This window comes from Coenobita brevimanus, chromosome 30 (genome assembly GCF_032717465.1).
Source record: "Coenobita brevimanus isolate Jiangsu-jjx chromosome 30, ASM3271746v2, whole genome shotgun sequence".
NCBI classification, from domain to species: Eukaryota; Metazoa; Arthropoda; class Malacostraca; order Decapoda; family Coenobitidae; genus Coenobita; species Coenobita brevimanus.
The window spans coordinates 43,615,410-43,759,588 of record NC_136983.1 but is presented as its reverse complement, the minus strand read 5'-3'; the positions used below and the strand labels follow the sequence as shown (position 1 = coordinate 43,759,588).

The 144,179-nt window shown below is 41.2% G+C and overlaps 1 protein-coding gene and 1 pseudogene across 1 annotated transcript; both read right to left on the bottom strand.

Annotated features, from left to right (window-relative positions):
* Positions 1-56,607: 56,607 nt before the first annotated feature.
* Positions 56,608-123,129, bottom strand: LOC145395180 (WD and tetratricopeptide repeats protein 1-like). The gene is made up of 15 exons (XM_080268870.1): positions 122,841-123,129; positions 115,270-115,427; positions 108,571-108,701; positions 99,455-99,566; positions 97,013-97,200; positions 92,195-92,396; positions 86,580-86,691; positions 85,271-85,471; positions 82,927-83,209; positions 81,193-81,273; positions 76,285-76,439; positions 75,373-75,523; positions 70,620-70,812; positions 62,853-62,951; positions 56,608-57,497 (listed from the first exon to the last, which is right to left on the bottom strand). The coding sequence occupies exons 1-15, from the start codon at positions 122,854-122,856 to the stop codon at positions 57,441-57,443; spliced, it is 2,139 nt and encodes a 712-aa protein (XP_080124996.1). The 5' UTR covers positions 122,857-123,129; the 3' UTR covers positions 56,608-57,440.
* On the bottom strand, positions 101,642-101,758 carry LOC145395379 (5S ribosomal RNA; annotated as a pseudogene).
* Positions 123,130-144,179: the final 21,050 nt, after the last annotated feature.

Sequence of the window (144,179 nt, the reverse complement as noted above, 5' to 3'; positions counted from 1 at the left end):
TTCCATCCTTACTCATCACTCTACTTAAATACTTGGATATACTCTCATTTTCCATTTCCTCACCATCTAGTCTCATTGTGTATCCTTTGACTTCATTTCCTTGAGAGACCACAACTTTACTCATATCTCCATTCACCTTTTGTATCCATTTCCTACATACACCCCCATACTCATTCATCAAGCCTTGCAGTATACATTCATTCTCACTTAACAATACAGTATCATCAGCAAGCAACGGTTCAGGAAGTTTCCACACCTTACCCCCTCTCATTACACACTCCATTATATTCACTTCCCTGCTTATTATCTTTTAGACAAATTGAACAACCACAGAGACATGACACAAAAACATGACACAAGGAGACATGATGTACAGAGACATGACACAAAAACAAGACACAGAGGCATTACACACATTTTTGTCCATATGCAGATTCATTTTCCATACCTCATTGGCAGAATAAGATGGCACTGTGGCCCAACATCCTTTCCATAGCATTTCTTCATGACTAGCACAATATTACAGTATTAGTTCAACTAGCATTTACAAAGGGAAGATGGTAATTTAATCCCCAGTTGAATAGCTATTTCTGAAAATCATTAAAATATCTGCATCCCCCATACCAGCAGACTGGCCGACAGCACAAAATATATATGGGCAGCCCTGTATTATGGTTCAGTAAACTGTGGGCTGCTGTTGCTGTGGTCCTGTATTCCTGTGTAGCAGTGCTGTAACCAAACCACTTCTCTGAACCGATATAGTGTCAATTTCATCGTTTTTACCAATATAAAATTTTCTCCCTGACTAAGTAAAACAGTGCCAGTTGTTTGTGTAGCTTATCTGTGTGTGCTGATCATCTAGCTTCTTGAATGAAATGTTGCCAAATGAGGTGAGAAATTTTGCTAAGGATATATGCATGTTATTTTCCAAAGTAGACTGCTGAAAGATGCACACACATGTCTGAAAAAGATTATTAAAGGATGATCTGTGTTGTAAGAATAATTTTGGAGCTTATCCAAAAGCTCATACTGCCTTTTTTCTTTCATTAATTTCAGTACTTAGTTTCTCTATCACTGACTGTGATTCTTGGATGTAGTTAAAATGAGCCAGGGACCACCACAGCAACAGCATGTAGTGTCAGCCCAAAAGATCATAAATAAATGTGGCAAATAAAAGGACTTCTGTTAAGCCTTAATACTTTTTTACCAAACCATAAATAGGTGTTTTGCCTATGTTATCCTACCTGAAGTATTAATATGGGTTATGTTATATTTTTAAGCCTATTATCTTTTATTGATATATGTTATTTTTGCATTTTTATTATTGCCATGTCTTAGTGATGTACTGCACAGTCTACCACAGGAAAAACTATGCTGAAAAAAAAAAAAAATTACCTCTAGTCCTTGTTTGGTTGATTTTAAGTGGCAGCAGGTCAGCTATGAAATTGTCTTCCTCAATCTTTATATCCCTCTGCATGACCAGTCTTTTAAACGCAGTGTGTGCAAGAATCTAAATATTAACAAATCATGATTTATGAGTGCGTTGTCCCAGATGATTGGCTGAAGAGTGTAATTGTAAATGTGTATAAAGGGAAGGGTGATGCCCTGGAAAGAGGGAATTATAGAGGTATAAAGCTTTTAGATCAGATAATGAAGGTAATGGAGAGAGTTTTAGAAGGTATGATTAGAGAAAGAGTGAATATTGATGAGATGCAGTTTGGGTTTATGCCAGGTAGGGGGACCACTGATGCCATATTCATTGTTCGACAGCTTCAGGAAAAATATATTGGTAGGAGAAGGGATCTTTATTTTGTTTTTGTTGATTTGGAAAAGGCCTTTGACAGAGTCCCTAGAGAGGTGGTGAAGTGGGCAATGAGAAAGCTTGGCTTGGAGGAGTGGCTGGTTAGGGTGGTTATGGCCATGTATGTGGGTGCTCACACCCAGGTGAGAGTGAATGGAGATTTGAGTGATGAGTTTTCCGTGAATGTTGGTGTGCATCAGGGGTCAGTCTTGAGTCCCATGTTGTTTATCATGGTACTTGAAGCCCTTTCACGTGACTTTAGAAACGGACTCCCATGGGAGTTGTTGTATGCTGATGATTTGGTGTTGATTGCAGAGAATGAAAGGGAGGCGGAGGAAAGGTTTAGGAAGTGGAGAGATGGTATGGGGCAAAAGGGTTTAAGGGTAAATGCAGATAAAACAAAAGTGATGATATCTAGGGTTGGTGGCGGTACTGTCAAAGACGAGGGAGAGTGGCCATGTGCAGTTTGCCACAAGGGCGTGGGAAGTAATTCCATCTTGTGCGGTGTGTGTGATAAATGGGTGCATAAGAGATGTAGTGGTATCAGAGGTAGACTGCGAGATAATGCTGATTTTATGTGTACGGCATGCCGGGGTGAGCAGGTGGAGATCGTCAGACGTGAAAGAATTGAACTTGCTGGTGAATCTCTTGAGTGTGTGGAAGAGTTTTGTTATTTAGGAGACATGTTGTGTGCTGGAGGTGGGGCTGGAGCTAGCTCTGTGGCTAGGGTGAGAAGTGGTTGGAAGAAGTTCAGGGAGCTCTTGTCTCTCCTGACATCGAGGGGGCTCTCCCTACGTGCTAAGGGGTCTTTGTATGCAGCGTGTGTTAGGAGTGTAATGCTGTATGGCAGTGAGACCTGGGCAGTGAAGGAGGAAGACATTCGCCGGCTCAGACGTACAGAAATGACAATGATTAGGTGGATGTGCAGTGCGTCCCTGCGTCCAAGGCCTGGAGGGGCTGGGTTTACAATGGAAGAGTTGAGAGGTAGGATGGGACTGGACTGTATTGGTGTTGTGATGAGGAGAGGTAGATTGAGGTGGTTTGGACATATGGAGAGGATGGGGGATGATAGTTGGGTGAGGAAGGTGAGAAGTGTTAATATTGGGGGTGGGGTTGTGAGGGGTAGACCGAGAAAGACATGGGACGAGGTCATTAAGTGTGACCTTAGGGTTAAGGGACTGAACAGGGAGGCTGCAATGGATCGTGCAGCATGGAGAGCCGCCATTAGGTGACCAAGGCCGACACATGCAAGCATGTTGGAGCCTTTAAAAACGAAACGAAACATGAAAATGGCTCTCTTTTGGTTATTTTTCCTTCCAGCCTTCAGTTGCTCCTTCTCTGCATTGAAAAAAAAAAAAGAATTACTGCCCCGAATAGCACCGAGAAATTAAAATGTTCAAGCATCCTTATTCAGGGTTCATTTATGTCAAAGATTAATTAGCATCTTGAGTTGTGTCCCTTCATTTATATCCAAGAATATCAATCATTCTGCGTTGATTCCCCTTATTAAATATCCGCAGTTGATTCCTTTCATTTATGTCAGAGATTATTGAGGTTCATTTTTCCTTCATAGATTTGAACATTTGTTGTTAATACGGTTTATGTTTTTTGTTCTTTTATTTTTCTCCTGTGGCTGACTGTATGTTTATTTATATAGTGATGTGGGTATGTTTTTTGGTGCCTTTTTGTTCCTGTAGTCAGTTTGCTTTCACCTGACAATAATTTATAACCTCCATAGCATGGATTACGGCCAAGTGCACTCAGACTTGAGAGTTAATTTGACTAGTAACCTAGGAGGCTCAGCTCAACCTTTAGTATTGAAGTTATAAAAGTGGCCTGGTTCTGTCAGTTGAAAACAAACTGACTAGTTGTGTTTTTACATGTTTTATTTCATGTGACGTGACTGTATGTCCATTATTTGTACATGTTTATTCTTATATATAATTGTGGGGGAAATGTACTTTGGTCTTATCATCTTCAGCTGTGTTAAATTGTGAATTGATCTTGTGCCTCCCCACTGGCCTGACATATACTGACACTGTGTGAGATTCAAGTCACATATGTAGTAGAAATTCCTTTTTCATGTTTAATATTTGCCATATATATTTTTAAGCTTCTAGTAGAAATTCCTTTTTCAGGTTTAATATTTGCCATATATATTTTTAAGCTTCTACTAGAAATTCCTTTTTAATGTTTAATATTTGCTATACATATTTTTAAGCTCGTGGAAGAACCAATTTGCCTGTCATGTCCCCTGCTAAGGTCTGTTGATTCAAGATAGCTCAGAAATCTGCATTAATGTTAAGCAGAGTGTTTTATGTAGTAAGCAGTATTGGGCAGAACATATTTTACACAGAACATACTTTGTAAAGCAAAGGTTTGTAATAGCACAGGCGGTTGTGTATATATTTTAAGAGTGATTATGATGCTTAAGAGGAAGACTAGGATTCCCATGGCTGTTCACTGCAGATGCTGGTGATGATTCTCCTACTCGTTGCTTTTTCTTGGTTTGTGGAATTTTTTGGTGTTTGTGATGGTGTTGGTGTCTGTCAAGGGAGGTTGTGGTAGTTTGTGATTCTGGAGAGAGAGAGAGAGAGAGAGAGAGAGAGAGAGATAAATTGAGAGAGAGAGGGAGACTGGTGCCATAGTGCCAAAAATCATTACAGTCCTTTGACCCTCCCATCACCTGTACTGACAGTCTCTCCCCGACCTTCCCTTAATGCACAAAAATCAATTCTTATATTTCATTCCTTTGTGAGCAGATGATAAGCCTATTAGATCAGAATTATGCAACTTTGAAGAATATTTGCTACACAGTAATAAATTGTGGCTTTGTATGTGGGTCCCCGTTGATATCAAGAGTGTGTTTGGCACCATCAGCATCCTCCTCTCCCACACCCTGCATAGAATAGATGGAAATTGGTTGATGGTGGTGGTTGCAACTCAGCCCCAAAGGTATATGTTGAAGGATTGTCTGGTGTGGTATTGTGGTGAGTGTGGTGTGTGTGTGGGAGGAGCCATTACACTGTGGTACATGTGGTGAGTGTATTGTGGTAGTGTGGTACGATAGTGTGATATGTGTGATGGGATTACACTGTGGTACATGTGGTGAGTGTATTGTGGTAATGTGGTACGATAGTGTGATATGTGTGGTGAGTGTGTTGTGGTAGTGTGGTGTGAGTGTGATACATGTAGTGAGTGTGGTGTGGTGTTGGAAGAGGCATTACACTGTGGTACATGTGGTGAGTGTGAGGAGGCATTACAGTGTGGGCATAGTGTATTGTCTGTAAGTTGTATTAGATGTTGGTACTGAAGCAGAGAAAGGTGATGGCTGTGTTGGACTCTGGTTATACTCATTTGACTCTAACTTGACACAAATTTTCATGTTTTTGCAGCCTTTTTTAACATTTCTCACTGGCAGAGACTAAGTATTACAGACTTACATTCTTTCTATAGCTTTTCTTCATGACAAACATCATATTTAGTGTTTATGTACTGTATTCTTATAACTCAGCATTCATGAGATAGCATATGTCATTTTTAGACGAAGTTAGAGAGACAGAGAGGGAGTATAAGTGTAATTGTGTTTTTCTGGGTAGAGTTGTTTCTGAAGGGTGGGTGTCTGGCGATGGTTTTTGAAGGCTCTGTTGGGATAGAGATTTTTGGATGGTTGTAGTGGTCATGTATATCTAGGTAGTGGTTGTGTACAGTCTGAAATAATAGAAACAAAGTTTAATAAAAAAAAAAAAGTGGGTAACAACCACAGCCATTGGTGGAATGCACATACCGGTTGTGCAGCTGGTCGGAGCCAATGACCTGTACTGTGAAATTCCAAATGCCTTTCACGGCACAGTTCCTTGGGAATGGGGGTCGTTTTGGGGGGGAGGAAGAGGAAGGGGGAGACTGAGGATGAGATGGAGGGATGGGGTGGAGAGGTATATGAGAGAGCGGGGTGTGAGTTGGGAGCAGGGCAGTGAAATGGCGGGGGACAGGGCAACTTGGAGGCGATTTGTTTGTGGCCACCCCAAACGGGATTGAGGCGTCTGGCAATAGATAGACAGAAATATAGTGCTGGATGTAGGATGAGAATAGATGTTTTTTAAATACTAGTGTAGGTTTTGAATGGGTGTAGTTGCAAGGTAGTTACTGTACATAATAGCTTAAACAAGTATCTTTTCAGGAGGGTTCCAAAATTCTAAATGTAATGAGTGATATCTGAGGAGGGTTGATATGCATTATCTCACCTACCTCTGTTTAGTATTGCCATATAAGAACAATGTCATATTTGATTACTGTCTCTCAGTATAGGGAGACAGTTGTTACACAACTAATGTTTGGATTATATAGTCGATCTATAGCCAGATGGCATAATCCCATAAGGGGTGGTTGTTTGTTTTTGAGCTGGTTATTATACAGAGAGGGGCACTAATCCTCCGCCAAACCACTTGTTGGCACATAGGGTTGGTTATGTGGCCACCACCCAGCATTATGAATGGTTTCCTGGCTTATGAGAAACCAGTAGGCTTGTCACTCAATGAAAAGCCACCTGAAAAGGAAAGAAGAGTAATAAAAAATGGCAGAATGGAAAAGCATAGCCCTGAATTTAGTGCATACAAATTGCATTGAGACTGACTGACACATAATAATTGAATCAAAGGACCAAGTTTGTTATTCGGAAACCTGATTCACAAAACATCCCACAGCAGATCATGAGCTCTGCCATGGCTCGCTTGTGGCAGTATCACATTTGACAGTATTTACACTTATTTAGGATGACATATCAGATGCTTATCAGTACAAGAAGAAATTGCACACACATTCACATGCACACACAACTATACTGTTAAGAGAGAGTAGTTACTATTTATTGGAAGATATAAACCACTACTGAAATGGAACATCGGGCTTTCACAAGTTTGTCATCTTAAAATATATTATTGTGAATAATATCACAAAGCTGTTTACAATATTACAAACCTGATGCCCCAGAAATTACCACCTTAAATCTCCAGTCTTAAATGCAGTGTGTCCAGGCATCTCTAACTGAATGGATCTTGAATTTGGCTCACTGTTTTGTTTTTATTTTTTTCTTGGAGGGAACAATCATGCTGGCTTCTGACCTTGAGTTCCGTCCTCCTTGCAAAAATAAATAAATAAATAAATCATTTTCATGTAGTATGCACAGATACTTGTTTTAGCTACTCTGCAGTATGATGTTTTTTTTTTTCATTCATTGCCAGACGCCATGTATCCCAAACGGGGTGGCCAAGGGCTTAGAGTTAATTGTTTTACAGGGAGGGGCACTAATCCTCCACCAGCCCCACGTAAAAAAAAGTTTATAAATAAAGGTAAAAAAAAAATAGATGACAGCCACAGTCACTGGCGGATGGTTGGGGCCGGTGACCTGTGCTGTGAAATAATATGCTTTTCACAACACAGTACCTTTAGGATGGAGGTCATTTAGGTGGGGGAAAAAATTGTGTGAGGTGTTGTGTTAGGTAAAGGAAGAAGAGGGAAGTGTAGTGTTGGGTAGGGGAGGATGAGGGAAGTGTGTTGGGAAGAGGGAAGTGTAGTGTAGGGTAGAGAAGAGGGAAGTGTAGTGTAGGGTAGAGGAGGAAGAGGGAAGTGTAGTGTACGGTAGAGGAGGAAGAGGGATGTTGTTGAAACACTTCATGTAGTGTTGTAGGTTTTGAGTGGCTGTTGTGGCTAGGTAATGAGTATGTGCAAGATTAAATACTTGTAGAAAAAATAATAATTAAACAAACAGGGCAAAATGAAACACTAATGCTGTTCCATTCACATTTCATTTCGATGGAAGTTGCTTTTTAATTAATTTGGGGCAATGGTTAGGTGACAGGCCTAGTATAACTTCCTTGGTGATTTCAATGGCCATAGTGCATTTATTTGCTTTTGACAAAATAAAGTCAGACTGGAGGATCAGTTTCACTAGTAACCAACAAGACTCCAGTCTCGTAACTAAGGTTCAGTAAGTTTCGTGGGATTGTTCCAGTTCTGTCAGATAAAAATGAACTTAGTGGGAAGAGATGCATAGTGAGGCTGTGGGGAGGAGGCAGCCTCGCAAGTCTGTGTGAAGGTCTTGGAGTGTAGTGGTTGTTTACGATGTTTATGTGTTCATGTTTTTCTTGATTGAAGGTCCTTTGGCTGTCCTGTGTGTCTGTGTGTTTCGCCATGAGGGATCTATTGCATTGTGAACAGCAGCTGTTATTGCACTGGTGATGGTGTGGAATGGGGAAAGTCATGGAGTAGATTATTGTGAAGTGTGTATTTAGAGAAAAATATGTGAGGTAGACTCAGGAATCCAGGGACTTAAATGGTCATTAAATGATTATCTGACCTTTTTCATTAGACTTGGCTTGGTTATATTAATGCCACCACATGAAGGTGTCTCCCAGCACCACATTCTTATAACAGTTTGGTGCAGAAGGTGAGAAGTGTGATTACTGGGAGTGGCATTGCGAGAGGCAGACCAAGAAAGACTGGGATGAGGTTATAGAGTGTAACTCCAGGGATAATGAATTGAATAGGGAGGCTGCCAGAGAACAAACAGTGTAGAAAGTAGGCCATTAGGTGACCAAGGCCTATCACCAACTCTCTTCCTTTTATTCGTCAATGATCTTCTAAGCTGTATATCTAACCCTATCCACTCATACGCTGATGACTCCACCCTTCACCTTTCCATTCGGTTCCCGCAACGCCCATCTCAACAGTTACTGCAAGAAACAAGGGATGAGGCTATGGCACACCTAATGTCTGACTTGGCTCGTATCTCTAACTGGGGTAAAAATGATATGGTTGTCTTTAATGCATCTAAGACTCAGTTCTTACACCTATCAACCCAACAAAATCTTCCACAGGTATACCCATTAATGTTTAATAATATTCAGCTTAATCCTGCATCATCCTTGAACATGCTTGGGATTTCATTTACTCGGGACTTATCTTGGAAAGATCATATTACATCTCTTGTAAAATCTGCTTCCAAGAGATTGGGTGTGCTAAGCCGACTCCGCTCTTTCTTTACCCCTGCACAATTATTGACTCTATACAGGGGTTTTATCCACCCCTGTGTGGAGTACAACTCTCATGTGTGGGGAGGCTCCCCACATACAGCTCTTCTCAATAGGGTGGAGTCAAAGGCTTTTCGTCTCATTAACTCTCCTCCTCTTACTGACTCCCTTCAACCTCTGTCTCTTCGCCGCACTGTTGCATCTTTATCTCTTTTCCATCGCTATTTCAATGGTCACTGCTCCTCTGAACTGTCTGCTTGCATTCCTCCACCTCTACGACGGGCGCGTAGCATCCGTCTGGCAGCAAACTCTCATCCCTTTTCTGTCCAACTCTCTAATGCAAGAGTTAACCGTTACTCCCAGTCTTTCATTTATGCAACAGGTCAGCTCTGAAACTGTCTCCCTCTATCTGTATTTCCTGCTGCCTATGATCTCCAGTCTTTCAAACGCAGTGTGTCCAGGCATCTCAAAATGATCAGATCTTGAATTTGGCTCTCTATTGTATTTTGTTTTTCTCTTGGAGGGAACTGTTACTGTGGGCTCATGGCCTTTGGTTCCTTCTTCCTCGCATTTAAAAAAAAAAAAAAAAAAAAAAAAAAAAAAAAAAAAAAAGGCTGACACATGCATCTTGGAGCCTTCATAAATGATACAAACAGTATGAAAATTCCAAACTGCATCTACAGGCCCATCATGCATGCTGAATATCAAGATTATTGCAGCACGTCCACATATATATGCATAGGATTGAAATATATTTAAACATTTATCTGAGGTATAAAGGCACATTTTCCTCATAATTACAAACTGAATGTATATAAACTGTGAGTTTCGTTTGTGTATATAATGCCAGCAAAAAGTATTTCCTCAATTAATAATTGATATATATTCCCATAAATTGCTGATAGCTAAACATTGCTTGAAGTAAGGGTTAGCTCCCAGCAAAAGGGACTTTTTCTCAAGCATTTAAGGATCATAATGCAAGACAGGAACAAAGTATTAGGATATGTATGAAAAGTATATTATGTGAAAAGTTTATTTTGACTGACAGATTAATAGAAAAACTGTGCTTAGTGAAAGTATCTTAAATGGGGAATTACTGATAGGGGTGTCATATAGAGTTTTTATTATTATTATTATTATTGTTGCTGTTATTATACTCTAACAAGCAATTTCTGAAGCTTAAACTGATGATACCTCTCGTTGGCATTATACTACAAAGGAAAACATGTGTGTTGTTTTCTGTGTGTTTTAACATTTCATATTTTGATAGCTATTTATTGTATTAGGCTTCCTTCCTCCATCCACTTGAACCTCTTCATCTTCTTGTTCTTCTCTTTGTTCCCCATCCGTTTTATCTCTTCTTCCTTCCCCCTCACCTTACCACCCCTACCACCACCACCACCACCACTGCTCTGCAATGAGCCCTACCATCACCACCCTGCTCTGTAATCTTTCCCGTCCTTCCCTTTTCCCTTCCCAGTCTTATGCCCTCCCCTGCTCTACACTGCCTTGTTCCATTCCCTCAACTTTGCCCTGCCCTGCCTTGCCTTGCCATCCTTTCACCTCAGCATGGCTGCCTTACCATCATTGTCATGTCCTCCCCTGCACCCTTGCAACATAGCCATAGCCTCCCTTGCACCCTTGCAATACATTTATGCCCTGTTATCCCTGTCCTGTCCTGCCAACTGTCCTTCACCCCTCTCCTGTCATGCCATCTCATGTCTTGCCTGTCCTGCCATCTCATGTCTTGCCTGACCTGCCATCTCATGTCTTGCCTGACCTGCCATCTCATGTCTTGCCTGACCTGCCATCCCTGTTTTGCATCCTTGCTATACTCAGTCATACCCTCCCATGCACCCTTACTCTGCCCTGCCATCCCTGTCCTATTCTTGCCTTGCTCTGTCCTGCCCTGTCATCTGTGCTATGTCCTGCTGTTCTTGCCTTGTTGTGTCCTGCCCTGCCATCTCTACTATGTTCTGCTATTCTTGCATTGCTCTGTCCTGCCATTCTTGCCTTGCTCTGTCATCGCTGCTATGTTTTGCTGTTCATACTTTGCTTTGTCATGTGTTCTATGTTCTAAGGTATTTTCTCAGTGCAAATTTTATGAAAGTTCAAAAATTTTTCTGTCATTCAACCATCGGCTTTTGTATATTTTTTGTACATATATTTAAATGTGGACTTTGAAAATATCAGAAAAAGAAGGCCACCAATAGACATATGAATAGTATCTCCTTAGTACTATTCATATATCTATTGGTATTTCTCTTTTTCTGATATTTTGTAAGTCCACATTTAAATATATGTAAAAAAAAATATTTATGTACCAAAAATATATATGTACAAGAAAGGTATATAGTAAAGACACTGTAACAAAACATTGGTTTTATTTCCACAGTATATGTACACAAGAGTGGTGAGTTGAAAAAATACTCTCAATAAATGGGCCAAAGAAATACGGACTGGTAACCCAAGGTGTGAAAGTTGCCAGTCCGTATTTCCATGGCCCATTAATCGAGATAGGTTCTGCGCCCTTCCCCAAGATGCTTCCAAAACCGTGCCCTGCTCATCACTTTGTATATGCCATGACTTTTATCGCTCTGCCCAGCAGAGCTATACAAGTAAACATGGCAATCAACAAAGGATGAGAAGGGCTTTGTTAACATGCATTGCTAAACACACTGTGCAACCATGCAGTGTGTGTTTGCATTAATGCATGTTAAACATCAACACAAAATATTTTCGTACACAAAAATCAGACCTTACTTCATCTGACATATGCCACAGTTTCAGCATCAATTATTAGCATCACTTAAAAAATGGGCAGTGCAAGAATACTGGTCAATATGGCATATATCAAAAGAATGTGTAGAACAAATTAACCCTTTCAGTACAAGGATGTTTTGTTCCTCCTGACTCCACATGATTTTATGCAGCTTAAGGGGGTGGCATAGCTGGGTCTAAGCAAAGGGGGGGGGAGGGTTACTTTTAATACTGGAAGGGTAAGGCAGGAGATGGCTGAGTATAGCAAAGGGTGCAGGGTAGGCCAGAGCCAGGAGAGAAGGACAGGGATGGTGCGAGAAATCCTTCCTAAGCTGAATAAAATACTCTGGCAGCAGCAAGAATAAACCTTCAAATCATCTGGGACAGTACTGAAGGGGTTAAATAATACAAACATGCACTTGTTATGATGCATGTTAAATATCCCATCATTAAATTCACATACCAATAAACAATTTTATACTCCTCACTTAGCCCAATTTTTCACTCTTCCAGCTGTCTTTCACTGTGACTAGAATCATGTTTTAAGAATCTACTGTTACATCTCGTGATTCAGGCTGGAAAGATTTAAATTTTGGCCCAAGTTAAAGTTCAGAGTATAATCATAGCAAACAAATAAACCTCCCTAAATATATAACTCATGGCCATATTACTGCAACAGAATGTGAAGGTGTGGACTATCTATGGCCAGACACTTTAATCCTGTAAGGGATGGCCACAAACAACCTCCATTCTGCCCTATCCCCTACCTTTTCACTGCCCTTCCCCCTAGCTTACAGCCCCCTCTCTCATACATCTCTATTCCATCCCTTGGATTCTCCCTCCACCACATTCTCATACACTCTCCAACCCCTGCTCTCTCCCAGCACCTCATTCTCATACGCTCTCCACCTCTAGTCTCTCCCTTCACCTCATACACTATCCATCCCTTGGTCTCTCCTGCCACCTCATTCTCATACACTCTCCATCCCTCTCTCTCTCCCTCCACCTCATTCTCCTTACACTCTTCATCCCCCCAACTTAAACCCCCTCCCTCATAGACTTATCAACTCCATTTCCTCCTCAGTCTCCACCTCACTCACATACATTCCAAGTTAATCTCTCGCATCCCCACCCCCTCCCAAACACCACCCTCTCACGTACCTCTTCACTCCATCCCTCCAATCTCATCCTCTGTCTCCCAGTTCTAATTTTTGAAGCAAAAGACAACAGAATGACCTATTTCTGACTAGGCTCAACAGAATGACCTATTTCTGACTAGGCTAAGATGTGGGATGCCAGCATAACACATCTAACAATAACATCTTCCTTAAAAAAGGACACCTTCACTCCAGTGATTATAAATATGGCCACAAGTTATGAAGTAACATTTCACACCTTTAAGACTTTGTTCCCTTAAAAAAACTTGGAAAAAACAAAAAAATTGACTATGCTCTTACGAACAGCCTCGTACAGCTGACGACCCTTACTAATTTCTTGATCATTTAATAATAAACCAAGACATGCATCTTCAGACAGGCTGAAATTTAAAGTCATCACCCATGGTCTGGTGCAAGTAGGCAACTAATTATAAAGTATATATATATATATATATATATATATATATATATATATATATATATATCAGTACGTTATTCCTGGCCTACCCAGCCATTTCATATCCAGGCAGCTGGTCTAAGTCCAACATGATAGATGAACACTATACCAGCTAATTTGGGGCCAACATTTGTACCCAAGAATACTTATTATAAAATGTACATTTTTTAATGCAAGGAAGATGGAACCAAAGACTAGAAAGCCTGAAAGATTGTTCCCTCCAACAAAAACTAAAACCGTAACCCAAATTGAAGATTCATTAATTTCAAGATGTCTGGACATAGCATTTAAAAGACTGGAGGGTAATAGGCAGGTGGAAATAAGAATGGCAGTTCCAGAGATCACCTGTTACATACATAAGAGACTGGGAGTAACAGTTAACTCTCGCAGTAAAGAGTTGCACAGAAAAGGGATGAGCGTTTGCTGCTAGACAGGTGCTATGCGCCCACCAGAGTGGTGAAGGGATGCAAGCACAGTTCAGAGGACCAGTGACCATTGACATAGCAACAGAAATGGGATAAATAGGCAACAGTTGAGGAAATAAAAACTGGCAAGCTGCATCACTACGTGCCACTAAACAAAATGAAGAGTTTCTAATTATTTTGTCTGCACCAGGAGCAAGATTTTCTCTTTTCTTCACTGGGAGCTTGATAATTTACCGGGTATTTATTTATTTATTTTTTGAAGCGCTTGGGTCACTTGTGTATTTTGATTAAGAGATGCAAAAATACTTCATTCATCAGCAAAACAACTGAGGTAAGATTTTAAAAAGCAAGATTCATTTTACTAACTCCAACAGATTGGAAATTCTACAACTGCCTTGTCAAAGTAAAGTTCTTTTTCATATCACAAAAGTCTTAAAGGTGAAAAATGGTACACTCCACTTGATAAAATATTAAAACATTTATAATAAAACAATCATTTATTGGAAGAAAGAAAATGTTCTATGGTCAGCACAGATAAATAAGTAATGGATGTGGGATCATGGCCATACCATAACATACTAAATCTACATGACTGAAGAAATGCTGAAAAAATCAGAGTGTGACTTACTGAATGGCCAAGAGATGCTCCCACATCCACAAATACATACAGTGCATATACAGATGTCCTCATATAAAGTCACAGGTATGGCCTAAATATATACATTATTTATCCCATTCAACTGGTAATGAAAATTTTGTACCCTGCTTAATAATCTTTACAGTTACAGTCTATTCATCTGACAGAACTGGGCAAAAAAATAAAGTGATTGCATAAGGATCTATCAGGTTTGAAAACACGCTACAAGAATGTCAATCTGTACGCATTGGAGAGGGTTGCCTTCAAGAAGTGGCACCGAGTCTTCTTGGTTACTAGTCATATCAACGTGCTATTGCAATGAACCTTTAGTCACAGGCGAGGGTTGCCTTCATGGGGTGGCACTGACAACTGGGTGGCTCCACATTCCTATTAAACAAAACGTCCCTCAATTCTTGCATTATCCTCCCAAAAGACAATGGTGGACTACAGGTGAAAGACAACTTCAGCCGACAAACCATGTTTATGCTCAGGAGTCTGGGATTGCAAACTAATTTTTCGGTAAAATGTAGTAAAGTTAAATAAGGACTTTCTATATATACAACTGTGGTTCTTTTACCTTAACTTGGCCAATACAGTATTTATCCTTTCGCAGCTTACTTCACTCAGCTTAGTATCAAAAGACAACTACAGCTCTACATCCTTTCCACTGCACTTCTTTGTGACCAGCATCACTATTTTTAATTTACTGTCCCTCATGGCCATCAAAGATCAAAAGATGGTAATTTTTGGCCAAGTTAAAGCAAAAAGAAATGCAGTGTTAACATTACCAATCTTCTTGGAATTTAAGGCATTTTCCATCACACAGCTGGGTTGATACTGCTGTCTTCAACTGATCTTCAACCATCTTGTTAGAAGTCAACTCACCACCTGCAAACTGAGAAAGAGAGAGAAAAAAAGAGGAAAAAAACCTAAGTGGGTTGTTTTCATTCAATGGAACTGGACCACTCCCAAAACAAACAATAAGCTGTAGTTGTTGGGGCACCAGGCACACAAACCCACCAGACTGTCAGGCACCAAAACCCACTAGGCCACCAGGAACCTCAACCCACTGGACCACCAGACACCCAAACCCACTGGATCACCAGACACCCAAACCCACTGGATCACCAGACACCCAAACCCACTAGATTACCAGAAACATAAAAGCTGTACCTGGAAAAAACTAGTATTCCAAAGCACATCTACCTGGTGCACCTTAACCCACTAGACCACCAGGAACCTATGACACTAGCTAAAACACACCTAAGGCATTCAAACATCAGCCAACTGGAGCATCTTAACTCACTGGACAACCAGGCATCTCAGTATATTGCTAAAACACCTAACGTATTAAAAAAAAAAAAAAAATGGAGAACCTTAACTCACTAGTCCACCAGGAATCTACATATACTGCAGCTAAAACAGACCTAACATTCCATAGATCAGTCAGCTGAAACACCTAACCCCACTAGGCCACTCAGTATCTACACAATACAGTAGCTAAAATAAAAAATATATTAGAGAAAAGCCACACCATGTCCAGTTAGAGCACCCTGACCCACTAAACCACCTGGTATCTAAATCATACACAAGGTGTAGCTCTAACATTTCAAATCACATTCAGTTGCAGCACATTAACCCACTGACCACCAGGCATCTGAAGTTAATAATACGCAGTAGCTGACAAAGACATACACTTACCAAACACCAGCCAACTGCAGCAACTTAACCCACTAGACCACCAGGAGAGTAAACAAGAGTACTTGAAAAAGACCCAACATTCCAAACCACATCTAGCTGAAGGACCTTGAGCTACTACACCACCAGGCACCTACACAAGGCACAGCTACAACAAACTGAGCTTACTTAATACCACATCCATATAGAGCTTTTCCAATCAACAGCCAAACACCATACTCCTAGATATGATGTTCATACACTGCCTTCACATCACATGTAGTGAAAATACTGAAGAAAAAAAGAGAAAATTGTGGGAGAAACAGTAGAAAGGAACAGATGTGTGGTAGTATTTGGAAACAGGGAAGAGGAAGAAAAGGTTAGGTTCGTAAGACTCGAGAGAGACACGAACCTGGTGAGAGGAATATTAGGCAAGATTGACCCTGAAGGAGACAAGTGGGTAAAAGAAACTGAGGAAGTAAGGAGGATAGGGCCTTACAAGAAAGGGGAAAAAAGACCAATGAGAGTCAAGTTTACATCAGAAAGTGTAATAAATGAGATACTTAAAGTGACCTGGAAATTAAGCAAAGAGGAGGGGATGGAAAATATTATAATAAGAAAAGATCTGAATGAAGAAGAAAGAGAAGTTTTAAAATCATTAAAGGAAGAAGTAAAGGAAAAAATGATAAGAGGACAGAGGAAGAATGTAATACTTTTTTTTGGAGAGTATTGGATATGAAAGTAAGGAAATGGTATTTAAGGAAATAGAAGTGAAGGAAACTAAGGGGGATGGCTGTGAAAGATCAGAAGTTGAGGAAGTGGTACGGACAAAGAGTAGGAGAGAAGAGGGTATTAATAATGTCAAAAATAATTTGAAGGTGATATATACTAATGTTGATGGTTTCATATTGACAAGGATCGAAATTAATGATTTCTCGAGAGATCATGAACCTGATGTCATGTGCTTTGTAGAGACCAAATTAAGAGAAGATATTGATGTTCATTTGGGTGATGGTAAATACAAACTGTGGAGAAAAGACAGAAAAGAAAAAAAGGGAGGAGGAGTGATGATAGCAGAGAAGAACAACATAAATGTAGATACTGTGGAAATGGGAGAAGGCAGGGCTGAAGTGATATATATGAAATTAGAAACTGGAGAGAATGTTAAGAGAGATATGGCGGTAGTGTATGTTCCCCCAAAGACAAGAGCATGGAAGAATGACGAATACCATGAGATGTTGTCAGATATGGCTAGCTACTTGCAAAAAATAATTGAGAAAAGCAATAATATAATTTTGGTGGGTGACTTTAATTGTAAAGAGGTGAACTGGGAAGAATGGTACTCGGGAGACGGCGAGGATTCGTGGGGCACTATGTTATTAAATATAATGATGAATAATGTGATGACGCAATGGGTCAAAGAAGAGACACGGTTTCGAAGGTGAGGACACACCAGCAAGGTTAGATTTACTGTTCACCAAAGAACCCGATGTAATAGGATCATTGGAATATCTCTGTCCTTTGGGAAAAAGTGATCACGTGGTCAATGAGTTCCAGATGTTAATAGGAAACGTCGAGCCAAGAGACGAGCTTCATAGACAGAGAAGATACAACTTTGGGAAAGCAAATTTTACAGGATTGAGAAACTTTTTTGAAAATGCGGATTGGAGAAAATTCAGAGAAACGAGAGATACAGAGGAAATGGGATATCTTTCTAGACCTTTATAATTTGGGAGTGGAAAAATTTGTACCAAGAGTAAGAGGAAAAGAGAACAGGAAAAAGGAGTGGTTTAATAGAAGGTGTATGATAGCAAAAAAAAAGAGAGAAATAAGGCGTGGAACAATTGGAGAAAGAGAGGTAATGACAGAACAAAGGAAGAATATAAAAGAACAAGAAATGAATACACAAGAATACGTAGAGAAGAAGAAAGGAATTTTGAAAAAGGTATAATTGACAAATGCAAGGATGAACCCAAACTGTTTTATAGATTTGTTAATGGCAAACTGAAACAAAAGGAAGGAATCACCAAACTGAAAGTAGAAGGAGAGGTCTTTAAGGATGCGGCAATGCAAGCAGAAATAATGAACAAACGTTTCCAGTCAGTTTTCACTAACGAAAAGGAGCTTGTGGAAGGGGAGGGAGTGATTAGAAATGTTCCGGTGATGAAAGATATAAAAGTGGAGGTACAGGAAGTGTATAAATTACTGGAAACTCAAGATGTAAGGAAAGCCCCAGGACCTGATGGAATTTCTAATTGGGTACTGAAGGAATGCAGAGAACAACTGGCGGATAAAATTCACAGCTTAATTGTACGCTCACTGGAAGAGGGGAAAGTGCCAAAAGAATGGAAGAGGGCAAATGTGGTACCATTTTACAAGGGAGGAAACAGGGAAGAACCCCTGAATTATAGACCAGTGTCTCTAACCAGCATGGTTGCAAAATTGTGTGAGAGAATCCTGAAAGACAGATGGATAGAATATCTGGAAGAGATGAATATTTTGGCTGAATGTCAGTTTGGATTCAGAAGTGGAAGGTCATGTGTTTCTAACTTGTTGAGCTTTTACTCAAGAGCGATTGATGTGGTACAGGAGAGAGATGGTTGGGTGGATTGTGTGTACTTAGACTTAGAGAAGGCCTTTGACAAGGTACCTCATAAGAGACTAATGTGGAAACTAGAATATATAGGACGACTAAAGGGGAAACTTCTGGAATGGATGAGAGACTTTTTGAGAGACAGACAAATGAGGACAGTAATAAAGGAAAAGATGTCTGGATGGAGGGAAGTAACAAGTGGAGTCCCTCAAGGCTCAGTGTTGGCGCCAGTAATGTTCCTGATTTACGTAAATGATATGGTAGATGGAGTGAACAGTTATGCAAGTCTGTTAGCTGATGATGTAAAGATCTTGAGGAAGATAGAGGTTGAGGAGGATTGTAAAATACTGCAGGAGGATTTGGATAGGATACACAATTGGAGCTGGACGTGGGAAATGAAATTTAATGTAAAGAAATGTAAAATATTGGAAATGGGTAAAAGTACCAGGAGACCATCACTGAATTATTTTTTGGGTAATGAATTAATCACAAAAAGGAAAGAAGAGAAAGATTTGGGAGTGATGGTCCAAGATAGTTTGTCACCAGAAAAAGCACATTAACAAGATAGTTGGAGAGACTTATAAACTCTTGACTAACATAAGAGTAGCATTTCATTATATGGATGAGGAAATGATGAAAAAATTGATAGTGGCCATGATCCGCCCCAGGTTAGAATATGCAGCGGTAGTGTGGTCCCCACACAAAAAGAAAGATATAAACAAGATTGAGAGAATACAAAGAACAGCAACCAAAATGGTCCCCAGTCTGACAGACCTGTCATACAGAGAGAGGATGGAAAAACTGGATTTGCCTTCGTTAGAGGAAAGGAGAAAGAGGGGAGACATGATTGCGGTGTTCAGGACCATGGTGGGAGTAGATAAAATTGACAAAGAAGATCTGTTCGTATGGGATAAGAGAGCAACAAGAGGACACGGAATGAAATTGAAAAAGTCAAGCTGCTTGAAGGATATCAAGAAATATAGCTTTCCTTACAGAAGTATAGACTTATGGAATAGCCTGGACAAAGAGATCGTCCAGTTTAAACACTTAAACGAGTTTAAAGCTAAATTCGACTTATTGAGAAACAGCGACGGAAACCCAAGAGCATAGTACATTCCGTGTATATCACAATTAGGTATATTAGGTAAATACTTAAATATTTGGAACGACTTAGACAAAGAGGTGGTGCATGAGAAAAACATTCATGTGTGTAAAGGTAGACTTGATAAATGTGGATATGGAGACAGGACAACACGAGCATTGCTCAATTCCTGTATACTACAAATAGGTAAATACATCCCCTGCCATCAGGCTGCCCAATCTCCTGCACCATCCTCTCTCAAATACCTCTCCACCCCATCGCTCCACCTCTACGCTCCTAGTCAATCTCGTTTTCCATTCTACCCACATGACCATGCTAGCAAGCAACTTTCTATCAGAACTACATTTCCACAAATGTTTAATTCATTGAACTGTCATCCTCCTATCTTAAGGTGGGATGGGAGGTCTGAATAATGATGTACAAGGATTAGGTCTGTCAAGACAGCTATGAAGTATTTTTTTGTAACAGGGCAAAATGGATAAACATCGCTAATACACCTAATGATAATGCAATGTGCCTATAGGCTACAATGTTAAAATCAAGAGATGTAATCCTAGACTATTTTAGAAACCATTTACTATACTGAGTGGTAACCATATAACCAAATTATTGCACCTGGTGGTTTAGTGGGTAATTTCGGTGCTCCAATCAGATCGAGCCGGTGAAGAGGTGGTTGAGGTTTATTGCTCATATAATGCCACTCAGGGATGAGTGAGGCTGGTCACTCATCCTAAATGTCAGGACCAACTTGTTTTGCCCCGGGCTCCTACGCTCCTCAAGGGGCAACGTAGGATTGGATGATGAATGGGTGGATGGAGTACATAAAAGATGGCAAGCAGCAAAAAACATATAATTCCATATGAAATGTGAATCGTCAAGATCCACTCAGTGAAAGATGCCTGGACACTGCATTTCAATGGCTGACATAGGCAAAAGAAACTTACAGAAGCTAGTAGAAGGAAAGTTATTCAGACAATTGTAAGAGGAAACTTTAGTCAAACAGAAAGAAAGTAACTGGGAAATGATACGTCGCTGGAAAAAGGTACGTCACTGGCTTTAGGTAAGTCACTGGTATTCAGTCGCTGGCATTAAGTTAGTCACTTTCATGAGATAAGTCACTGGCATTAAGTCACTGGCATTTAGTCACTAGTGTGAGGAAGCCACTGACATTAAGTAAGTCACTGGCATGAGGGAGTCACTAGTATTAAGTCGCTCGCATGAGGTTAAGTGGCTGGCAAATGTAAACAGGCTGTCACGGGCAGAAGGAAACTGACTGAGGATAGTTTCAAGTTCTTTATTTTATGAACCTACTTAAAAAGGAGCTACAGAAACTCCATGTGGTGGTCCTGTATAACAGGGCTACTCAACTGTGTGTTTATAGAAACATTCCTCAACTAATTTCCCTATCCACTGAGGGGAGGATGGTGGACTGCAGGAGAAGGGTAACAAGCCTGTAATCCACCTGGTTTAAATTCCAGATGGGACTTGGGATAACTTCAAAATGAGATACTTGCAACACCTAATATCTGATATTTGGTTTTATTCTTTCTACCACCAGACATTTTATAACTTAGGGAGGACCCACAGTTGTGACAGGGTTAATGAAGGCTGTATCTTACTGTATAAGATGAATATAATCTGCATACAGCAAGATTAAAATCAAAGGAACCGACGGAACAGATAAGAACCAACTGATGTACAAGACAAGGCTTTACTATCAACACTGCTGTCCCTTTTCAAAACATGGGTCTCATGCAGATTCTGGATTAACCTCCTAGAATCTTGTCACTTGTTTTAATCTATTCCTGCCAACCCACCATGATTTAATCTATCTTGGGGATATTTTTGCTGTGAAGGGCCAGTAATGGCTATATCTAACTTTGTGCCATGTCTCCAAAGCTTATTAAAATTCTATGGAGAAGTTAAGAATGAAACATACATAATGTGGAAGGTATGAAAAGGACCATTTCCAGGAATATATGGTTGTCAGCCTTGCCAGTTTAACTGCTACACACCTACTGAAGATAATTACTTTCAGGAAAAGTGAGTTTACAAAATTCAGCAAGACTCTTTGAACTTTAGCATCTTATGCTATTTAAGTACAGGTTTTAGTGCATGCTGAATTTCCAATAACTTTTGTGGCTGATGGACAACTACAAAAAGCAAATACCATGACATGATTCAAAGAACAGCATAAGTTTATGTATTCTACAATCCACTGGGCCACCACTGTTAATGAAATATTGGCATCAAAATGATAAAGTATAATACATAGTGTCCAAAATACTAAGTGATTATCAAGGTTTTTATTTACATTCTAAATTTGTCTTTTATGTATCCCAGTGATGTAAATACTTAGGCTACCCCTCAAGAAAAGGCACAGTGTGTATCTTGGTTTACTGAAACAATCGAATATGCAGACTCGGCAAAATTTCAGGACTACATATGGAAAACATCCACCATCAAGTCCATCTATTCACAAGTGACAAGATATTTAAGGAAACATGAACAGTGTTGGACAGAAAGAGGACTGGTCAACCACGAACATCTGATGAAAACATCGATCGTGTGAATGAAGCATTTGTTTGTAGTCCAACAAAGTCCACCTGTACTGCTGCCAGGCAGTTGCAACTACCACATTCAATAGTGTACAAAGTCCTACACAAGAATTTGCAGCTAAATGCATACAAAGTGCAACTCTTGCAGGCACTTGATCCAAATGATAAACCAAGATTAAATGAGCTGGCATGTAACATGATGACCAGCTCTCTGAAGATGCAGACTTCCTCACACTATGACGTGGCAAGCTTTTATGTCTCAGGGAAGCAGAACAAACACAATGTGAGGATTTGGGGATCAAAAACACCCCAAGAGACTAGGGCGCTTCAACAGGATAGTCCAAAGATGAATGTGTGATGTGGTATCATGCATAATCAAATCACTGGACCATTTTTCTTCTTAGAGAAAACAATAACTGCATGTGTTTACCTAGATCTTTCAACCGAGTATGTGGTACCAAAGGCACAAGACCTTCAGCCAACTATCCTCTTCCAGCAGGATGATTCACCACCTCATTGGGGACTATGTTCGAGAGTTACTAAACCAAATATTTCCACACTGGTGGATTGGAAGGCACAGCCCAATTCCCCAGCCACCTCATTCCCCAAATATCACTCCCTTGGATTTCTTCCTATAGGGATATGTTAAAGATATCATGTATTGAATAAAGGTACGAGACATCAACGACGTGACGAAAAGAATCACTGGTGCTATTGCCATGTTACAGTGAACATGGCTGGAAATTGAATACTGTCTTGATATCCTGTGCAACGAATGGTGCCCATGCAGAAGTTTACTAAATAAATTAGCAAATTTTCATTTTTACTCATCATGTAATAAATGTCACAGGTTCATCTATTCATTAGTATTTTTTATATTTAAAATTGTATACAGATTTTGTGGATACCCTTTATTTTTAAAAGCACTCACCATTCTAGTATCCAGCTGAGCTTGCTCCCCAACAAAGGTGGTGATGGTATTTGTGATATTTGTGGAAGTCTATCACCAGATGCCCTGATCAGAGGAAGGGTGGCTGCCTCTGCCAAGCTGCCTCTCCCCTCTAATTGCCCTGAAGTACATACCAGGTACATGCTGTAGATCTCATTAACCCTTTAACCACGATGACAGTGCTACCTCAAGACTACTGAAGGCTATATCTAATCCATTCAGCTCAAGAAGTCCGTAAAAATTGTAGCAGTATATACTGTTATGTACCAATCCCCCCAAAAGGAGGATGGAGGACTGCAGAAAGAAAACTTCAGCCTACAGCCCACCTTGTTTGTGTTCACATGAGCACGAGGCCACAAATCAATTAACCCGCCCCATCCCGACATTTTCTGGGCAGTGGTACGCCCCAGTCCCGACATTTTTGGACTTTTTTTTTTGGCTCAAACATCCGCTTTTGGTGAGAAACATCAAAAATTCATAGAGAAATCGCTCACCTGAGGTTTAAAATACTAGATTTAGGTACGAATACTTCCCTACCTGACTGGGTTTTCTAACAGGCTGGCACCAAAGAAAACGAGTTCTATGGGAGGGTAACTATTTTATCCATTCATAAACAGTATTTATTTACTTGGTACGAATTTATATGTAGTACAAGACTATATTGGTTTTCAAACAGTAATATAGGCATTATAAGCATTGTTTCACTCACTAACTCATCACCATTCATGACCTTTTTTTCCCACATTACCTGATCATCATTTCTGACTGTTTCTTCCTCTAATGCTATGTAAACTTTGTCCTCCACATTGTCATTGATTGGGGAATCACTCTGGCCCTGAATGTCTTTATTGGCCAGGTCACTGGTAACAGGTGAATTGCCGAGACAATGGCGTGCAGGGGGGGGAGGGGAGAGGTTATGTGGTGTAAGGCATTGTCCCTGCTTGGCATCTTATAGAGGAATAGAGGAAGGTGTCCCGTGTATACGTGCCAAAAATCACTCGCGAAAATTGAAAATTGTGCAAATTAGGGACCTTGCAATGTTGCCGCGTTAATTCACGTCGCCGGGACATGAATGCACATCATGTGCGGACGTTAATTCATGTCGCCAGAACGGCACGGGTTAAGGGTCCATGCATGTAACTAAGTTTTTCTCAATATTTGTATGGTAATCAATGCATCTATTTTTGTACTGTATAATGCGACGTCCTTAATCATGTTAAGCTAATGTAAACAATAAGAACTGTGCATATCTATTGCCAGGTGCCTGAATCCCATAGGGGTGGCCACAAACAAATCATCTCCATGTTGCCCGTCCCTTCCCATTTCACTGCCCTGCTCCTAGCTCACCCCCCCCCCCTCATATACCTCTCCACTCCATCCCTCCATCTCATCCTTGGCATCCCCCTCTAGTAACAAAATCTATTAATTTTCCATCATCCCAGTCTCTACACTGAGGAGACAGTGATTATAAAAGAGAAAACACAACAGAGGGAATACTTATATCTAAATCATCTCGACCTCTTTACCCACACAAGAATGGGATGAGGCGGGGTTCACAAAAAAAGGGAGAACTAGTCATTTCCTTCATTCACTTATAAAGCTCCAGCATTTGCATTCAGCAGCCTTGTTCACCTACTGGTTCTTCTCCATGCTGCTTCATCTCTAGCAGCCTATCAAATTAGTCCCTTATCCTTGAGGCCACACACTATAACCATCCCGGGTCTTTCATTCTGACGCTCTCATCACCACCCTCAAAGTTCACACCTCTCTCTCTCTGCACCCAGCTGTTACCCTCTTTCCAGTGAAATGGGCCACATTAAATTTCTATTACTGCACCTACATATACTTATTTTTCCCCTGTTCATGTCCACACTTGAAACTTAGGTCTCAAAATTTCAAATACAACCTTTCTCAAACATTACTTGGAACAGCAGACTAAGCTTTTTATTACCCTGCTGTGACATCAGCAACTAACTGAAGTCTGAGAATAACACTTCTGCTGCTTAAAAAAGTGCTATGGCAAAGATATAAAGGCAAGGTTTTGTCCTTTTGCCACTAAGCTATGTTCAGGTTAAGGTACTGTCATTCTGCCATTAAGCTGTGTTAAATAAACTACAAGAAAAAGCTATGAACTAAAGTGAAAAACAACCTCCTCCTCATTTCAATTTCTCAACCTTGAGAAAAACTCTACAGGAAAATTCTTATTGTTTAGCTATACTGTAGTTTATTTGTCTGATAGAACTGGTCCAGTCCCACAATTTTACACAACTACTTTATTAGATTTATAGCCCAGGCAAGAATGAGCCTTCTAGTTACAACAGATAGCTTCTTTTCACTGGACAGAACTAACACCAATAAACTGTGGTTGCACAAACAAGAGACTGACTAGAAGAGTATGCAGAGGAGGGGGAGACCATGGATGTGATGGAGGGATGGAGTGGAGAGATCTAAGAGTAGGAATTAGTTGGAGGGAGGGCAGCCAAACAGCAAACAGGGTGACATGGATGCAATTTGTTTGTGTCCACCTCTAATGGGATTACAGCATCTGGCAATGGATGAAATTCAATTAGCCTTAGCTATGTGGGAATGAGTGTCCTTGGTCAATTCAACTTAAAATTACATAACTACACTTTACATATTACTACAGTACGAGTAACATAGCTTAAAATGCTTAGGAATCTTATTAGGTTAGAACAAATACACTGTAGTACTGTCTTATCTGAACAGACTTTCACCACTCTCTTCCATGCAGCTGAGGTTCCTCCACTACTTAACCTCTCCACGCCCTTTATTCCTCTTGAACCAGACCATCACGGTGTCTTTTCTTTGGAACCATCTTGATACTTTGTTCACATCCACACGAGCCCAGGGCCACCACAGAAACACCACTGCAATGATTGTAGGAATACTGTATAGTATGAATTACGGTATTTATATTTACAGCAGACATATAATGTATTTAGTAGAAATATACAGTAGATAAGACTAGTTTTCTCATACCTCAACTTGCCCTAGATTTTGTCTTATGCACCCCATTTCACACTTCAGTGGCAGAACAAGATAATACAACTGCCCTTTACACAGCACATACTCACACCTGACCTCATATTCTAGTGTTTATCTATTGTTACAAGTCAGCGTTTAAAATCCAGAGATGGCAAATTCAGGCCAAGACAGATTAAAGACCATAACATCATATTCTTGCCCTAAGTTTTTGTTACAGCTCAATATTCATGAAAGGAAGTTGTCATTTTTAGACAAAATAAGAGTGAAAGGTATTTAAAATTATATTCTAGTGTTAATTTATTGAAAACTGAATACCTGTACTGTGTTTAAGATAGAGGGCATTTTGGCCAAGTTCAAGGAAAGAGTATGGATGCTTGGTTTGAAAAGTAAGCATTTCTAAACAAGTCCCTCTTCCTTAACATAGCCTAAATTTGTCTCCATTCACAATTATTTCATGTAGCTCAATGGCAGAAATACAATACTACAACTCTCTACCCTTTCCACAACACCATGACTAGCATCATTCAAAATCCCTTCCAAACCACTTCATGACTAGCATCATATTGGTGTTTTTCTCACGTTACAGCTCAGCAAACAGCAATTTTAGGCCAGGTTGGAGTAGAGATTGTAATTACATTTAGACCATGCACATCATGGTCACGTCAAATATTTTATCCCCTTGATACCACGATTCTGGGGATCTGGATGGTGAATGAATGGGAGCTTGGCTTTTGGCATACTTTGGTTAATATCTCATTCAATCACTTTTCTGCCTCGCTGGGCCATAACTCATCCTTCCTTTGGGTGCGAAAAGTCTGGATGATGATTATGATTCCAAAATTTCCAGTAACACAAACTATATATTCTTGTTCCTAAAGCCAGTTTTTCTCACAACTGGTCATTCTGAAAACAAATACAAAGTTGTTGTTGTATGGAATTTGAAGAGCCATAGCTAGGAGCCAGCAATGATTCCTTGGAAACTATATTGCTTTTCTCTTTCTATAAAATGGACAGCTATCCATCTTAAATACTAAGCTGTAAAACTAGATTAATACCAGATATGAGGTTAGTTATGAAGTGCTATGGGAAGAATGTAGAGCCATACCACCGTCTCTTTCTCCCAGTGAGCTATGTGAAATAAGTTATAAAACAAAAACCTGGGTTCAATTACTGTGAAAGGCCTTTAGGTGTATTTTTTTGTCCAAGCTACAGTTTGCGATTCAAAGCATGTCTAAGGATGCTTAGTTTCTATCTGCAAACACAGTCTGGTTATGAATAACAAACATTACAGCCGCCAATCAAATTCTAAGCACAGGGTTTGTTGCAAAAGATCCTTAGTTGTGCTGAACTAGCAACATATCTTTAATATTAGCCTCCTGCACACTAATTTTTTGTGTACAGTGCAAGTCTCAGTATTTTATCACTCTTCCCTGCTGCCCAATTTCAATCTCTTCAAACAAGAATCAGCTGCACAAAGACTGCTTCCAACCTCTCATCGGAGATACGAAGACCATCTTTGTTTCAATTTAAAAATCTTTGGCTGGATTTGCATCACTGTGACCAATAAAAACTGTGTTGCTTGGTTTCTCTGAAGACTACTTCAAATCCAATCCATTAGCTTGGACGACAAAAATGCTCCTTCGGATGAAAATTAACCAGATTATGTTCACCAGAAGCCAGAACTGAATTCAAGTATTCTTAAGTGTTTTCTGTTTGTATCATTTGCTAACACTTCTATGACACTTCCACTGCAAATACCAATCTGACAGTCATTAACTGAAAGCAGCTGGGGGTCTTTGTCAGATGAGAAATTAGCTATGCCAAACATGTTTTGTATTTTATTTGTGAAAGTTAAGGACAAACTACAGAAGAACTCCCATAATGAAAACTTTGTATGATTATCTTTCATAACTGTACAATTCATTTAACATTCAATTCTGCAAAAATAGGATTTATGTTGTTATAAAGCACCAAGGATTGTAGTAGTAGTAGTAGTAGTAATTCCTTGGGCAGTCTGGCTGAACAGACCCGAGTCCCTAAGGAAGGCCACGGCCGTGACTGGGCTTTCCCACAGAGCTCTCAAGGAGTATATGCTGTGTTGTTGGAGCAGGCAACTGTGTAATGCAGTCTTCCATAATGTGCTTAATAATATGGGGTGCTGTGTTGCGTCCTGGACACGCATCATGGACGGAGTCATCCAGCCTCTTCTGATAACTCAAGAGGGCTGGATGATGCCCACATCTCAGCCTGGCCAGGTGGACCCTCTCCTCATGAGGAACATAGGCTTTAGAAGGGTGGATATCAGGAGGCCATGCAGGCAGCCGTGTGTCGTCTTTGAGTGACAATAGAGCAGTTAGTGCTCTGAGCATGGATATGCTTCTGAAAGCTGGTTTGAGGGGGGTGAGTTGACAGTATTTGTGTATGATATCGTGTGCTGGGTGTTTTGATGTTCCTTGGTGTATATGGGTGTGCTGCCATGTAATGTAGTGGATGATGTGGGAGGCTGTGGCATGAACCTGTGTGCTTCTCACGTCTAGATAATCCTTGACTTCGAGGATTTTGGTTTCTTGGTGTAGGTGGTCTGTAGATGTAGCAGCTGTGCAGCCTGTGATTATTTTTAGGGCCAAGTTCTGTATGGTCTGTAAAGTGTTGTAGTGGGTTTCAGTGAGGTTAGAAGCCCAAGCAAGGCTTGCATTCTTCATTACTGAATGTAATATTGTTTGTGTACTGTGGTGGTGGTTTCTTTGATGTGTCCGAGTGTTCTATGGGCAAGTGACCTTAAGGCGTTGGGTCTTGGTGTTAATTTATTTTTAACGTTTTTGATGCGTTGTTCCATTGACAGCGACCAAGGATTATTGACGGTGGTGGTGTCATTCCAGTTATTTAGGTTGGGGTTAAATTATTAGGCTGGGTTGAATTAAGTTACAGTTGGGCTAAGCTGTGTTATGTTAGGTTACTAGGGCCGAAAGATTATAGTGACTGACTTTGGAGCCGAATCAAGCGGTGGTGTCATACAAAAGGCAATGGGTCGATTCGGATGTGAAACTCATCTCCAAATCACTCCTGTTAGTTAGGTTGAGTATTTAATTATAGTGAATCAAGTTAGATTAGGTTGTGTTCGGGTAGGTTAGGTTAAGTTGTGTTTGGTTAGGTTACGTCATGCAGGTGGGTCCCATTACATGAGTATCTACTGTACAAGGAACATAAGTGTATGGGAAACTTAGAGCCAACTTTGGTGATGTGAGCAGGGTCAGCTAAACTGACCATATTTTTCCAATAAGTTATGTACTCCGTTATATAAGTTTGGCAATCTTTTTTTTCCAATCCATTATAAGTTTCCACTATCCAGGCACTCTTCTATTACCATATCCATATCCCACTCATAAAATGGAGCCAGCCTGCAGTAGGTTAGGTTAGTAGGGAATCAGGGATGAATGATTTGTGATAGACTGATTCTGGAGTGGAATCAACCTAAACTATATCATGGCAGGTGGCTGCTTCCCTTGGTTTGCTTGTAAAAATTGTGAGGTTGTATAGCCTGACATCTTCCGATTTACGCATTTCTGCAACGTTTTAAAGCAATGATAATTATGAAACGTTTATAGAGAAAAAAGTTGAATTCTATGCATGGGAGGTCTCCTGCAATTTTACCAACATTAATATACCTCTGCCCTGCAGAAAAGCCTCTCCTAAGCTATATAGATACATAGTAGAAAAAAAAATCACTGGCATACTCACCAAAACAGTAACCAGTTAAACGCCCCCGCCAGCGATGGTGTTCGTGGTGGTGGTACTCTCGACAGCAAAATGCCTTGATCCAGGATGGGGTACCTACAAATTAGTCGTCATTGCCCTTTGCCGTCATGGTACTTTCTTCAAACTCACACCCCTGAAACAAAGAAAATCCTCATGAGCCATCACACTAAAAACAACTCTGCCTGAAATCTCACACAGTTCAACAAAATTCCATCACCAACCCCTCAAACTCCACAAGGACCTCGCAAAAATCACCGAACTCCACATTCCACACCGATCACACACCGCTCTCTTATCCTTCATATTTCAGCTATTTCAATCATCTGAGTAAACTTTAGGATTACAGAAAGACTCAGTAGTGTTTACAATACAAACTAAAATCATTAATAATATCATAAAGGCAAATTAAAGGAGAGAGAGAGAAAAAAAAAAAGCTTACCAAGAGCATTGAAGTCCTTCACCAGCCAGAGTTCACGCCACACTGACCAAAACCGGCAAGTTCCCTCCCCTTCCTCTTCCCCCCATCCACCCACTAGTTTACCCCCTCCCTAATCACCACCTCCCTTTCTTCCCCCCCTCCTCTCTCTTTTTCTTCCTTTTCCTCCATTTCCCTTCCTTCTTTTCCACTCCTTGTCCTTGCATTTCTTTTTCTCCTTCCCTCTACCCCTTCCTCCTCCCTGAAAAGCAGGCTTCCTCACCTCTCCTCCCTCCTACCTTACCCAAGTTTTCTCCACTCCCCCTCTTCCCCTCCTTCTGCCCCCTCTCGCTCTGCCCCCTCTCGCTCTCCCCCCTCTCGTTCTTTCATCCTCTCCGGCTATACCAGGACAAAAATATATATGTATAGGATGATGATGATGACGTTATACCATTATTCATTATAGTTTTACGGTCTCAGCCATCATTACCACTACCACAATCACCACGAAAAACCACAATCTTTACCACAACTACCATTATTACTGTCACCGCCACCAACTACCACCATTACCACCACCACCACCAACTACCACCATTACCACCACCACCAACTACCACCATTACCACCACCACCAACTACCACCATTACCACACCACCTTCTAATACCACCATTATCACCACACTATCATCACTATCACCACCAACTACCACCAATATCACCATCACAATCAACTACCACTATTATGACCAACAATAACTACCACCACTATCACCACCAACTACCACAATTATCACCACCACCAACAACTACCACCATTGTCACCACCAACAAGAACTACCATCATTATCACCACCAACTACCACCACCTCCAAATACCACCATTATCACCACTGCCAACAACTACCACAACCTCCAAATATTACCATTATCACCACCAGTACCACCAACTACCACCACCAACAAAATCAACCACTACCACCACCAGCAGCAGCAGCAGCAGCAGCAGCTACCAAATTGCCACCATTACCACCACCAACAACAACCTTTTCCAACACCACCAGTTACAAGTATCCCCATTAGCATGACCACCTAGTACCATTGTCACCACCAACATTACCATCAACACCAACCATCACTATTATCACCACCAACATTACTGCCGCCACCACCAACTACCGAATGTCAACTCATTCCCTATCCCCTAAAAGGAGGATGGTTGACTGCAGGAGAGGGACAACTTCAGCCACCAGTCCACTGGGTTGACATTCAGATGAACCTGCAGCTATATCTACTAACACTCTGCTCTTGACTATGAGTCGTAACCTCTTTCAGCCTGCTTGATGGTTAAGTGTGGTCAGGTTTGAGGGCTGAGTTGACTAATAACCAAGGAGATTCATTCCTAACTCATAACTAAGGCTCATCATATGTCATGCAACCATGACTTAGTTTTCAAGATGTGGGAGTGGCCAGTCCCATCAGGTGAGAGCAAGCCAACTACAGGTCTTCAATATGGACAATGAGTATTAGTAGTGGACTGGTGACATGAGATGGTGTGGCACAGAGCAGGAGTGCCGGTCCTCATGGAACAAACTATCAATTTTGTTTTGTTTCATTTGTAAAGGCTCCAACATGCTTGCATGCATCAGCCTTGAAAACCTAATGGTGGTTCTCCATGCTGCCCGATCCCTAATGGCCTCTCTATTCACTCCCTTAGCGACCCAGGTCTTTTTCAGTCGGCCTCTCTCAACTCTACCTTCAATTGCCATACCTATCACCCTCCATACCCAGTTGTCATACGTGCCAAGATCATCTCAATCCAACCCTATCACATCATATACATTCATGCCCCATCCTTCCTCTCAAATCTTCACTCGCAATACTAATCCCCCCAGGCCTTTCATTCAAGGACGACCTATACATTCATCTAATCTCACCTCTGCATGTCTGTGCATACGAATATCCTCCTTTATTGCCCAAGTTTCACAGCTGCACAGCATAACATTCCTAATACATCCTCCATAAAAGGACCCCTTATCACAGGATGTCAGCAACTCTCTAAATTTCTTCCAACCATCTCTTACCCTTGCTAATGAGCTTGCACCTCCGGCAAACATCATGACCCTCAAATGATAAAAAACCTCCACACATTCTAGAGATTTCCTAGCATGATTAATCCTTTTCCACTTCTCTCCTCCTGCATGCTCTCCTTTACATACCGCACACTCAAAATCAGCATTATTTCACAGTCTACCTCTAACACTATTACATCTTTTTATGCACCCATTTATCACAAACACATCACAAAATGGAGATACTTCCCACACCCTTGTGGCAAACTACACATGGGCACATTCCTTCACTTAAAATGACACCATGCTTCCTGTTCAGGAATCCCCATATTTGAGGATGGCCATGGTACGGCGGATATGTTTCTGTGGACTGGAAGGCAAGCCAAGTACCAAAACCAGCTAATTACGCTGAAACAGTTGCTGAATACTATTCGGGGGAAAAATGGGAATTGTAATATGATCTGCTTAAACACAGAGATTCAGCTTGCACCTTGACTCTGTACCTGTGGCTAAGTATTTCCTGAATGTGTGGCTAGTTACTCAGTATGTAGCCACATCTCACTCTGATCGTAGTTCCACCTAGGGTCAGTCGTAGTCACCCATCATCAGCTATTGAGAAAAAAAAAAAAAATCAAGAGGACGCACTTTCAAATGCTAATGATCCTTGACCCCTCGGTGAAAGGCAACATACCTGGTTATTTTCACAGTTGTAAACAGAGTACCACACTCATACATTTAAACCCCTTCACTCCTGAATGAACTGATAAGTGTTGGATGAGGTTGCTCCTATGACTGAGTAGTTCAACAAACATATTAAACTCCTACACTCTTCAATGAATTAGTATATGACAGGCGAGGGTAGCGCTGTAAATCGACAAGCAAAAGACGATTAATATCTGAAATACCCACCCCAACGGGAGACCATGGAGGAGCCACGGACCGGGTGTCGAAACACCCATCCCAAGGGGAAACCACAGGGAGGCACATAGGGCGCACGTAAAGCCCATTCAAGACAGGCCTATGTCCCCTATGAACTTGCGCCTCTCTTCCCCTCAACGGAGCCAGGAGCAGGAATGCCACCCCAGCAGACTACTCTCAAGCAGGACTAGCCCTCGCCAGGATTGGGGGGGGGACTTGTAGGAATACGGTCCTAGGCAGCACCACAACGACGGCCACCATTCACATCAGGAAGGAAGAAACGGCCACCATATGCTCTTCTGCTGCTACTCCCTGCAAGACCGCGGTGACGGCCACAGTCTGCACCGGGAAGGAAGGGACAGCCACCGTATGCCCTTCACCTGCTGCCACTCCTGGGAACAGCACCACGGTGACAGCCACTGTCAGCACCAGGGGGAGAACGACCACCGTATGTCTCCCTGCTGTGGCCCCAGAGAAGGGCAGAACCGCGGTGACAGCCACCGTCCCCAACTGGGAAGGGATGGCCACCGTACATCCTTCATCTGCCGCCTCCTCTGGGAGCAGGACTGTGGTGACGGCCACCGTCCACACCAGGGAAGGGACGGCCACCATATGCCCTTCACCTGCTGTCTCAGGGGCACGTAGAACCGCGACAACAGCCACCGTCCACGTCAGGGAGGGAACAACCACCGTACGTCCCTCGTCCACTGCCCTTGCGACTACCCCCACGGAGGACATCCCTTGCTCGCCTCACCACCCACCTAGAGGCTGAGCGGGACACCCTTCTCTCTCTCCCCACAGGAGCAGTTCCCAGGCAGAGTTGAAGCTGGAGGAGATCTGGCGCAGCCCTGTCGTAAGCCTGGGAGTCCGTGCCTTGCAGCCAGCACCCCGGTGACACCCTTTCGCTGTCGGACTCCACAGGGAAGAGACGCTGCAGACAGCTACTGACAGGAACTCAACCCGAGAGAGGCCGTAGCCCCCAGACACCCAGGGGCACCCCCAGGACTCTGGGGCATGACTTCCTCACCCCCACCAACAAGCAGTCCTCCTCCAGGAGTAGGTGAAGGCAAGCCCACCTGCTTGCCCTGTTCAGCCCCGGTCCAGAGGGCCGCCTTCCTCACCGAGGCCCCACCAGAGAAGGGCCTCCCTCCACGCCTCCTAGCAGCCCACTCTGAACGCCCCAGCCCTCGGCAGTAATCCCATGCCTCCTGCAGGACACACCTGATGAGGTTCTTCCTACACCCAGGTGACACCTGTAAACAGCCCAAGACTACAGCAGCCCGGGCCAGAGTCCACTAGTCCTATTGTGTCCCCTTACCTGCTCAATGTACAGTGCTCGTCAGAAGTATGGAGCGCCCTGCGTCCCTCCTGAGAAACAAACCTTTCAACATTGAAAAAACATATAAATTATGCATTTTATTTACCTTTAGTGCTTCGTAGGGTAGCCTTTACGTTTCTTCACGGACCTGAGACGTCTTGGAAGTGAAAGGGCGAGGCTCCTGAGGTGCTGGAGCGGTATTTTGTCCCAGGAGTCACGAATGGCGGCTTCCAGCTTAGGCAGAGAGCTCACGTCCTTCCCTTGGAGACTCTTCTTTACGAGGTACCAGAGGTTTTCAATTGGGTTGAGGTCTGGGCTATTTCCTGGCCAGTCTGTCATGAATGATACCTCGCAGTCACGAAGCCAATTGGTGACCGATTTGGCCTTGTGAGCAGGTGCACCGTCCTGCTGAAACACTCGTGCACCTGTTAGCTCGAAGGAGTCTGGTAAATGATCACACAGAAGCTCCAGGTAAACATCCTGATTCACTCTGAGGTTCTTGGGAAGTACAACAAGCTTCCCCAAACCCTTCCCTGAAAAACAACCCCATACTATGAGTGAATCAGGATGTTTAACTGTGCTTTCTACATACCGTGGGTCAAGTGGGTCACTACCTTTGCATGCTCCTCTGTTACAGGTAACACTAAACGTTGCCTCATCAGACCACAACACTGACAACCATTGCTCCTCACCCCAATTTAGATATTTATTAGCAAAGGCAAGCCTACGAATTCTCTGGCTGCTAGAGAGAAGAGGCTTTTTCACAGGCCTGTGACTTGTGTAACCAAGCTCATGCACCCTACGAGACACTGTTCTCACTGACACATCACCAAACACTTCTGGGTTGCTCTCCTTAATTTTCCTTGCACTCACACGAGGATTAAACTCCACTGCACGTTTTAAAACATTAACAGACCTTGGGGAAGTTTTCCTAGGCCTACCAGACCTCGGTTTCTTTGTGGGAACTTCACCACTGTTTTCCTCCCGAAACCGCGCACACCAATGACGCACTGTCAATCGTGCCACACCAACCAATTCACTAATTTCCTTTGTCTGGTGGCCTGCCTCCTTTAGAGCAATGATCTGGGATATGATTTCACTCGATAGTTCACGGGTAGGTGCCATAACAAAGTTTTGAAGGCCAAAACACTGCCGGACACTCGGTAAAAAATGGCGCAATTTGAGAGGGACACTCGGCGGAGTTCCTCTCTCTCAGGCAGCCCGTGGGCGACTGAGGCGGGAACCAACCAGCGCGTCAGAAGGCCCCAGGCTACCGTGACGTCATGCTCGGAGCTCAAACTTGTGGCTCAATTCTTACCCCCAAAAATGGGTGATTCTTTTTTGGCCATAAGTATTGCGCGCCCAGCGGACAACGCTGAATACTTCTGACGAGCACTGTATAATATTAATATTGTATTCTGTTCTAAGTTGTAACTGAGGTAATATACGTGTAAGGTTGGTTGACCTGAGCTTTTATGCTGTGTTCCTCTTGTTGTGTATTCTAGACCCGGTCTCAAAAGAGAACCCTGGCTCAGTAGCTTGTGTTCAGAGGACGAGAAGTCGGTACTAGAACACATAGCATGACAATGTCGATATCGGTACTGTAAGTGAGAAATTATCCAATAAGCAGAATCAGCTGAGTGATGATGAAAAATATATAACTGGTTTACCCAATGATTCTAGACTCTTACGTCTTCTAGCACTTATTTCCCCACAATTTTAGGTGTGAACGAAAGCTGGGATGATGATTTCCAAAAATATGGCCATATCCCACACTCTGTTCACTTTCTTGAACTATAACACATGGAGTATTTATACTATATCACTGTATGTAGCTCGACACAAAAATAATACTCAAACACTAGTCTTCTGTGTTGTGCAAGACAGGGAGAAACATTGAGCTGGATGGTAAACTGTAAACTGAACTGATCACACACACACACACACACACGGCATCGTCGGAGGAAGACGTCGATTACCGGCTCTCCATACCAGCTCAACACGGCCAGAGGCATTACCTAAATAAGTATCTTTGACTGAGTCAAGCTCGGTACCAGGTTAGACTAAATGACTTTCCATTATTAAAAGGAAAAGAAATAATAAGTTTAAATAAGACTGGTTTAAACAACAAAGAACCACGATGCGTTGAGTCAGCTGGGTTTGTTTACCATACAACAGCAACACGCGGAAGTGTAAGTACATACTCTTCATTTAGTATTACAAAATGGATACATACTTCAGTAAAACAAATTTGGAAAAGAAAGGGGATAAAAGTAAAAAGCAAAATGATGATTTCTACCAAGAACTGGTTGAAGTGGAGACTCACAATAGACTGGTTGAACGTGTACACAAACTAGAAATGGCTTTCAAAAATGAAATTGATAAAAATAAAGAAGCAAATGCACTTGCAAAAGGAAGAGATAGAAAAACTAGGAAGGGAGGCCAATAAGAAAGACCATCAGTGAACTAACAGTGGAATTGAATACGCTTAGGAAGAAAGTGAGTGAAATGGGAAGTACAGTAGTTAATCACGAGAGTGTTATGGAAGAGTTAAAAAATGACACAGAGACAATTAGACAAGTAAGCAGTCTTATGGACCAGAGCAGTGATATTGAGGAGAAGATAACACAGGTGAATGAAGCTGTGCAAAGCTACAAAAATGATGTAGAAACCACGTATGCTGAAATGGTGAAAGTAAAGAAAGACTTAGAAACAAGGGTGGAGGAAAAAAACATTAAAAAGGAAGTGAAAAGAATAATCCAAAACAATCCAAAGTTAGTCAGAGATTCAGTAGAAATAAATAAATCAATAGTAATCACTGGTATAGAAGAGGAAGAAATTAAAAACAAAATCACTAGAGACAAAAAGGAGATGGCAAATGTAATGAGCTTACTGAAAGAAGTATCAGAGGAAATCTGTAGTAAAGACATAGAGGAACACAAAAGGTTAGGGAAATACGAGAAAAGCAAGACAAGACCTCTAAAGGTGACTTTCCAGAGTGTAAACACTGTGGAAGAGATACTAAAAAATGCAAAGAATCTTTTGGAAAAAGAGGAGTTCAAAAATGTATGAATAAAAAGATGCCTAACACAAGAGGAACTGGAATTACTGAAAGAGAAAAGGGAGGAAGCAAAAACAAAAAATGAGGGAAGATCAGAAGAGGACAAGAAGAAATTTTTTTACAAAGTAATAGGATTGCAGGTACGAAAGTGGTACACAAACAGGATGGAAGAAAAAGGAGGAAGTTAATAGAACCATGTCATGACAGGTATATAAACAAGATGATAAAATTGATGTACTCAAATGTGGATGGAATGGTATCTAAATTACTAGAGATGAATGATTATGTCAGAGAAAATGAACCACAAATAATATGACTAACTGAGACAAAATTAACACCAAGGATATCCAGTGACATACTAAACTTAGAGGAATACAATATATGGAGAAGAGACAGAAATTTAAAAAAAAGGAGGAGGAATTATAATATTAACTAAGAAAAATCTAAAAGTCAAGGAAATAAACCTAGATATACCATCACAAGTAGAACTGATTGCAGTAGAGATCGACACATCTGAAGGTAAAGTAATTGTAGCCAATTTGTATATGCCACCCAGATCAAACACATGGGAAAGAGACGAATATGAGGACCTGGCAGAGAGTACAATTCAAAGTATAAGATCCTTGCTACATAAAATGGAAGAGAAATCGGAAAGAATTATACTAACTGGGGATTTCAATACAAATATAAATTGGAATACTCGAGATATAAATAGCCAAGAAAGCTGTTGGGACCAAAAGCTCCTGGATCTCGTACAAGAGTTTCTCTTAACGCAACATGTGAGGGAAACCACTAGAAAAAGAGGACTTGATGTACCTTCAGTGCTAGATCTAATATTTACTAGGCAAGAAAATGACATTGACAGTTTAATATATCACCCTCCACTTGGCAAAAGCAATCATGCAGTACTAAATTATAACTTCAGGATAGCATATGACATAGTAAACAGCAATGACAGTTACAAAAAGAGACTAAACTATAAAAAGGGAAATTATCAAGACCTAAAGAAGTATTTCGTAGGAGCTGATTGGGAAAATGAGCTTAGAGGACAAGATTTAAATGCTGTATATAAAAAATTTTGTGAATTTTATGAAATAGGAGTCCAGAAGTACATCCCACAGCACAAAGAAGCAGATAAGAAAATACAGAAATGGTTCAATACAGAATGTAAAAAATCAAAAGAAAGAAGAGATTTGTTGTCGAATAGATACAGAAGACACAATAGTGAAAGGGCGTATAATAATTACAAACAGGCAAGAAACGACTATACAAGAATAAGGAGGGACGCCCAAAAACAGTTTGAGGAGGATATAATAAATAAAAGTAGTGATCAACCAAAGCTGTTTTACAGCTATATCAGAAGCAAAACCAAAGTAAAAGATATAATACAATCCATCACGGACGAGGGAATCACTTATACACAAGAGAAAGATATTTGTGAAGCACTAAATAAGAATTTCCAATTAGTTTTTACAGAAGAAAAAAATTTTAAGAGGGAATATGTGGAACACGCATGTCCACAAATACTACCAGATATACAAATAGCAGAAAAAGTATTACAGGAGGAGTTAAGTAGATTAGACAGAGGAAAAGCAAGTGGTCCTGATGAAATTTCATGTTGGGTGTTACGAGAATGTGCAAAGGAGTTAAGTAAACCATTATTTTTAATTTTCAAGAAATCCTTGAGTCAAGCGAAACTACCTGATATTTGGAAAAAAGCAAATATAGTCCCCTTATTCAAGAAAGGAAATAGACAAAATCCTCTCAACTACCGACCAGTATCACTGACCAGTGTTGTAAGCAAGGTATTAGAAAAACTTATAAGAAAAGCTTGGGTAAATCATCTAGAAGAACACAGTATGATAACAGAAAGACAGTTTGGTTTCAGAAAAGGAAAATCATGTGTTACTAATCTGTTGAGCTACTATGACAGAGTAACAAACACAATACAGGAAAGGGAAGGATGGGTGGACAGTATCTATTTAGATTTCAAGAAAGCTTTTGACACAGTACCACACCAAAGACTTTTATGGAAGCTGTACCATCAAGGAGGAATTCGAGGCAAACTGTTTTGTTGGATGCAAGACTTTCTCATAAAAAGAGAAATGAGGACAGTACTAAGAGGAAACTACTCATCATGGAAAGAAGTGACTAGTGGAGTACCACAGGGTTCGGTGCTGGCACCAATCATGTTTCTAGTGTACATAAATGATATAAACAGTAACACTGGAAATGAGAGCTATCTGAATATGTTTGCAGATGATGCAAAAATACAAAGGAGAATTACTAGCACAGACTCTTGTAGGGAGCTACAAGAAGAATTAAATAAACTTCATGAATGTAGTAGTACATGGCAAATGGAATTCAATGTGGACAAGTGTCATGTAATCAAGTTTGGTAAAAGTGGAAAAAGACCTGATTGGGATTATAAGTTAGGAAATAAAACCCTATACACATCAGAAAGAGAGAAAGACCTAGGTGTGATTATCAATAACAGACTATCTCCGGCTGACCACATCAGCGAGAAGGTACGGAATATGTATACACTGCTTGCAAATATGAGAATAGCATTCACATACATAAATGAAGACATGCTAAGAAGGATAATAACATCATTCATTAGACCAACCCTGGAATATGCATCAATAGTCTGGAGTCCTCATCTCAAAAAGCATATAGACAAGATTGAAAAAGTTCAAATGGCTGCTACAAGATGGATACCAAGCTTAAGGGACCTAAGCTACGAAGAAAGACTAAATAAACTGAATCTACCAACACTACAGGAGAGAAGGAAAAGAGGTGACATGATAATGCTATATGAGTGCATATCAGGAAAGGAGAAAATAGACATAAATGATTACTTAACATATGGAGAAGCATCAGCAAGAGGACACTGCAAAAAACTGCATAAGAAGAGAGGGGATAAAGACGTAAGGAAATTCAGTTTCCCAAACAGAGCAATTGATCAATGGAATGCACTACCGAATGAAATAGTGTGTGCCAAAACAATTCACAAATTTAAGGATATGTACGATAAATATGGTTTAAGACACGGGATAGTACGAGCTTGACTCATTCCTGTAAAGATACAATTAGGTAAGAACAATTAGGTAAGAACACACACACACACAATGTGTTCGATCAATGGCATTACCTAGGCTTAATGTTTACTTTTGATGGCAGAGATGTGAGCAGCTGCAATGGAGCACCCCCCTTTTTTTTCCCTATAAATTTTCAGTATAGTGTATATCATTAGAAAATACTGTATACTCAACCTAATAATTGATACCTTTCTAGAACTTTAAGGAATTTAGTGCCAAATTTAGTTGTTACTTGCAATGTAGGAGGACTACTGGGACTTGGGAGCAGGCTGTGATGCCTATGCCCGGAGTTGGACACACACACACACACACACACACACACACACACAATAGACTGGTTGAACATGTACACAAACTGGAGATGGCTTTCAAAAATGAAATTGATGAAATAAAGAAGCAGATGCACTTGCAAAAGGAAGAAATAGAAAAACTAGGAAGGGAGGCCAACAAGAAAGACACAACCATCAGCGAACTAACAGTGGAATTGAGTACACTTAGGAAGAAAATGAGTGAAATGGCAAAGTACATTAGTCAATCACGAGAGTATTATGGAAGAGTTCAAAAATGATACAGAGACAATTAGGCAGGTAAGCAGTCTGATAGACCAGAGCAGTGATATTGAGGAGAAGATAACACAGGTGAATGAAGCTGTGCAAAGCTACAAAAATGATGTGGAAACCACATATCCTGAAATGGTGAAAGTAAAGAAAGACTTAGAAACAAGGGTGGAGGAAAAAAGCATTAAACAAGAAGTGAAAAGAATAATCCAAAACAATCCAAAGTTAGTCAGAGATTCAGTATATATCAACAAATCTATAGTAATCACTGGTATAGAAGAGGAAGAAGTAAAAAACAAGATCACAAGAGACAAAATGGAGATGGCTAATGTAATGAGCTTACTGAAAGAAGTATCAGAGGAAATCTGTAGTAAAGATATAGAGGAACACAAAAGGTTAGGGAAATACGAAAAAAGCAAGACAAGACCTCTAAAGGTGACTTTCCAGAGTGTAAACACTGTGAAGGAGATACTAAAAAATGCAACGAATCTTATGGAAAAAGCAAGTTCAAAAATGTATGGATAAAAAGATGCCTAACACAAGAGGAACTGGAATTACTAAAAGAGACGAGGGAGGAAGCAAAAACAAAAAATGAGGGAAGATCAGAAGAGGAGAACACATTTTTTTTTTTTTACAAAGTAATAGGACTGCAGGTACGAAAGTGGTACACAAACAGGAGGGAATAAAAAGGAGGAAGGTAGTAGAACCATGTCATGACGAGTATATAAACAAGATGATAAAGTTGATGTACTCAAATGTGGATGGAATGGTATCTAAATTACTAGAGATGAATGGTTATGTCAGAGAATAATGAACCACATATAATATGCCTAACTGAAACAAAATTAACACCAAGGATATCCAATGACATACTAAACTTAGAGGAATACAATATATGGAGAAGAGACAGAAATTAAAAAAAAGGAATTAATGGAGTGTGTGGTGAAATGCTGAAGCATGGGGGAGATATAGTAGTAGAATGGATGTGGAAGATGTGCAGATTGGCCTGGGAGGAAGGTAGAGTCCCGGAGGATTGGAAGTCAGGTATAATTATTCCCTTGTACAAAGGAAAAGGGGAAAAAGAAGTGTGTGGTAATCATAGGGGCATTTGTCTTCTTAGTATAATAGGAAAAGTGTATGGTAGGATACTTATTGACAGAGTTAGAGAAAGAACAGTGAAATTAGTTGGAGAAGAACAGGGAGGCTTTAGGAAGGGAAGAGGTTGTGTAATCAGATATTCATTCTTAGATCTTTAGTGGAAAAGTTTCTAGAGAAGGGAAAGAAGTTGTATGCAGCTTTCATGGATTTGGAGAAAGCATATGACAGGGTGGATAGACAAGGATTGTGGAAAGTGTTAAGAATATATGGAGTAGATGGGAAGTTGTTGAATGCTGTGAAGAGCATGTACGATGGAGCGAAGCCTGCAGTGCATGTAGATGGTGAACTAAGTGAATTTTTCTCTTTGAAAGTTGGGTTGAAACAGGAATGTGTCATGTCTCCATGGTTGTTCAATATGTACATGGATGGGGTAATAAAAGAGGTACAGGGTAGGGTGGTGGATGTTGGAGTGGCCCTGGTGGGAGGGGGTGGTGTTTGGAAGCTCCCTGTGCTGTTGTTTGCAGATGATACTGTGTTATTGAGTGAAGACGAAGGGGAGCTGCAAGGCTTGGTGGATGAGTTTGGGAGAGTGTGTAAGAAACGGAATCTAAATGTGATTGTAGGGAAGAGTAAAGTGATGGTCTTTGAGAGAGGTGAAGTCAGTGAATGTACAGTGAGGTTGGATGGTGAGGAATTGAAAAATATGAGTACATTTAAGTACTTGGGTAGTGTGATGAGTAAAGATGGAGGTTTGGAGGGTGAAGTGCTTGAAAGGGTACAGCAGGGAAGAAAGGTTGCTGGTTCTTTGAAAGCAGTGATAAGAAACAGGGAAGTGAGCATGGAAGTGAAAAAGTTACTACATGACAGTATTGTGATACCAACCCTAATGTATGGAAGTGAAGCTTGGACGTTGTTGGAAGGACACAAGTCAAGAGTGAGAGCAGTGGAAATGAGTTATTTAAGAGGAGCCTGTGGAGTCACATGGAGAGACAGGCTGACGAATGAGGATATAAAGGAGCGTTGTGGTGTTGATGGGGATGTGATAGGAAGCATTATGAGGAACACACTGAGGTGGTTTGGTCATGTGGAGAGGATGGAGGGTGAAAGATTGACAAAGAGAGTGTATGTGAGTGAGGTGGAGGAGGGAAGAGGGAGGTGGAGGCCGAGGATGAGATGGAGGGAGGGGGTGGAGAGGTATATGAGACAGGGGGGTGTGAGTTGGGAGCAGGGCAGTGAAATGGTGGGAGACATGGCGACTTGGAGGCGATTTGTTTGTGGCCACCCCAAACAGGATTGAGGCGTCTGGCAATAGATAGATAGATAGAGGAGGAATTATAATATTAAGTAAGAAAAATCTAAAATTCAATGAAATAAAACTAGATATACCATCACAAGTAGAACTGATTGCAGTAGAGATCAACACATCTGAAGGGAAAGTAATTGTAACCAATTTGTACATGCCACCCAGATCAAACACATGGGAGAGAGACGAATATGAGGACCTGACAGAGAGCACAATTCAAAGTATAAGATCATTACTACATAAAATGGAAGAGAAATCGGAAAGAATTATACTAACTGGAGATTTTAATACAAATATAAATTGGAATACTCTAGATATAACTAGCCAAGAAAGCTGTTGGGACCAAAAGGTCCTGGATCTCGTGCAAGAGTTTCTCCTAACGCAACATGTGAGGGAAACCACCAGAAAAAGAGGACTCGATGTACCTTCAATGCTAGATCTAATATTTACTAGGCAAGAAAATGATACTGACAGTTTAATATATCACCCTCCACTCGGCAAAAGCGATCATGCAGTACTAAATTACAACTTCAGGATAGCATATGATATAATTAACAGCAATGAAAGTTACAAAAAGAGCCTAAACTATAAAAAGGGAAATTATCAAGACCTAAAGAAGTATTTCTTAGAAGTTGATTGGGAAAATGAGCTTAGAGGACAAGATTTAAATGCTGTATATAAAAAATTCTGTGAATTTTATGAAATAGGAGTCCAGAAGTACATCCCACAGCACAAAGAAGCAGATAAGAAAATACAGAAATGGTTCAATACAGAATGTAAAAAATCAAAAGAAAGAAGAGATTTGTTGTGGAATAGATACAGAAGACACAATAGTGAAAGGGCACATAATAATTACAAACAGGCAAGAAACGATTATACAAGAAAAAGGAGGGAAGCCCAAAAACAGTTTGAGGAGGATATAATAAATAAAAGTAGTGATCAACCAAAGCTATTTTACAGCTACATCAGAAGCAAAACCAAAGTAAAAGATATAATACAATCCATTACGGACGAGGGAATCACCTATACACAAGAGAAAGATATTTGTGAAGTGCTAAATAAGAATTTCCAATTAGTTTTCACAGAAGAAAAAAATTTTGAGAGGGACTATGTGGAACATGCATGTCCACACATACTACCAGATATACAAATAGCAGAAAAAGTAATACAGGAAGAGTTAAGTAAATTAGACAGAGGAAAAGCAAGTGGTCCTGATGAAATTTCATGTTGGGTACTACGAGAATGTGCAAAGGAGTTAAGTAAACCATTATTTTTAATTTTCAAGAAATCCTTGAGTCAAGGTAAACTACCTGATATTTGGAAGAAAGCAAATATTGTCCCTTTATTCAAAAAAGGAAATAGACAAAATCCACTCAACTACCGACCAGTATCACTGACCAGTGTTGTAAGCAAGGTATTAGAAAAGCTTATAAGAAACGCTTGGGTAAATCATCTAGAAGAACACAGTATGATAACAGAAAGACAGTTTGGTTTCAGAAAAGGAAAATCATGTGTTACTAATCTGTTGAGCTACTATGACAGAGTAACAAACACAATACAGGAAAGGGAAGGATGGGTGGACAGTATCTATTTAGATTTCAAGAAAGCATTTGACACAGTACCACACCAAAGACTTTTATGGATACTGTACCATCAAGGAGGAATTCGAGGCAAATTGTTTTGTTGGATGCAAGATTTTCTCATAAAAAGAGAAATGAGAACAGTACTAAGGGGAAACTACTCATCATGGAAAGAAGTGACTAGTGGAGTACCACAGGGGTCAGTGCTGGCACCAATCATGTTTTTAGTGTATATAAATGATATAAACAGTAACACTGGAAATGAGAGCTATCTGAATATGTTTGCAGATGATGCAAAAATACAAAGGAGAATTACTAACACAGACTCTTGTAAAGAGCTACAAGAAGAATTAAATAAACTTCATGAATGGAGTAGTACATGGCAAATGGAATTCAATGTGGACAAGTGTCATGTAATCAAGTTTAGTAAAAGTGGAAAAAGACCTGATTGGGATTATACGTTAGGAAATAAAACCCTATACACATCAGAAAGAGAGAAGGACCTAGGTGTGATTATCAATAACAGACTATCTCCGGCTGACCACTTCAGCGAGAAGGTACGGAACATGTATACACTGCTTGCAAATATGAGAACAGCATTCACATACATAAATGAAGACATGCTAAGAAGGATAATAACATCATTCATTAGACCAACCCTGGAGTTTGCATCAGTAGTCTGGAGTCCTCATCTCAAAAAACACATAGACAAGATTGAAAAAGTTCAAAGGGCCGCTACAAGATGGATACCAAGCTTAAGGGACCAAAGCTACGAAGAAAGACTAAATAAACTGAATCTACCAACACTACGGGAGAGAAGGAAAAGAGGTGACATGATAATGCTATATAAATGCATATCAGGGAAGGAGAAATAGACATAAATGATTACTTAACATATGGGGAAGCATCAGCAAGAGGACACTGCAAAAAACTGCATACGAAGAGAGGTGATAAAGACGTAAGGAAATTCAGTTTCCCAAACAGAGCAATTGATCAATGGAATGCACTACCGAATGAAATAGTGTGTGCCAAAACAATTCACAAATTTTAGGATATGTACGATAAATATGGTTTAAGACACGGGACAGTACGAGCTTGACTCATTCCTGTAAAGATACAAGTAGGTAAGAACAATTAGGTAAGAACACACACTGACAAAAAAAAAAAAAAAAAGTAATTTTGATTTGCCAGTATGAAAGAAATACTGTATCTGCATTAATAATGCTGGTATTTTATAGAAACATACAAGTGCTTTGTAGCCCTGTCAGGCCTTTGTGCACTTGATCCTGGGAGGAGTTCTCAGGCTTCAGCCTTGAATCTCAATCATTTACAGCATGGCATCAGCTGTCTCGCAGTTGCAACAGAATGGCTGAATTACTGGGGATGATGCTGACACTGAGGATGCAAGAAGAGGCTGACAATGAGAATGGAGGAAGGTGATGAATGAGGAAGGAGGAAAAGGCTGCCACTGAGGAAGATGGAAAAGGCTGACACTGAGGGAGGAGGAAGAGACTGACACTGAGGAAGAAAGAAGCGACATCCAACCATAAAGTCTATCTATCTATTGCCAGACGCCTCAATCCCGTTTGGGGTGGCCACAAACAAATCGCCTCCAAGTCGCCCTGTCCCCCGCCATTTCACTGCCCTGCTCCCTACTCACACACCCCTCTCTCATATACCTCTCCACCCCATCCCTCCATCTCATCCTCAGCCTCCCCCTCCCTCTTCCTCCCTCCGCCTCACTCACATACACTCTCTTCGTCAGTCTTTCACCCTCCATCCTCTCCACATGACCAAACCACCTCAGTGTGTTCCTCATAACGCTTCCTATCACATCCACATCCACACCACAACACTCCTTTATATCCTCATTCGTCAGCCTGTCTCTCCATGTGACTCCACAGGCTCCTCTTAAATAACTCATTTCCACTGCTCTCACTCTTGACTTGTGTCCTTCCAACAACGTCCAAGCTTCACTTCCGTACATTAGAGTTGGTATCACAATACTGTCATGTAGTAACTTTTTCACTTCCATGCTCACTTCCCTGTTTCTTATCACTGCTTTCAAAGAACCAGCAACCTTTCTTCCCTGCTGTACCCTTTCAAGCACTTCACCCTCCAAACCTCCATCCTTACTCATCACACTACCCAAGTACTTAAACGTACTCACATTTTCCAATTCCTCACCATCCAACCTCACTATACATTCACTAACTTCACCTTTCTCAAAGACCATCACTTTACTCTCCCCTACATTCACCTTTAGGTTCCGTTTCTTACACACTCTCTCAAACTCATCCACCAAGCCTTGCAGCTCCCCTTCGTCTTCACTCAACAACACAGTATCATCTGCAAACAACAGTACAGGGAGTTTCCAAACACTATCCTCTCTCAGCAGGGCCACTCCAACATCCACTACCCTACCTTGTACCTCTTTTATTACCCCATCCATGTACAGATTGAACAACCATGGAGACATGACACATCCCTGTTTCAAACCAACTTTCAAAGAGAAAAATTCACTTAGTTCACCATCCACACGCACTGCAGCCTTTGCACCATCGTACATACTCTTCACAGCATTCAGCAACTTCCCATCTACTCCATGTATTCTTAACACTTTCCACAATCCTTGTCTATCCACCCTGTCATATGCTTTCTCCAAATCCATGAAAGCCGCATACAACTTCTTTCCCTTCTCTAGAAACTTTTCCACTAAAGATCTAAGAATGAATATCTGATCTACACAACCTCTTCCCTTCCTAAAGCCTCCCTGTTCTTCTCCAACTAATTTCTTTGTTCTTTCTCTAACTCTGTCTATAAGTATCCTACCATACACTTTTCCTATTATACTAAGAAGACAGATGCCCCTATGATTACCACACACTTCTTTTTCCCCTTTTCCTTTGTACAAGGGAATACAGTATCACATCTAAATTAATTCTTAACACTTGTACAATGTTTACCCAATTAATTTTTCTTTGAAAAGAACTGTGAGGATATGTTCAAATTATCTGTAGCTCCAATAAAATTTTGTCAGCTCTCACCCCAAATTATGATGAGTCTGCTTACCCTCTTATCTTTCAATTGTTAGCAGCTTATTTCACACTCCTCCATCTCCCCTTTGCATAAGCTTATCATCACAGTTCATCCAGAAAAGCCTTTCTTTTCCAGTTACTGAGTTAACACTGAATAATCATGTACTACAACGAATGATTGATTTAATCCATTCAGCCAGACATTGACATTTTAATTTATTCTTGCCGTGATTAAATGATTTTATCAGGTTTAAGAGAACCCCCTTTGTAGTGAGTTTAACCCTGAAAGACCAGGCACGCATCAGGCTCAGCGATTACTGTATGTGGGCATCTTTTTATTCAACTGCATATTTTCAAATTATTATATCACAGCAACTAACTACACCACCTAGAACATTCAATGAAAGATCAGAATACTCACCAATCCTTCATCTCTCCACTGCAAGCGTTTCCAGGTGAAGGCCATTTCTAATCTCTCCGGTTCAAGGAATCTCCTAAGGTGTATAAAAATGCTTGGAATTACAAAAATAAAATATAAAACAAGGAACATCACTGGATTCAGGGGGTTAACCTAAACATCTAACCCATCCTGTTTGAAAAGTCTCTCCCAGGCTGAATAAACCTGTCTACATTAGATTCAGAATTAGCCTAACCAATGATACTATCACACTTGTGATTTTATCATGATCACTGTCACAAAATTTAACATATACTATCCATTACATGGGGTGTGTGACATGCGCAGAAAGACTCACAACATAGTTAACAACGCCTGTGCTTATTTTTCTCACCTGCTTGGGCTACACTGGGGAGGAGCTGGTGGGAAGCAGTGGTGCGTTGGGCTATTTTGGGGCTACTTCCGGTGGGCCTGGACTTGCTGTACTGCACGTGGTTGGCCTCAGTCTTGCTGCGTCTTTCACTGTGTTAACATCACCTCCACATCTTGTGTCTCTTGAGTGTGAAAGTGTTACCCAATAGTGACTGTGAACATGGCTTCTCATAAGGAATCACCTACTCATCCTCCACTGAGAAAGTAAAGAGCAAGACTAGGACCACCGCAGAGAAGATACACTGTATTGGCGACTGAGGTACAAGAGAAAGGCATGAGCAGGGGTGACCTCATTCGCAAATACGACATAAAGAGGTTGACCCTGCATGACATCCTAAAAGACAAACACAAACACAAAGGAGGTTATGAAGAAAATGGAAAGCGTGAGGAAGGTTAAGGATGTGTTCAGAGCAGGAAGATGCCCAACGAGAGGGTGGACGAAGCAGTGTATTAGTGGTACACCCACGAGCAAACTGAGGGTGCTCCTGTGCATGGCCTGGACATCCAACACACAGCACAAATGCTTGCTACTGACCTCGGAGTAGAAGATTTCAAGTGCAGTATGGAAGTTCAGGAGGCACCATGGCACTGTTGGCAAGGCCATAACTGGAGAGATGCTCAGCGCCACTCTCGATGCTGTGGAGTTGTTTCTTCCACCATCTTCAGAAGCTGATGGAGGACAAAGGCCTGCAGAGTTCCAAATTTACAATGCTGATGAAGCTGGTCTCTTTTGGGGTGCTCTCCCTCAAAATACCCAGGCTTTGAGGGATATTAGCAGCATCTAGGGTCTAAAACAAGGAAGGAGCCTCTCACAATTCTGGGCTGTGCCAATGCTGATGGCGTTCACTGCCTATGGCCAGTCACAGTAGGTAAGATTAAGTGACCCAGGTCACTCAAAGACTTCATGGTCAAGTTTCCTGTGAAGTACCACGGGGACAAGTCTGCCTGGATTACCCAGAATATCATTCATGACAGGTTCCACCACATCTTTGTCCCTTCTGTAAGGCAGCACCAAAAAGGGTATGACATCAGTCCTGACAACATGAAGGCAATGCTGCTGTTGGATTGTGCACCAGCACATCCTTCCTCCACTAAACTCTGCAGCAAGAATGGACATGTCAAGACATTGTTCCTGCCAGCCATCATCACTGCCCTTATCCAGCCAATGGACAAAGGAGTTATAGAAAGTGAAAAGATGCACTACAGAAACCTCTCCCATCAATACAACAGTGTCTTTTTGTGACTAAGAATGGGAAGGACCAGGAAGACTATGAGGACACCAGAGGTATGAAAACCCTGCATATCTTCTAGAAGTACACCACACTGACTGTCAGCCGGTTCCATTCAGTTCCACCAAATCTCCAAATAAATTCTCTCCAGCTTATTCTCTGTCTACCTCTTCCTCTCTATCTCAGTTATCTGTTCTATGAATAATGTGACCTTCCACATTATTCACAAGACAGATAACTGAGATGGAGTAACAAGAAGAGGAAGACAGAACAAACTGGCCTCCTGTATCCCCTTCATATATGAAAGATCACATCTAAACTACCAATCACCCATCATCCAGTAACAGCTGCAAGAATAAAATATGAAAGATGTCATCATGATGAAGAAGTTCACTTAACAGAATGTTCAAGACAATACACATCACTGGAAGCATATATCCTTTACCTGGTTAATGCCTTTCATTGGGTTAATGTGTCCATCTATTTGAGAACAGACTCCCCATAACATGGTCCTTGACATGGGAGTAATGGTTGAAAGGACATGACTAAGTAGCTCCTAGGTGGTAATTTGATTTTTGGGTACAGGCAGTCCTCATTAAGTTATGGATGTGCAACAAAAACCACACCTCTCATTCCTTATTTTCCCCAAGAATGTCAGGGGCAATTGGCGAATCAGCTCTGTAGGTACCAATGAACATTTGAAAGGCAATATTTTTGTACCTTATTGTAACTAATAGCAAAAAAGACATAACTAACAACAGCGTTCCCAGAATCCTGGCTCCATATTACAGGCCTAACCATCTGCACATATACTGTTATTATTCTTTATAAATGCATTTCACACTTCTAGCTAAAGAATAAATACACATGGTAAAGATTTACACAAAAGATAGAATAATGTATGACAGAGTTCAGCATGACCACTGGGTGCAGAAAGTGAGAAGTGGGAATAATGAGAGTGGAGTTGCAAAAGGTAGATCAGAAAAGACCTGGGATGAGGTCACAGAGCGTAACCTCAGGGATACAGGACTGAAAAGGAAGACTGCCAGAGATTGAGCAGCACAGACAGCTGCCATCAGGTGACGAAGGCCAAAACATGTAGGCATATTGGAGCCTTTATAAACAAAACAAATAAACGAAACAACAGTATAGCACACCCTTGCTTTACTAGGATACATTTGAAAAAATTATCGCATAAAGATTTACTGTACAGCAAGTCAACTTTGAAATGGGTTCAATGGGTATAGGTTTTTGGCCAAGGGTCACCCACACAACAAAATCTAAAAAAAAAAGTTCCCAACTCACCTACGCTGTAGTTAATTCACTTTACTGCACTTCACTTGCTGCTTACCACCAAAAGTCTGTCTATACCTAGACACCATAATCCCGTAATGGATGACCATTTGACTTTGAGTTTGTTGTTTTACAGGGAGGGGCACTAACCCTCTCCCAACCCACTTGTTGACATGCAGGGAACATGCATGGTTTGGTTATTTGGTTACCATCCATTGATGTAAATGGTTTCCTAGTTTACATGAAACCAATAGGCTTGTCACTCAATGCAAAGCTACCTGAAAAGAATAATAATAAAAAGTAACAGGAAATAGGTGGGGGTGCTCACCATCCACTCACTCGATGTAGTGCAGCTCTTGTGTCTGCCCTTTCCTCTCCTCCCTCCATTCCTTCCTTCCTCTTCTGTCTTTCTTTACTTCATTCTTTCCTCGCCCTTCTGCTTATGGGTGACTTTACACTCCCTCTTTTGTCTTTCCTTAATTCTTTCCTCTTCCTTCTGCCTATGGGTGACTCTACACTGAGTGACAAGCCGAATGGTTTCCTGTACACCAGGAAACCATTTACTGCACTGGGTGGTAACCACATAGACAAATTATGGCGCCTGATGGTTTAGTGGGTAATTACAGCGCTCCAATCGGATTGAGATGGTGAAGGTTTATATCCAAGGGATGGTTGGGGTTACTGCTCATGTGATGCCACTCAGTGATAAGTGAAGCTGGTCACTCTCATCTTAAATGTCAGGACCAACTTGCCTAGCCCCGGGCTCCTGCGCTCATGGGGCAACATAGGATTGGATGATGGATGGATGCATGGAACAGGAAATATGGGAGAAACAGGAAGAGATGATGACAGACACTGAAAAAGGATGATAAAGGTGAAGGAAGAAGTGGGCAGCACTACATCAAGTGAATGGATGATGCTTGCCACCATCTATCACCACCACCAAAAGTGCATCTATAAATTAGTTTCCAACTCACCTAAGCTGATAATTATTATACCTCCCTGGACTTCACCTGCTGTTTGAACTCTATCACCACACTATTGTTCTATCACTGACACTAACACACCTGACAAAGACTGAACTCAAAGGCCATCTTGGAACAAAAAAATGGCTATAAAGTTGCATGCTGGCGATTGTACAGTACAGTATAAGCAAAAACATTGACCAGTGAGGCTTTGTACAGGATCTAGCCAAAATGTGATCATATATCCAAAAAGGTCCTAATATTTTTGTCATCATATAATCGCTTCATCGCATACCAGTTCACAGTTAAATAAATGTCTGTTGTACATGCTTCAGTTACGTAGAAACATACAGTACTTAATAAAATTTGTAAACATGAAGATAAATCAAGTGATAACTCCAAAGCACTATTTCTGGATTATAACTTAAATTTCACAGTGGTACTTTCTAGTGAAATAACCCAAGTACAATTATGTTTTGCCTTAAACAGTAGTGCATTCCAACCAAACCCTCTAAATCTGGTGATTCTACTGGCTTATTCTTACTACCTCTAAATGATTCTCTTCATCTTAAGAAACACCTTTTGTGGTGAACATGTAGGTGAGAGCTGTATCTAACCACCTTAGCTTAAGAGTCTCTCCCAATCTGAAAATAAAATCATCTGAAGGCAGTAAGAATGAAAGGAAGTATGCATCATCACTGTGAGGAGATTAAAAACTCACATTTATCATCAGACCTCAGTGTTGTTTCGAGGTCAAGATATATAAGCAGTACAGTGCTATCTCTGATAAGTTTCTTTTTAATACGATACGATACAATACAATACGAGCCAAGCACTGAACAGAACTGACATACATTCACACAGTACAGCAATGGTGTTGATATGGTAACAATCAACTACTGTATTTGATTAGACTGTACTGTAATGCAAACTTGTAAACAGAATACATATTTTATCATTTGCAGTTGCTAGGATACTGAAGGGCTATTTTTTATTTCCCCTCTAACCTGATCCATCAAATACTGTAATTTCATCATCGACATCACTACAATCATCCTAACCCTTTTTCTCCCCAGTGACATGCCTAACCATCTGCACATACAGTGCATATTATCTGCAGAAACTCAGCACAAGTAATTAAATCATGGTTTGAATAGGCTACATTCCAATATGAATTTTTATTACTGTACAGGCATATGTGAATACATAAAAGAAAATTGTATCGACTGTGATGAAAGCCAAATAGATCTCTCTATGATATAGCACTATTCCTGCAATTATGTGATTACTGTTAAACAAAATAATGCAAAGATCTCTCAAATTTTCAAATGCCAGACAATAAACAACAAAGCAAAATACAACATATATAGACAAGGTGTTCTTATATATTAGTAAGACCTTCTATCTGAGTAAAAATAATTAAAATATCTCACATGCTCACTTAGCCCCTTCAATCTGATGAGGTACTTTTACTCTTGCAACCACCAGACAACTTTTTTAGACTTAAGACAGACTCTGAACTCGAAGGGCCACATACAGCTTTCATTAAACCCTTTCCTGACAAGAGATCCTTCTGAAATAAAAGAAATATTTGTTTTGCAGTGGCAAGAATGAAATTAAAATACATCATTTTATTGAAGGGGTTAATATAAGAAATTATCAACCAATACATTATACACTAATGCATAGTATACATTTTACAAACAAACTTCCCTGACTTAAAGAGACATCATGATGGTACCCTAATAAAATCTTTTAAATTCTTAAAGTCTGTCATTACCTGATACAGTTTTAATCAAACTAAGCTTAAGTCGCTACATGCATATTGTCTTCTTGCTGAGCCCAGAAGTATGTATCATTCATACTTAACCAATTCATCCCAAAAACGACATTATAAAATTATTCTTGCTAATATTTCATAATTTGTTATGAGTCAGGTATATAAAGGACAAGACAGACCACAGGCCCCGCCCACCCGCACAGTTCCAAGTCCAGGCATGGAACCAGGGACCCAAGGCCCACCCGGCGTGGCCAGTTGTTGTGGGAGTGGCCTCAGAAGACCCTCCCAGGACAGTCACTGGAATGCCCTCCAAGCATGCCTTGGCACTGTAACTGCCCCACCATTATACACCCACTGATGGGGCACCCTCCTGTGGCACTACTTCCAGGTTTAGGTCTCTCTCTTTTGGGCAGAAGTGGCACCTTGAGAACCATAATGCCCTATAACTTCTGGCACAGATTCATGCCCCATCCCATCCTGGTCCAAAACTGAGCTGGTGGAGCCTGCACCATGCCTCCAATTAGGTCCACCACTAGGTAATGTGGGCAAAGTTTACTGGCTGCATGCCCTTGCTGGTATGAACCCCTGTGATGTAGTGAGGTGCATTGTGTTGTATGTAATGTGTACATAGAGTAGTGAAAAAGACAGAGAAAAGTGTCTGGGTGAGTATGCTGGCCTACTCTCTGTGTTAGTGTCACATTGAAAAAAGTCAAAAAGACAGGATGATCAGGGTATCCTGGACGCTTGTGAAACAGAAGCTCCAGCTCTCCCTATTACCAGCAATCCCATTCTATTCAAGAGTGCTGCTCCGATTGGCTGGTGCGAGGCCTGGGGGGCTAAGATTGCAACTGAAAAGTTGAGAGGAAGGATGGGATTTGAGTGTATTCGTGTTGTGATGAGGAGTAAACTAAGATGGTCTGGGCATGTTGAGAGGATGAAGGCTGACAATTGTGTAAGAAAGGTTAGAAGTGTGAATGTGGGAGGGTAGGGCTGCATGAGGCTGACCAAAAATGACCTAGGATGTCAGTGAATTTGGGGAGTATAGTTTCAAAAGGCAGACCAAAAAAGACTTGCGATGAAGTCACAGAGTGTGACCTCAGAGATAAGGGACTGAACAGGGAGGCTGTCAGAGATCAAGAAGCATGGAGGGCAACCATTAGTTGATCAAGGCCAATGCATGCCTGCATGTTGGAGCCTTTATAAACAATACAAAACAAAACAAACTTCAGGATGTTTATCCAGCTTATGAGAACTCCCTTTCTGTGATGCTCTTAATAAAGGTTTTATCTGACACCTCCAGTTTGATAACACTATCCCAAGTTGAAAGAAACTCCCTGGCAATTGCAAGAATAAAATATATGTCACGTTCTTGAGCTGAGGAGGTTAATCAGCAAGCGTTATGATAGTTATAGCACCACTCTTCACCACTGATCATACTTTTTGTATGATAACATGAGGCAGATAATATACAAGTTCATTAGTGAAATTATGTACATATTCAGTATGCTCTGTTCTTATTACACGATACATCAATTGATTTGCAATGTTCCGGTATAAGAAAACTGTATTGTACAATGTTTTCTTTGGTAATGTTACTGGTAATTCATATTCCTTATTCACAAAAAGCTTTCAAATCTAAGATGGTTCAAGGGAAGTGTAAAGTACAGTATATGATACTCATACTGATATAACAGTACAATATTCTTTAAATGACAGTGGTCAAATCTTTGGTGCAAATATAAAATACTTTCTTATTCTTCTGAATCTTATTTCATAGGTGGTATTCTGAAGAAATATACTATATTTACAGTATCAACAGTTTAAATACTAAATGCTCAGTAATGTCAACTGTAGTATTGTTCTCTACTTTTTCAAGGAATTTGTTTCCACTGATTCATTAAGCCCAAGGACGATTTTCATTTCATTCTTACCATCTCCTGACAATTTTATTCAGCTCTGGACAGATATTTCAAACTGAATGAGTTAAATACAACCTTAATAAAACCCTTCATTACAAGGGGCCTTTCTTACACTGAATAAAATTATCTGGTGCCAGCAAGAACTGAAAAGGATGTCACCTGGATTCAAGGGGGGAGGGAGGGAGGGAGGGAGGGAGGGAGAGAGAGAGAGAGAGAGAGAGAGAGAGAGAGAGAGTCCGAAAGGTACGCCATATTAAATGAGTGGAAAGAAAACACAAAAAGGAACTTTAGGTCTCTGTGTTGCCAACATTTTGGACTATGCAGAACTTTTCTTCAGAAAGCAAATGTAGTCCAATACATTAGAGAAACCGAGAAATTAAGCTCCTTCCTGTATTTTCCTCCCATCCACTTCATCCATGTGTCACTGTGCATCAATCGTATACAGTATAGTACTGTCACTATCAATGCAATACAGTGACACAAACAAACAGGCTGTAACGTGAGCCAAGGGGGGTAGAACAGTGCCAATGTTTGGGGCAGCTGATCTTGAGGCTGCCTAGACCCCTTCCATTCGTGTAGCTTACTTTTTAGTTTACTCTTCCTATCTCCAGATGATTTTATATACAGTAGTTTAGGTTTGGCTCTTTGAACTGAAAGGGTTATACATAAACTTCATTAACCCCTTCACTAATAATGGGCTCTCCTGAGTTGAATAATATTATCTGGAGGTAGCAAGACTATTTAAACCTTAAGAAAAAAAAAAAAAAAAAATCACTTGAGTCTAGGGGTTAAACAATCAATCACTGCCAACATAAGACACTGTCCACAGAAAGTCCAGCTGGTAGCAATGTGGCCCAAGGAAGGCAGGACAGTGCTGATGTTTTTGTGGCTATGTAGTTGTGGATCTTGAGGCTGCCTAGTCAAGACAAGCGAGGAAGATGATGAGGCGAAGATGGAAGGCACCTCGAGTTGTCGTCTTTCTTCATCAGAACAAGTCGAGCGGCTGTGGAGGAAGCAAGTCAGTAGTCCCTCAGTTTAGGAACAACTGTCATTGCTCTCAGGGGAAGGCTGATGAGGAGAGAGAGAGGGAATCCCACCACCCAAGCACCCCAACCTGTTGGGCCATGGAGAAGTTGGATTACCTTCACTCTCGCTCATTATATATATTACAGCTATTTTAACACTCTCAGGATCCTATGACTTACTTTCACCTGGCTAATACTGTCTGGCATTAGCTGGAATAAAATACTAGGGTTGTCCTGACCATGAGAGTGTTAATGGTGCCAATATTAACACTCTCAGGCTCCAATACTCACTCACAGCTAAATAAAATAATCTTGTATTAGCTGGAAAAAGAATGCCAGAGTTGCCCCAACAATGAGAGGGTTAATATGGCAAAGAATATAATGGTATGATTTAAACGCTGACAGCATCATAATAAACAGTGTACTGGAATTGTGAACATATGCCATGGAGAAGTTGGCTTACCTTCACTTTTGCTCATAATACAGTACTGGTACAAAATAAGATAGCAAGGTTAAAGTCTGGCAGTATCATAATAAATACTGTGAATATAATATCAAGATTTTAGGGCCGTCAAGCATCACAGCCAATACCCTGAACATAACTGCAAGTTACATTATCTGCATGTCTACAAAAATTTCATAAGTTCTCTCCCATTACATTTTTGTGTCAGGTACAATCTCCAAGGTGGTAGGTGGGGGCGCTCACCATCCACTCATTCGATGTAGTGCTGCTCTTGGGTGTCTGCTCTTTCCTCTCCTCCATCCTTCCTTCCTTCCATCCTCTTCTGTCTTTCTTTCCTTCATTCTTTCCTCTTCCTTCTGCCTTTGGGTGACTCTACACTAAGTGACAAGCCAAATGGTTTCCTGTACACAAGGAAACCATTTACTATGCTGGGTGGTAACCATATAGCCAAATTTTGGCACCTGGTGGTTTAGTGGGTAATTACAGCGCTCAAATCGGAATGAACTTGTGAAGGTTTATATCCAAGGGGTGGTTGGGGTTTACTGTTCACATAATGCCACTCAGGGATGAGTGAGGCTGGTCACTCTCATCTTAAATGTTAGGACCAACTTGCCTGGCCCCAGGCTCCTATGCTCCTCATGGGGCAACACAGGATTAGATGATGGATGGATGGACAATCTCCAGATCAATGTGTGAACATTCAGCTCTCCTTCTGGAGGAATGTGCTGTCATAGTGAAAATAACTGGCTTCACTTTATAAATGCAAAAATTTTCTGTGTACAGAACTTGCAGTAATTTTTTTTTTTTTTTTTCCAAAAAAAAAAAAAATCCTTCCAGGCATTTGATACTGAGTTGCTTGATGCTTACTGAGTCAAACCTTCACACTACATTAATGGCAAGATTCATATTGTTAGCAGTCTTCCAGATCTGAGAAACAAACTATTTTGAGCTCTATACTGAAAACTCTATGTAAACTAAACAATTTAAAAACATGATGTGTGTGCTATGACAGAAGGCTTTGAATCCTGTCATCTCTTTGATACAATTTTTCATGGAGTTTTCATCCTTAAAGAAAACATGAAAAGCATGCCTGTGCATGAAAAGATTACTATACTGCATTTAAATATGTTTCATTATACACTGAACAGCAGAATGTCCGTGAATCATCTTGTAGTAAATTAGCTGTCTTTGCTATTTCAATTCCACATTACATACCAATACGTTAAAAAACTGAACATCACAAAGCACCATATTAAATGAAACTGTGATATAAACGGATCAATAAAGTATATCTCCATTAAAGTAAAAAGAGGTATTTTTCATCTGACATACTTGCATAACAAGAATATGATACTGAAAAAAACAAATAAATAAATAAACAGGAGAAATCAGAATACTGTGCAATACAAACTGATAACTCAAGCTCATTCAAATTAACCACCGAACAGAGAGGTTGGCTTTTATATCATGCTGCTTTTGATGTTGCTTTAATGAAAATGAGGCAGGCAAGTCACAATCAAGAAAATACTACTTCTACTACATGGTTTATCTTCAGGACTATTGACCAGTTCACTACCTCTTTCTGAAGTACTCCATAAGTTCATGATGTATCAAACAGCCCTAACTGATATTAACAGTTTATGACAAAAATATATTTTATCCACTAATCTTGATTTTCCTTTTGTGATTTCAGCTTCTTTGCTCAATTTTCCATACATCAATCACTCTACATAATCACATAATTTAAACATGAACTGCTTTTCCACATCAACCTTCCCCTTTCAAGGATTTCAATCAAAAGGCCTGTTTAACTTCAAACTCAGATTTTAAAAATACACCAGTACAGTAATCCCTCAATTACCCAACATAACAGAGCCAAAGGCATGTCCAGATACAGGCAAAACCTGGATACAGAGCAATATCCTCTACTGCATCCATACCCTGCTGATACCCAACCTACTACCTATACCCAACCTATACGTACAGTAGCCCTCCTAATTTTGGCAGTGTTCTCCTGTCTTTTAGCAGTATATAAACATCAAAACACACATGGGAATATCCAATGTAATGTCAGACATTAAGAAAACAATGTATAAACAACAAAAATCCACAAATATCCTACCTATAATGTACAGTACCCCTCCTAATTTTGGCAGAGTTCTCCGGTCTTTCAGCTGCACTCAGACATCAAAACACACATCGGAATTTCCAATATAATCCTAAACACTACAAAAGCAATGCATAAACAACAAAAGTCCACAAAAAATAAATGAAGGTGACAGTTGCAACAAGTATTTTTAAATCTTTCAGGAACCATTAGTGTTCAAAAAGTTTCTGGAACATAGTGATGGCTGCTTCCACGGCACAAAGAAAAACTTTCCAAAGGCCAAATATGCCCCAAGCAATTGGTTACAAGGGTATAAATTGCATACTATCATCTTCACTGGTGTTTATACATTACGATAAGCTAATAAAAACACACAAAACTGATGAGTAAAAGTAAAGCAATGCAGTGAGAATAAACTTGTTCAAGAGTAAAAAATACCTTCAAATAACTTCCCAACATCTTAATGCAAAATTCTGCCCGCACAGTGCAAGAGTTAAGCATGTGTCTAGATACAAAATTTCATGAGCTTTCTCATGCTGTTTTTGGAATTTTGATACAACTAATAGTACTCGAATAATCGCCAAAACTAAAAAACTCACTGGTGGCAATGCAGGGAGCGTTGGGGGCCAGGCAAGCAACACTAGGGTGGGGGAAGAGTCAGGGATGGGAAGGGAGATAAACCTGCCTACAATGAGCATGGGCGGGGACGGAGGAGGGACAGGAGGTGGGAGAGGGAGCAAGAGCTGGCGGGGTACTTTGACCGTTCATTGAGGAGTGAGACAGACGCTTTTGATCTGCTGGTGTGGTACGCTCTGTGTTAATTGCGTGAGACCGGTGCGTTCCCACTCATCCGGTTGGCTGGTGGACTTTGACCATTCAGTGAGGAGCCAGATGGGCATTTTGAGTCAGCTTGCGGGTTGCAGTCTGCATTACTCTGCATTACTCACGCACAGCCGTTAGCATCCAAGTGATCTGGGTGACCAAGGGACTCTGACCATTCGGTAGGGATCCGGACAGCCATTTTGGCTCAGCCTGTGGGTTATGGGCCCAATACCCGCCAGCGGCTGGTAACATCCAAGTGAACAGGGTGACCGGGGGACTCTGACCATTCAGTAGGGATCTGGACAGCCATTTTAGCTCGGCCTGTGGGTTACGGTCTATTACCCGCGCGTGAACAGAGGGACTGGGGTCCCACCCAACTGATTTTTTTAACTTGTCGGCCACCCAGCTGCCGCTGTCAGAGCTTTTATATTCGGATATGGACAAATAAATCCAGATACAGAAGTAATACATACAGTGCAAGGCCTAAATTCCATATACAGAGCATGTCTGTATACAGAGTGTCAGGAAAATCAAGTGATTACTGAACATAAAATAAAGTGTCCCCTACATTTATCACAAAAATGTGATAAATGTAGGATCTTCAACACATGGTGAATGAACACATAGCTACTGTCATCAGCCACACAAGCTAGGTAGTTTCCCATCACAAAATAACTGCTCTTCACAAAACATATATTTTTATAAGGTAGTTGCAAAGACTGCTGAAAGGAATTATGACTGCCATAAGTCATCACACCAGTGATACAAAGGGACAAAGAAGCACCATCCCAATTATGGAACAAATCAAGGAGACAGTCTCCATTCTAGTGTTTCCATTCTGCTTTGCTCACTGCACCAGCCACTTTGTGAGCCCAAGGCTAGGATACCACAATCCAATTATTTAAGGGCAGCTGACTGGCTGCCTATGCCTTTGGTGGCTTTGTTTATTTTTTAATTCCTATTTACTACATAGTCTGGGGGACCCAACATGTAATGAAATTTAGCACATATAGCAGACATCTCAAGAGAGTTAACATAAAAATAAAAATTATATATAATTAGTACTACTACTACAATGTAACAAAAAAAAAAAAAAAAATACACCATTGCTAACCAACATGAAAACATAAGAATGCTATACTGTAAATGCATAACAAATGTTTAACATAAAAATAATGAGGTTACATTAATGCTTCTATTACTACAAGCATGCTTGAGTATTTCATTATGGCTAATGGAATATAGTTGACTAAAGTCATGGGATTGGAATTTAATGAAAAATAATCCTTTCCATACTATGGTTCCTACTAGGAGTTAATTGTAGATGACCCCAACAATTTCACAGCTCTCCTCCTTTGTATTTTCTTTTTCCCTAGTTCTGGGTTTTATCTTATTCCAGTGATTTCCAACCTTTTCTAATTCTCGCCCCCCCCCCCCACTGAATGACATGTTCCCTGCATCCCCCTTCCTCAAATACTGTATTTTACTGGCATAGTTGGTACATGTCAATAAATATCACAGATTCTTAATCTTTGAAACTGTTTATATAATCAGATAACTAGATTTCTTGTTCATATCTGAAATATTTACGCCATATTTAGAAATTACTGAATTCCATCTTAATTCATAGTTTTCAAATATAATTACCCTCTTCATCAAGCCTTCGCGCTCCCCCAGACATCCCTTCATGCCCCCCTAGGAAGGCGCACCCCACAGGTTAGAAACCACTGCCTTATACCATCTTTTGGAGGAAGAAAGGGCCAAGCTAATAATGATAAGAGCTAATTGACAAAAATTCACAGTTCTGATATTTTGCACTTTCACTTTCCTTGTTCTAGGTACTACCTCACCCCAGCTTTGGGTGGAAAAATGGGTCACAGCTATGCAATGAATGATAAATAACATCAACAGTTTCAATCGCCTAACGAATACCCCACGTCCTAAAAGAGTTGATGATTCTCCAACATCATATAAAATATGCTATCTGACTGCTTTTGCTATGTAAACAAAACTGGAACACAGCACATCAGAAAAACAGAAAATTCCACCTACCTGCATAAATATGACTTCATTGTGGTCAATGTACATGCGCTGTTGGTTGGCCAGTGCAATTTCCTCCAAGTCTGTAACTGCTTCACTCTGGTTGTCAATCTGAGGAAAGACCGGCAAAAAGGTGAAAATAATGCACTATAGTATATGTGCCTGAGTTAAATTGAGGTATATATCACATGTTAGTGTTTATACTCTGTCCAATACAATTAGTCTCTTCATCTTGACTTGAACCACTTGGTGGTGGTGAAAGTCAAGGTTCAAGTGCAATAGCAGAATAGAAGGAGGGACAGAAAGGAGAAAGCAGTCCATTAACCCTTTAACCGCGGGCACTGTTTTGCCCCGACTGGCCTCTCCCGCGGGGGTTCCAGCCAAAATGTAAACAAACTTTAAACCTTTATAACTCTGCACAGAATAAATCTAGAGCGAAAAATAAGGTACCATTAAAGAGTACTAACCTTCGGCTTTGCATTGATGTAGGTTTCATGATTTCGTTGACTATCACTGGATGGGCAGTGCCGTTAGAAGTGAGCGATCTAAAATCACTATTTTTCGCTCACACACCATTACCTTCGCTCACACACTATTACCAAATGCCAACCTCATTCTGATAATAATACTATAAACATATATGAACACTGCAAATACGATAAACACCCACTCTGTGTTCACTGAGGCAGGTAAATGACACTGTAATTGCCCGCACTTCACTGCCACATCAGCGGTGCTATAATCACTATTTTTCGCTCACACACCATTACCAAATGCCAACCTCATTCTGATAATAATACTATAAACATATATGAACACTGCACATACGATAAACACCCACTCTGTGTTCACTGAGGCAGGTAAAAGACACTGTAAATGCCCGCACTTCACTGCCACATCAGCGGTGTTGTAATCACCATTTTTCGCTCACACACCATTACCAAATGCCAACCTCATTCTGATAATAATACTATAAACATATATGAACACCGCACATACGATAAACACCCACTCTGTGTTCACTGAGGCAGGTAAAAGGCACTGTAATTGCCCGCACTTCACTGCCACATCAGCGATGTTGTCACTCACACAGCTGGACAGATACTGATGCGTGTTGGTCAGGGGTGGGGTGGGGGGCCCAGGGGGTGGGAGGTGGGGTCCCGGGGGGGTGGGAGGAGGGAGGTGGAGGTCGGCTGGAGTGAAAGAACTTAATAGCTACTCTCCCTGGAAACAATTGGCGCACGGAAAAAACGCGGGGTATTCAAAATATTCACAAACATTCGAGAATGACACCCGCGGTTTGGTCCAGTTATTGCAATGTCATTCTGGAATGACACCCGCGGTTAAAGGGTTAAAGGAGGGTAGAAAGGTTGCAAGAGGATGGAGAAAAGGCAGAATATAAGAGAGAAGTGGAGAGCAGCTGGGTAATATGATTTTGAGCAGATGGGAGAGATACAAGGTGTATGCAAGATATTCACAGAAGAAATCTGTGCAGCATGAGAGGTGGTGTGTGGAGTGAAGAGAAGACAAAAGGGGATGCAACGAACAGCATGGTGGAACGAGGAGGTGAGACAAGCTGTGGCCGAAAAGAAGAAAGCATATTATGAGTGGATGCGAAGCAGAGGCATGGAGGATGATGAGAGAAAGAGAGAGTTATATGTAAAGAGGAAGAGTGAGGTGAAAAGATTAGTGTGAGAGAGTATTCAGTGGATGAAGAATTTGGATGGAATCTGAGTGTAAAGTGAAGGGAAAGTAAGAAAATGTTCTGGAAAAACATAAAGAGAGTTAGACAGGGTGAAGTTAGTAGGGGAGTGAAAGATATAAATTGTAGACTGCTAGTGGAGAAGGGAGAAAAAGTGAGCAGATGGAAAGAACAGTTTAAGGAACTGTTAAGCATAGGGAATGAAAGTAATGTGAGTATAAATGGCTCGGGAATGGCTGGGAGAAAAAGGGAGGTGAGAAGGGAGCAAGAGGCTGTTTAGATCAGATATTCATCCTTAGGTCATCAGTGGAAAAGTTTCTATGGAAGGGAAAGAAGTTGTATGTAGCCTTCATGGACTTGGAGAAAGCATATGACAGTGTAGATAGACAAAGAATGTGGAAAATATTAAGAACATATGGAGTAAACGGGAAGCTGCTGAATGCAGTGCAGAGTATGTACGAGGGGGCTAAGGCTGAAGTGTGGGTGGATAGTGAACTAAGTGAATTTTTCAAACTGAAAGTTGGACTGAAACAGGGATGTGTCATGTCTCCATGGTTGTTCAATCTGTATATGGACGGACTTATAAAAGAGATACAAGGTACCGCAGTGGATGTTGGAGTGGCCCTAATGAGAGAGGGCAGCATTTGGAAACTTCCTGTACTGTTCTCTGCACATGATATTGTAAAGTGAAGACAAAGGGGAACTGCAAGCCTTGGTTAACGAGTCTGGGAGAGTGTGACAGACACGGATTCTAAACGTGTATGTTGCAAGGAGTAGTTGTGGTCGTCATGAGAAATGAAGTCACCAAATGTACAGCGAGCTTCAATGGAAAATGTTAGTGCACTTAAGTACTTGGGTAGTGTGCTGAGTATGCATGAAGGTCTGGAGGATGAAGTGCTAGAATGGGTATAACTAGAAAGAAAGGTTGCTGGTTCTTTGGAAGCAGTGATAAGAAACAGGTAAGTGAGCATGGAAGTAAGAAAGTCGCTGCAAGACAGTGCTGTGATACCAACTATAACGTATGGAAGTGAAGCTCGGACATTGTTGGAAGGACACAAGTCAAGAGAGAGAGACAGCAGTGGAAATGAGTTATTTGAGAGGAGTATGTGGCATTACATGGAGAGACAAACTGACAAATGAGGAAGAGAAAGAGTGTTATGGTGTGGATGTGGATGAGATAGAAATGTTAGGAGAAATACAATCAGGTGGTTTGGCCATGTGGAGAGGATGGAGAGAGGGAGACTAACAAGGAGAGTGTATGTGAGCGAGGTGGAGAGGTGTGAAAAAAGTGGATTTTCTTTTTTTTTTTCTTTTTTTTTATAGTGAAGTCAGGCAAGAGTGCCGGTCCTAGTGGAGACAGTGGTGTGGAAGATGCTGAATCTAATGAAGGGAAGACATAATGCCTCCCTTGAAGTTGTGTGTGTGTGTGTGTGTGTGTGTGTGTATTTACCTATTTGTATTTACCTATTTGTAGTATACAGGAATTGAGCAATGCTCGTGTTGTCCTGTCTCCATATCCACATTTATCAAGTCTACCTTTACACACATGAATGTTTTTCTCATGCACCACCTCTTTGTCTAAGTCGTTTCAAATATTTAAGAATATACCTAATTGTGATATACACGGAATGTACTATGCTCGTGGGTTTCCGTCGCTGTTTCTCAATAAGTCGAATTTAACTTTAAACTCGTTTAAGTTTTTAGACTGGACGATCTCTTTGTCCAGGCTATTCCATAAGTCTATACTTCTGTAAGGAAAGCTATATTTCTTGATATCCTTCAAGCAGCTTGACTTTTTCAATTTCATTCCATGTCCTCTTGTTGCTCTCTTATCCCATACAAACAGATCTTCTTTGTCAATTTTATCTACTCCCACCATGGTCCTGAACACCGCAATCATGTCTCCCCTCTTTCTCCTTTCCTCTAACGAAGGCAAATCCAGTTTTTCCAGCCTCTCTCTGTATGACAGGTCTGTCAGACTGGGGACCATCTTGGTTGCTGTTCTTTGTATTCTCTCAATCTTGTTTATATCTTTCTTTTTGTGTGGGGACCACACTACCGCTGCATATTCTAACCTGGGGCGGATCATGGCCACTATCAATTTTTTCATCATTTCCTCATCCATATAATGAAATGCTACTCTTATGTTAGTCAAGAGCTTATAAGTCTCTCCAACTATCTTGTTAATGTGCTTTTCTGGTGACAAACTATCTTGGACCAGCACCCCCAAATCTTTCTCTTCTCTCCTTTTTGTGATTAATTCATTACCCAAAAAATAATTCAGTGATGGTCTCCTGGTACTTTTACCCATTTCCAATATTTTACATTTCTTTACATTAAATTTCATTTCCCACGTCCGGCTCCAATTGTGTATCCTATCCAAATCCTCCTGCAGTATTTTACAATCCTCCTCAACCTCTATCTTCCTCAAGATCTTTACATCATCAGCAAACAGACTCGCATAACTGTTCACTCCATCTACCATATCATTTACGTAAATCAGGAACATTACTGGCGCCAACACTGAGCCTTGAGGGACTCCACTTGTTACTTCCCTCCATCCAGACATCTTTTCCTTTATTACTGTCCTCATTTGTCTGTCTCTCAAAAAGTCTCTCATCCATTCCAGAAGTTTCCCCTTTAGTCCTCCTATATATTCTAGTTTCCACATTAGTCTCTTATGAGGTACCTTGTCAAAGGCCTTCTCTAAGTCTAAGTACACACAATCCACCCAACCATCTCTCTCCTGTACCACATCAATCGCTCTTGAGTAAAAGCTCAACAAGTTTGAAACACATGACCTTCCACTTCTGAATCCAAACTGACATTCAGCCAAAATATTCATCTCTTCCAGATATTTTATCCATCTGTCTTTCAGGATTCTCTCACACAATTTTGCGACCATGCTGGTTAGAGACACTGGTCTATAATTCAGGGGTTCTTCCCTGTTTCCTCCCTTGTAAATTGGTACCACATTTGCCCTCTTCCATTCTTTTGGCACTTTCCACTATTCCAGTGAGCATACAATTAAGCTGTGAATTTTATCCGCCAGTTGTTCTCTGCATTCCTTCAGTACCCAATTAGAAATTCCATCAGGTCCTGGGGCTTTCCTTACATCTTGAGTTTCCAGTAATTTATACACTTCCTGCACCTCCACTTTTATATCTTTCATCACCGGAACATTTCTAATCACTCCCTCCCCTTCCACAAGCTCCTTTTCTTTAGTGAAAACTGACTGGAAACGTTTGTTCATTATTTCTGCTTGCATTGCCGCATCCTTAAAGACCTCTCCATCTACTTTCAGCTTGGTGATTCCTTCCTTTTGTTTCAGTTTGCCATTAACAAATCTGTAAAACAGTTTGGGTTCATCCTTGCATTTGTCAATTATACCTTTTTCAAAATTCCTTTCTTCTTCCCTACATATTCTTGTGTATTCGCTTCTTGTTCTTTTATATTCTTCCTCTGTTCTGTCGTTACCTCTCTTTCTCCAATTGTTCCACGCCTATCTCTCTCTTTTTTGGTTATCATACACCTTCTATTAAACCACTCCTTTTTCCTGTTTTCTTTCCCTCTTACTCTTGGTACAAATTTTTCCACTCCCAAATTATAGAGGTCTAGAAAGATATCCCACTTCCTCTGTATCTCTCTTGTTTCTCTGAATTTTCTCCAATCCGCATTTTCAAAAAAGTTTCTCAATCCTGTAAAATTTGCTTTGCCAAAGTTGTATCTTCCCTGTCTATGAAGCTCGTCTCTTGGCTCGACGTTTCCTATTAACATCTGGAACTCAATGACCACGTGATCACTTTTTCCCAAAGGACAGAGATATTCCAATGATTCTATTACATCGGGTTCTTTGGTGAACAGTAAATCTAACCTTGCTGGTGTGTCCTCACCTCGAAACCGTGTCTCTTCTTTGACCCACTGCGTCATCACATTATTCATTATTATATTTAATAACATAGTACCCCACGAATCCTCGCCGCCTCCCGAGTACCATTCCTCCCAGTTCACCTCTTTACAATTAAAGTCACCCACCAAAATTATATTATTGCTCTTCTCAATTATTTTTTGCAAGTAGCTAGCCATATCTGACAACATCTCATGGTATTCGTCATCCTTCCATGCTCTCGTCTTTGGGGGAACATACACTACCGCCATATCTCTCTTAACATTCTCTCCAGTTTCTAATTTCATATATATCACTTCAGCCCTGCCTTCTCCCATTTCCACAGTATCTACATTTATGTTGTTCTTCACTGCTATCATCACTCCTCCTCCCTTTTTTCTTTCCTGTCTTTTCTCCACAGTTTGTATTTACCATCTCCCAAATGAACATCAATATCTTCTCTTAATTTGGTCTCTACAAGGCACATGACATCAGGTTCATGTTCTCTCAAGAAATCATTAATTTCGATCCTTGTCGATATGAAACCATCAACATTAGTATATATCACCTTCAAATTATTTTTGACATTATTAATACCCTCTTCTCTCCTACTCTCTGTCCGTACCACTTCTTCAACTTCTGATCTTTCACAACCATCACCCCTAGTTTCCTTCACTTCTATTTCCTTAAATACCATTTCCTTACTTTCATATCCAATACTCTCCAAAAAAAAGTATTACGTTCTTCCTCTGTCCTCTTATCATTTTTTTCCTTTACTTCTTCCTTTAATGATTTTAAAACTTCTCTTTCTTCTTCATTCAGATCTTTTCTTATTATAATATTTTCCATCCCCGCCTCTTTGCTTAATTTCCAGGTCACTTTAAGTATCTCATTTATTACACTTTCTGATGTAAACTTGACTCTCATTGGTCTTGTTTCCCCTTTCTTATAAGGCCCTATCCTCCTTACTTCCTCAATTTCTTTTACCCACTTGTCTCCTTCGGGGTCAATCTTGCCTAATATTCCTCTCACCATGTTCGTGTCTTTCTCGAGTCTTGCGAACCTAACCTTTTCTTCCTCTTCCCTGTTTCCAAATACTACCACACATCTGTTCCTTTCTACAGTTTCTCTCACTATTTTCTCTTTTTTCTTCAGTATTTTCACTACATTTTCTTCCATTTCTTTCTTGTTCATTTCCCTTTCTTCCTGGATGATCTCTCTTAAGCTGACCACTTCTTTCTGTTCTTCTTCTACGTGTGCCCACTTTGCCTTGTGTTCTTCTAGTACATTACTCACCTTCTCCGTTTTATTAGTACTCTCTTCAAGTTTCCTCCTCAGTTCAACATTCTCCCTCTTCAAATTCTTAATCTCTTCATTGGCTGTTTCGTTGGACTGGATTAGACTCTGTACGGTGGTTTCCGTATTTCCTGACACATCCTTTATCACTAGATTCTCTACTTTTTTTTCGAGTTCACTAATCCTCATAATTAATGTTTTCACCAGGTCCATGACATTAGTATTAGCATCAAATCCTTGAAATTCCATTCCCTCATTGTTTACATTTTCGGCCATCTTTAACGTACCGGTAAAGTACCTAAACAGCTGTTACCGAATAAGCCACAAACATTCATGTATACTATTGCCAACAAATCTTTACATTTTTGGTAGTCTACCAACTTTCATTATTTTAAATTTAAAGAAAGACCCTAGGAGACAGGACAGACAAAATTCCTGAAACTACTCAAAGTTAGGAGCGATGCCTGGGACGACCTCTCTCTCCGGCTGCTCGTGTGTGTGTGTGTGCACCTGCGTGCGTGCGTGCGTGCGTGCTACTCAGGGTGTAGGCTTCACAACCAGCTCCCAAGGCCCAGTGCTCCTCCTACATACCATGCACCTCTACATGTCACTACTTCCCTGCTAACACCCACCGTCCATATTGAATACATGCTAGGGCTGTTTTATACAGGACTGGTGCATTGGTATTGGCGAGGGTATTTTTACATGTTGGCAGGCCTTTTGGTATATAAGTAAAGTCTGCTTTAGCGAAATTCATATCCTCAAACTGTTCCCTGCCCCAGCCAGGATTCAACCCTGGGTCCATTAGGACTGCAAGCCACTTCTCTACCAATTTGGCCACTGCCTCCCCCTTAAATGGCCAAAGTCTTTAATAACATGAAAGATATGATGATACCTGAGGAAGTGGTGCCCACAGCTTGACAACAGGCTCAATACCACTGGTGGCCAGAAGGCAGGTGTGAGGGTGGGCCTGGACACAGTTGACAATTGACTCATCACCCGGCACCACACGCACTAGGTTGGTAGAGTGACGGTCCCACACAAACAGGTTGCCATCATCAGACCCAGCTGCGATGAACTGACCATCACTGAAAAGAATAAGTTGAAATCAGGCAAAGGTTCATGCAGCATTCGAATCACACATAAAGTCTCTACTTAACTAAATAAAATTGTCTGGTAGTAACAAGACATCATCACACAAGGAGAGTGAGTGATGAAGCATTCAGGATAAACTGCTGAATAATCAGCATGGCCTGTCTGCTTGAGGTCTACTTTGGTATGCAGTCAAGAATATTATAATGTCAGCTTAAAGAACAAACCTGAGTTACTGAGGCCGATATTCTCTATGCTTTCAGGTGCCACCCTGCAAAAATGGGTCACAGACGGCAAGTGCATTAAGGAAATAAACTTTCTTCACAGTTTTTTCCTGTACACCAGGAAACCATTTACTATGCTGGCTGGTAACCACATAACCAAATTTTGGCACCTGATGGTTTAGTGGGTAATTATTGTGCTCCAATAGGATTGTGCCAGTGAAGGTTTATATCCAAGGGATGGTTGGGGTTTATTGCTCAAGTAATGCTACTCAGGGATGAGTGAGGCTGGTCACTCTCATCTTAAATGTCAGAACCAACTGTCTAGCCCCAGGCTCCTACACTCCTCATGGGGCAATGCAGGATTGGACAATGCATGGATGCATGGATCTACAGTATCTGAAAATTACTGAAACCAGCAAAATAAAAAAAATCTTGACTGAACAAATTCTTGTCTCAGATCATTCAACTTTATGCCATGTATTCACTACTTGCGTCCCTCACTGTCTACATACACGCAAGCACTTACAAAGACTCAAGTCATCATTACCATCCCACCTCTTTTTCCCACCCACATGTTAAAAAAATGGGAATTACTCAACACCACACCCAATGAAATGGGCTATGCACTTATTCACACACCATTCAAGTCCCTGGAATCCTGACAACACCTTATAGGCAAACCTTTCCATACACGGGTGCTTCATAATTACCAGTCAGAGAGTACTAACCTGATGACTATCAGGTCAAAAAGGGTTGTCATGCACTTCTCAATACAAAATTCATCCAACCTACTTGATCCCTTTTCAGTTTCATAGCTTCACTGACACCCATACCATGCTTTCTTGCACATTCAATTACAAAAGAATACCTATCCACCATGGCCCACCACAACTCCTCCTCTCTCTGTCAAACTCACTCCCATATACCCTTTTCACCACCTTTTTTTAACCAATTCTCTCAATATGTCCATACCATCCATGCATACTCTCTTCAGCTCTTTTGTCCATGACTTCTCCTACTACAAAATTGTATCTTTCATGAATCATATTATTGTATTCCTTGTGATGAAATATATTAATATAGTCCTTATCCTACACTCTCCACACACATTTCACAACAATCCAAAATCGACTGCTTTAACTTAAACTTTCTGTTTTCATGTCACACTTGAGTCTTATGCCCATATGTCATTGTGGGAACTAGAATTCCTTCATACAGTACTCTTGATGCCACCACATCCAGACTTCTGTTTAATAATACTGTACCTTCACAGCACTATAGTCGCGGCACACGACTCTGAGGTTGTCATTATCGTACCCTGGCAACCTATCATTCAAAAGTGTGTCAGATTTCTTATCAGATTATAGACGAATCACATTATTATCCACGAATATATTATACACAAATATTATTATAAACAAACATATTAAAAATGAATCACATGCGTCTCATACACGAAATCAGACGCACTTCTGAATGGCAGGTTGCCAGGGTATGATAAAAACAACCTCAGAGTCGTGCCCCGAGACTATAGCCGCTTTCCTTCCTTATGCTAGTTTAACTTCCTTTATACATTTACCTCTCTTTTTAGACACTGCACCCAAGTACTTAAACTCTCTCATCAAGTCATCACTCTCCATTAAAAAATAAATAAATAATCTATCTATCTATCTATTGCCAGATGCCTTAATCCCTTACGGGGTGGCCACAAACAAATCACCTCCACGTCACCCTTTTCCCCGCCATTTCACTGTCCTGCTCCCAACTCACACCCTCCTCTCTCATATACCTCTCCACTTCATCCCTCCATCTCATCCTCGGCCTCCCCCTCCCTCTCACCTGCTCCACCTCACTCACATACACTCTCCTCGTCAGTCTTTCACCCTCCGTCCTCTCCACGTCCAAACCACCTCAAAGTGTTCCTCCTAAAGCTTCCCATCACATCTACATCCACACCACAATGCTCCTTTACATCCTCATTTGTCAGCCTGTCTCTCCATGTGATTCCAAAGGCTCCTCTCAAATAACTCATTTCCACTGCTCTCACTCTTGACTTGTGTCCTTCCACCAATGTCCAAGCTTCACTTCCATGCTCACTTCCCTGTTTCTTATCACTGCTTTCAAGGAACTAGCAACGTTTCTTCCTTGTTGTACCCTTTCAAGCACTTCACCCTCCAAACTTCCATCCTTACTCACCACACCCCCCAAAGTACTTAAACACACTCACATTTTCCATTTCCTCACCATCCAACCTCGCTGTATTTTCAATGACTTCACCTCTCTCAAGGACCATCGCTTTACTCTTCCTTACATTCATCTTTAGATTCCGTTTCTTACACACTCTTCCAAACTCATCCACCAAGCCTTGCAGCTCCCCTTCGTCTTCACTTAACAACACAGTATCATCTGCAAACAACAGTACAGGGAGTTTCCAAACACTACCCTCTCTCACTAGGGCCACTCCAACATCCACTGCCCTACCCTGTATCTCTTTTATTACCCCATCCATGTACAGATTGAACAACCATGGAGACATGACACATCCCTGTTTCAATCCAACCTTCAAAGAGAAAAATTCACTCAGTTCACCTGCCACACGCACTGCAGCCATAGCACCATCATACTTACTCTTCACAGCATTCAACAACTGCCCATCTACTCCATATATTCTTAAAACTTTCCACAATCCTTGTCTATCCACCCTGTCATATGCTTTCTCCAAATCCATGAAAGCCGCATGCAACTTCTTTCCCTTCTATTGAAACTTTTCCACTAAAGATCTATGAATGAGTATCTGATCTACACAACCTCTTCCCTTCCTAAAGCCTCCCTGTTCTTCTCCAACTAATTCCTCTGTTATTTCCCTAACTCTGTCAATAAGTATCCTACCATACACTTTTCCTATTACACTAAGAAGAAAAATGCCCCTGTGATTACCACAAACTTCTTTTTCCCCTTTTCCCTTCTACAAGAGAATAATTATACCTGACGTCCAATCCTCCAGGACTCTACCTTCCTCCCAGGCCAATCTGCACATCTTCCACATCCATTCTACTACTATCTCTCCCCTATGCTTCAGCATTTCACCAAACACTCCATCTATTCCTGGGGCTTTCCCCAATTTGACTTTCTTCATTACTCCCACAACTTCCATCCTACTGATTTCTTCCTGTCTTCTCACCTCCCTCCTTCTGCCAGCCATTCCCCAGCTACTTATACTCGCATTACTTCCATTCTCTATGTTCAACAATTCCTGAAAGTGTTCTCTCCATCTGCTCACTTTTTCTCCCTTCTCCACTAGCAATCCACCATTTTTATCTTTCACTTCCCTACTAACTTCACTGCCACCCTGTTTTATTCTCTTCACCTCTTTCCAGAACATTTTCTTAAAGTCCCTGCACTTTACACTCAAATTCCTTCCAAATTCCTCATCCACTCTCTTCTTACTCTCTTACTAATCTTTTCATCTCTTTCTTCCTTTCTACATATAACTCTCTCTTCTGCCTCTCAACTTCTTCCACACCCTTATTTCTCATCCATTCATTGTATGCTTTCTTCTTTTGTGCCACAGCCTGTCTCACCTCTTCATTCCACCATGCTGTTCCTTGCACCCCCTTCCGTCTTCTCATCATCCCACACACCACATCACATGCTGCACATATTTCTTCTGTGAATATCTTGCACACACCTTCCACGTCCCCCATCCACTCCAATTCATATTTATCCAATCGTTCCTTCACTTCTCTCTTATATTCTGCCTTTTTCTCATCCTCTTGTAATCTTTCCACTCTCCTTGCAACTACTCCTTCCTCCTATCTTTCCCTTCTTTTATTTCTCCATCTTACTTGGATCTTCATTCTGGCCACCACCAAGTAGTGGTCAGAAAGTCCACTCCCCCAACCTCTATAAGCTCTTACATCCACTACACATCTTCGCCTCCTTTCATCCACACACACATAATCAATCATTGCCTTCCTTTCATTCAGTTCACCACCCACCCTTCTCATCACTCGCCATGTAAACTGTGGATCATTTTGTGCCTGAAGAGGGTATTGGCTATCAGCAACCCCCTCCCAGCACAAATGTCCACTAACGCACTGCCATTCTCATCTATCTCAGCAGGCACACCCCACTCACCAACTATTCCATCCACCTTCACATTCCCTAATTTACCATTCATATCACCAACCAAAAACACTCTCTCAATAAATAATAATAAGGTAAATAAATAAAAATTAATCATAACAGATACCCATTATCATCATCACTTGACTTTTATTCCTAATAAATATATAAATATAATGCTATCTACAACCTCTTCCATATGCTTACTCTCCAAGGAAGATAGCTTCTTTGATGTCTGTGAGGGTGTTGCAGTGTCCACAATAAGACTTGTGGTAATCTGCTGCTCGTTTCCTCCAAGCCTGCTCCTCTGCGCCTGGCATTTGGAATGTTATGTCATTGGTGTTCTCACTTTCTGACCCTGAAAAGAAAAAAAGGGAGAGATAGGAAAAAAATAAACAAATATATAAAAAACTGCACCAGTATATCCTTCAATCAAATAAGCTTAAGTCAAGTTAATATAATGTATCTTTCTTTCATATCACTGATTTTCTTTGCACTTTAAACTGCCATCCATCCCAGTCAATACTTCCTTTTGTTGTTTTATCAGCCCCTCTGGGACCATCAGTGCCCTAGCTTTGTCCTTTGTCTTTTCAGAGCAGAACAGAAATTTTTGTCTGAGTTTTGACCTATCTATCTATTGCCAGACGCTACAATCCCGTAAGGGGTGGTCATTTGACTTTGAGTTATTTGTTTTATGGGGAGGGACTAACTTAACTAAAATCCAAACATCTTCCCACACTAACTGAAAACTACAGGAAGTAAGCCACATGCATGATTAGGTTTGTATTTATAGCAGCTTTTAGTCCCTTCAATCCCATGATGCCTTTTACTCCAATTGCATTCACCTTGGGGTGGACCTCTCACACTGTAGGGACCAAGGAAGGCTGTATCTAACCAATTCAAAACGAAAAATCTCCTCTAAGGAGAACACAGTTGCATGGAGACATGAAGAAAAGGATGCAAAACACATCCTCAGGCTGAAGCAGGTAAACTGAAATACTTCCATCTACTATACCAAACATGAGACATTTTTGTTTCAAGGAATATTTTCAGAGTGGCTTTATAAGCCTGCTAATAAAATACAGGAATTTCTGGGACACATGCAAAAGGTATTCATACCTTCTTTATGCTTGCTATTGATTGCTTTGGTGATATCATTAGCTAAGGTTCGGCACGCTGGAGATGAACTGTGGTCAGAATGTTTCACCATGAAGTTATCCAAGCACTCTCGTGCCTCCTGTTCCCTGCCCAACTGATGCAAACACCTGGCTAGCCTGCAGGATGAAAGGAAATGAGCGTTAGACCCCCACTTATCATTTGCTTATCTTAGTTTTCTTACAGAGCAAGTCCTCTTTATAAATGTCACTTTGAAAAGAAGAGGGTAGACAGACTGCATGGGTTGGGCAACTTCAGCCTGCAGTCCACCAGTTTCATGTTCAGATAATCCTGGGGTCACAACAGCATGCTACCATATTAGGTTCACAACATATTACACAAAAATTTTCAACTAAAGTTCCACCATTATCTCTAAAGCTGATATGCCAGTTTCCCCCAATTTATATGGAAAAAGTTGTGGGAATTTTTAGCATAAACTTCACTTATAAGTATGACTGCTGGTATCAGATACATCTACGGCATCACCTGCCTAAGTGAAAAAATCATCACCATCTCATCATAACCAGGTGAGGTCGGACCCAGACACAAGGAAAAAGAAAGTACATATGTGTAAGAACTATCAACAGCATAACCAATAAAATGAGCCAGACAAACATTTTTATATTTTTTAAGCTTCTGAAACCTTCACTTCACCTCAAAAACATAATGCTCTGCACACATTATCCTAATTCTGCTCAGAACCAGATACACTATAGGAAAGAAAAGTATAAAAGTAGGAGATCTAGCAACAAACAGCCCAATAACATGAACCACACATCTACTCACTCATCATTCACGCCTTCAGAAGAATGTAAATAATTTTCAGTGTACAATACACAGAAGCATCTAAGACACGGACAACATAATGGAAAGCGTCACCTGGGTACGGCAGGGCCTCGCAGCTAGTGATCTTAAGAGACTGATGAAACCTCGCTAGTCATGAAACCGCTGTTTGCAGGCAAACTTTATAAAGCAAAAAATAAAAATAGGCTGGAACATTTAGAAAGTACAGCTATTTTTCCATTTTTGTCTGCTTTTATCCAGTAAATGCTGTAGTCACATTTTTATATACTTATTATAATTAATAGGACAAAGCAACAAAAAGTCACCATTAAATGCTCAGAATGCAGTTTATTGAAAGAAGAAGATGGGAGTTGGGAGTGTGCATGCTTACTGGGAGTATGCGCCACCACCATCATCGCCACCCTCCTCTCCACCATCGCCACTCTCCTCTCCACCATTGCCACCTTCTCGAGCACCAGCCTTTCTCCATATCTCCTGTAGTATCTCATCATCACTTTCAAACCCTTCATAGTCGTTAGGTTTATCACCATTTCCACCACCAGCCACAGGAGCCATGAGGCTAGCGAAAACAGTGAATAATGGGTGAAGCCAGGTATAAAAAAGGGGCAAGGTCGCACTAGCATAGCGATGGGCAGAACAACAGTGAATCCAAACTTGCCATATGACTCGCTTGCTAGGTGCAGCTCACTCACTAGAAGAGACTCGCTCGCTAGGAAAATGAGTCGAAATGTGCCTCGCGGCTTGCTCGATAGACGATGATTGCCACGGAGTCGCTAGTTTTGAGGTTTTTGTCGCTAGTTATGAAGCTGAAGACTAATTCTATCCTATCGCTATACCTGAAATTGCTAGTCAAAAAACATTAGTTGCGGGTCCCTACTGTACACAATTATTTGCAATACATGGAGGAGTTCTGTCAAATGGGGACATGCTAGGTGTGGGATCAGTGGAATAAGTTACCTCCACTGTTAGAATGTGACGACAATGACAGAAAATTCAGGGAACTGTCTTGCCTCTCCTGACTAACAAGGGGCTCCTCTTTTGTGTCAAGGGTTATCATCATCATCATCATCATCAATCATCATCATCATCAATTATCATCATCATCATCATCATCAATCATCATCATCAATTATCATCATCATCTCTTTTTTTCTGCCTAAGGATGGGGTGAGACAAGGTCCAGAGAGCAAGAAAACACCTAACAGAGGGGAAAACTACAAAGACTGCCCAACTACATGAGCTACATTGTCATTCAGTTATCATTCATGCCCCCTGAATCCTGACTCCACCACATGGGCATAAATATTCAAACACATGGAATGGATGAGAGACTTTTTGAGAGACAAATGAGGACATTAATAAAGGATAGGATGTCTGGATGGAGGGAAGCAACAAGTGGAGTCCCACAGGGCACGGTGTTGGTGCCAATAATGTTCCTGATTTATGTAAATGATATGGTAGATGGAGTGAACAGTTATGCAAGTCTGTTTGCAGATGATGCAAAAATCATGAGGAAGGTAGAGGTTGAGGAGGATTGTAAAATGCTGCAGAAGGATCTGGAAAGGATACACGATTGGAGCCGGATGTGGGAAATGAAATTTAATGCAAAGAAATGTAAAATATTGGAAATGGGTAAAAGTACCAGGAGGCCATCACTGAATTATGCAATGGGTAATGAACCAATCACAAAAGCGAGAGAAAAGAAAGATTTGGGAGTGCTGGTCCAGGATAGTTTGTCACCTGAAAAACACATTAACAAGGCAGTTAGAGAGACGTATAAATTCCTGAGTAATATAAGAGTAGCTTTTCATTATATGGATGAAGAGATGATGAAAAATTTGACAGTGGCCATGATTCGCCCCAGGTTAGAATATGCAGCGGTAGTGTGGTCCCCATACAAAAAGAAAGATATAAACAAGATTGAGAGAATACAAAGAACAGCAACCAAAATAGTCCTCAGTCTGGCAGATCTGTCATATAGAGAGAGGTTGGAAAAGCTGGATATGCCTTCCTTAGAAGAAAGGAGAAAGAGAAGAGACATGATTGCAATGTTCAGGATCATGATGGAAGTAGATAAAATTGACAAAGAAGATCTGTTTGTATGGGATAAGAGAGTAACAAGAGGACAAGGAATGAAACTCAAGAAACCAAGCTGCTTGAAGGATATCAAGAAATATAGTTTTCCTTATAGATGTATAGACCTGAGGAATAGTCTGGCAAAGAGATCGTCCAGTCTAAAAACTTAAAAGAGTTTAAAACAAAATTTGACTTACTGAGAAACAGAGACAGGACCCCACAAGCGTAGCTCAATTCCTGTATATCACAATTAGGTAAATACATGCACTTCATATTATTGTACCTATCATACAGAAACACTCTAATGATTTTCACATCACCATGAAAAAAACAGGGCTGCCAAACCTGTCATCCACTCCTTCGTACAAAACACTTTCAACCACCTCGATCCACAGTCAGTTCTCTGGGTTCATCAACCTCTAACTCTTACCATATCTATCCACCTTTCCTGTGGCCGACCACACCCCCTTCTGCCTTCAAACTCGCTCAGATACACCCTTCTCATTATTCACACCTATTCTCATTATGTGACTATAACATGTAAGAGCACACTTTCTGACCCTGGTAGCCACAAACTTCCTTATTCAACCTCTTTCAAAAATCATGTTAAGCCTTATCCTATTCACTCTCCACCACATAAAATGCTCAATAACCCCATATCCACTGCTCTTACTCTTGACTTTTCATTTCCATACCACAATAAAGTCTCACACTCATCATGTTAGTGTAAGTACTAAAGCTTTCACGCAAGCTTCTTGCAGCTACCAAACTCAGACTTCTAGTTCATATCACGGTCTTCGTATTTCCAGTCATTTTTCTTCCCTGTGCTAGTATACTTTTTACTTCCTTTGCACATTTACCTCTCTTTTCCATTACTGGGCATTTAATCTCCTCCAAAATCTGAGCATCTCCCTATTTACTATCATACCTCACTGTGAGTAACCTTCTCTATCAACATCACCTTGCTGCTATCTACATTTACTTTCAAAGCTTGATGCTCACGGACATTCACAGAACTCCACACCAACAGCCATGCTCTCGTCCATTAGTGGCAAGCAATACACCCTTTACTTTTCATTACCAACCTCATCAATTTTCTCTACAGTTTTGTTTTTAACATTATTATTATCCGATAGTCCCATCCATCCATCCATGTACTCTCTCTCTCTCTCTCTCTCTCTACTGTATATACATATATATATATATATATATATATGTATGTGGCAGTTTTCCATATGTTGTGGTCTTGAACCCTTTCTCTGCTCTGTCCCTTAGCCCAGAGATCTTCACACAAGACTTCACCCCGCACTGTTCTCTGGGGAATCTTCCCTCCACATTCACATCCATGACCTTCCTCCCTCCTCTCATTATGTCCAAACCATCTCAACATACCAGACAGCATCGCTTCACTGATATTTCTTATGCCAAATGTCTCTTGCAGTGCACTATTCTTTGTTCTGTCACCCAGTGAATCCCTCCTTATCCATATCAACATTATCATTTTTGTTCACAACAATCTGCATGCATCCTGTTTTCTTGCATGTCTGAGTTTTATTGTCACGAGCATAACACTTCTCACACATTTTGTAAAAAGTACCCCAAGCATAACGAAGTCTGTCGAATAGTATAAAGAGGTATTAAGAACTACAGCAAAGGAATACGTCAAAAAGCCTGGTGCGTGATGAACAAGGTGCCTTTAGGATTGGCAGAGGATGCATGAATCAAATATCTGCAGTGAGGGAGAGAGGAGAAGCTCATGAAAAAGACAAGGATTTATGAAAATCATACAGGGAGGTAAACAAAGAGTGATCAATGGAAGATTTTCATATCAGAATGTATGTTGTGGATGGAATGCTGTGGTAAAGGGCTTACACATGTTGGCATGGTCAATGGTCCAAAAAAAAAAAATAAATAATAAACTGAATGGGTTAGAATACTGACGTACAGTTTAGAAATTATAAGAGGTCTGCCAGGCATATACAGGTCACTTACCTGAAATGTGCTTTTACATGGTGAGGATCTATGTCAAGAGCAGTAAAGCAATCCCTTAATGCAGCATATATGTCACCATCCCTGCAAATTAATAGCATTATGTAGTGCCACCTAATTCTTCCTTCTCCTATATCATTCTTTTTCTGTCTGCCCTCCTCTCTTCCAAAATCTCCCATCTTTCCTGTCACTTTTTATTACTCTTCTTTCCTTTTCAGGTGGTTTTACACTGAGTGACAGGCTAAATGGTTTCCTGAAAGCCAGTAAACCATTTACAACACTGGGTGGTAATCATAAAACCAACCAGTACATGTTCCCTATGTGCCAACAAGTGGGTTTGCCAAGGGTTAGTGTCCCTCCTTGTAAAACAACTAACTCAAAAAACAAACAGCCACCTCTTACAGGATTGTGCAGTCAGGCTACAGATAGAGAGACAGATGATAAATTTACTGTATAATATAAAATACAGTACAGTTACTAACTTACTTCATCATTATAACCCATATTCTAATATTCAAAGAATGGGTATATCTAGTGCAGGGCTCTTTGAAATTAATTTTATACCTTCAGGACTGCTAATACACCATCATCATGCACTTCCCAACTTTCTGTGAAAGTTGGGAAATCCAAAGCAGGACTCTTTGAAAACATTCTATACTTGCAAGTTTGGCTAGTATATCATCATCATCATCATCATCATCATTTTTCGACATACACACAGGGCAGGAAAATCCAATGCAGGCCTGTATGAAACTGATCTCCACTTACAGGACTGCTAATACAACATAATCATCATCATCAACCATTTTCCAATACAGGGTATTCACACATGGTACGAATACCCAACAGACTAAAGGACTCCTTAACCCTTTCACTACAGTTGAAACACTTGGGTATTTAATTCAGCAGAGGATGTTGCTGTACTCAAAAAAGAAAAAAAAAAAATCCTAGCAGTCTGAGGTTTTCACAATAGGTGATTTTGCTCAGTAAAGACAAATCAAGGCAGTAAAAGGGTTAAACTCTTCTGGAGGTTATAATCTGATGACATGATAAATCGCAGGAAAGATATTTTCCCCATGGTGACGTATGAGACATCAAGCCACTTGCAGCAAAAGTACTGGACTTTATTGTCATCAGCTTTCTCTTACGCAGCTATTTAATCCATGGATTGCGAGCCATAGCTCAGGCTGGGTAGCATCACACTGCGAGGCACAGCTCAGACTGTGCTGGCCATGCATCACCACTAACTACTCCACCCCTATGCAAACTTAAGCACAGTGCTACGCAAAGAGAGAGAGATTTTTTTCTTTTCACCAGATGATGCCCTGGATGTTTATCTTCAAGTTTATAATAAACAAAAACAAAAACTTTTATTTTTTTCACTACTCCCCTACGTAAACTTACTCATGGCCTTCCACAAAGATGGTAAGAGATTATTTTTTTCTTTTATCGGATGATGTTCTAGATATTTATCTTCAAGTTTATAATAATAATAAATTAAAAAAAAAATCATTTTTTGCGAACGATGGGGTGGAATAATAAAAAGGTAACTATGCAATCCATGGGTTAATTTGTACATTCCATTTTACTGTTCACAACCTTCATGTCATAATCTTATATTTAACTCATCTATCACAAACATCATAATCATAACTCTCTGGTATTTACTTTCCATTACTAAACTTAGTAAACTCTAACTTACATGGACATACATCAAATTTCTTAAAACAAACTCACCATTTCCTCTTCATGAGCGCAGCTGCCCGGTTGCTATATAGTACAGCTGAGTTTGGGCTTATTTCTGCAGCCTGATTGTAGAGCTGTAATGCCGTGATATACTTCTCGGCAGCAAATGCTTGATTGGCTCTTGCCTTTAATGTCTCTGCTCTAGGAGCCAAAAGAGGCACTGGTGGGAAGGAAAACATAGGCACTCGATCCCCGCCTTCTGCCAGGTGGCTGGATATGCCATTGCTGCTTGAACTGACACACTTACAACCACTGTTCGTTGCCTCAGTAGACTCTGGAAAACAAGTATTATCTCAATCACCTTGCACTTTCTCAAATATTATTCCTACAAAGCAGAGGTATCTCCTGAAAAAGGTTATCAACTGAATACACAATTTCTCCATACAGAGGTATAATAGCCGTGTTGCCGGTTCTGGGTAAACGTGGCCAGCACACTCTGCCATGTACTTACAAACTTAAGCTATATGTATCTTTTAATTTAATTTATCATTTGCACTGATCAAGACGTGATAACTTTAAGTCTTTGTGACTGGAGGGAAGCAGCTGCCATACTGGCGATGACGTCAGTATTCACACTGTAGACAATGCTCCAATCCATCACACAATACTTTACCAGTAACAGAGATAATAGTTGTACCTACATGGCCACCGTAGATCCAAACTACCCCCTTCAGGTATGTTGTGAAGGAATACATTTCATGGTGTAAATGGATGATATCTGTTAGGTATGTAAATTATGGTGAAATCGACCAGAAGCAGCTTACAGCTACACCATTCCCTAGCGGTGCTCTACTTCATGAGGTGGAAAGTGTTACATGTATGCTGTACAGTATCAGTTGTATGAGTTTATAATGGTATTGTATTATGCTCATGAATATTTAATATCTGACCTCTTCATTATTAGTTTTCTGGAAAAAAAAAAAAAAAAAAAATCAGCAACTCTGAACTACAATACTTCAGGGGAGTGTAACGAAATACCGAATCAGCAGTCATTTACCGAATCAACACCGAATTGGCACTTTTTAATTGATAAGTGTTATAGATTTCATCACCATAGAGGTTCATACTCACCTAATTATCCGAAATCCGGCCAAATTTTTGTACTTAATTTCACCTTTTAAAAAATCCGGATTCACAGCGAAAACGCACTAAAATTACCGGAAGTGTTTTTCCTTTAGGGGTAGGTGGTGGCGACCATCATCCACTCACTTGATGTAGTGCTGCCTACTGCTTCCTTAGCCTTCATCATTCTTTTTCTGTGCCTGCCCTCCTCTCTTCCTATTTCTTCCATCTTTCCTGTCACTTCTTATTGTTTTTCTTTCATTTACAGGTGGCTTTACACTGAGTGACAAGCCAAATGGTTTCCTGTAAGCCAAGAAACCATTTACAACACTGGGTGGTAACCATATAACCAAACCATACAAGCTCCCTACATGTCAACAAGTGGGTTGGTGGAGGGCTAGTGCCCCTCCCTGTAAAACAAATAACTCAAAGTCAAATGGCCACCCCTTACAGGATTATGGCATCTGGCAGTAGATAGATAGATAGATAGTTTCTCCTTTAGCTCAACAGCTTGCCTTGGCAGATCTTCTGCTTTGTATAAATATTAATTTAACATACAAATGCACTTATTTGCACTTTAAATCCGTATCTGTGCAAAACAGAAGTCTGTCAAGGCGTGCTGGCGATCTAAAATAGAAATAACCGCTAACCTTAGCACGTTTTCGCTCTTACTCCTAATATTCTATTAATAGTTAAGCATAGTTTTTTTTACCAAATTTCAGATAATTAGGTGTGTATGAACCTATATGGTGAAGAATATAATATTTTCACAACAGTAGAGACTGCATTCCAGCACTGGGAACTTCCGACGAGCAGCCAGCCACCACTGCTTTCGTTTATTGTTATTGGCTAGTATACAGAGGAATAATTTCCCTACTGTGCCTTTGTCAGCACACTTACACATTGGAACGAAACATTAGCAATTATTCCTCTTGTCACTGGATATTCTTTGAGGTCAGAAATAAGCACAGTGTATGTTGGCTAAACATAAATAAAGCAGACTATGCTGCCTCAGTGTGAGTAGTGACGTCACAACCAATCACAGGCCGTTTCAGAGTCACGTGATTTTTCGGCTACTTTATCTATTATTTTTTCATGTTTCTGCACATTTTTTTTTCAAAATAATAGTTGACATAGTTACTGTATTTTCTGCATATTTTTTACCCACACAAGTATCTAACTTCAAAAAAATGTTGACTGGAAACTCATCTATTCTTCCACCTGAACAAAGCATGGCAGAATGAAATCAACACACTGTGTGCTTTGTCAGTACCTTTGTGGATGGTTTGGTGCATGGGCAGATCAGGTACGGTATACTGGCGAGGATAGCATGGGTGGGCAGTATCAAAGAGGTAGATGTGCTCCCCCCCCAGGTTGGCCAGCAGGTGGGTGCCGTCAGCACTGTATGTCAGGTAGGTTGTGGACAGCGTTCGACCTTGACGGTGGAAATCTCGGAGCTTGTCTGGTAGGTGCCCTGGGTAATGAAATAAAACAAAAACAACTTACTTCATTATGAATCTCACATCATCTATAATAGCTTGCTCTCTCCTAGGAACCCTTCAACACAGGATGGCCATAACAGAACTGCCTCTATGCTACTTTGTCCTTGCATACCTCTCTCACTTTCTCAGACATTCCTACTCCACCATCTTTCTTGCCAATGTATTACTGTACTTCACTCGCTTCTCCAATACCTAATATGGTCTATGCTTTCCAATTGTATTCTTACTCTCATAAGCTTCCTTTGTCACCTTATCTATGTTGCTTATCGATCATAATCATTATCAACAGCCTGAGGCAGTCTACCGCAAAACGAGCTCTACCCCTGTTGGTAGGATGATTAAAATGTCATAGTGTATCTTTTATGAGGTGGTTGGTGGGGGGCACTCACCATCCACTCACTCGATGTAGTGATGGTTCGGGTGTCTGCCCTTTCCTCTCTTCCTGCTATCCATCCTTCTTCTATCCTTCCTTCATTCTTTCCTCTTCCTTTTGTCTACAGGTGACTCTATACTGAGTGAAAGGCCAAATGGTTTCCTGTACACCAGGAAACCATTTACTAAGCCGGGTGGTAACCATATAACCAAATTATGGCGTCTGGTGGTTTAGTGGACAATTAAGGCACCCCAATCAGATTGAGCCAATGCAGGTTTATATCCAAGGGATGGTTGGGGTTTATTGCTCATGTAATGCGGCTCAGGGATGTGTGAGGCTGGTCACTCTCATCTTAAATGTCAGGAACAACTTGCCTAGCCCTGGGCTCCTACACACCTCATGGGGCAACAATGGATTAGATGATGAATGAATGGTGAATGAGAATGTATCTTTTAAGTGAGGTATCACCTTCAGGATGCAATCTTTGGCAATAATAAGGGCTGAAACACCCAATTCAATCAAGATACTCAGAGGTCATGTTCCAAAAGAATTTACCCTACAAGCTACTGAGTTCATCCAACCCTTCAGTGTGTTTCACTTTTACTAAACAATGTACGGTGTTACTGTATTAGTCACTTCAGACTTGTCATTCCCTCACATTAGCAGTATACCAAAATAACTGAATTCAGTGTAATGTTTGTACATACCTGGAACTAAGTACTGAACACAGCCTGGTGGAAGATCAGGAGTGGAACATGGCTCATGGTCTGAGGCCTTATTACAGGAATTTCTGTCTGGTTGTTCACAATGTGAAGATTTCTAAAAATGTAAAAAAAAAAAAATTAGTACTTGTATCTTGATCCAGTGAGTGACAGAAAACAGACAGAAACTAGGGAAACAGATATATAACGCATCAAAAAACAATGGCAAGTGCTATAGAGGATTTGCTACAAAACTGATGCTTACACAGGCCGCATGTATGTGTATTACTGACTACATGATGTGTGGATGTCAGACACTGGTATAGTATGAGTTTGAAAATTTGAAAGTGAGAGCAGTGATTAAATAAAACTGATATGAAGTACATCTGGATTATGGAGGCTGGAAAAGGTAAGAAATAGTCTGTCTAGCCTATCTATCTATTGCCAGAGGCATTAATCCCATAATGGGTGGCACACAAACAAATTGCACCATGTCGCCCTGTCCACCGCCATTTCGCTGCCCTTCCCCCAGCTCACCCCCCCTTTCTCTCATATACCTCTCCACTCAGTCTCTACACCTCATCTTCAGCCTCAGCCTCCCCCTCCCTCTCCCTCCCACCACCTCACTCACATACACTCTCTCATTAGTCTCGCTCTCCATCCTCTTCACATTGCCAAACCACCTCAATATATTTCTCCTAACGCTTTCTATCACATCCACATCCACACCACAACGCTCCTTCAATTTCTCATTTGTCAGTCTCTCTCTCCATGTAACTCCACATGCTCTTCTCAAATAACTCATTTCCACTGCTCTCTCTCTTGACTTGTGTCCCTCCAACAAGGTCTAAGCTTCACTTCTATACGGTATAGTTGGTATCACAATACTATCATGTGGCGACTTTTTCACTTCCAAGCTCACGTCCCTATTTCTTATCACTGCTTTCAAACAGCCAGCTATCTTTCTTCCCTGTTGTACCCTTTCAAGCACTTCACCCTCCAAACATCCATCCTTACTCATCACACTACCCAAGTACTTAAATGCATTCACATTTTCCATTTCATCATCCAACCTCACTGTGCATTCAGTGACTTCATTTCTCTCAAAGACGATAACTTTGCTCTTTCCTACATTCATCTTAGGATTCTGTTTTTTACACACTATTCCAAACTCTTTCACCAGACCTTGCAATTACCCTCTGTCTTCACTTAACAATACAGTACAGGTATATATATATATATATATATATATATATATATACTGTATATATATATATATATATATATACTGTATATATATATATATATATATATATATATATATATATATATATATATATATATATACTGTATATATATATATATATATATATATATATATATAATTAAGTGTAGAAAGGTGTGTATGTGAAGTAGTCAGGATTCTGGGGGCTTGAATGTTGAGTCAATGAGTGTCTGGCCCATTTCACAGGGCTTGCTGTTGATCAATTCTCCCAATCATTTTTTCCCCTTTTCTCTTGAATTTTGGACCATTCCTCACCTCAACTGTGGGTGGCAAAAAAGAGATGGGATGATCATGATGATTATGAAGTGAATGTTGAAATTTCTGGATATGCAGACTCTTGAACTGATAAATTAGTTTTATCAGTGCTGTTGTGTACAGTATTCAAAGCCATAATTTGCAAAGCAAGAGTTTAGAAAGTCAAGAGTGAGAGTGATCAAAACTGGACCATTACCCCTTTGATTCAACGATATGCAAAGTACTTAAATTTAATTCTTGCTACCTACAGATTATATTGCTTATCTTAGGGAGAGAATTCAGGTTGCAAAAGAGTTAATGGAGTTTGTGTCAAATCCCTTCACAACATTAATTCCAAACAAACATAATCATCTGAAAGTTGCAAAAATAAGTTGGAAATATATGCCACTGGATTTGAGGGATTAAGTAACATCCATCAGCTGCATGGAGTTAACCCCTTGAGGTCGGCCATTGTCTTTAAATCGACCATCAGGAGCAGGAATTTTTTGCAAAAAATGGGTAATTTTTCAAAAATCGCCTTTTTAGCTTTAAAATGAGTAGTGTCCTATGATTGTTTATTGAAGAGCAGTGGCTGAAAATGTGAGTGTCTAAAAGTTCTGGAACGGGGCCTACATCCTCATGGCACACGTTCAGAAAGAGAACCGACCTTTATGAGTTAATGGAAAAAGAAATGTATTTATAATAGGTGTGGAGTAAGGTCGGGGGGCTCACCATCCACTCACTCGATGTAGTGCTGCTCTCGGGTGTCTGCCCTTTCCTCTCCTCCATCCTTCTTTCCTTCCATCCTCTTCGGTCTTTCTCTCCTTCATTCTTTCCTCATCCTTCTGCCTACAGGTGACTTTACACTCCCTCTTCTGTCTTTCTTTCCTTCATTCTTTCCTCTTCCTTCTGCCTGTGGGTGACTCTACACTGAGTGACAAGCCAAATGGTTTCCTGTACAACAGGAAACCATTTACTACGCTGGGTGGTAACCATATAACCAAACTATGGCGCCTGGTGGTTTAGTGGGTAATTAAGGCGCTCCAATTGGATTGAGCCGGTGAAGGTTTATAACCAAGGGGTGGTTGGGGTTTATTGCTCATGTACTGCCACTCAGATTTGAGTGAGGCTGGTCACTCTCATCTTAAATGTCAGGACCAACTTGCCTAGCCCCGGGCTCCTACGCTCCTCATGGGGCAACGTAGGATTGGATGATGAATGAATGAATGAATGTTGAGTAAAAAAGCCTACTGATACAAAGGCAGAAGAATGTGTGTTGAAATGGTACGATCATACAAAAAAGTTGGTGAATCCCCCAACCTAGGACTGATGGACCATATGGATATGCAGGGCAAGGAGATATCCTTGGAAGACAGCCACATCTCTCACCGGAAATATGCTACTCTGGTAAAGAATGATGAATGTAAACAGGGTGGTGAAAAGGATTCAAAGGAGTAGGGTTGATGGTGGGAAGAGGCATGGTACGCTAAGATGGATATTTTTTTTTTTTATGTGAGGAAGAAGGAACCAAAGGCAACGAGCCCGCAAAACTGTTCCTTCCAAGAGAAAAACAAAATACGAGAGAAAGTCAAATTCAAGATCCATTCATTTCTAGATGGCTGGACACACTGCGTTTGAAAGACTGGAGATCATAGGAAGCAGGATATACAGACAGAGGGAGACAGTTCCAGAGTTGACCTGTTGCATAAATGAGGGACTGGGAGTAATGGTTAACTCTCTTGCATTAGAGAGTTGGACAGAAAAGGGATGAGAATTTGCTGCTAGATGGGTGCGACGCGTCCGTCGTAGAGGTGGAGGAATGCATGCAGACAGTTCAGAGGAACAGTGACCATTGAAGTAGCGATAGAGAAGAGATAAAGATGCAACAGTGCGGTGAAGAGACAGAGGTTGAAGGAAGTCAGTAAGAGGAGGAGAGTTAATGAGTCAAAAAGCCTTTGACTCCACCCTATTGAGAAGAGCTGTATGTGGGGAGTCTCCCCACACATAAGAGTTGTACTCCATACAGGGGTGGGTAAAACCCCTGTATAGAGTCAACAATTGTGCAGGGGTAAAGAAGGAACGTAGTCGGCTTAGCGCACCCAAACTCTTGGAAGCAGATTTTACAAGAGATGTAATATGATCTTTCCAAGATAAGTCCCAAGTAAATGAAACCCCAAGCATGTTCAATGATGATGCAGGATTAAGCTGAATGGTAAATAAGTGTATTGGAAAGCAACATGCAGAAGCTGAGGAAGCTAAGGAAATGACATAAGGTCAGAACTAATGGATGAAGTAGGCACAATTTGGATGAGGAAAGAAAGTTTATAAGGAGGGAGGAAGGATGTAAATTTTATCATGAGTGGAAAAGGAAGGTCATTGTATAAAAAAAAAAAAAAAAAAAAAAAAAAAAAAAAAAAAAAAAAAGAGGGGGGTACTGCTTCACTCCACCAGATCACCAGGCATGCAGTTATGAAATTCAGTGGCAACTAATTAATGCACCATATAGTTTAATTCAACAGTGTGGCACAATACCTCAAGCACTACAACTGATATTTACCAAACTGACAAAAGAAACTAGCAGACATCACTTCTAAGCCAATATAATTCAGGTACTTACATATGAAGGACAAATTATATTTATAAATTATTGTTTATGTAGGTTAGAAACAATATATTATTAACCCCTTACCCACGGGGATGGCTGGACCGCACCATGCCCCTCCCGCGGGGATAGCAGGAAATCTAGACAATACACGATAAATTAGCTACTTCCAGGTCAATGGAAGTATCCATCCATCATCCATCATCCAATCCTAAATTGCCCCATGAGGAGCGTACGAGCCCGGGGCTAGGCAGTTGGTCCCGACATTTAAGATGAGAGTGACCAGCCTCACTCATCCCTGAGTGGCATTACATGAGCAATCAACCCCAACCACCCCTTGGATATAAACCTTCACCGGCTCAATCCGATTGGAGCGCAATAATTACCCACTAAACCACCAGGTGCCAAAATTTGGTTATATGGTTACCACCCAGCGTAGTAAATGGTTTCCTGGTGCACAGGAAACCATTTGGCTTGTCACCCAGTGTAGAGTCACCCACAGGCCGAAGGAAGTGGAAATAATGAAGGAAATGAAGACAGAAGAGGGAGTGTAAAGTCACCTGTAGGCAGAAGGACAAGGAAAGAATGAAAGACAGAAAGACAGAAGAGAATGGAAGGAAAGAAGGATGGAAGTATCACTTAGCCTTTTCCCTTTTTTTATATATACTGTATTTTTTAGTATGAGAATAGGTCATAAGTGACATTTCAATGGGTAATGAACAGGGAAAATTAGTGATCAAGTGCACGTGGGGTGTTACCAAGTGATAAATTAGCAACAGTACTTCACTGCCAATGGCAGTATCAATTAGCCCTTTCCCTTTTTTTTTATAAGTATATTTTTTAGTATGAGAATAGGGCACAGGGCACATTTCAATGGAAAAAGCGAATGGAAAAAACCAGCCAGGAGTTGCGTTGCATGGCCAGGCTGTAGCTAGGTAGGGGAGGGGCTAAGGGAGGGGAGGTGGGGAGGCGAGGCAAACATAGAAAAATGGCTAAATTGGTAACGCTGGATGTGAGTACTAGCGGTATTAGCAGCACTGCCTACTGCTACACACTAGCAGTGCTGATAGATGATACAAGACATGGTACTTATGTAACAAGCGTCACAGTGGGGACGGCCCGCAGGTTAGGGCTTACTGCACTGAGGTATTGCAAAGTATAATTCCAACCACTGTATGAGCAATACCACTATTTCACTCTACAGCAGCAGCATGCCAACCATTTACTGCACCTAATGACAGATGAGGTAGTATCCAGAAAGAATGACAAAGCATTAGGTGGAAGAACTATCATCATCATGACCAGTGAAATAGGTCACACAATCATTCAAACTTAACTGAAGCCCACGGAATCCTGACTCCACCTCACAAGCTTAACCATCAACAATTTTTTTCTTATGCAGTTTTCTTTACACAGGTACTTCACTTACATCTACCTCATAGAACCATTCCACAGATTACAAAGAAAGAAAAGGGATACCAGAATTAACAATATATTTACCGGAGAACTACTCTTTTTAATCATTCTCTTATCATATATCCTAATGAATGGATCGTTGACTCCCACAGCGATGAGCTCTGGACGTGAAGGATGAATAGTGATACACCGACATTCCACTGAGCTGCCCACATACCCACGCAAGTCCAGCAGGAAATTACTGGCTTGTGAACTGCAGGAGTGAGGGGCTCGCATGTCATATAACCTGCATGGGGCAACAGTAACAACAATCAGTGGACACAGTAACAGTTTGGCTTAAGGAGCTAAACTAACAATACTGTGAGGTCACGAACATACTCCAATCCTTATTCCCACCTATCTGAAACACATCTCCCACATACAACAAGGACTGCCTGTTCTTGTTGTTGTTGTGTCCCCAGGATCATGTGAATCATGAACCCAGTGGACTGGAGGCTTATGAAGTTGCCCTCCTGCAGCCCACCATCCCATTTGCAGGATAAACAGGTACAGTAGAGATGTAGTTAAGAGACATAAAATCAGCCAGCTGAGCAGCCATGTTAAATCAATTAGTGCCACCATATAAAGCCCCTTCCATACACCAGGACTGCTCGTATATTCTGGGACTGTCATGATAAAATGTAGTTCATACCCATATCCATGACAGGCACAAACTACTAAACGCAGCATTCTTTTATAAATCAGCAGAGTGTAAGTGCATACAGTACAATACAAATTAGAAATGCTCTATCAACGATATAAAGCTGAGCAAAAAACAGCAAAACTTTCCCTCACAAAGATAATCTGCAACTGACATTTGGTAATTAAAATCATTAACTGCCATAATGTATTTTTCATTTAATTCAAACTACCACCAGACAATTATACAGTAGTCAACCTGAAAGAACTCCAATTTTCAAGGGATGATGATGACTATATGTAACAGTGTTCTAGAGAGTAAAAAAAAAAAAAAAAAATCCTATCTATCTATCTATTGCCAGACGCCTCAATCCCGTTTGGGGTGGCCACAAACAAATCGCCTCCAAGTCACCCTGTCCCCCGCCATTTCACTGCCCTGCTCCCAACTTACACCCCCCTCTCTCATATACCTCTCCACCCCATCCCTCCATCTCATCCTCAGCCTCCCCCTCCCTCTTCCCCCCTCCACCTCACTCACATACACTCTCTTCGTTAGTCTTTCACCCTCCATCCTAAGCTGAATAAAAATGTCTGCAGATAGCAATAAAATATAAACTATGTCCTTGGGCTGAAGGGGTTAGCTAAATGTCTGCCATAAACAGGTTTCACACCAAAAACATTAAACCAGGAGATGAATAAAGGTAACCAACAAATTGCTGCTACTCCTCACTCTATAGTAATCCTCTTTTAATATGACCTCCTTTTCAATATCTCCTTAAATAACTCATAAATATTCATTTCAAGCAACAAAAATACAGTAATCACTCCAATATCCGGATCAATAGAGCCATCGGTAGGTTCGGATATTGGTTTTGTCCGGATATTGGGCCCCAGCTTATGGACTTGTACTTACGGACCCTAACACAGAGAAACACCTATACAACTCCCTCCGGACATGCATAGCACCTATTTAACACCCAAATCACACCAATAAGGCACATAAATGACTGAAATAAATGCAATAGACACATAAAATGTGGGTTTAGAAGTATGTTCATACATTAATAAACATTCTGGAACTTATGGACTCTAACCGAACCTAACCTAACCGAACCTAACCGAACTCTGAAAAACACATTCCTACTGCACATGCATGAGGTAAGTTTAGTATGGAAAGAAGTACAGTATGACACTTTCTGGTAAGTATAGTATGGGAAAAAATACAATATGAAACATTCTGGTAAATATAGTATGGAAAATAGTACAACATGAAACATTTTGGCTACTTACAGCAAGTCCCTGGCCACCTCAATGAATAACCGCCTCCTCTCGGACTCTGACAGTAAGAACGATTTCCTGAAGCACTTGCACTACACTCTTCCTGAAGTCTTGCACTGAACTTAGTCACTAACACACAGAAGTCCGTTCTTTTCACAGTGTTCACTTTAGTCCAAATAATGTTCCATTAAATTTAAGTGTTGCACATTAACTTTTCCCAAGCCATGGCGAAGAGCGTAGGTCTTGTCGCGGTGAGAGACAGGCGGGAAGTGGGGAGGATGCAGCGGCGCTCTATCGGACGTTGGAGGAATGACGAACCAAAACAATGCTCTCACGCGGCGCGCGCGGCAAGTTCAAATTACGGACGGCAAAAAATCGATTTTTTTTCCAATTTTTTTGGATTTTCGGACCATTTTGGGAATGTTTGATCCCAGGACGATAAGGTTCGGTTAGTGGGGATGTTCGGTTATTGGGCGTCCGGATATTAGAGGGATTACTGTACTAAAAAATAAGTATCACAGACTAGATAGTGGTACCATGTATTGTACAATAAAAGCCTGATATAACGAATGTGGGATACAAAGGAAGCTTGAGAAAACAGAACAACTTTTTTCCACACGGTACGCACAACATACCCGAAGTTTTCTGTTCTGTCACGAAGCATCGGGTTTCCGTAATGGAAACAAGCTGGTCTGTCTGTGGCTGTGGAAAAATCACGATGAACAAGTCATATCCCCCTAGTTTGGAGGCGAGTTTTTTAATGTTTTATTTATTATTATTACTGTATTATTATTATTATTATTGTGGGTTCTGACTGCTCTGTGTGTATCATTATGACTAGCATAGGCAGCATTTCTGTGTGTTGCAATAGAAGCTATTTAGTAGCAACTGTGTATAGGCTTCTGGTCACGAGTTAGGGAAGAAATATCGGAAAAATCACAAATTTCCGGAAAATTTCGTTTCATCTATGATTTTGGAACGGAAGCTTGAAAAAGCGGAATATTTGATCAAACGGAATAGGGGTTGGCTGAATTATTTCATTGTATCAAGCTTTTACTGTATTTTTCTTAAATGTACCTTGTTTCATTCTAAATGGACTGTCTCATCCTCTATGACAAATCTTAAGATGTCTCAAGTGCAAAAATATCTATCTATCTATCTATAGCCCGACGCCCTAATCCCGCAAAGGGTGGCCGCAGACAAAACGCCTCCAAGTCACTCTGTCACCCACCAATTGACTACCCTCCCCCCAACTCACCCCCCCCCTCCCTCATATACCTCTCAACTCCATCCCTCCACCTCATCCTCGGTCTACCCCTCCCTCTCCCTCCCTCCACCTCACCTACATACACCCTCTTAGTCAATCTTTCATTCTCCATTCTCTCCACATGTCCAAACCACCTCAGTGTATTTCTCCAAATCTTTTCAACCACATCCACATCTACCCCACAACGTTCCTTCACTTCTTCATTCGTCAACCTGTCCCTCCACGTCACTCCACATGCTCCTCTCAAGTAACTCATTTCCACTGCTCTCACTCTTGACTTGTTCCCCTCTTGCAAGGTCCACGCCTCGCTTCCATACGTCAGGGTAGGGATCACAATACCATCATGCAGTGACTTCTTAACTTCCATACTCACCTCCCTATTTCTCATCACGGCTTTCAGTGTACCAACAACCTTTCTTCCCTGCTGTACCCTTTCACGTACTTCATCCCCAAAAGTTCCATCCTTACTCATCACACTACCCAAGTACTGTACTTGAATGCACTCACATTCTCCATATCCTCACCATCCAACCTCACTGCACACTCTGTGACTTCATTCCTCTCAAACACCATAACTTTACTTTTGTTTACATTAACTTTCAGCTTCCTCCTCCTACACACTGTCCCAAATTCATTCACCAAACCTTGCAACTCCCATTCATCTTCACTCAACAATACTGTATCATCAGCAAACAGCAACACCGGAAGCTTCCAAATCTCACCCTCATTCATTAGGGCCAGCCCCACATCCACTGCCCTACCTTGCATCTCCTTTACAACCCCATCCATATATATATTAAACAGCCATGGAGACATCACACACCCCTGTTTCAGTCTCACATTGAGATCAAAGAACTCACTCAGCTCACCATCCACTCGCACCGTAGCCCTAGCTCCTTCGTACATACTCTTCACAGCACTGAACAATTTCCCCTCCACTCCATATATTCTTAATACTGGCATGTATTAAACAATATTTTAAGATAAAAGGAACTATATTTCCTATCCTAAAATATAACTGCTTCCCCCAACTTCCACATTGAGTAAAAACTATTGGGTGGTGTAGGAACTGTGGTGATCCTTTTGGCCGATTTTCTGATCACCATCATCACCACCATCAACAACAGCTGCATAAAGTCCTTCACTGCTTCATCAAAAGTGTAGGGGTCCAGAGACAGGCTATTCAGTCCAGATATTTAAGGCAAGTGAGATCAGTTGCTCATCCCTAAAGTAACACTGTGTGTGCAATAAACCTCAACAACCCTCAGCTTTAAAACCTTATGGTCCACATCACAAAATATAACTAGCTGAACCCCTTCACTACAAAGACAATTTTTTCCTTTTAATCACACTACAGCCCAATCTAATAGGCTCTAGAACCGAAGAAGCTAACTAAGGGAACATATCTAACTCCTGCTGTCTGGGCTGTCTGTCTCCTGTAGGCTGAACATGACTGCCTTCTAAGGCTGATCAAAATCTACTGGGTACTGTAGTGAGGAACCGTGGCATATCTTCTGAATAAATTTTCTACCACCACCAGCAACACTATATCATCATCATTATTAACATTAACAAGTACTTTTCTGCTCCATCAGAGGAATACCACTCCTATGACTTATGCCTTTATGGGTTACATCAAAAACTATGACTGATAATTTTCAAAATACTGTACTACTCACATGATTGTCCCATCTTCTGAAGCTGAGTAAAAGCTGTTGGGTAATGTAGGAACTGTTGCGATTCTTTTGACTCTCTTTTCATGACAGGTGCATATGTGGGTAACATCCTCTGTCTCCACCTCACGCACCTCTATCCTCCCATCACCTGCTCCTGATATAACAAACCTGTCTCCCGTCTGTGGCTGAAACTGGAAAACACCATAAAAATTAGTACTATCTGGTTGCAGTAGCACTGTTACACCAAACTCAATGGAACATGGATGCGGCAGACTTCATGCTGAAGTTGCCCTCCTCCTGCAGTCCCCTATCCTCTTTTCAGGGGATTGGGAAAGAGTTGAGGGACATTTGTACTGTACAGATGGGCAGTGGAACAGTTGATTATATCACTGCCACCACGAAAAGATGGCCTACTCCAGAAGTACCCCAAAAATTACTCTCCTGGTACTGTATATATAACATTTATATAGTCATCACATTGCCCAGTTATATCAAGATCCCTTAAAACCTTCCTATCCCCCTAAAAGAGGATGGTGCATTACAGGAGTCAGACAATTTCGGCCTGCAGTCCAGTGGGTTCACATCCATACGAGTATACACCTGATGACGGAATAGCATCATCATCACCATAACTATTTCCTACTAATAAATGAATGGAGTGGATAAAATCCAGAAATCAGAACAGCAGAGCAATATGTACAAGAGCTATGACCAGATTGCCCAGTGAAATTCCACACAGGCTGTCCATTTTTATTCATCATTCAAGCTTTCAGAAACTTCTGCTTCACCTATATAACAAGCTATTTGCACACTTTTCTTCTTTTAGATGCACTTCAGAAATGCCTAATGGAAAGAGATATTCTATCAACTGTCGAGTGAAAATGAGTAAATTCTGTCACGTGTACTTACTCCTATTTCTATCCTGAATAAATTCTTTTGTTTCCTCAGCTTCCATACTCCACAGTCTCATACTTTAACTTACTATATCTAGTCATCTTTTTTCTGGCATTTTTTTGGCTCCCACTATGAAACCCACTGAAACTCATCTCTCCACTACCCTACTGTTATCTGTTCTTTTACAACTTTACTCCAGTGCATTTTTTATAGTCAGGCAAAGATCCACAACTCCATTCAGCTCAGCTGATAGACAAGTGTAGTCAGACTGGAGGGTTGACTTGACTAATAATCAAGCAGACCCATCCTAACTTGTAACTAGCATTCATCAAAATTCCTGTACCCATGGCTTAGTATTCAAATTGCAAAAGTGACCCATTACCATCAAGCAAAACAAACCAACTATGCAAAAAAAAAAAAAAAAATCCAATTTACTGTGCTGCCTCATGAGTAGAGGGGGTACAAACAAGAAAATAGTTAACATATATATCCATTCCATAGTGTATCCATCCATAATCCAATCCTGAGTTGCCCCATGAGGAGTATAGGAGCCCAGGGCTAGGCAAGTTGGTCCTGACATTTAAGTTGAGATTGACCAGCCTCACTCATCCATGAGTGGCATAACATGAGCTATAAACCCCAACCCCTCTCACCTTAAATGTTAGGACCAACTTGCCTAGCCCCGGGCTCCTAAGCTCCTCATGGGGCAAAACAGAATTAGATGATGGATGGATGGATGGATTTTTATTATATTTTGTTTTGCATGACTTTGGGTAAACATTTAAGAGCTCATTCCCTAAGTCCTAGCAGTCCTCCTATGCACCATACACCTCCGTATGTCATCACTTCAGCACTAACTGCCACTGCCTATACTGATTACATGCTAGGGCTGTAGCATTTAGGACTGGTGTTTTGGTATTAGCAGAGGTGTTCTTACAACATGTTGGCAGGTTTGAAGGCAGATCACTGAAGTCTCCAGTAAGAAATTCAAAATTCTTTAAACTGTTCACTGTTTCAACCATGATTCGAACCCATGCCCACTAGGACAGTAGACCACCCCTCTACTGACTCAGCTACTGCCTCCCCCTGGGCGGTACTACAGTGGCTACCTTAAGAGTGAACTGTGGATACAAGCTGGGTAACAAGCCACACAATCATTACTCTGGCACAGCACATTCAGTCACAAGTATACATAACATCAAAGTTCATGGACTTACACACTGTTACAAATCTTCTTACTCATCTCACGCATCCTTTTTCCCATCAGCTTCATGCAACTACTCTGAAGTAATTATCTAGTTTTGATGAGGGCTTAGTTTCTAGTCCACAGAAAACATCAGCTGTACCACTGTCAACATCAAAATCAAGATTCCATAAGAGGAAGCATGGCATTATTTGATTAAATGATTGAATGAATACTCAAATTCCTCTCAGCTGAACAGATTCTCCATGTGGCAGCTTGAGGAAAATAACAATGTGGCCACAGAAAGAATAAGGATTAACTAAAATGCCAGTAATTGACAAACCTGTAATTATGATACAGGTACTTACCTTTACAGAAAATATATTACCCCTATGACCAGTTGGCATTATCTTGATACGTGATTGCCTATATACATCCCAAAGTATGACATCATAATCATCTGAACCAGAAAGCAACAATCTGAAAAATAAAAGTAGCCATTAACACTCTTAGGCTGATATGACTCATCATCAGTTATGTACTGAATGGGACAGAATACAATGCAAGTTGTCCTTGACCATGAAAGGGTTAATGGTCACAGTATTATGGTTCTCAGATGTCAATGACTTCCAGTACTCTCAGTCGAACAAAAGCATCTGGTTTTGACTGGAACTGAACACTGTATCTGAGTCATTCCCACCTTGAGAGACCTAATGATGACTATCAACACTTACACTCTTATACTCACTTGCAGCACTGTAAAATAATGTGGTAGCTATCACCAAGAATAAAATACTAGAGCTTTCCTGACCAGGAAAGAGTTAACGGTGAGGGTATTTGCATTCTCATGTTCCTATGACTGACCATCAGCAGGATAAATCATCTGTCATTAGTTGGAATCGATTTTTTATCAGAGTTGTTCCAGTCATGAAACTTAACTGTGAACGTACACCCATTACGAGGATTAATTGTGACAACATTAACATGCACATCCCCCTGGCCTTTGGTTCCTTCTTGCATTAAAAAAAAAAAAAAATTCTCAGACCTCTCTGGCTCACTCTCAGTAGAACAATATCATCTGGAGTTTGGTGGAACTGCTAGCACTGTCCTGACCATGAATAGGTTAATAGGAGTTGCTGCATTTTTTGACACTATTGTAATTTTGAATGTATGGTGCTATACCAGGTTTAATCCCTTCAGCCTATGTACATCATCCAGTACGTTATGCTTGTTGGTACCACACAACTTTATTCAGCAAAGAAGATCCACCCTCACAGTGAAGGGTTAATGAAGGGCATAGTATATCTAACCCCTCCAGTTCCTAGTCTCTCCAAATATTGAATCATTTGTAAACATTACAGATAAAATATATAAGATCTCATCCCCCTCAAATGGTTACACGACTGATTGCATCAACTATAGACACATGCTTGTCTGTTTTCTGCTGTTCTGCCACCTATGCACAACACTGCCACTCATATATATATATATATATATATATATATATATATATATACAGTAGACCTCTTTGGTCCAGACCCCTTTAATCCAGACTTCTGTTAATTCGGACAAAATTTAAAAATAATAAGCTCCAAAAATATCTATCTATCTATCTATTGCCAGACGCCTCAATCCCGTTTGGGGTGGCCACATCGCCTCCAAGTCGCCCTGTCCCCAGCCATTTCACTGCCCTGCTCCCAACTTACACCCCCCTCTCTCATATACCTCTCCACCCCATCCCTCCATCTCATCCTCAGCCTCCCCCTCCCTCTTCCCCCCTCCACCTCACTCACATACACTCTCTTCGTCAGTCTTTCACCCTCCATCCTCTCCACATGGCCAAACCACCTCAGTGTGTTCCTCATAAAGCTTCCTATCACATCCACATCAACACCACAACGCTCCTTTATATCCTCATTCGTCAGCCTGTCTCTCTATGTGACTCCACAGGCTCCTCTTAAATAACTCATTTCCACTGCTCTCACTCTTGACTTGTGTCATTTTCAGTATCGGCGCAGAAAGCGATCATCATTCGTTTTGTCTCGGATCACGCTAGGTCTCAACATGGGCGCCTGTTTAAACACACGCTAGCATTCGTTCCATCAACTAGTTCACCAACCACTAATATTTTTATGCTGTATTTCAAAAGTTAATCCTCCTTATCATGCCCCTTAATGCAAGTGTAGCTTCTGCAATGAATAAAGGTGTTAAAAGCAGGAGTTTGCTTACACAAAAATGGGTCAGAATATTCTGCAGTGTTTAGTGATTACTGTAGGTTATTTTTTGTACTTAAATATGCTTTACTTGTACATCAAACATTAGCTTCTTGCCCATATGGGCATTATCAATATGCCAAAGATGACAATGTATTTTTTGCCTACGTAAGTTTTATTTTTATTCCAAGTACTGTATTACAGTTAACTAATTCATTCATTCATTCATTCATTGCCAGACGCCATGTATCCCAGAAGGGGTGGCCAATGGCTTAGAGTTAATTGTTTTACAGGGAGGGGCACTAATCCTCCACCAACCCCACTTGACATGTAGGGAGAACGAGCCAACAGCATCTGGTGTTCCCAGGCGGTCACCCATCCAAGTACTAACCAGACCCAACGTTGCTTAACTTCGCTGATCGCACGGGAAGCGGCGTACTCAACGTGGTATTTATTTTTTTGCCTGCACGGGCCTTAGTCACTTACTACAATTTAAAATGTAGGCTAGTTTCTTGTCATGGCCTTACCTGTAAATTATGCAATACAAAACTATCGTACATGATTAGTTTGGTTATTTTAGTATCCTTTCATCTTTTGCAGTTATGTAGGGTTGACATATGCCACATATGTTAATAATTAACAAACATACCATATGTAGATAGTTTTTGGTATGAACTGGAGATTACCCTGATGGTCCGGACAATCTGCTAATTCGGACAACCCTTCCCCCCATATAGTCCGAATGAGAGAGGTTCTACTATACTGTATATATATACATCCATCCATGAGGATGAGATGGAGGGATGGGGTGGAGAGGTATATGAGAGAGGGGGGTGTGAGTTGGGAGCAGGGCAGTGAAATGGCGGAGGACAGGGTGACGTGGAGGCGATTTGTTTGTGGCCACCCCAAACGAGATCAGAGGCGTCTGGCAATAGATAGATATATCCATCATCCAATCCTATGCCACCCCATGAGAAGCGTTGAAGCCCAGGGCTAGACAAGTTGGTCCTGACATTTAAGATGAGAGTGACAATATAATATATATATATATACAGTAATCACTCTAATATCCGGACGCCCAATAACCGAACATCCCCACTACCCGGACCTAATCGTCCTGGGATCCAACATTCCCAGAATGGTCCAAAAAAAAAAAAAAAAAAAAAAACGATTTTTTCCAGTCCGTAATTTGAAATTACCGCGCGCGCCGCGGGAGAGCATTGTTTTGGTGCGTCATTCCTCCAACGTCCGATAGAGCGCCACTGCATCCTCCCCACTTCCTGCCTGTCTCTCACCGCGAGTGAACGTACGCTCTTCGTAATGGCTGCCCACGCGATCGCTTTTGTGGTGGTGCCCTACCTGCTGCAGGGCCTCCTGCTACTCTCGGGCCTCCTCTTAGTGTGTGTGATGATGGCCCCGCCACCTGAGAAAAGGAGGAGAGTGGTGTTGACTCTGGAAAAGAAGAGGGAGATATTGGAGAAAGTTGATGCGGGTTGGTCTTCTTCCCGCATTCTCCGCGAGTACAACCTGGCCCGGTCGACTTTGTTTGATATCAAACGTTCCTGAGACAGACTCATGCACTACACGGCTGACTTCTCGTCAAAAAGCAAACGCAACGTGGAAAGGAAGGTTATGTTTACCCCCAAGTTTGCAGAAATCGACCGATCCACGTTGATTTGGTATCGACAGCAACGTGCAGCTGGTGTGATGGTACGTGGAACGGAGCTGAAGGCTGCTGCTGAGAAGTTCGCAAGGCTTCACGACGCCCTAGACTTCAAGGCATCCGAGGGTTGGCTCTTCGCTTTCAAGTTGCAACATGGCCTTACTAACCGTAAAGGACATGGCGAAGCATTGGACGCTAACGAGGATGGAGTTGACGAGTTTCGGCACAAGGTGAAAGGCTTGATCGACAGGGAGGGCCTAACTCTCGGTCAAGTCTACAATGCTGACAAAACTGGCCTATTCTATCGCTCGCTGCCAAAGAACACTCTAGCCGAGGAGACGAAGAAGCGTGTACCTGGCCGCAAGCTTTCCAAGGAACGGATATCTGCTTTGTGTTGTGCCAGTGCTAACGGCATGCACGGGCTTAAGCCCGTTGTTGTTGGCCGTGCAAAGCAGCCTCGGTGCCTTCGTGGGGTGATGGATGTCCTTCCTGTCGTCTGGTACTATCTTTGAAAGCATGGTTCACAGCTGTGATTTTCAAAGACTGGTTTCACCGTCACTTCGTCAAGGAGGTCATCCATTACCAGACGAAGACACTGGGAATCCCTCGCAACCAGATAAAGGCTCTCCTTCTGCTCGACAATGCACCTGCCCACCCGTGCGACAAGGACTTGGTTGCTGAGAATGGCCGTATTAGGTGCATGTTTCTGCCACCTAATATGACTGCTCTCATTCAACCCATGGACCAAGAAGTGATCGTGGCAACAAAGTGCCTATACCGTCGGAAGTTCCTGGACGAGGTGATGGTTGTTCTCGAGGACGAGGACGAGCGCAGGGAAGGACAGAACACACGAGGCAAGCGGACTTTGGAAAACCTTCGCCGCTACAACATCAAGTCTGCGCTGTACAACTGGGCTAGTGCATGGAAGGAAGTCCCTGTGAAAACTCTCGAAAATGGTTGGTCTCGTCTGCTTCTCGGAACGGATGTGGAGTACGATTTTCTGGGGTTTGACGTGGATGACTTCCATGCACGGCTACGTACGCACGGCGACGATGTTGATGTGGACGATGTTCGTGAGTGGTTGAATGACGACGAGGGCGATCCTGGGTATCAGACGTTGTCTGATATAGAGATCGCGTCTTCGGTTGCTGGTGTCAGTACCGAACTTGAAGATTCCAACGACGAAGGCGACGATGATGTGGACTCCTCTCAGCAGGACACTACTCCAGCCATCCCCAAGCTGAGCGCACTCCGGGAACATCTAGAGTTCGTCCTACACTACCTGGAACACACGGACTGCGACAGGGAGATAGGGTCCTTGGGACTCGTGGAGGAAGTGCGTGCTTTCAGGCAGCGCATCATCAATCGTCAGAATTGTCGTTCCTTGCGTCAGTCAACGATTGACAGTTTTTTCAGGCCCGTGACCCCTGCTGTGCCCAGCCCTGGCTCCAATTCGTTGCCTCCCCAAGACAGGCCCTCATGCTCCGAACCACAGCCCAGCACATCAGCCATGGTGGAGTCACCGCTTGACGTGAGTTTGCAGCTTTCTTCAGAGTCCTCTGCAGTGGGTACGCCATCACCATGACCCAGCGATGCACCCCTAGGTCGCCTGCCAGTGATACTCTCGGACTCTGACAGTGAACAAACAGCAAGAACTTCTCCACTAGACCACACGGGAATTTTGAGTGTTGTGCAGTGAAAAAAAAAGGTGTGTTGTGTTAAGGTTTTCAAGTTGAGAGAAAAGACTCAATAGAAAAGAAATTTAACGTAAATAGACTTCTTTGTTTTGGCTTTGGAAAATTTAAAAAAAATTGGGAAAAGTTAAAGTGCAACACTAAGTTACAATGGAGCATTTATTTGGACAAAAGTGAACACTGTGAAGAGAACGGACTTCTGTGTGTTATTGACTAAGTTCAGTGCAAGACTTCAGGAAGAGTGTACTGCAAGTGCTTCAGGAAATCGTTCTTACTGTCAGAGTCCGAGAGGAGGCGGTTATTCATCGAGGTGGCCAGGGACTTGCTGTAAGTAGCCAGAATGTTTCATACTGTACTTTTTTCCATACTAAACTTATCAGAATGTTTCATACTGTACTTTTTTCCATATTATACTTACCTCATTTCACTCTTTAATGTCCTTTATTGGTGTGAATAGGGTGTTAGTAGCTATGCATGTGCAGTAGGAATGTGTTTTCCTGAGTTAGGCTAGGTTAGGGTCCATAAGTACCAGAATGTTAATTAATGTATGAACATACTTCTAAACCCTCATTTTATGTTTCTTTTGCATATATTTCAGTCATTTATGTGCCTTATTGGTGTGATTTGGGTCTTAAATAGGTGCTATGAATGTCCAGAGGGAGTTGTATAGGTGTTTCTCTGAGTTAGGGTCCATAAGTACAAGTCCATAAGCTGGGGCCCAATATCCGGACAAAACCAATAACCGGACCTACCAATGGCTCTATTACGTCGGATATTGGAGTGATTACTGTATATATATATATATTTGTGGTAGGTGGGGGCACTCACCATCCACTCACTCGATGTAGTGCTGCTCTCGGGTGTCTGCCCTTTCCTCTTCATCCTTCTTTCCTTCCATTCTCTTCTGTCTTTCTTTCCTTCATTTTTTCCTTGTCCTTCTGCCTACAGGTGACTGTACACTCCCTCTTCTGTCTTTCTTTCCTTCATTCTTTCCACTTCCTTCAGTCTGTGGGTGACTCCACACTGAGTGACACGCCAAATGGTTTCCTGTGCACCAGGAAACCATTTACTACGCTGGGTGGCAACCATATAACCAAATTTTGGCGCCTGGTGGTTTAGTGGGTAATTATTGCGCTCCAATCGGATTGAGATGGTGAAGGTTTATATCCAAGGGATGGTTGGGGTTGATTGCTCATGTAATGCCACTCAAGGATGAGTGAGGCTGGTCACTCTCATCTTAAATGTCGGGATCAACTGCCTAGCCCCGGGCTCCTATGCTCCTCATGGGGCAATGTAGGATTGGATGAATGATGGATGGATATACTGTATATATATATATATATATATATATATATATATATATATATATATATACGTATATATATATATATATGGAAGTAATGCGAGTATAAGTGGCTGGGGAATGGCTGGGAGAAGGAGGGAGGTGAGAAGACAGGAAGAAATCAGTAGGATAGAAGTTGTGGAAGCAATGAAGAAAGTTAAATCGGGGAAAGCCCCAGGAATTGATGGAGTGTGTGGTGAAATGCTGAAGCAGGGGGGAGAGATAGTAGTAGAATGGATGTGGAAGATGTGCAGATTGGCCTGGGAGGAAGGTAGAGTCCTGGAGGATTGGAAGTCAGGTATAATTATTCCCTTGTACAAAGGAAAAGGGGAAAAAGAAGAGTGTGGTAATCATAGGGGCATTTGTCTTCTTAGTATAATAGGAAAAGTGTATGGTAGGATACTTATAGACAGAGTTAGAGAAAGAACAGAGAAATTAGTTGGAGAAGAACAGGGAGGCTTTAGGAAGGGAAGAGGCTGTGTAGATCAGATATTCATTCTTAGATCTTTAGTGGAAAAGTTTCTAGAGAAGGGAAAGAAGTTGTATGTAGCTTTCATGGATTTGGAGAAAGCATATGACAGGGTGGATAGACAAGGATTGTGGAAAGTGTTAAGAATATATGGAGTAGATGGGAAGTTATTGAATGCTGTGAAGAGTATGTACGATGGTGAGAAGGCTGCAGTGCGTGTGGATGGTGAACTAAGTGAATTTTTCTCTTTGAAAGTTGGTTTGAAACAGGGATGTGTCATGTCTCCATGGTTGTTCAATCTGTACATGGATGGGGTAATAAAAGAGGTACAAGGTAGGGTAGTGGATGTTGGAGTGGCCCTGGTGAGAGAGGATAGTGTTTGGAAACTCGCTGTACTGTTGTTTGCAGATGATACTGTGTTGTTGAGTGAAGACGAAGGGGAGCTGGAAGGCTTGGTGGATGAGTTTGAGAGTGTGTGTAAAAACGGAACCTAAAGGTGAATGAAGGGAAGAGTAAAGTGATGGTCTTTGAAAGAGGTGAAGTTAGTGAATGTACAGCGAGGTTGGATGGTGAGGAATTGGAAAATGTGAGTACGTTTAAGTATTTGGGTAGTGTGATGAGTAAGGATGGAGGTTTGGAGGGTGAAGTGCTTGAAAGGGTACAGCAGGGAAGAAAGGTTGCTGGTTCCTTGAAAGCAGTGATAAGAAACAGGGAAGTGAGCATGGAAGTGAAAAAGTTACTACATGACAGTATTGTGATACCAACTCTAACGTACGGAAGTGAAGCTTGGACATTGTTGGAAGGACACAAGTCAAGAGTGAGAGCAGTGGAAATGAGTTATTTAAGAGGAGCCTGTGGAGTCACGTGGAGAGACAGGCTGACGAATGAGGATATAAAGGAGCGTTGTGGTGTGGATGTGGATGTGATGGGAAGCGTTATGAGGAACACACTGAGGTGGTTTGGCCATGTGGAGAGGATGGAGGGTGAAAGACTGACGAAAAGAGTGTATGTGAGTGAGGTGGAGGGGGGAAGAGGGAGGGGGAGGCCGAGGATGAGATGGAGGGATGGGGTGGAGAGGTATATGAGAGAGGGGGGTGTGAGTTGGGAGCAGGGCAGGGAAATGGTGGGGGACAGGGCGACTTGGAGGCGATTTGTTTGTGGCCACCCCAAACGGGATTTAGGCGTCTGGCAATAGATAGATAGATAGATATATATATATATATATATATATATATATATGAGCCTCTGTGGTACAGTGGTAGAGTGTGCGTTTCGTACACGGGTGGGCCAGGGTTCACGCCCCGCCAGGGTAATAAACTTTGGGAGTGTTCACCCAGCCACGTACTATATTGGCGGACACAAGGGGTGCTGTGATTGAACCAGTGTCGCTTACTGTAAAGTATGCTTGCACCCAGTCGGCTTGCGCGGGCCAATTACACTTGGTTCACAGACTACACACATATCCAAAGCCACTCCAACATTACAACTACACTTACAAGCACTTCTCACCCTACATACAATCTCTACCAGACAGCCTAAGCCACTTGGTAGAGATACATTGGCTGTATCGTCCCGACTTCGGTCGGGATAGGCCGGTCCTGCAGTGGATACTCAAACGGATGATGATGATGATATATATATGGTTCTAGGACAACTGCTCCCTGGTCAATTGCCCCATGGACAATTGCCCCCCAGACGACTGCCTCCGCAAATTATCACTCGAGTCACTGTACAAATGGTCGCAAGTGTCTAACCTAACCTAATCTTTAGCGGGAAGCAATAGTCCGGGGAGAAGTTGTCCGAGGGGGCGGTTGTCCTACAGGGGCAATTGTCCGGGGACAACTTGTCCAGGGGGCAGTTGTCCTGATACCAGTCAGATTCCCTCCCCCTCACTTTCAAACTACAGCATTTTGTTAAGGTTATAAGAGCCACATAGCATCGATGGGTTAGTGAAGGCAAGGTCAATCTCCTCCAGTTTGAAAAATCTCTCTAATCTGGATCACTATGTCTAAACACAGCAAGAATAAAGAATATATTATATGACTGAAGAAATAAAGGGTAACTGCATAAATAATACAAAAACAAATAATATTTGCCACTTACCTGCCATCTGTATTAAATTCAATACAGTTAACACAGCCTCTGTGCCCCTCCAACTCTTTGATGATCCCCAGTCGATTTATCAGTGAGAGGGTCATGTGGGTCTGCCATTTAAAGCTTCGCCAATTTACTTGCTGCAAGATTGAAGGAAATATTTTATAATCTTTTGGCTCATAATTTCACTCTTACATATTTTCTTCTATTATCATCATCATCATCATTCGGACTCCCCCCCTCCCACCCAAGGGCAGGGTGAGGAGCAGCAGTGTCCAGACAGCACAAACTTGCCCAATCCAATAGGCCATGCTTCCATTCACTCATCATTCAAGCCCTCGGAATCCTGGCACTACCGGATATGCCAAAAACATTCGCCACATTCTGTAGCTTCACACAAACGTATCCAATTGAGTCAATCTGGACGCTGCCATGCTCACAAGGGGTGCCAAAATCCCTGATTCCCTGATCATGCACTTCTCCTCAAAACATTCATTCAGCCAGCTCGATCTTTTGTCAGTTCCCTAGCCTCACCGACTTCCAAACCTCTCTTCCTCAAACACTCCCATCATATCTCGCCACCTTCTCCTTGGCTTACCTCGCCTCCTCCCTCCTTCAAATTCACTCAGGTATACCTTTTTCACCACTCTATTATTATCCATTCTTTCTACATGACCATACCATCTCAGGACACTCTCTTCCATTCTGGTGTCCACCGACTTCCTCTCCACACCTTTCACGAATCACATTATTTTGTATCCTATCCACCCTCTGTACTCCACATAGGCTACATTCCTCAGCAGTCCCATCTCCACTGCTCTTATTCTTGACTTTTCATTTTCATGCCATACCATAGTCTCACACCCATATGTTAAAGCTGGCACTAACACTCCCTCATGTAAGCCTTGTGCAGCTGCAATGCTCAAGCCTCTGTTTCTTATCAAGGCCTTCATTGCACCAGCTACTTTTCTTCCTTGTGCCAACTTACTTTCAACTTCTTTTGCACATTTTCCTCTCTTTTCTATCACTGTACCCAAGTACAGTATCTGAACTCTCTCACCGATTTTAGTCTCTCTCCATTCACTGTGACATCACACTGGGAGTCACCTTCTCTCTCAATAACCATCACTTTACTCTTCTCTACACTTACTCTCAAGGCATAACACTCACAGACATCAGCAAAACTCTGCACTAGCCCACCAAGTTCTTGTCCGGTACTTGCAAGCAGTACTGAATCATCAGCATACAATAAATTTGAGATATTCCATCTATCATCATTCATTACCAATGCCATCCCACTATTTTTGTTCTAAAAAACAGCAAATGAGTATATTTAGCACTGGAAAACCCCACCCTTTCAACAGCTTAAAAACAAGTTTTTCTGGTTCCACCAGGATGTCGTCTTCTCTCTATTAAGGCATGTGAAGGCACCAGAAAGGATATGATCTTCAGACCATGGTCTTAAATTACTCTTGAGAATGTGAGGGACTCTCCCTGAATAAGGTAACAAACAGAATACTGAGAATGTACTATTTATCTCTATATATATCTATCTATCTATCTATCTATATATATATATATGTCTATATCTATATCTATATACATATATATGTATATATATCTATATACAGTATATATATCCATCCATCCATCATCCAATCCTACATTGCCCCATGAGGAGCGCAGGAGCCCGAGGCTAGGCAGTTGGTCTTGACACATAAGATAAGAGTGACCAGCCAAACTCATCCCTGAGTGGCATTACATAAGCAATCAACCCCAACCACCCCTTGGATGTAATCCTTCACCGGCTCAATCCGACTGTAGTGCAATAATTACCCACTAAACCACCAAGTGCCAAAATTTGGCTATATGGTTACCACCCAGCATAGTAAATGGTTTCCTGGTGTACAGGAAACCATTTGGCTTGTCACTCAGTGTAGAGTCACCTACAGGCAGAAGGAAAAGGAAAGAATGAAGGAAAGAAAGACAGAAGAGGGAGTGTAAAGTTACCCGTAGATAGAAGGATAAGGAAAGAATGAAGGAGAGAAAGACAGAAGCGGATGGAAGGAAAGAAGGATGGAAGAGAGGAAAGGGCAGACACAAGAGAGCAGCACTACATCGAGTGAGTGGATGGTGAGCGCCCCCATCTATATATACACTCAATCCTCGTAAATCGCGTGTTTGTAAATCACGGATTCATAAATCATGGCTGTCAGACTCCTGGCACCCTCAAATCGCTGTTAAGTCACAAAAATCGCGGACCTAGGCACCCAAGTGGGCCTTTTCCGAGGAGAATCGTAAACCGCGGCATTCAAATTAAAAATCACGACCCAACAACCAATCACCACCCGTCCATGGTGGCATATGTGCATACTAATGCCGCCAAGTTGTTGTTCTTCCCGCCAGTCCTCACACTACAGACCATCACCATGGAGTACAAGAGCTACCTGCCTTTTTTGTGTACCTTCCCCCTCGCCTCCTACCTTCCATGGCCCCTCCCGAACCCCCGATGAAGTGCTCTAAGCAGTATGGCATCAAGAAGCAGCCGCCGTTATCATACAGTCAACGTTTGGAGCTCATTTGTCGTGTCGAGAAAGGAGAGAAGTTTTCAAAGCTGGCGAAAGAGTTTGGGAAGAACAAGTGCTGAGAGGCTCTAAGTTCTTCCCAATGCCACCCCACTCCATTCACTTAAATAATATCGTCACAGGATTAAGGTGAGATCCCATAACATTGCTTATTTCTATTAAATACATGCACTGAATATTCCTAAATTTGTATGTTTGTGTTTGATGGTGCCTAGATAGGTGTAGGTAGGGTGCTGTGGGGGGTGGTTGGCCAAAGTCCAGACCCAAATTCATTTTTCACATAAGAGTTATTATTTATAAACCACGGAATTTGTAAATCGCACCAGTGGTTCAGACCCAAATTGCCACGATTTACGAGGATTGAGTGTACAGTATAGTGTATATATATATATATATATATATATACAGGAATTGATGGAGGTAGGAAAATAAAAGTGGAATCAGTTGGAGAAGAACCGCGAGGCTTTAGGAAGGGAAGAGGTTGTGTAGATCAGATATTCATTCTTAGATCTTTAGTGGAAAAGCTTCTAGAGAAGGGAAAGAAGTTGTAAGCAGCTTTCATGGATTTAGAGAAAGCATATGACAGGGTGGATAGACAAGGATTATGGAAAGTATTAAGAATATATGGAGTAGATGGGAAGTTGTTGAATGCTGTGAAGAGTATGCATGAGGTGCTAAGGCTGCAGTGAGTGTGGATGGTGAACGGAGTGAATTTTTCTCTCTGAAGGTTGGGTTGAAACAGGGATGTGTCATGTCTCCATGGTTGTTCAATCTGTAAATGGATGGGGTAATAAAAGAGGTACAAGGTAGGGCAGTGGATGTTGGAGTGGCCCTAGTGAGAGAGGGTAGTGTTTGGAAACTCCCTGTACTGTTGTTTGCAGATGATACTGTGTTGTTGAGTGAAGACGAAGGGGAGCTGCAAGGCGTAGTGGATGAGTTTGGAGTGTGTGTAAGAAACGGAATCTAAAGATGAATATAGGAAAGAGTAAAGTGATGGTCTTTATGAGAGGTGAGGTCCGTGAATGTACAGTGAGGCTAGATGATGAGGAAATGGAAAATGTGAGTACTGTATGTTTAAGTACTTGGGTAGTGTGATGAGTAAGGATGGAAGTTTGGAGGGTGAAGTGCTTGAAAGGGTACAACAAGGAAGAAAGGTTGCTGGTTCCTTGAAAGCAGTGATAAGAAACAGGGAAGTGAGCATAGAAGTGAAAAAGTTACTACATGACAGTATTGTGATACCAACTCTAACGTATGGAAGTGAAGCTTGGACGTTGTTGGAAGGACACAAGTCAAGAGTGAGAGCAGTGGAAATGAGTTATTTAAGAGGGGCATGTGGAGTCACATGGAGAGACAGGCTGACAAATGAGGATATAAAGGAGCATTGTGGTGTGTATGTGGATGTAACAGGAAGAGTTAGGAGGAAAACACTGAGGTGTTTTGGCCATGTGGAGAGGATGGAGGGTGAGAGACTGACAAGGAGAGTGTATGTGAGTGAGGTGGAGGGGGGGAGAGGGAGGGGGAGGCTGAGGATGAGATGGAGGGATGGAGTGGAGAGGTATATGAGAGAGGGGGGTGTGAGTTGGGAGCAGGGCAGTGAAATGACGGGGGACAGGGCGATGTGAAGGCAATTTGTTTGTAGCCACCCCATACGGGACTGAGGGATCTGGCAATAGATAGATAGAAAGATAGATATACAGTATTTCCTCGTATTTCGAGGCATTTTACTTCAACGCCTCATTTTTCCCGCTAGGAAAAAGTTTTCGGCTTGTTTCACACTTCGCTAGTTTCACCACACTTCGACACTCCCAGCAGGCAGCCGACGCTCAGCAGATGACGTGTATCGATGCTCAGTCTAGGCACTGTCCATATTTCTATGCAACAGTTTTCTATGCTCTTCACACAGCAGGTCCAGCGGGGCAGTAGACACATGTGAGTTTGTTATTGTTTATGATTGTAACATATGATCTTCAGCTGTGTCGTGCTACTATTTCTCAACGAAGAATCATTACAAAATTCTCATAACACTATTTACTGTATTTTTGTTTTGATGGACAAATACATGAAATGGATGTAAAATAAAGCTTACCAATATTTAAGGAAAGAAAGAATAATAACCATTCCAATACAGAGATGGTAGACTCAGCCCACCAATTTTTGATTCTGTTTGACAATATTACAGCCTCTCTTCCTTATGGCAGTGAGCAAAATAATGTTGTTATAATTTCTCCCTTCCTTTAAGTGACAAAGAGGGCACATAAAATGACTGGGGTTTAGTTGACCGACTTTGATGTAGAAAATTAAATAATCTAGTGAAAAGTGACAGTTTTTCCTTGGTTAGTGACATCGGGAACTAGCCCATCCATCCTCAACACACCTTCACTTGCCACTCAAGCCAGTCTTCATTTTATTTCTGGTAAGGATTCTTGGTGTTGCAGCTCTTTATAACAGTTTCAATGTCGTTTCAGGTACATGTTTATTGTGTTCTGCTGTTTTAGCACTAGTAATTATTCTTCACTTAATTCTAGGTAGGGCCTATTTGGTGTTACAGTACTTTCTGATAGGGCAGGTACTTGTCCCACTAGAACGCTTCTCTGTTTTTCCCATTGATTCTTAACTTCACACTTCAACGTTGGATGTTTCGCGAGGTTTTGGCGGAACATCCAACCAGTGAAAAATGAGGAAATACTGTATATATAAAATTCAAAAGGAAGATCTCTACTGACTACCAGAACGCAATAATATGAGTACACAAGGTCCAGAAATGAAACATATCTTCTCCCTCAATGACAGTCATGTGAAGTGTAGTGTCCAAATTAAAAATATTGGCTATAAACAAAGATGCAGCTGTGAGTATGAAATATCTCTGGAAAAAAAAAAATTGATACAATTATGGGTTCTCCAGAAGTAAGAGTGAAGCTTCTTTTTAAGTTTTCTATCCAAAGCACAACCTTTGACTGTGTCTTTTACCAAGTTAGACAAACTTCTACCAAATGATATAAATTATGTAGATGCTGACAGAAACTGATACAGCTCCAGGATACTTTGGTTTGCAGGGGAAAAAAAAAAAAAACAGGGGGGGTTATATAATTATGGTTCTAACAAGTACCATATAGGTAATATTAACTAATGAGAAGCTAGTACATTTATAGATTTTTCTGATCACATACTACGAGTCAATGGTATTAGTTACCAGACTGATGTTCTTTTAGCTATCATATCAACAGCAAAATACATAAAAATTGTTTAATAAAATTCCATTTCTATCCATAAATATAATTTGCCAGAATTCAACAATTTACAATATGTACCATACCAACTGCTTGCATTTTTTTTTCAGAACACATCCCTGACTTAATATCTGTTTGATATTAGCTACAGCACTTACAAAAATTACCATATTGTACAGAACTATAATGTATCTGTACAAAGATCTTGAATATAAACATTTCTGTGTGATAATAGCTATTACTTTATGTGTGTGTGTGTGTGTGTGTGTGTGTAATTCACCGGGTTGGTCAGGATCACTTGATGGTCGAGATCGTCAGCTTTTACCCTCCCGGAAGGGAGCTGAGAGCTCATAGAGTCCAATCTAAGGGCAAGGCTGTGACCTTCACACATGCACATACCCATCCCCTTGCTCAAGGGGGACAGTAACCACCTACTACGTCAATGAAACATTTTGCAACCTGAGCGAGGCGCGAACTCCCGTCTACCAGACGGCAAGCGAGAACATTACCACTGAGCCAGCGAGCGGTGTGTGTGTGTGTGTGTGTGTGTGTGTGTGTGTGTGTGTGTGTGTGTGTGTGTGTGTGTGTGTGTGTGTGTGTGTTTAGAGATCACTGATCATGCTAGCCCATGTAGGTCTTTTCATTAGATGGCAGCTCTTCAAATGTTGCAATCCTGAACCACTTCCCTACTCGGTACTCTATTCCACAGCTCTTTCACGCAAGACCTCATCCTATGTTTTCCTTGGTCTGTCTCTGGACAATCTCTCCTCCACACTAAATATGTGTAAGTCTTCTCAACAATCCCCCTCCCTCCTCCTCTCAACATTCCAAACCAACTTAACCTGTCACTTCATATGCTGTCAAAATAAGCACAAACAAACTTTGTAATCTCTCACCTCCAGTTCACGGCTTCTTTGCAACTGCAAGAAATTCTTCTTCACTGAAGGTTTCCTAAAAAGCACAGGATGGACTGGATTGTGGACTGGCGTGGCAGAACACTTGTTGTCAGTGAGGCTGGTGCATCCCTCCCCAACTGTGCACCCCTCCATGTTTTCTGAAACATAATTACATGAAACTACAGTAGCCTAAGTTAATCATGGAATGTGCCAGTGACATCTAAACCATCCATCCATCCATTATCCAATCTTACATTGCCCCATGAGGAGTGTAGGAGCCCAGGGCTAGGCAAGTTGGTCCTGACATTTAAGCTGAGAGTGACCAGCCTCACTTATCCCTGAGTGGCATTATGTGAGCAACAACCCCCAACCACTCCTTGGATCTAAACCTTCACAGGCTCAATCCAATTGGTGTACCGGTACCCCAAAGCAGCACTACATTGGGTAAGTGGATGATGAGTGCCTCCATCTACCACTAGTAAACAAGTGTTAAAATGGATTTTGATACATATTCCCGCATAGGCTAGTTAACCTAACTCCTGTAATCAGAAATACAAGTGCTAAAATGGACTATGATAAAATTCCTGCACAGCTAACCTAATTTCAGTAGCAAGAAATTAGTTGGATGGACTATTCTGAATAAACTACTAACCTGTACTGGTCCTTTATGTACCATATAAACCAGTATCACTATAGCCATCCTTTTAGGTCATATCAATCATATTCAAAACCAGTCTGAATATACAAGCTAACTGTTGTGATCCCAGGTTCATCTGAAACATGAACACAGTGAACCACAGGCGAACCGGTCACTCTGAACTGAGGAAGTTGTGGACAAAATCAAGGAAAGCTCCCATTCACAGATGTTGAAAAGTTTATGATAAATATTTAGATGCATCTGTGTTTAGTTCACTTAAGACATATAAACAGGATAACTGGAATATTTTTAAATATGATAGGAGATAAAATACACCACTGAATACCAGTATACCAGTACAGTATTTCTTAAGTCTATACAGCTAGCTACAGTACCTGAAGAGATCAAAAGTGTATATTTTCATCACAATATCACATTTTCTTTATAAGATGATGGCAGTGATAAAACTTCATAGCTAGTAATGATGATACTTCTCATCTACTTCCAGTAGGTATTGATAATATCACAATTACTCAGTACTGTACCTGTATATCAGGAATCAGGGCTTGGGACTGTGTATGCTTTTTAAAAAAATGTCATTGCCTGTAATAAAATTCTCTTTTATGCTCTACGAGATGCTGAACTAGAAAGAAAATGGGCTTTCAACTGCATGTTACACAGTTCGAAAACTTGCATGTACTCTAACCTTCAGACATACTGACAGTTAACTTAATCGGTACCAAAGTTGATACCAAAGTTCCTGGGACTAGCTATCTAATGCTGCTTTCATGGTTTGGCTAAATTTTGTTACACCTGAATTGCACATGACTGATAAGGTTCTATAAGTCTGTCTATATATTTATCTATAGCCAGACACCATAATTCCCTGTGGAGTGGCTGTTTGACTTTTAGGTGTTTTACAGGGTGGGGCACTAACCCTCCACCAACCCACTTGCTGACACGAAGGGAACATATATGGATTGGTTACCGTATAGGCTATGATTACCAGTAGATGTAAATAGTTCCCTGGCTTACAAGAAACCATTAGGCTTGTCACTCAATGTATTTTGTTCCATATCTGACCCCCTGAAGGGCTGGGAGTCTTCCAACAAAAGCCTGCAAATTGAAAAATTATGTAAAAAATTTACAGTTATTAATTGTGGAAAAACTGAAATAATCAATATGAATATGGAAAATGCGCAGGAATGTGTAATTGGAGGTATGGTTGTAAAGCAAGTTGATAGGTTTAAATATTTAGGTACTTATTTAGCCAAGGATGGTTCTTTGAACTTTGAATTCGAGGAAAGGTTAAAGAAGGCTAATCAGGCAATGGGAATGCTTAAAAATATTTGGAATAATAACAATTTCTCTGTGCATACAAAAATCAAACTTTATAAGGTAATGGTTAGGAGTATCTTAATTTATGGACACGAGTCTTGGTACAGCACAGTGACTATGGAAAATAAATTCTTGGTGTTTGAAAATAAAGCACTTAGAAGAATATTAGGAGTTAAGTGGTGGGAAAGGATACCAAATAGTAGAATTAGAGAAATAACGGGAGTGCAGCCGATCGATGAATATGTTAGATTCTCACGATGGAAGTGGCTAGGACATGCGTATAGGAGACAGGGAATAGTACGAGGTACACCAGGGTGGGTGGCACTTGGTAGGAGAGGTAGAGGAAGGCCAAAAGAGACGTGGGTGAGGACAATGAGACGGGAAGCTGGAGATGAGTGTTGGGGAGATCTTGAGGAGTTAGCACAAGATAGGATGTGGTGGTGTGAGTTCATCGAGGCCCTATGCATCCCCGAGGGTGCCACAGGAAATGATTGATTGATTGATTGATCTATCTATGGATGCCAAAGTCCTGTAAAGGGTGGCGATTCAACTGAGTTAGTTGTCTTATAGGGAGGGGCATTAACCCTCAGCCAACCCACACGCTGACACATAGGGAACACGTACCGTATCATAAAAAGACAACATGGGTGAAACAAAGGAAAAAAATTTCTTCCAAATGTTGCAATACCGGTATGAATACTTCAAAAACCAATGAAATCCAGTTGTGACTTCTGCTAAATATAACCCATGGTACAATGCACTGATTCCTGTTTACTCACCCAGGGCTCATGTTTGGTGAGCCACAGCTCGCAAATGCGAGTATTTTTTCCCTTCAGTGAACAAATTTTACATGCAAGTCACCTTTTGGCGAGGAGAAAATACATCCACTTTGGCGAGGAGTAAACTAAAAAATAAATCTCACTTAAATGAACAAAACACGTTGTGATCGATTATTAAATCTTTCCTTGTCGCCAATGTGAATGTTTAAAACCTCATTATATAATTCTAATCATCACAATGTGTAAATAAAAATATTTATTGCTCGTAAAATATTTCGGCTCGTAGTCAGTTTGGCTACTAAAAATTTATTTGGCTCGTAAATCCGAAACCTTAGGAGCCAAATGGCTCGCAACTATCGGCAGTTAGCAAGTCCCCTGTCACCTGGTTTACTCACCTGGTTGGCTACCCTTTTTTGCACTGGTTCGTTAGGCAATGAGAGGAGCCACATACAGAAGAACAAGGGTAGCACAAATCTGCAGGTATAACAGTCTCTTTATTTTTATTTATTTTTTTTTTATATAAACGGAGAAAAAGGCAATCTAATACCAGTATCATCAATAGGAAAGACTGAGTTATGTACCTTAAGCAGAGTAAAACAATACAGTACTAACAAGGTGTATTAATGGGAAATTCTGTTAATACTGCAGTGAATAGTGAAATTTCAAAGCAGGGTATATAGAGGGGAAAGGTGGATTAATGGTCAGTGGTCAATGGGGGCCGAGAGCAAAAAGAAAAGGTTAAGTACCGTATGAGTCTTGTCAGGAAACTGATAAAGAAGAGGGCCTAGAAAAGAATGTAAGGCTGACTTAAATGAACAAATTGAACTCAGAGCAACAATATCATCAGGTAAAGAGTTCCACAGACTGACACACCTAATCGAGAAGAACCTCCTCCTAGCCTCTAAAGCAATGGTTCTTAACCTATGGATCGCGACCCAAATTTGGGTCGCCAAGCCATTTGGAGTGGGTCGCCAAGAGACAAATATATTACTGGTATTATTAATGTTGTATACTATTACTTTTTAACATATTACCGTACTTGTCGATACTTCACACTTTACTTTCTCTCTCTCTCTCTCTCTCTCTCTCCCCTACAGTAGGCGAATGCATTTGGCTTAAAAAAAGATTATTACCATGCACACAACTAGGAGTAGCATACCGGTAGTGTACATTTTATACAGTATTTTAAAAATTAACCGTTTTCAATTCAGAGTAATGATGTCCAGCTCATGGCTTACGTATGGTACCGAGGTCCAGAAGACATGGAAGAGGAATTTCTGCTCTATTGGCCATTACACACAACCACAACCAGAGAAGATATTTTCAGTACTGTGGACTCATTCTCAAGGAAGAAGGGCTTCAGTGGAATCAGTGTTTTATGTCTGTTGTGACTGTGCACCAGCAATGCTGAGAGTACGTCATAGCTTCATTGCTTGAGTTAAAGAAGAAAATCCATTCGTGCTGATTGTTCACTGTCTCCTTCACCATAAGAATCTTGCTTCTCAGGGGTTGTCACCTGAGTTACAGAAAGTGATGCAGGAAGTCATCCAGGTAGTCAGTTTCATTAACCTAGGGCTGTGCCCTCCAGGATCATCAGTCGGATGTGTTTTGATTTTGGTTCAGAATATGTACACGTGTTGTACCACTCTAAGGTTAGGTGGCTGTAAAGAGGAAGGGTGCTCCAACGGGTGTCTGAAATGCGGAACGAGACTGAGATATTTCTAGCAAAAAAGAATCATTCACTGGCCCCAAAGATTCTCTGATTCAAAGTAGGTGATGCAAATGGCTTATCTTGCAGATATCTTTGCTGAGATTAATGCCTTGAACATTTCAATGCAAGGTCACGATCAGACATTAGTTGGGCTGTCAGAGAAGGTAACTGCATTCAAGTGGAAACTGAAGCTGTGGAAGAGTAAAACTGAGACTGGGAAGACTGTGTCGCTCCATCTTTAAGTGAATTTCTGGAAGACAAAAAATTTTCTCTCACCCAGGTCCAAAGCATCATTGTGGAACATATCTCCAGACTAATCAAAGAGTTTTTCTCTACATTCCTGAGAATGTGATGAAATATGCCTGGGTAAGAATTTATCATTCTTTTTCTGTGCCTGCCCTCTTCTCTTCCTATTTCTCCCATCTTTCCTGTCACTACTTGTTCCTTTTCTTTCCGTTACAGGTGGGTTTACATTGAGTGACAAGCAAAATGGTTTCCTGTAAGCCAAGAAACCATTTACAACGCTGGGTGGTAACCATATAACCAAGCCATACGTGCTCCCTACGTGTCAAGTCGGCTGGTGGAGGGTTAGTGCCCCTCCCTGTAAAACAAATAACTCAGGGTCAAATGGCCACCCCATACGGGATTATAGCGTCTGGCAATAGATAGATAGATAGAAGAAATCCCTTCAGCACTGAAGCTGAAGACTTACCTGACGAGATTTCGAACATCAGCTACCTCCAGGAGCAGCTCATCGAGGTTCAGAATGATGAAACACTTCGTTATGATTTCAGGAAACAAAACGAATCACTGAGCTCATTCTGGATCAGAGTTTACAAAGAAAAGAAAATTCTTGGAGGTGAAGCCTTTCCCTTTGCTATAACTCATCTGTGTGAGACAGGATTTTCTGCACTCACAAAGTACCGGTACAGAAACCGTCTACAACCAGAGCATGACCTAAGATGCAGTCTGTCATCTAAATCACCCTGGTTTGAGAAGCTTATTGTAACTTTTCAGTGCCAGGGATCTCACTGATTATAGTACTTTATGTCTCAGACAACATCCAAAATAGTGACTCTGTCCTTACTGGTCAGAGTAAATAGGTGTATCATGAACATGAATGAATTATTTTGATTTTCTGATCTACGATTTATTTTTTTTCTGCCGAAGACAGAAGATTTTTTCCCGCCAAAATGTGTTGATATTTTAGTTCTTAGGAAGTACATATAATAAAAATGAAATTTATTTATGACGACATCAATAAAATATTGAAATATCACCCACTCACTTGATGTAGTGCTGCGTACTTCCTTAGCTTTTATCATTCTTTTTCTGTGCCTGCCCTCCTCTCTCCCTATTTCTCCTATCTTTCCTGTCACTTCTTATTTCTTTTCTTTCCTTTACAGGTGGCTTTACATTGAGTGACAATCAAAATGGTTTCCTGTAAGCCAAGAAACCATTTACAACGCTGGGTGGTAACCACATAACCAAACCATATGTGCTCCCTACGTGTCAACAAGTGGGTTGGTGCCCCTCCCTGTAAAACAACTAACTCAGTGTCAAATGGCCACCTTTTACAGGATTATGGTGTCTGGCAATAGACAGATAGATAGACTTTGGTTTTAGTCACATGATATGACACATATGTTTGTTTCAATTCTGGTGCAGAGTAAGTTTACAAGGGTTTGGGTCGCCATATAGACCATCTTATGGATTTTGGGTCGCCAAGAAAAAAGGTTAAGAACCACTGCTCTAAAGAGCTGAGAGCAAAGATTCTTAAATCTGTGCCCTCGCGTGCCCAATGTGGGTGCAAAAGTAAAAATTTCAGCATGATGAATACTACATTCATGATGAAAAATTTCCCAATACAATATTTTAGGAAATCTGCACGTAATAAACGCCCCTGTACAGAGTATAAATCAAGAATTCTAAGTTGTTCACCATAAGGAAGTTTGGTTAGTCCTTCTATATGGCAAGTCCTAGATCTCTGTACTGATTCCAGAATGAAGATCTCCCACAAAGCCTGTTATTACCGTATTTCTTAGGAATCTGATCTTATGGTTTTGTAAATATTATCCCAGTATAGGGCTGGTTGGTTTCCAAGAAGTGAATGCAGAACTGGTATAATACAGACAGTAGGTGGAGGCAGCATCAGGTATTATCAAATTTACCACTATAATCACTTATTCATGGAGTCTGTATGATCTCTTGTATTACTACTACCAAATTCGTGATAGGAAGCGTTATGAGGAACACACTGAGGTGGTTTAGCCATGTGGAGAGGATGGAGGGTGAAAGACTGACGAAGAGAGTGTATGTGAGTGAGGTGGAGGGGGGAAGAGGGAGGGGGAGGCCGAGGATGAGATGAAGGGATGGGGTGGAGAGGTATATGAGAGAAGGGGGTGTGAGCTGGGAGCAGGGCAGTGAAATGGCGGGGGACAGGGCGACTTGGAGGCGATTTGTTTGTGGCCACCCCAAACGGGATTGAGGCGTCTTGCAATAGATAGACAGATAGATAGAAATTCATGTACTATATTGTTTATGTCATATACTGTATATTTGCTACAGCTGCTGGATAAAGGGATGAATCCCCCAAGCTACGATCAATGAACCATATAGCTCTGCAGGGCAAGGAGAGATCCTTGGAGAGACTGCTACATCCCTCACAAGAAATATGCTACCCTGGTGCTGGTTCAAACTGCCAACCCTACAGTCATAAAGTGTGAGTGCTAGCTGTTAGATAAGTGGCTGTACGATACAAAGTTGATTCAAGGACAATATAAGAAAGCAGCATCCACTGCTATCATACCTGCATAAATAATGACTCTTTCATGGAGTGTGTATGATCTCTTGTCTTCCTTGCACCAAATTAGGACTGATTAAATTCCAAGATGGGAATACAAAGCCATTCACTGACAACAGAAGGCAGCATTCACGACTAACATTTTCATCTATATCTGTCAGGACCTACACGATGTTTATTATCCATTATACCTAATCTGTACACCTCGTCAAAACAGAGCTGAGTAAATACATGGTAATAATTAACTGCAAACCTATGTAAATAACAACTGAAGATGGTAGCTTGCACTACATTCATACTCACCTTTATAATTAATCATTCATGGAGTTCAAATTATTTCTTGTATTACTGACACCAAATTAGGGCAGGTTAAATCCCATTATATGAGTACTGAACTTCATACTGCTGAGGCCAGATTGCTGTCACATACCCAGCATGTACTTCTTAATCACACAATGCCCTTATTGTTCTTTAATTTTATACATGTACGCAGTCACATACACATCAATCACTATTAATTAATATCGTAAATTGTTCCTGTTTCCTCCAGTTCCAAAGATTTAACTCCAGAGATAGTCTCAACACAATATCAACGTTTGTACAGAAAATCATGAGACCTGCAGTTCTGGTGTTGCAGAAAACTCTACCTAAAAGGGTATACTATACTAATTTCGTGTGGCGTAATATTGCCATCTTTCATTAATGCTGAATTAACAGATTATCATCATTACTACCTTCGTACATTCCCCTGTCTCCTACTCCCCTTCCTCTGGTCCTTTCTGAGCTTCTCCATCACCCTCTTCTGTTTCCTTCTTTTCCTCTATCCGGCCACTCTTCTCCTCCATGATCAGCAAACTCTCCCTGCCTATCCCGATCGCTTACCAATGCTTTGTGTTGCTCTCGCCCTCAACTCTAAAAAAAAAAAAAAAAAGTACTCTTTCCAATACATGCTTTTCCATTCTCTTAAAAATAGAGCTTTTTTTAGGACTCGGATTATTTTCCCATTTCCTTTTTTTTTCTTCTTTTTCTAATGCCGTCTGTTGATCTTTGATCAGGACTACCTCTTCACTAATATACCGCAGAAAAAATCAGCGTTCGGCTGACTTCTCTGCACTCTGCAGATCCTCGTTGAACGCGTCGGTTGAATGATGTAGGTATGTAATTCTAACAGGCCTAGCAGCGTTTCAGCTTGTTCCTTATGGATCCTTTCTGTTTGGCAGGTATGGTGATGTATTTTCTTGGTCTGATGATTCTCCTAAATGTTGTGCTGATCTCTGTATATAATCCGAAATAATGAAGAACTGGTGCCACGGGCTTAGAGGAGAGGCCTTCTACCAGAAGTCATCTTTGAGCATCTGTGAGTCGACAGTGTCACTGCTATTATTCAATCCTGGGCCATTGGTGGTGCAGATGTAGTATAGCCATTTTCCTTGTATGTAAGCTGGTTGTGAATGACTGAGTAGCTTGATCACGGTATGTGTGCTTGCAAGATGTTAGTATAGGGTGACTCCATTAGGGCTGGCTTGCCTGCAGGTGTTGCAGCCCAACTTGCATATACTGCATTGAGTTCGTTTTTTTTTTTTTTTTTTAATGCTAGGAAGAAAGAACCAAAGGCCACGAGCCCACAATGCTGTTCCTTCCAAGAGAAACTCTAAATACAAGAGAGAGCCGAATTCAAAATCTGATCACTCCGAGGTGCCTGGACACACAGCGTTTGAAGGACTGGAGATCATAGCTAGCAAGAAATACAGACAGGGAGACAGTTCCAAAGTTGATTTGTTGCATAAATGAAGGACTGGGAGTAACAGTTAACTCTTGCATTAGAGAGTTGGACAGAAAAGGGATGAGAGTTTGCTGCTAGACGGATGCTATGCGCCCATCAAAGAGGTGGAGGGATGCAAGCAGACAGTTCAGAGGAGCAGTTACCACTGAAGTAGCGATAGAAAAGAGATAAAGATGCAACAGTGCGGTGAAGAGACAGAGGTTGAAGGGAGCCAGTAAGAGGAGGAGAGTTAATGAGACAGCCTTTGACTGCACCCTGTTGAGAAGAGCTGTATGTGGGGAGCCTCCCCACACATGAGAGTTGTACTTGGGGGAGGCGGTGGCTGAATCGGTAGAGAGGCGGCCTGCAGTCCTGATGGACCCAGGTTCGAATCCCGGCTGGGGCAGGGAACAGTTTAAGGATTTGAATTTCATAGAAGCAGACTTTCCTGATCTACCAGATGACCCGCCGACATGTCATAAAAGTACCCCCGCTAATACCAATACACCAGTCCTGTATGAGACAGCCCTAGCATGTATTCAATATGGACGGTGGGTGTTAGCGCCGAAGTGGTGACATGTGGAGGTGTAGGAGGACTACTGGGCCTTGGGATAGGCTACTGCCCCCGAGATATAGGCCCTGAAGCCTTTGCCCAGAGTCGGACACATAAAAAAAAAAAAAAAAAAAAAAAAAAAAAAAAACTCTACACAGGGGCGGATAAAACCCGTGTATAAAGTCAACAACTGTGCAGGGATAAAGAAGGTACGGAGTCGGCTTAGCGCACCTAATGTCTTGGAAGCAAGAGATGTAATATGATCTTTCCAAGACAAGTCCCGAGTGAATGAAACCCCAAGCTTGTTCAAGGTTGATGCAGGATTAAACTGAATATTATTAAACATTAGTGGGTAGTCCTGTGGAAGATTTGTGAGATTGATAGGTGTAAGAACTGAGTCTTTGATGCATTAAAAACAACAAGATTATTTTTACCCCAGTCAGAGATACGAGTCAAGTCATACATTAGGTGTGCCATAGCCATATCTCTTGTTTGCTGAAATAACTGCTGAGATGGACGTTGAGGAAACCAAATGGAAAGGAGAAGGCTGGAGTCATCAGCGTACGCGTGGATAGGGTTAGATGTACAGCTTAGAAGGTCATTGATGAATAAGAGGAAGAGAGTTGGTGATAGGACAGAGCCCGGAGGAACACCACTGTTGATAGATCTAGGAGAAGAATGATAGCCATCTACAACAGCAGCTATAGAACGACCAAAAAAGGAAGCTAGAGATGAAGGCACAGATAGAAGGATAGAAACCGTAAGAGGGCAGTTTGGAAACTAAAGATTTATGCCAGATTCGATCGAAAGGTTTGAGATGTCAAGTGCAATGGCAAAGCTTTTGCCGAAGTCCCGAAAGGAGGATGACCAGGAGTCTGAGAGGTCGGTGAGAAGATCACCAGTGGAGTGTCCCTGACGGAACCCATACTGACGATCAGAAAGCAGGTTGTGATAGGAAAGAGGCCTAAAAATTTTTCTGTTAAGAATTAACTTGAAAACTTTTGAGATGCAGGATGGTCACCCTTCTTTGGAACTGGCTGAATGAGAGCAAACTTCCTGGAAGAAGGAAAGGTACAAATTGATAGAAAAAGACGAAAGAGTGTACCTAGGCAGGGTGTAAGCACAGCGGCACAGTGAGTCTTCTGTCTGTAGGTGTAGCTGATCTGTATCGAGCTGTTATGACGATATATGCATTAACAACACACACACACACACACACACACACACACACACACACACACACACACACACACACACACACCAATGCATCCACTGGTATTTGACTATCATCACCGTGAAAGAAGGTGGTGTTAAGCTTGGTTGGTATCATGCTCTTGACATAGGTGATGACACCTCTGTCTGGCATAGGTGTGGCCGATATATAATCTATGGAAGCTGTTGATAGTGAATTGCTGGTAGCCAGACAAGTGTAGCTTGTCGTCCTTTGCGTGAAGACGATGATATCAGTGCTATTTTCCAGTACAAACTGTTGTAGTTTGATGTAGTTGTACTTTATACCGTTGCCTTTCCATGTCAGTATCTTGAGTGGGACGTTACTGGTCATTGTCATCCTCTGTCTGCAGAGCACCAAATGCTGCATAAGTTAGGTCCTTGGGCTTGTCCATTGCTTCTGCCTACTTGGTGAATGCTATGGCATATTCTGAGTCTGGTTGCCGTGTTCGCTTCTTTATGACATTTCACACATCCTTGATTAATGAATCTCTTGGCCGAGGAGGTCTCTTGTTGGCCGGAAACACTACAACTCATCACCTATTGATAAAGGGATTGCATATCCCAGGTGAAGTTACGATGATGGTGCTGAAGAGGAACGGCTTCAAGTGGTGACAGATATAACCATGCGGCTCTACTGCCCAGACAAGCATCCTTCAACTACTTCCCTGTCCCCTGAAAGTAGGATAGTGGACTGCAGGGGGAGGGCAACTTAAGTCAGCAGTCCACTGGGTTCACTTCTCAGATAAGCCTGTGGTGGTCACTACTGCAACGACAACCATTACTGCTACTGCCACTACTACTACTACTAATGCTACTACTACTACTATTACTATTATTACTACTACTGCAATGATGACTCAGGTGTCCTCAGGTTAATAACATACTAAAAGATCTACAGGTAACAGGTGGTGTAGCTAATCAAGACAGATGTTTGAATGCTTTAGGAGGTCCTTACTTCTGTATAAATAGTGTTCTGTTGATATTCCCACTTGTTATGCTTAGATGATTATATTCAACATAGAAGACAGATGAGGTTTGGGAATATAGGTGATAGATGTGGCTTTCAATAGGGGTAGATATTGACCTTATAGAGAGGATGGCATATTTGAGACTGACTAGGAGAGTGTATGTGACAGGTGGCAGGGAGAATGGGGAGTGACAGATCATGAATGAGGTGGAGGGATGGGGTCATAGTGTAGAGGCTCAACATTGTGCCCTTGTCCATCACTGCTTTGCCCCTTCTCCTCTCCTCCCAATATCTCATTAATTCTAATCCTTCCCTTCCTCTCTCCTCACACTTGTATGCGTGTGTGTGTGTGTGTGTGTGTGTGTGTTTTTGTGTGTGTTCTGGCACTATTATGGCCTAAGAAACTCCATCACTCATCAGTCTTTATCACTTCATTCTCTTTCTCGCTCTCTCTCTCTCTCTCTCTCTCTCTCTCTCTCTCTCTCTCTCTCTCTCTCTCACATGTGCTGTATCAAAAAAAAAAAAAAAAAAGTTAACCACATACCAGTAAGCTTTAGTCAACCACGTGTCATTTCTCTTTCAAATATTTGGTGTCGGTGTCAGCGATGCCTCTTGGTACATATGTAGTATTTATCTCAGGCCAACTGGAGATAACCCCAGGAGATGAATCTGCCTGGTTATACAAACTTCCCATAGTCCCCTCCCTGACCCCTGAAAGGAGGATGGTGAGCAGAAGAACAACTTTGGTTGACATGGCCATAGCACTCCTGTATGACTAGTTGATATTCTACCATTAATCAGTTGTTACAGCTTAGCATTAAAGAGCACAATAAGAAATAGCTACATCACTGGAGAGAAAGAGTTAAAGGTATGATGAGGGTTTAATACTTCTGGCTTTTGGTTCCTCCTTAAAAAAAAAAAAAAAAAAAAAAAAAGGTTGATGGTGCTCAGTGGCTAGGGAATGGTTATCCTTTAATGGCACGTCTGAATAATCTAGCCCCAAGCTTTTACACTCCTGATGGGGCACAGGATGATTTAACTGTATATTTGTGGATGAATGAAGTTATTTATCCACAATATTGTTCATCCCTGAATACTGCAACTTAAAATTCCACTTTGCCTTTGCAGGTACAGTATTTGTTTTATGATGACGTTATTATTTGTAGGTACAGTACTTTTTCATTTCAGATTATGCCATGGGGGAGGTGTGTGTGCAGTGTCTTTGAAGACTGTGGTTGCATTCACATGTATGACAGCAACACAGGACAGCCACTAACAGCTATATAAATGCAAACCGTAACCACATGTGGCGGTCCTGCAGGAGTGATTGTTTACCTGTGGTTGATGGGTCTTCAGCCAGACAGACTGAGGTTGATCAACGACAACAGCAACAGGTACATAAAAGTAACAATATGGTAATGATTTTTCCCTACCAGAATATCTGCATTTTGTACTGGGTGTGTGCTTAATGCCAGTGTACAATATTTTATTGCCAGTTCCAGGTGAAGACATACATAGCATAAGTACCCTGTTCCATATTGTGTAGCTTTCTCTTTGCATCACCCTCGTTAGCTAAACATTTTGTTTATAGTCTTGTGGATTCTGTTTACTGTGTGAATGTTTTGGGTAGTTTTGCACGAGGCAGACTGAGAAAAACTGGACAAAGTCATAGTTTGTGACCTCGTAGATAAGAAACTGATTAGAGAGACAGCTAGATATCAAGCAGTGTGGAGAGCTGCCATTGGGTGCATTGCAAGGTACACGGTTTCTTGCAGCTTTTTGGTTAACTCCCTTCTCAGGATGTTGTACCATGTTTTCCTTGGTTTGCCAGCAGATGCTCACCTTTCCATTTCATGGAAGCCTGTACTAAGCTTCATCCAGTTATGCTTACAAACCCTCTCAAACCACCTCAGCCTACCCATGCACATCATTTTTTAACACTCAGTGCCCTGCTCAATTGTTCTCCTAGATCTGTATGTTATTCTTTCCTTCAGTGTGGTACAACACATCCACCACACCATTCTCACCATATACAGTACCCTAAGGTTATACAGTCAGTAAATCATGTTGAAACTGTTATTCAGTTTTGGAGAAGTACTTTGTATGACCCTTTCTTTTCCTTTTATACAGTACTTGATACTTGGAGCCCACCTCTCTTTGTCTGGTTCCACATTGTACTGAAATATTTTATAGTGGAAAGTATTAAGAATATATGGAGTAGATGGGAAGTTGTTGATTGCTGTGAAGAGTATGTATGAGAGTGCTAAGGCTGCAGTGTATGTGGATAGTGAACTGAATGAACTTTTCTGTTTGATGGTTGGGTTGAAACAGGGATGTGTCATGTCTCCATGGTTGTTCAGTCTGTACGTGGATGGGGTTATAAAAGAGATACAAGGTAGGGCAGTGGATGTTGGAGTCGCCCTAATCAGAGGGCAGTGTACTGTTGTTTGCAGATGATACTGTATTGTTAAGTGAAAACAAAGGGGAGCTGCAAGGCTTGGTGGATGAGTTTGGGAGAGTGTGTAAGAAATGGAATCTAAAGGTGAATGTAGGGAAGAGTAAAGTTATGGTCTTCAAGAGAAGTGAAGTCAGTGAATGTGCAGTGAGGTTGGATGAGGAGGAAATGGAAAATGTGAGTACATTTAAGTACCGGTACTTGGGTAGTGTGATGAGTAAGGATGGAGGTTTGGAGGGTGAAGTGCTTGAAAGGGTACAGCAGGGAAGAAAGGTTGCTGGTTCCTTGAAAGCAGTGATAAGAAACAGGGAGGTGAGCATGGAAGTGAAAAAATTACTACATAACAGTATTGTGATACCAACTCTAACATATGGAAGTGAAGCTTGGACCTTGTTGGAGGGACAGAAGTCAAGAGTGAGAGCAGTGGAAATGAGTTATTGGAGAGGAGCATGTGGAGTCACATGGAGAGACAGACTGACAAATGAGGATGTGAAGGAGCATTGTGGAGTGGATGTGGATGTGATAGGAAGTGTTAGGAGAAACACACTGAGGTGGTTTGGCCATGTGGAGAGGATGGAGAGTGAGAGACTGATGAGGAGAGCATATGTGAGTGAGGTGGAGGGGGAGAGAGGGAGGGGGAGGCCAAGGATGAGATGGAGGGATGGAGTGGAGAGGTATATAAGAGAGGGGGCATGTGAGCTGGGAGCAGGGCAGTGAAATGGCGGGGGACAGGACGACGAGGAGGTGATCTGTTTGTGGCCACCCCGTATGGGATTGAGGCATCTGGCAAGAGACAGACAGATAGATTTCTTAGCAGTCACAAATGTTTTTACTGGTTAAGTTAGCTCCACCAATTCATTAGCTTGCAGAATGTTACCTGTATGGATATTTTGATAAGTACCCCAGTTGAGAGACATTAATTGAAAAGGGATGAGGCTTTCCTTAGATGTTCCTTTGGTTGAAGTTAAAAGTGCCAGTAAGATATCATTGTTGTTGTTGCTGCTTAATCCCTGTCTGTCTGGCCAAGTGGACATATGAGCCACTGGTAGGCAACTGCTTGTATGGGGTTGTCCACCTGGCACATTACAATACTGTACATACACTGTGTAGGGATCTGGCATCCCCATGTGCCTTGTGGTCAATAGGACTTCACCCAGGTCAGACCAAGGTTTCTCCCACACAGGAAAGTATTAGTTTGGCTCCTGGTTGGACACTGCAGTTGCTCCACCCAAGGCACACAGTGCCACCAAGTGTAGGCTTTTCATCAACACCAATCAGATGTGGTATGGAGTATGAGTGGAGAGTTTTGATTTTATATCATCATCATCATCATCAGCCGTTTGAGTATCCACTGTAGGACTGGCCTATCCCGACCGAAGTGGGGACGATACATCCAATGTATCTCTACCAAGTGGCTTAGGCTGTCTGGTAGAGATTGTATGTAGGGTGAGAAGTGCTTGTAAGTGTAATTGTAGTGTTGGAGTGGCTTTGGATGTGTGTGTCGTCTGTGAACCAAATGTAATCGGCCCATGCAAGCTGACTGGGTGCAAGCATACTTTATAGTAAGCAACACTGGTTCAACCACAGCACCCCTTGTGTCCGCCAATGCAGTACGTGGCCGGGTGAACACTCCCAAAGTTTATTACCCTGGCGGGGCGCGAACCCTGGTTCACCCATGTACGAAACGCACACTCTACCACTGTACCACAGAGGCTTCTGATTTTATATACAGGCCTATGCTTGTTAGTTTGACATTCTAAGGACTTCATTCACACCAGCAGTTGTGTGTTGTATGCAGGTTCAGTTCCACAAGAGTTGGCTTGGGGATTTACAGTTATGGTGTTCCATCAGGAGAGCAGGCTAATCACCTGCTTATAAATGTTTTGTATTAGAGTTGGGTGGTAGGTGGGGGCACTCACCATCCACTCACTCGATGTAGTGCAACTCTTGGGTGACTGCCCTTTCCTCACTTCCTTCCTCCTTCTTTTCTTCCTTCCTCCTCTGCCTTTCTTTCTGTCATTCATTCCTTTTCCTTCTCTCTATGGGTGACTCTACACTAATAAAGCCAAACGTTTTTTCTGTACACCAAGAACCATTAATTACTCTGGGTGGTAACCATATAACCATACTATGACGCCTGGTGGTTAGTGGATAATTAAGGCGCTCCAGTTGGATTGAGTCTGGGCAGGTTTATATCCAAGGGGTGGTTGGGGTTTATTGCTCACATAATGCCACTCAGGGATGAGTGAGGCTGGTCACTCATCTTAAATATCAGGACCAACTTTGCTTAGCCCTGGGCTTCGTCGTCCCTCATGGGGCAACACAGGGTTACTGGGAGATGATGTATATATGTATTTATGTATGTATTTAAGCTGACCGACCTTTGGCCCATACACCTTGAAGGGGTAATATGGAATTGGGTCTTCATTAGATAGATCTTTAAATGTGTACTGAACTGCACTTATATGTATCCACTCTCAACTGTTTGTATTTCTTAATTCATCATTCCCGCTGCTTGTATTTTCCAGTTCTTTAAATGGCTCTCATGATGAAGGAATCATGAATAGTGCTTTTTCTTTTGTTATGGTTTCTTTGGAAGAGGGAGGTTTTGCTGGTTCCCAGTTTTGTGTTCTTTCTGTTTTTGAGTTTAAAAAGAGAAGACAGTTTTCCAAAAATCCATTTACTATACAGTACATATTTCATCCATTTGCTAGTTGTATTTATAGTATCTTTGCCCAGGTTTCATTTTTCTAAATGAGTTATCCCCTTCTGTCTGGTGTTGGCATATATTATTTTCCTGCCACTCTCAGCAGATTTATTTCAGCATAGAAAGGAAAAGTCCTGAAACAGTCAACATTGATTTATTCCTTGTGTTGGTGTCCTAACTTCTTGCACCAGTCAGATTATTCATTTTAAATAAAAGGGAAAGTCTCTCTGAGGGAAGTGGTTAGAAACAGTCACCATTATCTCCATTAGTCCTAGGGATCCTCTCTAATTTATTTTTGCTTCTGCCATATGATTTGTTTAGAAAGGTTTAGATACAGCCATCAAACCTTCACTTTTTCATGGCTCTGTGAAGCTGAATACAATTAACTGGTTGGAAATGAAGTTGACAATGAAGATGATGTAATGAAAGGGTTAACCCCTACACTACAATGATGTCTGTTTGGTTTTATTCTTGCCACTGTGAATCAAGTTTTACCATATGTATTCTAGGAAGAACCTCTTGTGCTGAACTAAGTGATATCTTAATAACACCTTCACAGTTATGATGTCTTATGTACAGTACTTATTTTCGTCACCACCAATCACTTTTACTCTGCTTTGAAGAGGCCAGTTGTACTAAATGCATTTTCATTTAATTCTTGATTATAGTTCCTCCATAAATAAAATATGAAGGTAGTAAGAATAATATAGAAGAAATGTCACTGTTGAAGGGTTTGCATTTTATTCTTTTTGCCACCCAGTGATTTTTATGCTTCCTAGGGCAACTCTCTTATTCAAGAGGCTAAGGGTGCAGTCACATTTGCCCAAAACATGTGATCAATGAGGTGAAACAAAGTACCAGGTTAGAGCTGCTGCAATATCCAAGTCTGAACATTGTATGGACCCCTGAGACTCGTTTCCTCTTGTCAGTCACATGTTTGGAGAAAGTGTTGCCTCACCTTAATGTATTGTATCATCGCTTATTTTCGTTACCATTCTGATATCTACTGCTGTAACCATTTCATCTTTATTTTCCCTCTCACCAGACAGTCTTATTCAGTGTGGAAGGAACTTTTTGAACTGGGAAAGCTAGCCACAGCACTATAGTCTTCACTAACCTCATCACCACTTTCATGTTCTCATAATTTGAATAAAATTGATATCTCCAAGAATTTGATAAAAATTATGCCCCTTTCACAACCAAGAGACTCTTTTCAGCTGAACAAACTGTATTAGAGGTCGCAAAAATAAACTATGGAGACATTACTGTGTTGTGGGAATTAATACCTGCATTTTCATTAACTTTGTATTTTTATTCTTGCTAGTAAGATTATTGTAAGTGGTTTAAAGGCTATATATATCATGGTGAACGGGTTAGGAATGATCTTCCATGAACCCCTTTTCTATATTTGGTTTTCCTCCAGACTTAATAAAAATTGCTTTTAAAAAACAGTGGAGGAGGCACTGGAAGGTTGTTTTTAATTCCGTCGCTGCAATAGGTTTTGCTAATTTTTTGAGAACTGACAGATTAATTCCCTTTTTTCTTTTGTCATCTCCTGATTTTAAAAAAATATAATGTACAGTATACACTTTCCATACTGTAATTTTGTGTGCTTGCAAGCATGGTGGAGTCCTCATAAACAACATGAGACAATTTGTCGTACTGTTTACAAAGGCTTCAGCATCCCTGCCTGCCTTAGTCACCTAATGGTGTCTGTCCATGCTGCTTCATCTCTGGCAGCCTCCCTGTTCATTCCTTTATCCCTGAGGTCACATTCTGTGACCTCATCCCAGGTCTTTTGTAATCTGTCTCTCACAACCTTACCCTCAATGATCACACCTCTCGCTTGCCACACCAAACTGTCAACCTTCATCCCCTTAGCATTCCCAAACTGTCTCTGTCTACTCTTCCTCATCACAACTTCAATGCACTCCAGTCCCATCCTTCCTCCTCAACTCTTCAATCACAATCCTGGCCCCCCCAGACCTTGTATTTAAGGATGCACTACACATTCATGTAATCGTTGGCATTTCTACACATTTGAGCCTACGAATATCCTCACCCTTTACTCTCTAGGTCTCATTACTATACAGGATTACACTCCTGACACATGCTGCATTGATGTACTGTGTAGTTTTAAAGTTTTTGACTATCACTTCCCCACTTTGGAAACAAATGTTTTGCAGGGAAGAAAATTATATCATTATGCAAGAAAGGAGCACTCATTGAGTGCAGTCCTCATGCTCACCACTTGGTCTGATGATGGAACACTTGAATTTGCCTTGTGACATCGACCTTCAACTGCAGTAATTGTTCTCAAAGTCAGATTTCTTCATTCATGCCTGATCATTTACCCTTGCAACAACTTTTGTCCAAATTGGATCAGAACTGTGATGACCTTGACCCTTGATTGAATATCTTGAAATTTGACTCCTTTTATCCTTGCCTTATCTTGAACTCTTCCACACAGATTTTATCTTGCTGTGTGACCTTTTTCTGTGACTTTGACCTTTGACTGAAACTGAATCCCTTTATCCTTGCCTTACCCTGAATTCTTCCTCAAAGCTTAATCTAAATTGGGAAGAAACTGTTTAAGTTGACCTTGCCATGTGACCCTGACCTATGACCTATTGTTCTTAAAAACAGTTGGTCAGCTCCATGGCCAGCCATTGTCCCTTCCATCCAAGTTTGGCTAAAATCAGATAAAAACTACTGTTTTGTTCACATCACACTGACACATGTCAAGTAAATGATACCCTGTCATGAGTACGAGTGCATAAATGAGAAACAAGACCTCATAAAATTGTCAGAATACATCCCCACCTAATCTAACATGACCTGACCTGACCTGATGACCTAACCAAGCCTAACCAAGCCTAAACCTAAAGTAACCTAAAATGTAACTACCTTAGCCTATCTTAACTGACCTCTCCTAACTTGACTAAACTTGTCCTGACCCTAATGACCTGTCCAGGCCTAACTTAAGTAAGTAACCTTATCTTGTGAAAAGAGAATTAAGTGAAATTAACAAATGTCATTTACCAAATACAATATCATATTGTGTACAATACAATATCATTCTATGGTGTATCTCTTGTAACCTCATTGTTAATCAGATATACAGGGGATTGTAACTTATTAGGTATATTGTTGTATTGTTCTTATTAACTATTATCTTGTGCATTTTATTTTATTGCCATTTATATTAAGTGTATTTTTATTTATATGCTGGTACAGTACCATATAGATTATTGTAATTGGCTATAGATAAAGAGATAGGTAAATGTGTATAGGATTATGCTTGTCTTTTTTATTATTATTATTATCTTTATTATTACTACGGTAGAGTATATGTTTTGTCACTGTCTTAACGCCATGTTGTCTCCTCAGACATTGCCATTGACCTGATCATGCAACACATCCAAAACATCCTATGGCCAGGCCAAGCGGCAGACAATGACTCACTGTCACATCAAGCGCACCAGACACAGCGCAGGCAACTTCTTCAAGCAGCCACATTAATGCCCACAGTAATAAGATATCCTTTTATTTTGAAGTATTTGAATTTTGAACCTAACTGTTTTTCAGGAAGGCTTCTTAATTTAATCTCAGAAAACTTCATCAGGTTACCACATATATCACCTCAGTCATAAAATATCCATTGTTTTGATGTTATTTGAAATTATTCTTGTCTTGTCCTTCTGCCTACGGGTGACTTTACACTCCCTCGTCTTTCTTTCCTTCATTCTTTCCTCTTCCTTCTGCCTGTGGGTGACTCTACACTGAGTGACAAGCCAAATGGTTTCATGTACACCAGGAAACCATATGCTGGGTGGTAACCATATAACCAAATTTTGGCGCCTGGTGGTTTAGTGGGTAATTACGGTGCTCCAATTGGATTGAGCCAATGAAGGTTTATATCGAAGGGGTGGTTGGGGTTTATTGCTCATGTAATGCCACTCAGGGATGAGTGAGGCTGGTAACTCTCTTCTTAATGTCAGGACCACCTTGCCTAGCCCAGGCTCCTGTGCTCCTCATGGGGAAACGTAGGATTGGATGATGATGATGAAATTAAATCATCAGTTTGTCTTTCCTAATCCCCTTCTTTACTTAAAACATAGCAGCTTCTCAGGACCACATTAAAATAGCCTCCGAAAGTCTTTGTTCTGAAAATATGTAAAGCTAATGATCATTTCCAGTCCCATCAGGCTATACTAATGTAATCATTGCAGTAAAAGAATACACAGTGCAATATTTCATTTTGAAATGAATTGAAGTTTATCATGAGTTTCAGTTTTTCAGGAGGTCCCACTAGTGTAAACAAGAAAAAACTTCCATGCTTTGAAACTACTGAAGCCTAGAAAAAAGCTTCAGTTTCACTGGGAGGTCCCACTGGAAGTACTTGACACTAACCATCAGTCTTTCCTGAAGGGTGACCATATCTGTCTATCTATCTATCTATTGCCAGATGCCTTAATCCCATAAGGGGTGGCCACAGACAAATCGCCTCCACGTTGTCCTGTCCCCCGCCATTGCACTGCCCTGCTCCCAGCTCACACCCCCCTCTCTCATCTACCTCTCCACTCCATCCCTTCACCTCATCCTTGGCCTCCCCCTCCCTCTTCCCCACCACTTCCACCTCACTGACATACATTCTCCTCGTCATTCTCTCACTCTCCATCCTCTCTACGTGGCCAAACCACCTCAATGTGTTTCTCCTAATGCTTCCTATCACATCCACATTCACACCACAGCGCTCCTTCATATCCTTATTCGTCAATCTGTCTCTCCATGTGACTCCACATGCTCCTCTTAAATAACTCATTTCCACTGCTCTCACTCTTGACTTCTGTCCCTCCAACAAGGTCTAAGCTTCACTTCCATATGTTAGAGTTGGTATCACAATACTGTCATGTAGTAACTTTGTCACTTCCATGCTTACTTCCCTGTTTCTTATCACTGCTTTCAAGGAACCAGCAACCTTTCTTCCTTGTTGTACCCTTTCAAGCACTTCATTCCCCAAACTCCCATCCTTACTCATCACACGACTAAGATAATTGCACCCACATTTTCTGTTTCCTCCTCATCCAGCTTTACTGTACATTCATTGACTTCGGTTCTTTCGAAGACCATAACTTTACTCTTCCCAACATTCACCTTTAGATTCTGTTTCTTACACACTTTCCCAGACTCATCCATCAAGCTTTGCAGCTCCCCTTCGTCTTCACTTAACAACACAGTACAGTATCATCTGCAAACAACAGTACAGGGAGTTTCCAAACATTACCCTCTCTCATTAGGACCACTTCAGCATACACTGCCCTACCTTGTATCTTTTATAACCTCATCCATAAACAGATTGAACAACTATGGAGACATGACTCATCCCTGTGTCAATCCAACCTTCAAGTAGAAAAATTCATTCAGTTCACTATCCACACGCACTGCAGCCTTAGCACCCTTATACACACTCTTTACAGCATTCAACAACTTCCCATCTACTCCATATATTCTTAATACTTTCAACAATCCTTGTCTATCCACCCTGTCATATGCTTTCTCCAAATCCATGAAGGCGTCATACAACTTCTTTCCCTTCTCTAGAAACTTTTCCACTAAAGATCTATGAATGAATATCTGATCTACACAACCTCTTCCCTTCCTAAAACCTCGCTGTTCTTCTCCAACTAATTCCTGTTATTTTCCTAACTCTGTCAATAAGTATCCTGTCATATACTTTTCCTATTACAATAAGAATTCAAATACTCCTATGATTACCACACACTTCTTTTTCCCCTTTTCCTTTGTACAAGGGAATAATTATACCTGACTTCCAATCCTCTAGGACTCTACCTTCCTCCCAGGCCAATCTGCGCATCTTCTACATCCATTCTACTACTGTCTCTCCTCCATGCTTCAGCATTTCTCTGCACACTCCACCAGTTCCTGGGGCTTTCCCTGTTTTGACTTTCTTCATTGCTTCCACACCTTCCATCCTACTGATTTCCTCCTCTCTTCTCACATCCATCCTTCTCCCACCCATTCCCCAGCCACTTATATTCGCATTACTTTCATTCTCTATGTTCAGCAGTTCCTTAAAGTGTTCTCTCTATCTGCTCACTTTTCTTCCCTCCTCCACTAATAATCTATCATTTTTAACTTTCACTCCCCGACTAACATGATTGCCACCTTGTCTAACTCTCTTTACCTCTGTCCAGAACATTTTCTTACATTCCTTCCATTTTACACCCAAATTCCTTCCAAATTCCTCATCCACTCTCTTCTTACTCTCTTTTACTAAACTTTTCACCTCTCTCTTCCTCTCTACACATAACTCTTTCCTCCATCTTTCAACTTCTTCCATGCCCCCGTTTCTCATCCACTCATTATATGCTTCCTTCTTTTGTGCCACAGCCTGTCTCACCTCCATCCCTCCATATCCCTGTCTTTATTAGATTTTGTTTTGCTGCTGCCAGGTGATTCGATTAAGGTAAGAGTAGACATCTTGTAGTGTTGGGATCAGTGGAGTTTATTTCTGACCCTTTCAGTACAAAATTTTCTCCTAAGATTGAAAGAAATTAGTTGAAGGCAGCAAGAATGAAATCTACAAGGCGATACAGTGCTGAAGGGATCAGATCAATCTTCAACATTAACAGGTCCTTTGTACTTCTTGAAAACTGTTGGACACACTCAGATCACCACCTATGTAAGTTTGGGAACCTAGAAAAATTTTGCTTTATTAATTTAATGCATGTAACTTCTATCTATCTATCATTTGCCAGACGCCTCAATCCCATAAGGGGTGGCCACAACAAATTGCCTCCATGTCACTGTGTCCAATGCCATTTCACTGCTTTCCCCCTAGCTCACACACTCCTCTCTCATATACATCTCCACTTCATCTCTCCCTCTCCCCACCTCCACCTCACTCGCATACTTTCCTCATTGTTCTCTCGCTCTCCATCCTCTCCACATGGCCAAACCACTTCAGTGTATTTCTCCTAACACTTTTTATCACATCCACATTCACACCACAATGCTCCTTCACTTTCTCATTGATCAGTCTATCTCTCCATGTAACTCCTTATGCTCCTCTCAGATAACTCAGTTCCACTGCTCTCATTCTTAACTTGTGTCCATCCAGCAAGGTCCAAGCTCCACTTCCATACTGGTATGTTAGGGTTGATATCACAGTACAGTGCTCTCATGCAGTGACTTTTTTACTTCCATGCTCACTTCCCTGATCCTTATCACTGCTTTCAAAGAACCAGCAACCTTTCTTCCCTGTTGTACCCTGTCAAGCACTTCACCCTCCAAACTTCCATTCCTACTCATCACACTACCCAAGTACAGTACTTAGATGCACTCACATTTTCCATTATGTAACTTGTGGGAAAAAATTACGTGGGACTTGAGGTTACAGTACATTACATGTACTTGTATTTTGTTGTACTGAGAGTTCGAGGAGAATGGTGGCCAATGGGTTAAGGCATGCCATTTGGATGTAAACATAAGAGATTAAATCCAAAGATGGTAATTGACTCTTTATCTCTCATTAATGCTTGGGATAGGCCCCCACTGGTTGCTGATTTCCAAACTGACCCTCCTACTGTTTTCTCTTTCCAGTACTGTATTATCAGTTTTCTTCCTGCTTTTCACATCATGCATTTGATTCAATTATTCCCCTTGCTCCTTTCTACGTTAGTACCATATCATGGCTTGTTGCTAGTTCAGTATTCCTTCCTCCCCTCTCTTAAAATGCTGCCCAGGGGAAAGCAAGTGGTCACTTACCTTAAACCTGTAGCCTGAGTACTCTAACCCTAGGCCCAGCCCTCCTGATGGGGCAATAAGGGATTGGGTGATGGATAGAGAAAGTGAGAAAAACATTTAGAAACAGTTCTATCTTGATAACCTATATGGAGAAAGAGTTCAGAGATAATGATTGATTCAACAATATCTCTTGGGTGGCAGTTAAGTAAAGCTTCCAGTAAGAAACATTTAGAAGCATCTCAGCTTATTATTTCAATACAGAAAAATTTTTAATGTTAGAATAACAGTGATCATTTTATTTAAAAAGAAAAATATCAGTAACTCACCAGGTTTTAATGTATGGTGGTGGTTCATCATTAATATTTATTAGTATAGTAGCAGGAATCATCATCATCACCATGTGCTCTACTCCCTTGTAAGAACCTTCCAACAGGGGATGGCCTTGTCAGAATTACTTCTAGGCTACTTTGTGTTCACATACCTTTCTCACTCTCAAACACTCGTCCTCTTCCTTCTCTCTCACCTGAGTACTGCGTCACTTTTTCTATATCACTTAATATATGGTGTGCCTCTTTCAGCTTTACCGTCTGTTTCATTGTCAGGTATGTTTAGCGTTCCATCTAAGTGCATTCTTTGAATATGTTCATACAACCCATTGTAGCTCCTTTTATCCATTCAGTAGTTCCATGTGCCTTCCCTAGAACCTTTTCTACCAACCCAAAACACTCATGAGTTTCTCAGTTACTTCACATCATTTATGATGCTTACACCTGCAGCTGTTCATTAAAATGTCATTGCTATAGCATGTACAATAGAAAGCGCTAGCAAGTGCAAATCCGCGGCAACAAAAACCACACAAGTGAAGGCCTGTGTTCATGTCTTGCTATGGCCTATAATAAGCTTATTAAGATGCTGCACAAACTTTGTAAAGTGGCCAGTTTATTCAATAGTCAACAGTCCTCCTCTCACGATCCTTTCAAACTATTTGACTGTAATGAAGTCCAGTGTTTTCTCATTAACATGCCATTGTTCATTACAGTATTAAATGGTTAGGAAGTGCAGTGAAATATGAGAATTAACACAGAGCACTATCTATCTATCTATAGCCAACCCCCTAATCCTGCAAAGGGCAGCCGCAGACAAAACGCCTCCAAGTCACTCTGTCACCCACCATTTGACTACCCTTCCCCCAGCTCACTCCCTCCTCCCTTATATACCTCTCAACTCCATCCCTCCACCTCATCCTCGGTCTTCCTCTCCCCCCACCTCACCCACATACACCCTCTCAGTCAGTCTTTCATTCTCCATTCTCTTCACATGTCCAGACCACCTCAGTGTATTTCTCCTAATCTTCTCAACCACATCCACCCCACAACATTCCTTCTCTTCTTCATTCATCAACCTGTCCCTCCATGTCACTCCACATGCTCCTCTCAAGTAACTCATTTCCAGTGCTCTCACTCTTGACTTGTTCCCCTCTAGCAAGGTCCATGCCTTGCATCCATACACCAAGGTAGGGATCACAATACTATCATGGAGTGACTTCTTAACTTCCATACTCACCTCCCTATTTCTCATCACTGCTTTCAGTGAACCAACAACCTTCCTTCCCTACTGTACCCTTTCAAGCACTTTATCCCCAAAAGTTCCATCTCCACTCATAACACTACCCAAGTACTTGAATGCACTCACATTTTCCATATCCTCACCATCCAACCTCACTGTGCATTCTGTGACTTCATTCCTCTCAAACACCATAACTTTACTATTATTTACATCAACTTTCAGATTCCTCTTCCTACACACTGTCCCAGATTCATTCACCAAACCTTGCAACTCCCATTCATCTTCACTCAACAATACTGTATCATCAGCAAACAGCAACACTGGAATCTTCCACATCTCGCCCTCATTCATTAGAGCCACCACCACATCCACTGCCCTACCTTGCACTTTCTTTACAACCCCATCCATGTATATATTAAACAGCCATGGAGACATCACACAACCCTGTTTCAGTCCCACATTGAGATAAAAAAAACTCATTCAGCTCACCATCCACTCGCACCGTAGCCCTGGCTTCTTTGTATTTACTCCTCACAGCACTCAACAATTTCCCCTCCACTCCTTATATCTTTTATACCTTCCACATTCCTTGCCTGTCTATTCTGTCATAAGCTTTCTTCAAGTCCATGAAGGCAGCATACACTTTCTTTCCTTCTCTAGATTCTTCTCCACTAAACATCTTGGAACAAATATCTGATCTACACACCCTTTTCCCTTCCTAAATCTCCCTTGTTCTTCTCCAACTAGCTCCTCTGTTTTATGCCTAACTCTGTCAATGAGTATTCTACCATATATTTTTCCAGTCACACTAAGAAGGCAAATACCCCTGTGATCACATTAGCATTTATTTCAGTGTTTCTTAAACCATCTTTTAAATTGCTTATGTACGTGTATCATTTAATACAATATATTGATGCATTTGAATGCTAACTTGAAGCCGTAAATGATATTATAACCCCCAAGCCTTAGAGGCTTTCCCACCATGGATTAGTTTATCGGGTGTTAGGAGAATAGTAGTACTGTAATTTTAATTGCAATTCCAGGATTGTGTCAGCATAAACTCAGCAGATTGCAAGCTCAAATTACCTATCTCAAGTTATCCATCATCCTCTTTTTGGAGGATAAAGAGGGAATTGAAGGAATTTATTTAACTGGGCAGTGGAACCATCCAGTTAGTGTAAAGTGCCGTTACATGAAGTTGTTCCTCTCCAGCACTGTTAGCAGAGTAGTAGTAGTAGAGCAACCCTGATCTTTCTGGCCAAGCAGGCCCATCAATCGCAGCAAGTAGCTGCCCCTGCCGGGCCAACCTGTGCATAAAACCCATGTACCCTGGTGGTAGACAGCCCCTAACCACTTTGGGTTCCTGGATGGATGTCACATTTGCTTGTTTCCACCCAACTAACAGGGACACCATATTGGGCTCCACATCACCCCATTATTTGGTTATATGGTTACCATCCATTATAGTAAATTGCTTCCCACAGGAAACCATTAGGCATGTCACCCAGTGTAAAGTCACCTAAAGAAGATGAAGGCAGCACTGCATCAAGTGAGTGGATGATGGTCACCACCAACTAGCAGAGTAAAACAGTTAAGTTGTTCATCAAGATTTGTAGGTGGACTGTCTCTCCATTCTGGTAACCCATGGACCTTGGGTGATTTCCTAGTGGTAAGTAGAATCATTGTTATTACCTAGAATACATTAGAGAAGTCATCCCCCAGTAAGGGGTAATATTTGAAATGGAATTTTTGTTAACTGAACATAATCGTGGCTTTACCCAATTTACACCTAACATTGTACAGTAGTCTTTTGACACACATGTATAGTGTTAAGTGAGAAATTACTGTACAGTACATCCAGTACTGCCCTTTCCATGAACAATTTATCAAATTACAGTATTGATCTAGTGGCTGCAATGCACTAGTTGGAGTGACAGTCGTGTGCCTTGTGCGCAAAGGTTCAGACCTTCTAGAGGTGATTTGAGGATTTTAGTCATGAATGCCATTGGAGTCATAGGCTAGTCATCTACCCTTAAATATTCTTTTATGGTAGCCTAGTCTCAGGCATTCCACTGGAGGTTAAAGGACCATTTATAATCTTGGCTAACCTTTTCATCCAATGGACAACTTTTTAATCCAACATGTATGATACGGTACCTCAGATGTTATTCAGCTGAGGAAAGACTTCTCATACTGAAGGGGTCAGTGAAGGCTGTATGCAAACCCTCTAAGTATAGTATACAAACGTGGATAAAACAATCTAATTGTAGTGAAAAGAACAGTAATAAATGTACTAGGGCTGAGGGTTAAGGTTTTTTAAGTCTTGATCATATAATTTTTTTTTTTTTAACGTGGTAATAAGAAGATACTTATGACTTGTTTAGTTGTTATGGTGGAAATTTATTGCATGTACTGTATATGGAGATATGGAGAATGTGAGTGCATTCAAGTACTTGGGTAGTGTGATGAGTAAGGATGGAACTTTGGGGGATGAAGTACGTGAAAGGGTACAGCAGGGAAGAAAGGTTGTTGGTACACTGAAAGCAGTGATGAGAAATAGGGACGTGAGTATGGAAGTTAAGAAGTCACTGCATGATGGTATTGTGATCCCTACCCTGACACATGGAAG

What these genes read in the sequence shown, in the direction of transcription:
- LOC145395180 (XM_080268870.1), bottom strand. An exon ending in TTAAAAAGAGTAGTTCTCCG is followed by an intron (nt 86,692 to 92,194) that starts GTAAATATATTG and finishes TTACATTTTTAG; the next exon opens with AAATCTTCACATTGTGAACA. An exon ending in CATGTAAAAGCACATTTCAG is followed by an intron (nt 76,440 to 81,192) that starts GTAAGTGACCTG and finishes TTCATCCTGCAG; the next exon opens with GCTAGCCAGGTGTTTGCATC.